General features: G+C 43.2%; 5 protein-coding genes across 8 annotated transcripts; 2 read left to right on the top strand and 3 right to left on the bottom strand.

Moving 5' to 3' along the window:
- Positions 1–23,652: 23,652 nt before the first annotated feature.
- Positions 23,653–69,966, bottom strand: cep192 (centrosomal protein 192). The gene is made up of 48 exons (XM_061246485.1): positions 69,619–69,966; positions 68,468–68,662; positions 67,081–67,191; positions 65,821–65,981; positions 65,303–65,364; positions 64,660–64,792; positions 64,092–64,207; positions 63,854–63,943; positions 62,603–62,758; positions 61,958–62,111; positions 60,829–61,031; positions 60,309–60,428; positions 58,195–58,585; positions 56,171–56,323; positions 55,607–55,671; positions 54,515–54,724; positions 53,484–53,625; positions 52,400–52,503; positions 51,032–52,052; positions 50,414–50,543; positions 49,664–49,820; positions 48,274–49,075; positions 47,663–47,811; positions 47,069–47,299; positions 46,301–46,426; positions 45,235–45,375; positions 44,006–44,069; positions 43,768–43,907; positions 43,348–43,440; positions 42,800–42,918; positions 42,299–42,499; positions 41,512–41,602; positions 41,028–41,207; positions 40,398–40,658; positions 39,486–39,607; positions 38,336–38,445; positions 37,404–37,551; positions 36,160–36,350; positions 35,184–35,307; positions 34,650–34,755; positions 33,815–34,016; positions 32,676–32,752; positions 32,354–32,449; positions 31,654–31,773; positions 31,088–31,200; positions 29,391–29,517; positions 28,595–28,653; positions 23,653–25,669 (listed from the first exon to the last, which is right to left on the bottom strand). The coding sequence occupies exons 2-48, from the start codon at positions 68,632–68,634 to the stop codon at positions 25,537–25,539; spliced, it is 8,172 nt and encodes a 2,723-aa protein (XP_061102469.1). The 5' UTR covers positions 68,635–68,662; positions 69,619–69,966; the 3' UTR covers positions 23,653–25,536.
- Positions 69,967–71,857: 1,891 nt separating this feature from the next.
- On the bottom strand, positions 71,858–88,381 carry LOC133110404 (nucleoporin SEH1-like). 3 transcript variants are annotated; one of them, XM_061220482.1, is made up of 9 exons: positions 87,671–88,380; positions 84,725–84,775; positions 83,336–83,482; positions 82,076–82,287; positions 80,657–80,755; positions 80,401–80,541; positions 79,404–79,558; positions 78,473–78,626; positions 71,858–72,740 (listed from the first exon to the last, which is right to left on the bottom strand). In XM_061220482.1, the coding sequence occupies exons 1-9, from the start codon at positions 87,956–87,958 to the stop codon at positions 72,569–72,571; spliced, it is 1,419 nt and encodes a 472-aa protein (XP_061076466.1). In that variant the 5' UTR covers positions 87,959–88,380; the 3' UTR covers positions 71,858–72,568. The 3 variants fall into 3 exon arrangements, with proteins under 3 accessions (XP_061076466.1, XP_061076475.1, XP_061076482.1); XM_061220491.1 differs by lacking the exon at positions 71,858–72,740 and adding an exon at positions 73,972–74,751 and having other exon boundaries at positions 87,671–88,381; XM_061220498.1 differs by lacking the exon at positions 71,858–72,740 and adding an exon at positions 73,972–75,417 and having other exon boundaries at positions 87,671–88,379.
- A 59-nt stretch (positions 88,382–88,440) lies between these two features.
- Positions 88,441–107,094, top strand: LOC133110421 (tyrosine-protein phosphatase non-receptor type 2-like). Of its 2 annotated transcripts, XM_061220521.1 has the most exons (10): positions 88,442–88,667; positions 90,580–90,670; positions 90,891–90,991; positions 93,397–93,495; positions 95,927–96,064; positions 96,386–96,595; positions 97,066–97,230; positions 97,639–97,832; positions 98,279–98,377; positions 105,641–107,094. In XM_061220521.1, the coding sequence occupies exons 1-10, from the start codon at positions 88,611–88,613 to the stop codon at positions 105,660–105,662; spliced, it is 1,176 nt and encodes a 391-aa protein (XP_061076505.1). In that variant the 5' UTR covers positions 88,442–88,610; the 3' UTR covers positions 105,663–107,094. The 2 variants fall into 2 exon arrangements, with proteins under 2 accessions (XP_061076496.1, XP_061076505.1); XM_061220512.1 differs by lacking the exon at positions 105,641–107,094 and having other exon boundaries at positions 88,441–88,667; positions 98,279–101,340.
- A 6,546-nt stretch (positions 107,095–113,640) lies between these two features.
- On the bottom strand, positions 113,641–117,471 carry psmg2 (proteasome (prosome, macropain) assembly chaperone 2). The gene is made up of 7 exons (XM_061259649.1): positions 117,301–117,471; positions 116,963–117,134; positions 116,798–116,856; positions 116,503–116,621; positions 114,945–115,118; positions 114,399–114,519; positions 113,641–114,304 (listed from the first exon to the last, which is right to left on the bottom strand). The coding sequence occupies exons 1-7, from the start codon at positions 117,355–117,357 to the stop codon at positions 114,230–114,232; spliced, it is 777 nt and encodes a 258-aa protein (XP_061115633.1). The 5' UTR covers positions 117,358–117,471; the 3' UTR covers positions 113,641–114,229.
- A 265-nt stretch (positions 117,472–117,736) lies between these two features.
- On the top strand, positions 117,737–138,572 carry cep76 (centrosomal protein 76). Its single transcript, XM_061253992.1, has 12 exons — positions 117,737–118,087; positions 118,457–118,612; positions 119,509–119,590; positions 119,679–119,903; positions 120,693–120,878; positions 121,486–121,583; positions 123,373–123,501; positions 124,149–124,337; positions 127,183–127,349; positions 129,527–129,860; positions 131,714–131,931; positions 137,844–138,572. Exons 1-12 carry the CDS (start codon positions 118,025–118,027, stop codon positions 137,980–137,982), a joined length of 1,986 nt encoding a protein of 661 aa, XP_061109976.1. The 5' UTR covers positions 117,737–118,024; the 3' UTR covers positions 137,983–138,572.
- Positions 138,573–144,179: the final 5,607 nt, after the last annotated feature.

Below are 144,179 nucleotides of genomic sequence, written 5' to 3'. Positions count from 1 at the left end.
CATCATTTCAATGAGGGAAGCTTGATTCATCACTCAAAGTTTATGCAGGCTTGAGCAAGTAAAATTTTAGGCTTTTTTAAAAATACCACTTGGCATGCAGTTCACAAAGCGTTTCACTGCCAAAATTATTGTAAAAAAGACATGTTAAAATGCTGCTGAAGTGTTGTCCTGACGAAATGTAGGATGGTAAATATGATTTTTATAACATTTTTTGTGCAAGGGGAGAGAGGCATCTCTTTTAGAGTGTACCCCTTTCTTGCTTTCTTCACTCAACCCAACTGGAAATATTTTTTGGTTTTGAATGTAAATTTTTCTAAAAAGAAAACCCAATCTGCTTTTCCGTTTGGAAACAACCCAAGCTTGTGTCTGGCCACGAGAAAAGTTTGCACTAATTTGCCAACCATGTTAGGCACCGTGGACACTGGCCTTGTGCAACAGCTAGAATGGGTGAAACGACACAGGCGAGAGGTGGAGAGATGTTGTGACTTAAGTCAAGGAGAACTTCTGTTCTGCTGTGATGACAAATGACATGGGTCACAAAACAATAGAAACTTTTGGAAGCCTATCTTGTTTGGACATATGGACAGACGGGTAGATGCAGCATATCTTATTTGACATCCACTATCTGTGATGAACAGATCCAACAGAAGAGTGAGAAAGTTAAGACTAAAATGGCAGAGGAGATGCAGCCAGCCAAATATTTCACTGCGATTTGGACTCACATCAACCAGTTTATTAGCTTTGCAGATGAAATCATCCAATTCAGACACAAGTACGGCCTAGAGCTACGGTGATCAGATTCTTTGGTGAACCCTGCAACATAATGCAAGGAGACCTTCAATGATGGCAAATAGAATCAGAAAAACCCATATGCTAAAACACAGGAAAATCTGTATTTTCTCAAAATAAGTTGGATGCATGAAAGGGCAACTGAAGTATGGGGCTGTCTCAAGAAAAACAGGAGAGGTCACACTACCTACAGTCCATTTTTCCAAATGTGTTTGTGGCTCTACGGAAGTTTTTGATGCTGCCTGTGAAAAACTGTGAAGGCCAATGATCATTCTTGACAGGTGGTGAAACTTAAACACACACAACGCGGATCCAACAGTGTGCTGCCACTGAGGGCTACAGACTCAGAACTGGTCATAGACACAGAACCCAGTGATGCCGTGACAGAATTAGCGAGGAGGAAAGCAAGAAACATGCTGATCAAAGGGCAAGGTGAAACTGTATTTTACCACCTGTATAGCATTAGATGAAAATTTACTCGAGCTAAATCTGACACTGCATGCATTGATGTAATTATTGATGTATGTTGAATGTTGCGTACTGTCCCTTCTAAATAAAAAAATAAAGCTTAAAAAAATAACGCTTACAGCAGTAATATTAATTATATCCATGTCCATTGTTCTGTGCAGGCAACTATCATTTATTTCAAAAAGAGGCAAATGGGTAACCAGTATATGAAGCCAACTTTTTAGCTAGCCGCTTTAACATGTTAGCGAGAAAATGATGGTCTGTCAAGGAAGCTAGCTAGTCCAACAATCACTCACTTGAACAAACACATAGTAAGTGTAACTCCATGGGAATTAATTTCTTAAAATCTTTATACATTGTGCATTTCCCCAAAAAAACATCTGGTCCAATAAATGGCATTATCAATCAATATAAGATTAATGAGGTTTTGTTAGGCTGTTAAAATACCATGATTTTATAGTGTTCCAATGGGCAGCGAAATCTTTTCCCTCAGCATATGCAGTAAAGAGTGTTTTCCTGCCTCTTCCCCGACTTCAGTCCCATCTCTCCCACCCTCACCAGACTGTATAGTCTACACACATCTTATGAATGTGCACACATCCAACCCTCTCACAGTAATGTGACCATCAAAGATTGGTGCACACACTGGTTTTGCGCTGTAAGATGTTGGTGAAGGCAGATGGTCATCTCCTGGTTGCCACCAAAAAAAACATCTTTGAAGACAATATTTAAGATGAATGAAAAGGCCTTTAATTTAGAATTGATTTCAGTTTAAGACTTTAAAGCGATGTGGATTTACAGGTTATCCTCGGTTGAATACAAAATACTGCCTTCATGAGAAAGGATGTGATGTGGGTGTGTGTGTGTGATGATTTCTTATTTGTGCAGTTGTTATGCTCTGAAAATAACAGGCCTTGAAATTTCCTGTTTTGACGAATTTCCTTTTTCAAAAGCCCAATTGGTTACCATGGGCAGTTCACATGCTTCAATATCAGTTTACAGAGAAATGACCTTTCATTAGCAACTCTTGAATCCTAAAACCATTAATATTCTTATACTCTTTAAATGACACAAGCAGAAATGATGCTAAAAGAAAAAAAACGAAAAAAAACGAAAAAAAAATAAACAAGAACATTGTGTTCAGGAAGATATCCAGTGCTGAAGTGTGCTGGCTTGGCAACCAGAAGCTAGAACAAAGCCGCAAAGCACACGCAGCTCATTTCACTGCATTGTGTACACAGAGAAAGTCTCCATGAAAACTGCTGAAGCCGTTTTAGTTAAACATCAAATGCTGTTCGCTTAAAAAGGCAACCAAACTGTGCGGCTATGTATCATCTTTTAAGGCAAAAGGCAAACAAACAAAAACCATGAGGCCTGTTGCTAAATATAATCACGTTACTGGGCAGGATGCATTTTTCAACACAACAGCAGCCAAACTACAAGTACTGTAACCAATTTCTTAGAAACTCTGTCCAAAGTGTACCTGTGGAGGCAACGGGCCTTTCATTTCCTATGACATGAACGTGCAAACAGATCTCCGAGGGCTTCTGCCAAGCAAAGTCATTCCGATTTGCATCTGCAACAAGTAGCTAGCACGGCGATTCCGAGTAAAATTGGGCAGGTGCACGCTTAAATCCTGCCTGATTTACTGCATCAGATTAAATGCTGTTTGTCAGCTGAAACCAACTACAGTCATCCATCTTGCTTGTGGGCTGCAAGCTACAAGTGGACATCCAGTCAATTCTCAATACTGCCAATTCCTGTCCATGGGGTATCACAAGCAGTGAGGGACTGCCAACAGCTCGTATAACCAATACAACTGGAAAATTCCAGCAAAAGAACAGGAGTTTTCTGAAAGGTGAAGGTGCTACAAAATAGTATGCGAAAGAAAATACAATGCACGAGAAGCAAGTGCAAAGCAAAAAATAAACATGGGACCGGGTATTTTGAGCTGGGGCAACACAATGGGAGTTGACTTAACGATAGGCTGCAACAAGCTACCACTACAAACAGAGGCATAATGCATGCCAAAAAAGCAGCCGGGCAGCTTGGTGGAAACAGTAGGTGACGGCATTCTGGAGTTAAGGCAAGCTGTTTCTAACCAGACTTACACCGATACAAAATGGTTTGCCATCGATAGAACCCAAAATTTAAACCAAACGTTTTGCACAGACTTGATTATAATGGCAAATATTCACAAGATTCTATTCTGGACGTTTCCTGAAATCTGTACTCTTTCTCCCTGGTCGTAGGAGGGTGGATCCCTACTTCACAAGTTTAAGTTTGACGATTTAATGCAAATAACTGAATGTTGTCGGCACAAGTGTAACTATTATTTTAATAGTGTATATTACTGCAGGTAAAAGAAAGTGGGAATGAACAATGGCAAAGAGTGTCTGATCTAAATGATGGGGATGCTTCTTTCAAGATGACAGTAATCTTGATGTCTAATTCAATCAATGCAATTCAATCAATGCGTGAGAAAAAGCCTCTTAAGCACTCAAGAAACTCATTTCAATACCACCCATTATTTAATTGTGTCTAGAGCTCATTGTGTGTTCCAATTTCAATTATTGTTGATCAAGAACACATACTGTAGGTTTACATAAATGCCGATTAAAGCTTTGAAAAAAATGTCAGTGTGTGGCTAAGCATATAGATGATTGATTGTTGGGCATCATTAGTGATACATTGCATGGTTCCAAAATACCATACCTCAGATTTCAAAAGCTGGAATGTAAAGGCTTGACATGAATAAAGGTTGACTTAATCAGCTTAATGCACAGAACTGACCAGTGGTAAGAGGAGAGGTGCCTCCGCCAAATTCATGATGTCAACCGACAATTTTCAGTTGAAGGATCACAATTACTTTCGGCGAAAGCACCTAGATCTTGTAATAGTCCTGTAACTTCTAGATATGAGTGCCTCTTTTCCATGGGGACCATTGGGACATTTAATGAGACCAAGCCACCAAGACCCTCAAGACTTATTAATATAGAGCTGGGAGCTGGAACAGCCAACAGTGTGCTTGCATTTCCATTACACAACCTTCCTTCAGAAGTAAAAATTGATTTCTTCGATTTGCCGTTTTGCAGATGGCAGATCGCTTGTTTCCATCTTACATTTTGGATATCCTTAGTTTTTAAAAATCAATTCTGCCAACAGTCCAGCACCGGTAACGCAAATGAAGTCACAGAAAAACACACCAAGTTCCAGCTCAATAGAAAGAAATGTATTTTAGTTACAGTAACTGATATTTAGATAATGACCATCTCAGGCATTCCTCTTATCAATGAGTCGCTCAAGGATGATACTTGGCCAGCCAGAGCACAAGTCCTGGAATGCGGCAGACAGTCTTCAACCAAATCCTGGTCATGCCAGGGCTGACTCTGGCCAAGGATGCTGTGCAGCAACGCAAAACCGGCCACACTAAAAGGAGAAGGAAATTACAGTCGGGAATAAACACTCATAAAATGATGATAATAGCCTTGCCATTTCACTGGTAGTTTTCTTTTATTTGTCACTGGAACAACTGAGTGTTAGAAAATGAGAAATGTCTTATCGGACAGATTCTCAGTGTGGACGGACCGGACGGCCCTTATGAAGCTGATTTGAAAACGCTCCAGACACGACGTGCTCCGACACTTTCCCCGAGCTGAAGTTTTCAGAATCCGACCCCGCGCGTCCTTTAAAAACAAACGGAAACTTGCGCAAACGAAATGGGATTAAACCTAGCCCGCCGTTCCCCATGCCAAACAGGAGGACATCTCCCGTTCGGCTGATTCGATCAAGCAAGGAACGCGGAGGGAGAAACAACAGGAAGCTCCCCTCCCCTCCACCTACATCCCATTGGCAGCAGGAGACGGGCGATTTATTTAAAGCCGCAGACACTGCACTGACCTACAACCAGCAATGACAAACGCGGGCCCGCCGACAACAGAAACCCAGAGCGTGGCGCTAGCCAATGTCACGGTCCTGTTACAGCTCGAATGCCACCCCGGCTGAGCGTCCCCCCGGCTCGCCGTGCCCCGTGGGGGTTGTACACCTTCCCCGAGGGCGTGGAGAGAAATGCCCTTCAAGGTCACCCACCGAGACGAGGCCAGACTGCAGCAGACAGGCGCGTCTCGTAACCGCTGGATCCACCGCAGGGAGAGAAACCTTCTAAAAGCCATTTCCTTTTTATTCCGCAGTCGCCATTCTGCTGATGCATTCCTCGATGAAAATTTAAAAGGCTCCAGACTTTGGACAAAGAGGTAACCTAGAGAAATAATATGGAAAAAGAATTGAAAGAGAGAAATATTTCCCCCGTTTATATAAAAAAGGAAAGTAAATACATTGTAGTCACAGTGACCCTTGTGGTTTTTGCATTAGTGTCAATATGCCTCGACAATTCTTTGATATCAATCAATGTTATTTACAGTATTGCGACAATACATGGGCTGAACACAATATATGTTTTTTAAACATCATTTAATACTTGCTCAAGGCCATTTTTCAACATTTAACAGTCTATCACTAATGCTTTTTTATTTGAAGGGAATGATATAAAAGAAAAGTTATAAGGGAGGCTACATTCATTTTTTTTTGCACCTATACTAGCCACCAAATAGCCAGGAACGTCTGTAAATATATATAAAACATATCCGGCCTCGGACAAAAAAAACAATCCGGCCCAGAAAGAAAGACTATATAAAAAAAAAACCTTTCACTATCCCTTTAAAATGATAACCAAGGTAAAAATGAATATCGTGTGTTCCAGCGAACAGCTCTCTGTGCCCTTTAAAGAACCCCCCCCCCCCCCGCCCCCCGCCCCCCGGGAGCTCCCAGCCCTAACCCCCCCTCAGCTGTTTGCTCATTTCTGCACCCGTCTCCCGTGGCGATGGCAGAGTGTCAGCCCAGCAGCTGGAGCTCACCTTCCACCCAATCAACGGCCAGCCTCTCAGAATTCCATTCACACCGTCTAGACGGGGAGACATTTAGTGCGTCTGCGGCACTGCGCCGGGGGTTCAGCTCAGAGGTCACCCGGCACGCTCACCGCCAAAGGCAGGCGAGAAGTCCTCTGTTCAGCCCGAATTATTGACCGACGGGGTGCTGTAGGGGGTGGGGGGGGAAGAGTCTATGACCTGTTCAGAGTCGGTCCTTAACTCCTCACCACAGATGAAGATTCTCTTAATAGATCTTTTTTCTGATATAATTTTTTTTGTTTTTACATAAACATTTTATTATCTGGAGGCACACCGCACAGGGGGGCATAACAGCATTGCAGCAGACGGCTTGTCACATTTCGATGACGCCACGGTTGGCTCCGAGGCTGTGGAAGCGTGTCTCTCGCTAACCTGCCTTTCCGCTCCGTGGCGGAGGTGGACGCTTTTCGCGGCTGAAACCGAACTCTCTGGCGTTACGTTACAGCGGCGCGTTACGTTGCGGCGCGTTACGCTGGGCTACGCCGCGCGGCGCTAGGACGGTGGCGGGAGGCGCGGTTGGGCTCCAGCGGCGAGAGCGAGCGGATTACAGCAGAGTGGTGCAGTGCCATGCCGTCCCCCTTCAGCCCAGCAACAGCGGGCGTCGACTACCGCTCTGACGAATAACAAGGAGGGGGGGGAGGGGGGGCAGGGATCAGCCACAGCGAATTTCACACACAGGAGGCGGAGCGTGTTGGACTGGGAGACTTTGAGGGCTTCCTTGCACCCACACGGCACTGCAGAGGACAGCGGGGGGGGCTGTGCGTGTTTTTTTGGGGGGCTTAACCGTAGGGAGGGAGACCGGGGGCGACCACATCATCAAAAGTCAAACGACACAGTCCAAGCTTGTAGACGTTTAATTCTTCAACTTATTTCAAGGCAGAAACCTCTCAACACTTCAGCTGTGCCTTAAAGGACAGCCATGTCAAATGCAAAAAGATTCTACCCCCTTTTTCTTTTCTGGCAGAAAGACAAACTGTCCTTCCACAGCTGAAAGCCTGCAAGCATCGCTCTTTCGTGAGGGGCTCATTTTACATATTCATAGTGAGAGAGGGTACTGCCGGCTGCACATGTCTGCATAGTTTAAGTTTGGGCAGGGACTGTAAACGCAGCAGCCGGGGGAGCGAACACGGTGTCGGAGAAAAAGAGCAGAACCTCAGCGTCAGCGCCGTCGCAGTCTCTCCCTAGAACACGGAAGAGTAGCGGACACGGCACTTAAATGCAACGCGGGCGGACCAAAACCTCGCGTTCTGCCTCAACAAGGAAACGAAAGCGCGACTGTGCGTGTCTGCAGGTGGACGGTTCTTGTTTACCCAGAAAGCACTGCTGCAGTATTTACATTTTTCAATGGTTTGCCATTGACATGCTGGCGTGCTATTCCATGATTTCTACCCACAGACCTTTACTGTATGTGTTCTTTTCATTTATCATTTCATTCAGGGTTCTCCCCAAAGAATGTAAAGGCCCTGAAACACCAAGGCCGACTGCTGCTTTGAGTCGCCTCACACGTTGTTGTCCATATAAAGTTGCACTCAAACATACAGCAGATACAACAGCTAAGTTCTACACCTGCGTGAGGAGAAATAACTTTCCATACCAGGGTGGCGATAGTCTGAATTCGCCATTTCAAAAATGCAACTGGAAGACATAGTATTGTGGGAAGAAAAAAATAATAATTAAAAGCGAGAATTCAATGAAACCTCCAATCCTTCTAGTATTTTGCTCTGCTCTTTCCTCATTACCCCATGAAAATACCCGATTTTTGAATACCTCCAAAAGTTCAAAGTGGACGGTCAGCTTGGTGCGTCAGGGAGTTAACTGGAGTTACCAGCAAATAATTTACAACTGCTCCTACGGTTATCATTCCCTATCTTGTTATTTATTAGTTTTTATCATCCGTTTGGGAAATCTTGGCTTTACCAAGTTCTTATGCATCTTTGGTGGATAAGAACTATAATGTCATAATGGAGTCTATTAAAACTCAAGCTTATACCTGCTATATTCTGTCACTAGTGGCAAGCTGTAGCATACTGCAAATAGTACATTCTACCAATGGTGGCATTAATGAAGCACCCAGTTAGGTTTAACCCTGCACGTTTGACTGGTGAGCAATCCCAGCAAACTGTTTGATGGTTATGTGGAGGACAAGGGCAGAATCACTGATTTACAATTACATGTACAATTCCTTGACAAACATATGCAAAAAAGGACCCAAAAAAAATAAAATAAAAAAAATAAAAAAACTTGCAAATTGTCAATCTCTCAAAATATGCATTTCTCAAGCACAGAAGGATCAAATTAACTACGAGTCAACAATGACAAGGAACTTGAATTAAAATGTTCAAAATGTTCCCTCATTTCCCGTAATCCAGTGAAAAAGAATGCACAGTACATTAGCCTGAGAAGTACCCTGGAGGAGATAGCCACGTTTCCAAGAAAACCTGAGGAGGCCGATTTCACATGAACCGACCCATTAATAAACGATGGACCTTCCTTAATAAATGCAGCATTTCCACAGATGGTCTAGACTCAACACAAAAGCTGCTGTGCGGTCCAACACGGCGCAGGAAGCGACCGCGCCCGCAATCCTCCTCTCGACTGGCAGCACAACCCGTGGAGTCTCCAGCCGGCCCTGCCCGCGGGGAGAGGGGCTTTCGACTGCATGCCACGAGGCAGGGGCCTGAGTCTCGGGCCCTGCCAGGAGAGAGGATTAGAGCGAACTTCAAGGCCCAACGAGCCTCCATCTGTCCACCCTTTGAGCAGTCGTCTGGAGGACCATCCCTGGGAGCGGGGCTTGAGCCATATGTCGCGGCTGGCTGGGCGTGAGCCGCCCGTCCGTCCGTCCCTCTGTCCGTCCGTCCGTCCGTCCGTCTGTCCGTCCGTCGAGACTTGGCAAGAGGCCGCGGCTCTGCGACAACCACGCAGCTGACCTTTACCCTCCACGCCCCACACGAGTCTCTAATTTTGTTCCCCCCCCCTTCCTCACACACGCCCGTGAGCTCATACGCCAGCCGGGTGCCTCCTGACATTTTCCCCGTCGCTACTTTAACCGGCGACAACAGCTGACCTCTCAGCCGGGCTCTTCTGGTTTTTAGAATGTCGGACGGCGCTCCCGTGATGCAAGAAGGGTTCCACGTACGTATGCAGGGCGTAGGTCGTAGGTAAGCAAGCTCCCCCCACTTACCCCGACGCCCCCTCATAACCCAACTCCAGCAGACGTGAGATCAGCCTCAGCCTCAGCGCTGGTCGGTCCGTAACAAATTCATAACACCGTCTCAGATGCAAGGTAACCCCCCCAGAGGAGAACAGAGCAAACTAAACTCAACATCCACCCAGGCTCAAGGGCAAAATCAAACCATCAATTCCCAGACAAGCAAACAGCAGTGCATTGAATCCACCAGAACGGTATTTTGAGTATGAAGAGACAACGGATCTGATATTTAATGGTATCGAGATCGCTGAACCCAGGTAACCCCCTCTAAGCTCCTTTTAGCTTTATGGCAGATTTATCATATTTCCACCACGGCGCACTGCGTTTACCAGAGAGGGCTGTCACAGTTGGCTGGGAGCCATCTCCACATAACCATCAGCAGACACTGGGCCAGCTCGCAGGGCCTGATGACACTGCGGAGTGGAGCCCAGCGCTTGCTGCCTCAGCTGCAGCAAGCTAGCAGAAAGAACATTTCACACGGAAAGTTCTAGAGTCACCGTTCTCCACAGCGTTGCGTCAGATGCATTGGCAGGCGCGTCTGCTTATGGTTCAAGATTGGAGCCGTATCAGGAATTAAGATTAATAGTGGAGCTATTCATAGTAGCCGTTAATCTAAACTAGGTTTTCCCACATAAAACATGCCAGGTCATGAGTTCTTGTAATATGACCCCAACTTTGACAGTGGGTAAACGAACGAAGACATGAAAATATGAAAGAAAATGAGAGGGAAAGTTCCATGCTTTAAATGAGATTTTCTCCAGTTTCAGTTTTAGTTTTAGAACCAGACACTTCTTTTTAGGCTTTCCAGCCACTCTTTAGGCTTGACCTTGACCGGTATTCTCAAACGTACAAAACGATCCCAGAAGGCTCAAAGGTGCTCCACATATCCTGGCTGGGACACAAATGGAAAGCGGTCACTAAGTAGGGAGAACATGCAACACATCTCTGACCTCAGTGGACCAGCATGATCCAAATATCGTGTCTTCAGTTATAACTCAAGGACGTCATTTTTCAAGGGGTTAATTTGTCATGTTCACATTACAGGCAGGTCTATATCAACCCAACCACGGCTAGGTCTGGGGCATAAGTGGATAGCAGGTGAACATGTAAGGAGGGTACCATCTAATCAAATAAGCAGGTACTGGGCAGCGGATTCATCACTTTTCAGAAGAAAAAAAAATCCGAATTTTTATTTTTATTTTTTGCATCTCACAAAAATAACAGACATAGTAATGGGTCCATGCCTATAGAGTCTACATGTTTCAATATGCATTTAAGCTGGGCTGGTGCTGAAAAGGCTTTAGGCGCAAAACAAATATTTCCCAATTTTTCAATGTCCCACCCCTCCACATCCTCTTATTGGAGGATGCATTCCAACCAAACAATAGGCTGGAAAAGGCACTTTTGAATAAAACAAAAACTCGATAAAGTGGATTATAAACAATCAAATGACTCGCACGACAAGTTATGAACCCGTTATCTGTAATTGATGTGAAAAGCAAGGTGAAATCCCTTAAATTTTTTACGTTTAAGTTTGAACAGGAAAATCCTCACAAATATCTCACAACACAGAAAAATATTAACCTTCTGCAAAAGCATGACTGCTTACTTCTACGAATCAAAACTGGTTACCCATAGCGTCAAATCCTTGTGGCCCCTGGTTCGCCTATGAAATGATTATCATCGTAGCTTCATGGGAACGGTGGGTTTGGGCCTGTGTTTCTGGGCTGCCACATTACATGGGAATGGTCAAATGCAGTACAGAAAGCTGGGGAAATCATTTTGATTCTTCTATCACCAATGGCTCATCAGGTTTTCATCACACTTGCATCACACATATTCCTAAATCAACAAGAATATAGCCCACATGTGCTTCAAAGAAATCCTTATTTTTGCCACTTACATTGTTGCATTATGCATTCAGCAAGCTTTCAGATTAAAGAAATGTGCCATTGTTCATGTTAACACTAGCAGAAGAATTTGAGCAGGTGTTCCCTTTACCTTTCCTGCAGCAAGCTTGAAGAGTACGTAGCAGTCCCAGATGTATTAAGCCATTAACACAGACATGACAACATCAATATTTCAATACATTTTAAACAAAACGGAATATGATCCATTATGTTCTTTTCACAGACTGCAATTTGCCGTTTTTGCATTGCGGTGGGCATGGGAGAAATGACATGGGAGACGGCGTTTCACCAAGCGGAACAGAGATGGGTTTTTTATTTTGGTTTGAATTATTTGCAAAAATATACATGCGGTTAAGTCGCTTTCACACTAAAAAAAAGGACGAAGGACAACATTCAGTTTAATACAGGTAAAATTTAAAGGATAAATAACACTAGTAGTTTTCATAATGTCAGTATCGTCAACATATCCTTTGAAAAGATCAAACCCCCCAGCTCTCAATGAATTTATCATACAAACAGTAATTATCCATTCAGCCAACACCAATATACAGGAAGTCATAGAACCCCATTATTGTCCAGAAAGGTCAGGGACACACCGTTCCTTTGATCAGCATAATCCATCATTGTGAACTTCATACTTCATTTACTCATGGCTAATGCCACATATACTGCCATCGAGTCACGGCTTCCCTCAGCTTGGTTACTCACTACCATAGTCTACGTATACAAACCTACTGAAAATAGTCCTCAGTAAAACGTAAAATATGTTCTGTTTTGAAGTAAATTTGGTAAAAAAATTTTTTTTAAAACTTTGCAATTAGGCTTTTCCTAATAGCAACTTGCATTTTTTGAAGATGGGCTTTCAGCCTACAACTGAAATTAACGGCTTCATGGTTTAACGCTAAATGGGATACGGAAATGTCAAAAACTACTGTTAAAAAGTTAAAAACCATTTTGGTTTTGGTATTTTCACAGGATATGTGATGACAAAACTGTAAAAAAAGAAAATTAACCGGTGTTATCCTTTAAGATGCTTTTGGTGAGGACTGCACTAGGCCTGTTCCATTGTTAGGAAAGATTACTAGAGGTGCCCATTACACATCCCTTCACTTCAAACTTGCATTTTGAAACTTTCCTCTGATGGTTGGTCTGTTAAATTACTAAGCAAGGACAAATAGGCTCTAAATGTCACTCCTCGTATAATATCCCGAAAGATGTTCAAAACCAAACGTCGCTTAAACCCGGAGATATTTAGACGCTTTATCGTGAACATCCAATAACACACCCATTAGGCATAGGAATGTATACAAAAGTGAACCAGACACCATGTGCCAGAATGTGTGATCCTGCTACATATTTCACACAAAATATCTTGCCAGAAAATACTAAACAAGCGAATTTCAGAATATTCAACATGACAACTAAAACAAGCTAATGCACACATTTAATGTGTCAAATTCAACCTGAGACGGCGCAAATAACGCACAAACTAGATGCTCCAACACACCATTGCTGCCAGGGAAAACTATTGCAGATAATCACATTGCCTAACTCAAACTACATGACAATATCTAGTCCAAGAGCACACAGTTTTGCATTACGCACATAAACTTTAAAATAAGAAGTGATGTGAAACAACTCCCTGACAGTTTTCCCTGACAGTCTTCACACTGCAAACATGTTGACTGATTGGCAGTAAAAATATTGGAAGTGCATCGCAGCTTATGTTTTACAGGGGAAAAAGAGAAAAAAAAATCCCACAGGGAAGAGGCGGAGAACTCATCAGAGAAAAAAGTTCCCAGCAGCAAGTGGATGTGAACAGTGATGCCAGTCAAACGACATGACAAAGGTCACAGGAAACAAAGGCATGAGTCAAACTGGCGGAGGGCACAGGCAGCGATGGCTGAAATGTGATGACGGTTAGAATAGTCAGTCAATCATTCTCTGCCTCCTCCTCGGTACGTTTCGCTGTGGATATGAGGAACGGAAGCAGAACACATTTCCATTGTGAGAAACTCCAAATTCCAATACAGATATTAGAAATTATTTAGGACATTACTGTCCTATTCCTGTTATGATGATTCATAATAAAACCAAAGACCAGAGGGGAAAAAATAAAGCCATGTTTATCATGTATTTTTACTGTAAGATTCATGTGAACATTGAGCCCACACTTTTCAGCAATGGGTTTCTATTCACAAAGAAAGCAATGGCAGTTTTCATTCAGCAACAGCCAAATGTATCACAAAATAGTAGCCTATGAGCAGACTTGATGAGCCATTTTTTTAAGGAAGAAAATAAAACAAAACCCGGTCACCATTTCACCTTTAGAGTTGAGTATTAGACATTACTTTACAAATTCCAACTATAAATGGCACTCTTTTATTCCGATGTACGTGCATTTGTTTGATACTCCCTATGCCATCTCATTTCCCAGAAACACGAGAGGGAATTCCCTTCACAGAAAAAATGAAATTCAAGTTCTGAATTCTAAAGAAGAGACTTCAATGCGTTTAGATATTCAGTCCCACGCCGCAAGAAATCATTAATTTCTTCATCTGACAGGTGTTCCTTGTCTACCACTCCCCCCCCCCCTCCCCCCATGACAGCGTATTCAGCAAACTGGCTCCTTCCCACTCCAGAAGACGCACCCACAGCCATAGCCGCTGAAGGCCTCATGCAGATTCCCTTTCATTTCTGATGGATGTGAAAGAATTTCCATTATAAAGTGCGCGGGGCCTACAGTTACCGAGATTGAGTGCTTTGGCCTACCCAAGCTGTTTTGGAAATTCTTCAGCAGGAATGAATGGAGAGCGCTGTTCAGGCGCATTTTACCAGCCGCTCTCCCTGTACCATATTTACATCTCCAGCGGCTCTCGTCTTGAGGTTCCTTGCGGACGCCCCCGATAAACTCGGCTCCGGGCCCTAAGCATGGACGGCCGGCTCGACCCTTCGGCTCGGCCCGTGGTGGAGCCTCTTCCCCGGTGGACGCCTACCCTCGCCGGAGCTTCCCGCCGGTCGATGAGACCGCTCACCCACCGAGGTGCGAGCGTGCTAATTGGCAGGTGCCGTGACGTTCGGCGGTTTGCTGTCCGCCCCCGAGGGGAGATGCGGTGCGTTAGCACCTTCACACACCTCGCGCCGCTAATTCACAGCCGGGGCAGACGAGGAACGGCACGCCGGTGGAGGAACAGCCTGTCGTACAGTAAACACCCTCAAAACAAGCCCATCGTTCCCACCTGTATTCAAGCTTCCCATGAAAATACGCTTTTTTGGCCCATGGGGGGTCAGAATTACATAACTGTGCACTGGCACACAAAAACTTTCAAAACAACGTCGTAAAAATAACCGCTGACTTCATCAGTCAAACGTGCAACAGAGATACCCCACAGGCCGCCATTTCCGTAACTAAACATGGCGAGCTAGTGTCTCTCCACTTCATTGGCCCCCCAAACGTCTGGTCATGGAAAAGGACACAGGTGAGTAATGACTACAGACACTCGGGCTGATGTCCAAATGGCATATTACACACAAGCCTGACAACAGGATATCTCACCACCAAAATCACAGTGGGATAAAAATGCATCAAAAATATCCTCCCAAAAATAACTGTGTGGGAAATGGGAAATGACTTTCCACACCCCCCTCAGAGGAACGGGCTATTTTGGATTTTCTTTTCCACGGGGGGCTCAGTTGCCAGAATCAGATGCGGGAGGGGGGGGCTCTGCAAGGGCATTAATTCCCCACGTTTTGTTATTCTCCTGTCGTTATAGCGACGGAAAGTGATCCTTTGGGATTTTGGGAGTCGGGATGCAGGAGGGGAGGGTGGGGATGACTGAACGGCTCGTGCCGACAGCAAAACACGAGACTTTGGGTGAACTGCGTTCATCACTCCAAGAGGGTCCCACCCACTGGACAAGAGCATGTCTCAAGACTACACGCCTCGACGAGAAGAAAAATCGATACCATTTACTTCACGATTCAAAGGAAATATAAGGACCACTCCAACCGGAACCCAACCCTGAGGTCGCGGACTGCTGCAGAACCGGCTCTCCTGGTTCATACCCACTTCATACACACTTTCACATCCTGGAGCTACAGATTCATCCCTCTCCCCTCTGAACTGCATACTCTAAATCCATTCATGTGGACTTTCTAGATTACCTGCTAGTTTAATACCTGAACTGTTACCATCTGAACCTATAAGCCATTGGAGGATGGGCATCCCCCGATAGCCGGGTTTCTCTCGAGACTTCTTTGGAGAGTTCTCTCGCCACTGTTTGATGGTTTTTTGCACTGTTTGGGGGATTAGGGCTGATATTTCCCATTTTTTCTTCCCTTCTGTTACTATGTAAAGCGTCTTTGGGACAGTCTGCCATGAAAAGCGCTATACAAACAAAATTTAATTGAATTGACTGAATGTGCAGGTGACAAAAAGAGGGTGTGGCTATGCCCATTCATGTGGGAAAAAATGGCCATGTGCAAAAACAAAAGTAAAAAGAGGGGTAAAAAAAGTGCAAATATCTCAATAGCTCGATGGAAAGAATGCCAAAGACCTCATTCAAATTTACAGCTGAAATCTGGTTTCCATTTGACAAACATAAAAATCACCAGTAAGAACAAAACAGTCCTGAGTAACCTCACAAATGCCTTGACAGGTATTTCAGCCATCTAAAACCAAGACTAGATTACCCATTTCCTTGATTCTCTCTCATAAACTTTTTGCCAAGGAACCTGAATATCCATGTTTGAATTTCCTACTGCCCCCACCTTTCAGGCAGCTCCATCAGAACTGTAATCGACAGTGAACAGGCTCCAGTACAGTTGGTAAGATTTCACATCATGACAATTTCCAGAATATTATTCTCACCTCCCAGCTGAGCCCCCTTGTGCAAGTGGCGCCATATGGACACACTTGTTTTGTATTTATAAATTACAGAGGCAACCGAGAAGGATGATAGACGATTTAAAGTGGTCTCCCCCACACAAACCACCTCCCGTCTCATGAAAAGGCAAAGTCATCATGGCAGAAACTAGCCAACTTGGTGCCTTTTCATTAAATGCATAATTTGACAGTCTCGGTGCCCTTCATGTAGGGCAGTGCCTGGGGTTTTTTTGGAAACTGCGCTTAAAGACCATCCCATAATGGAGGCGACTGCTGGTCACAATGGCTGCCGGCTAGACGCGCGGTCCAACGCTGAATGAATAGCGCGGCTAGCAGACTCGGAAGCTTGCAGTTCCACCCTCGGGTCTCAAGATGCATTAAATATGAGCCGTCAGGGAGGAGCGTACTGGAAATACTGTAATGCACTGATCCCCCAAATGTCACAGAAAGGACTTCAATTATGAATGTATGAGCCCAAGCCAAATAAGCCTAGGGGAGGCCACCTGTCTTTATTTCTGTAGTTCACCGTCAATGGATAGTCTAATATGCACATTCACACAGGTATTCCGGTGCAAGAATGTAAGACACATTATGAAGCATGAGCTTTTTACTTTGGTGGCCTGGCAATACACTTGAATAATAATTGAAACTGATGTTCTTTTCATAGCTAGCTTGCCCAATATACTTGGGAAAGTTAATTTAAGATAATTAAAGTTCATTTTTCAAAAGTTCGGTTTACACTACTCTTGCTGTACAATACAACTAAAATAAACACATACAACTGCAGCATTATGCGAGGGTGTGGCCCACAGAGCGGTTGCTCATATCCCGTCAGAGGTTTGTAATTTGCAAAAATATCCCTTAAACAGCAGTCAGGCGCACTGAAACGTGCAATCTATGCCCTCCAGACGCTCCATCCTTGAATCACGGTGTATTTTACACACTTATTGCGTGCCATTTGGCAATGTTATTTCTTACTGGTAGATGTGCGAGCAAAAGATTCTGATTCAAGCTCAACGCATGCCGCCAGTCTCTCTAGTGATCACTATCGACCTGCAACAGACTAATTGTTCGGAGGTCAGAACGTATGCTGAATTTCAGCAGTTAACTTCATGAACTTCGTAGTGTTGCCCACAATTTCGGCATTCGTTGGAGAAATTATACGTTTCAAAAGTCGTGTAGCATTTAGCGCGTTAAACTCGGGAAGCTCGCAAACATCCAAATAAATGCATCGTTCATTACTTTGCAGTCTGATGTTATTCACAAATTCATCACGTCCTATACCCACAAATACAATTTCCATTTGAATGTCATTTAGGTGCATGGCGCAAAATGTCACGATTTAGTGCCCCTCAAATTATACGCAGTTTTCAGGCGTTTCGGCCTATTTTGCAAATCCAAAATTATACCCTTCAATTATATACTCGGAGTATACGGTTTCTTCACTGCAGCCTTGCACTGCCAGCTGCTACAATGTCAGACAAAATGATAAATGTACAGCCAATGGACAGCTGTGGGCATAGTGCGCAACTAAAATATCATCCACAGAATAAAATACTAAACGTGATAATTTAGCGTTCTAATCGAATATCATCAAACAAGTGGATTGGTCGCAGATTAAACGCCCGAGGATCTTGGAAAATGGGGAGGAGATTGGCACTCATTAGCTCTAATTCATTACCCGTTCCTACCAGGATGCTTCATGACACTGTACATTCAAACCTCACTTTAACACTGTATGTTTGTCCACAACAACATCACGATGTAGCATGTTAATCGATATGGTACACCTGACGGTCAAATAGCTATCGACCCATGTCGTCCCAGGTAGACTCAAACTATAAGGTTACCCATTTTCGTACAAACTTCGCATGCGTGAATACCCAACTACGAACTTGTGGGACGCGCATAAAACACGCAGACGGCTGTCTAGTCTGTGCAACAAAATGCAAATTCCATTGGCATCCGATATTTTGGGATATCAGGCAGTGCTTCTCATAGCGAACATTACTGTTAATAGACAACGTGCCGCAAAACCACCAAAAATGCATTCCCCATCAATCGAACTTGTTTCCTCATCATATAACGTTAGCTAAATATTATAGAACCATCGACCGTCTGCTGTGCCTCTGGCTAACGTTTTGGTCCTTGTATTTATTGCCTTAGCTTTGGCCTGCTGAATAAAAATGGACGCACTGCACATCTACCAAGCTAGCCAGCGAGCTCGAAATTAAAATGACATAATCAAATCCACGTAGCCTATTGCGAGCATACGAGAAACGTTTCACTTTATATTTACAACCACATGTATTCGGTTAGGTAATCAACATGCATTTCCAAACAGTGACCACCTGCTCATCAAATATTTGCCAAATTAAAAACGGTCCCTTTAAGAACCGCCGACCTTAAACTTGTGCTTGTTTTCATACTGGCTGTGCCGTCTACAACAACTCTGCAAGTTTTGCTGACCCTGCCTGGTCCTCCAAGTGCACGCTATAATCATTCATGCAGAACGGCAACTCGTCGCCGTTAACCAGTGTACGCCATCAACTCCATGCACCAGACGCAACTAGATCAACTTGAGGTATTATTACCGCCTTACCTGGCAAGATTCTGTTCTCTGCTCTCCCGCTGAGTGCGTCTAACTGAGCTGGACACTGAACCTCCCACCCTGTGGCTACTAAGTGCGACTGGTCCGAAGCTCACTGCCAGACTGGCAGCGCAAACACTCAAGATTACTGCGAATCGGTGCAAGTGTTCCGTTCCAGTATTCCATCTCGTATAACTTCAAAAAAGCTGTAGCGACATCTACAGCGTAGGAGTACCAAGTGGACTACTTGAAGAATCAGACTGCAGCACTATCACGATGAAGCATTTATTTTTATTAGATGCAAATAAACAAATACATTACGACAGTGTTTATGTATAGCCACTGTGGTTCAACGATAGACATAGACATAGGTAGCTACTAATCATAAATTAAATAGAAATAGATTGATTAGTTAAAAACAGTCAGAGTACAATAACTTCATAAATGTAAGTTTAAAATGTAATCAGATACTATGTAGTTCAATGTTTTGCCACTATGAAATGGGTTTAAGTTTTTGTTTCAAATCATATTTAAACCACATTTCCTTCTGCATCTCCTGGAAACATAGACAATTGAGCAATATTGATGACAGCTGTGACTACGAATATTAATTAGAATAGCATGTATAGCTTACATGCTTGTTTAAGCGCATTATTTAAAGGGTGTGCTACCTCAAACATAAGGATTTTCTATTATGAAAATGCTTATTTAACAGATTTAAAATAGTGTTCTCCAAATACCTTGCGGACAAAACCAGTGTTATCTGTAGCCAGTTGAAATGGTCTTTGTGGTTTTTTTCCTGAACAGGAGCTAGTTACAACTAATGAAGTCAAGAGAACACCTTTATTAGAGTACAGATGTGAAGAACACATTTTAAGGCTCTGACACCACACGTACACGTACCACAATAAAGTAGTGTAAAAAATAAAATAAAATCATACCTTCAAATGCCACACTGTTTAGATAAGTTATTTGATCTGCGATCTTGATACTTAATTTAACCTGACAGCAGGGCCACCTTCATCCCCGACAAAATGTTTATTTAAACGGAAATGGTGGCGCGTTGAACATCCTGCTGCAAACCGTGGGCGGACTAACCGTTGTGTTATCTACAACATGCACAGTAGAATCAGTCAAAAACAAGATTAAGAGCAAAGCAAATCATATACCGTAATTAATGTAATTGTCATATCTTTGAAGTAAAGCAGGTGCTGCCTTTAGTGAAACACATCCATATTGTAGAATTAAAGAGGTAAGCAAATGCACCCTCTAGTGGTACCCTCTAAGATTGCAACGCTTCAGGCAAATATTATGTTGATTCCAAACAAAATCAGGGCAGGTGCAGGGGAAAAATGTGTATATAAAACATGGTTTACTGCAAGTTTCAGTTTTACATGTTTTAATTATCCATTCACTGATTTTTATATAACTCCAAATAAACCCACTGGTTTAGATCTAGTGAGCCAAGATTGGATTGTTGTCATCTGGGGAAAAAAGTATGGATATCCTAAATATTCCATATTTTTTCCAGTATCAGTGCTCACATCTCATTCCTGTCAATCAGTCATTAAGTCATCCGTCCTGGAGTGCTTGGACACCCTTGTGGTGTGTACTTTTATATGTTATACAACGCTCCAATAGCAGCATGTATATAAGAATCATAAATATAGCTGCAAGCAGCAATGCGGGGTCCAAGCTTCAGGCCCCCACAACTAAAATATAAACAAATACAATTATATTTCACACTTTTTACAGTCATTGTGTGTGATGTTTATGGTTTCATTTCAAAACTTAAAGAAAAAGCCAACTGGGGCTTGAACCATGGACCTTGATGAACAGCCTGCATCACATTAGGATTGACAGTTCCTGGGCAACTACAAGTAGAGGCTTGAGAGTTGGATGATGAAGGAATAATGAAACAAAACAGTATGGAGTTATCATTCAGCCCATTTAGAAAACTAGAATTAAACTACTTCAATTTTATCAGCAGCTTTCTTAAAAGCATACTCAGGAGTCACTTTATCTACCAGTTAATTTGAACCCTTAAACCTTTAAAAACCTTCAATAACAAACAGCTAGTTGTGAAAGTTCCTTATGGTTTATTATTTTTTGTTGTTTTTTATTTTTCTTTGCTAAAAGTGAAAGGGCAGCAAAAACTGTCAATTATAGAGCTATGAAACGTGGCAGGTAGGTTCAGCATAACTCTTAAAACAAATAGCCAAATAACTTGAACATTTGCATGCTGTCATGACTAAAAGTCCAAATAGTCCATGCATGACCATTCAAAAAACGGTAAAAGAAGCACGTTTCTGTTGCCTACCAGCAAGGAGGTCCCGGGGACAAATGCAGGCAGGGCCCTTTCTGTGTGGATTAAATAGTAAATGGTAGGAATCGAACCAGCAACCCTCCGACTGCCAGACAACTGTTCTAACGGCCTGAGCCAATGTCACCCCTATAAATGGATTAACAAGGTCCAATCGGCAAGCACTGACTTTTTTTACTACTTATTTATCAGAAAGAACAGAAATTGGACCACTGTCCGAATGCTTATGGACTACACTGCATGTTTACATATACCATATTAATTTCAAGGATCATATTAAGTTAATTTAAACAATATTTGTGTGTAAAAGCACTTTGGAGCAGACGTAAAGATGATCGGACCTTGTTAAGTCCATTTAATGCAATAATTTAATTCAGCTATATATTTTTATTCTTGTTGTTCATTGTAAAAATATTTATTCCAGTCAACAACACAATGTACAGATACACCAAAGTGCTTTTACACACAAATATTGTTTAAATTAACTTAATATGATCCTTGAAATTAATATGGTATATGTAAACATGCAGTGTAGTCCATAAGCATTCGGACAGTGGTCCAATTTCTGTTCTTTCTGATAAATAAGTAGTAAAAAAAGTCATAGGCCAAACAACAGGCTTACCAAAATAAACTGTTGGGAACATCATTAAAAAGAAAGAGCACTGGTCAGCTCAGCAATTGCAAAGGGATTGGTAGGCCGAGGAAGACCACAATCCAGACATGGATGTGAAGGGTGACTATTGTCCACAGAAGACACAAACAGATCTAATGAGGTTACAGTGCAAAATACAAACCAGTAGTACACCGTAAAAACAGGATGGATTAGTCTCAAAACTCATTGGATGGTGCTTAATCCCACAGCAATCCCAAACATACACCAGGGCTCCCTTTCTCCTTAATGTAAGTTTGTTTCAGTAAACCTATTTTTGGCCTGTCTCGTTTTTTTTTTTTTTTTCTTATTTGTCAGGCTCATAATGGCTTCCTTTACCATCATTGGTACAACTCTGGAGTCGTATATTGGCATGTCAACATGAGGACAAAAGTCAATCAAAAGCCTATAATGAAGACTAAAAACTGAAAGCTTTCTTATACCTGCATTAAGGAAGCAATTGAATACACCTATTCATAAACAGCTAAGTAAACTGTTCAATTACTTTTGGTCCACTAAAATGGAGGGACTGTATAAAAAGGGATGTCATTCCTACATGGATCGCCCAGTATGAATGTAAATACCGTCAAATGAAAGGTGACCGTCTGTACTTTCACCTCATACGTATCGTTTCATTTCAAATCCAATGCGCTGGAACGCAGCCAAAACAAAAAATGTCACTGTCTAAATACTTACGGACTGCACTGCACACAATCTTGTTCCAATGTCGCATAAAGGCATACAATGGATGCATAATGGTTTATTTCTGTGGAGATTCTGTGCAAATCAGCCAAACCTGTTGAGATTTAGGAAATCAATGTTTGTAATTGATGAGCAAGAGACAGCAATTTAAGACTGTCCTGCTGTATATGAGAGAAAATGGAATGTCAATAAGGTTATACAGTCTAGACATGAGTAAAAGACATGCATTTAAGTGCATGACTTTTCATAACTCTGATACAAATGGATACAATGACTGGAAAGCAGATTCAACTTGGGCATAAGAGGGATCCTACCTAGGATAGTTATTAAAACAGAAAAAGTTTATGGGGAAAGCAACATATACAGTAGTGGAACGCATGCAAGTGCTCCTCTTGTCATTTTAGATGGGCTAGTTCTTGCCATAAAGTAGTGTGACCCCCCCTACACACCTTAACTTGGCATCACCCAATCAATCTGGTGGTGGTTGGAGTTTCTAGCTTGTTTGCTTGTTTGAGTGGAAGGGGGTAATACTCTGCCAAGGTCTGGCTTACTCCCTCTTTTCCGGTAATGTCAATTTAATGTCTTGTTTAATGTCTTTGGTAAAGTAGAAGTAGTGAGCCTACATTCAATTTAAGAATGTATGATTATTATTGATATTATTAATCATTTCAACAGTCTGCTTCTTAATTCATTTAATCTTAGGATCTGACATAGTTTGTTTTGACTTGATTCCACCGGTTTACTGGAGACTGACCTGTCAAGGATTTGGCTATTTAATTTACAATTGTCATTCTTTATAATTCATGGAAATCACAGGGGGTTCTAACATGCAATACCACTTGTGTTCAGTATTCAAACTGCTGAACATTTTAACAAGTGTGCGACTTGGGTCTCGGTCACATCATTTATTCTAAAAATTTGTTTCCATCATCCTTCATCACATCTTATCGTTATTGATGCACCAAGTCTTCCCCCTTAGCAAAGTTTTTTTTCTCATTTTAGACATTACTATTCAAGTTCTTATGCGCAAATTCTAACTGTGCAAAGCAAGCCCAGGATGGTCAACTCACTAAGGTAGAAGTGAATAAGCAATAACTCATTGTATTGTACAAAATTACTGTCACAGGACGACAAAAAAAAAAAAAAAAAAAACAAGTACACAAATGTATTTCACATAGACCTTTATTTTATCAAGTTGCTTGTTTAAAAATAAATACACTTTGACACTAAGGTAGAAATAGAATGTACAGGCAATGTGCAAATTGATTTTTAATATATATACAGAATTGAACAGAAACACTCAATTGTGTGAAATCCAAGGATTACAAAAAATAACCCAGCTCAGTTCATACCAGAATACTATGTCACTTACAAAAATATGGCCCTATTACAAAAGAATTTCTGATTCACTCTAAAAATAAATAAGAAATTCAAAGGAAGTGTTCGCAAAATGTACACTCAAATGTTCACTCCAAGAACAAACAAACGTGGAGGGAGGATAGGGTGGGACAGAACTGGTTTCTGAATATATTCATCGACGGTGGACACAGAATCCAGGGAATTTTTTCCCTGAAACTGTGAAGTTGAACCAGCCTGGCCCACACCCGCTTTAGCCAAGCCTGGTGAGAAGAGAGTTCCGGCGTGTTCCGTGATGGACGAGCCCCCAGAATGCCCCGTTGCGACGGGGAGAGGGGAGCACTAACTCAAGGTTGGCCCGTTCTAGTCAAGTCTAGGTCAAGGCCAGGAGGCCCCATTCCCAAGCCCATCTTCTGGGAGACTGGGCCGTCTTTAACATGCAACCGTTTAACATCCTAATGATTTCAGAGGCCTCCGTCTCCAAGCGGGATTAAGGGGGTGCCCGGGCAGATGGACCGCTGGTTAGGAGCCAGGAGCTAACACATGGCAGACAGGAGCCTGCCAGCCTGGTGGCACCACAGCTTAGGCAATCAGCATTGACATGGAGATCTTGCCACAAGAGAGCTGAACACATTGTGAGATTGGGTGGAAGGGAAGGTTCTAGATGGAAATGGCATCCGGGCCAGCGATTCGTACGGCCGACTCAAACCGAAAAGCACTTTACTGCAGGTTACCGTCTGCTTTTAAAGACCTCGTTTGCTCGCCTTCTCAAAGGCCTCCAAAAATACCGGTACAATAGATAAATTCAATAAAAAAGCTACGCAAATGATGCTTTTTTTTTTTTTTTTTTTTCTCTGAACGTCACCATACAAAGCCGCAAAGGGGTTCATGAACGACAGTCCTCTCGCCCCGAGTCACTAGCGTCAGAAAAGACGGCAGAGAAAGCCGCTGAAAGAAGAAATGTTTGCAGGTGAAGATGAAAGCGGAAACCTTGCCCCGAGACGGTGCCTTCTAGATCTGAAAACTAGTCGCTCCAAATGAACCAATTCAAAAGGCAGCTTGCAGCTTTGAGGAGACCGAACCATCCGATTTTTTTAAAAAGGAGGTCACGGCGTCTCCCCCCTGCCGGCAGACCGCCTAGTGCTCGTTTTCCGTATATTCGCTGCATGTGTGAATGCCCGCTTTGAGAATGTTTACTCTGAAAATTTTATAAAACTATTTAAGCAGGCCAATTATGGGTTTCCCGAAGAATGGGGGGAGAGACAAAAAAATTCTGACAAGACGCAAGGAAGAAAAGACATCTTTAGAGCTGCATTCCCAAGCTACATCACTGTGGCTTGGCAAAAGGTTATGCAAATGCCAACCAGTAAAAAGTGGCGACGCATATCGGCTCCCATTACCAAACAAGCATCGAACGATGGCGAGGGGTCTGACCAGAGTGTTCGAGTGTGCTACAAATGTACAGTAGTGCATTTTTTATTCTTTTTCTTTTCAAAAAAAGCAAGCTGCCTTTGAAAATCACTTGAACAAGAAAGGGAAAACAAGAAATACATGAGACATTTTCATGGAGGTGGGCCGGATACCGGCCCGCCTCTCCTGTCGCTGAGGCTGGAAAAATGATCAGCTGGAGGAGCCACCCTGACATCCTGCGTGAGGGTGTTTTACAAAAAACATAAAGGGGGGTGTCGGGAGTCAGGGCAGGGCTTCACCGGCCAGCCTAATGGCCAGACTGGAGCTGGTGTCGGCCTGTATGAGCAGAGAGCCGCTGTACCTCCCTGCTGCTCCGGGTTTGAACTGGACCGGGATGTTGATGTAGTGTTGTGACCTGGAGGGGACGAGGGGGGAAAGGACACGTTAGTACGCATGCATACACGGGTACACACGCATAGGAGAATACGCGCGCACACACACAGCTACACACACGCACAGGAGCACGCGCACGCACACACAGCTACACACACGCACATACTGGCGTACACACACACGCACGCACGCACGCACAGGCGCATGCGCAGACACACATGCACACGCACACACCTACACGCAAGGCCACACGCGCAGTCACATTCATACGCGCACGTTCACTACCGCGCAATCTAATGATAAACCCGACAGTAAAAGTGTGGGCGATTTAGCCATTTGAGTGGCCCTCCGCAAACAACAAACAGAAAAATACTTTTTCCCTTCAGCGCTGCCAAATGAGTATGTGAGCATGCTGTGGGCCCCACATGGTGCAGCGGTCAGATGGGCTGCTCGCGTTCCTTCTGTCCCCTTCCTAAGTACACGAGGTTCCAACTGGTGACTGGAGTTTTACGGTGCTATATTAAAGCTGATGCATATTCATTAGGAGGCTTTGCCAAGACAGAACGTCCATTGTCACACAGCATTATTCTTGGTCACTCCTTCATAAATATTCATAAGTTGCGTCAAGTTGGAACGCTCGGAGCTCGAACAGTAGCAAGACAGAACTGGCTACATAAAGAAGGCAGAGCTGAACATCTGGTAAGTTCAGGGGTGGGTGAGGAGGCCCGCGTCACATTCAGGGTTTCACGCCAACTTCTGCTCTTAATTATCCAATTAGCCCAATCGCTCATTTATTTGCATTTTATCCAAGTTTCTCAATAAGCCTGTGACTAAGAGAGGAATTGCGTCTGTTCCCTGAACACCGTACTGTGGTCAACTCTATGGTTAATTCAAACGAACATCTGAACACCATACTGTGGACCACTCTATGGTTAAATCAACGCACATCTGAACACCGTACTGTGGTCCACTCTATGGTTAAATCAACGAACATCTGAACACCGTACTGTGGTCCACTCTATGGTTAAAGCAGCGTACATCTGAACACTGCACTGTGGTTCACTCTATGGTTAAATCAGCATACATCTGAACACCGTACTGTGGTCCACTCTATGGTTAAAGCAGCGTACATGTATACCCGTAAATATACTGTAGCTAACTGGTCTGGGTTAATTGGGGTGAACAGAAACATGAATACACACCAGCCCACCAAGAATAGAGCTGTCCACTCCTGGGTTAGTCTATGTAACTAAAATTATATTCCCTAGTCCTGAAGTTTTACATATGTATAGTAAACATATGTATAGTTTACAGCATGTATAATAAACACAAAGAAATGCACTTGCGAAGAAAATATGTAATTTGTAGAATATGTAAATGTAAAATATGGAAAAGCCCAATACAGATTATACGGTTAACTTCCACTTTAGGTGCTTCCCTATAACATGGCGTTTTCTCATCAGAGCATAGTGAAGCTCTGTAGGGGCATAAAGACTACAGCTTTATTATGCATACTTGCATTCTAGTAAGAATGCAAAGTATCAGGGACGTTGTAGTATTAATCACATATGAACTGTGATTTATCCCCAGATGTGTACTTCTGTACTTGTCAGGACTCGGGCGTGGGTTTACAGAATCGTGAGCAGATCACGGTGCTAAATTCAGCAACTATCACTTACCTTAGTAACCACCGGAGGAATTTGTTTACAGATGTAACGGTTATAAACTTATCAAAAGTTTAAGGGTTATTTTTTATTTTAGGTGTCTGATACATCACAGTATTACATCTTGACTCATACATTAAGTGACCAAAGCAAGAACTGCAATAAAATAGCCAAATATTAGCCATCTCACTTACCTACCCCATGTAGGCTAACGATATCACTGTAGGCAAAAAACATGCTCATCTACAAACCGAACCCAAGTAGAAACAATTACCAAATTCCCTTGACAGCTCGAAGGGCCAGGTTAATAAGAACTTATTTATATTGATGCCAGAAACTGATCAGTACGCTTTCATCAGATGAAAGTACGCTTGTTTCTCCTCTCAGGTCAAAAGGTAGAGGACTCTGAAACAAGCGATGACTAGTGTGTTCTAAGTGTAGCAAAACGGAAGTGTACTTGCACTCCCCAATGCAATGAAGCGCATTCAAACTTGTACCCTTGGAAAAGTATGCTACAGAAGTATGGGACTATGCAGAATGCTAGTATGCACAATGGCAGAGCCAGCTTTTTCACATGGAGCAGGCTGCCATTTCACATGAAGATGCAAGAAGGCCACACCATGCAAGGAAAGCTTGCATTCTGCACACCAGCTCTCAGACTGTGCACCTCACAGCCAGTACCTGGAGATCTGGGTCACCTGATCTCCCCCCCCTCCCACCTAGGGAACCAGTCCAGTCCAGAACTACTCTTGCGGGTGGAAAGGACGTTAAACTAGGGCTGTGCGATATAGCTATCTTTTCATCTTTAATCATATTTGACACGGTCATACATCTCCAAACTTCAGTGAAATGCTTCCGGGGAGAAAAAACATCACTGGTATCTATTTAATGTTGGTTAACTTAACTCTTAGATTTTATGCTTATCGCATCTACCACATGGAAACAGCATGGCCCTGTTGGTGTCATATCAACATTGAAAAGATATGTTTTTTTTTCCCTCCCAGAAACATTTCACTTCAGCTCAGAAAATTGGAGGTGTGCTACCGCAACAAGTATGATTCAATACAACAGACAGAAAGAAATCCAACACCGCATTTCAGAGATAGTTGTTAGGGCACTTAAATTTTTTTATTCCGCCATGGCTATATTGCCCAGCCAGAGTTAAAACATCTTGGTACTTTCATTGCCATTTGCCACTCTACTCACACAGTTCTAAATAGCTCTTTAACCGCCCTTCTACCAAAACTGAGAACGAAGCGACCCTGGGGAGACGGACCACTCACCTTAAAGAATATTTGGAATGCTTGATGTAGAAGGGCTCCCTGGGGCTTACGAATTTCAGCTGCAAGTCAATTAGAGAAGCTCAACATCAAACCCATGCAAACATTCAGGGCGGTCACATTAGTCACACAGCGGAGGGAAGTGTCGCGCATGCTGGATCAATTAACGTCGAGAAACCGACAGCAAGCTGAGAGACCCCCCTCTGAAGCGCATCTCTCATTCGAGAAATACTCGGCATTTTTTTTTTTTTGTTTCGTCAGATTCCTTTATTTTTCATCTTTTCGCGAATCTGAGAAAAGGACGGATAAAAAGCGTTTCAGAAAGGGGTCCCAGGAGGAACATCGCACCTCCTGTGCTACGAGCTTTCAGTTCTCGGAGCGCAGGGGGGTCACCGAAGAGCAAGACCGTTATTCTTGCCAAATGCACTAGAAAAGAAATGCTGAAGGGAAAATATTTCTCCTGAAACTAAATGGCTGCCATTTTTTCCTTTCCAGACGGTATTCATCTTGTCTTGCACATAAAATGTAATTGCAGAAGGCTGCAGACTTGCGTGGTTAACGGCGCTGCAGTAACAGTCTGTATGTTAAGACAAAAAGCTCTCAACACAAACCACCGTGGAGGTGGAAGACATGGAGCCAGATTGGTCTGAGAGGCTAAGTGGCATTGCGAAAGCTCCAACTCCGTGCTGCAGAACAGATCCGAAAGGGCACAGAGACGACTATCCTCTGCAAGCAGCTCGGTGACCAGGGAGGAAGGAGGCGGTAAAAATGAATCTCATGACGGGTTGGTCTGGCTTACCTCATGGGTGTCGAAAGAGTTGTTTCGCACGTTCACCTTCAGGGCGCTGGACTCTCCCACACGCGTCTGAGGGAAGGTGTAGAGGTCTTGGGGAGCGTACACGCCTCTCCGCGGTGCCTCCTCCTGGCTGGAAACCAAAGGTGGACAACACAGTCTGTATCTGTTCAGCCAACAAAATTATTCTTATTCATGATAGGAAACCTGAAACTTATTTAGCCCATTTATCATTACTCATAAAAATGATTAACCTGGAAACATGTGTAAAACATTTATTTACACAGTATTTCACAAATAATACTAAGCTAGATGTTCCAAAAGGTTGGCCATTACAAATAAATATTACATGTGCATTTGTGAAAATAATTCTGTCTGAGCAACATTGGTGCTAGATCAGACACTGCAGTTGTTGGAGAGCCGACAGCTCTGCCCATTGCTGACAGTCAGGAAAAATAAACAATATTGGGCTACTACTAGTCTCCCTCACACGTTCCCTTCCATAATTTATGTCCCTCTCTGAATTCACTGGAAAAGGTGTTTGTATGGAATTTTGGATGGTTATATATTCAAAATAACACTGAAATGTTATTTTGAATAATTGAATAGAATTGCATTACTTGAGCCTAAACTGAAACAATTTATAAGCAAGTCATTAAAAAGGTGCAAGAGGATCTCATTAGTACATTTTTTTGGTTTTATTCTCTCAGCTTTCGCAAAGACACTAAAGCACAGCATGAAAACAATCTGTCTATAGTTGACAACTGTGAGCAAAAAAATGCAACCCTTCTGAATTCTCAAACGCAAAAAAGAAAAAAAACAACAAAAAAAAACAAGCCAACTGCAGGCATTGTTCGCGTGAAAGAATGTTGCCTTTGTGTTGATTACTCGGTTAAAAGCATTTAGTTTCTCTGTAAAGCAGCACAAGGATAGATGGGTGAATGAGAGTTCACAGCAAGCTAGGTACAGCTCTTTACAAGTCATAAGACACGGCGTCAATGAGGGGGGCCTTGAAAGGTGAGCAGCAGTCTGCCGACACACACGGCTTCCGACAACCCAGCTCAACTTAGTGCTTCCAGCGCTGTGAAGAAAGTAATCTGACAACGTGTTAAAAATATGCGCAGAATCACATCACTATGCACAAGAAATTACTGTAATTTCCTTCTCATTATGATGACGCTCTGTCACTAGCTGATTTTGGATGGACCCAAGACACAGAGCGAGAAGTGTTTTTGTTTTTACCACTGGAACTGTGTACAACCGTTTCTTTTTAACACAAAACGAACATAAAAATCAGAATCAGTTCTTTTCTGGAGGCCGCTTCCACAACTGGCCCAAAGAACAAAAAAGAAAATGTTAAGAATATCATTGGTTAACTTTGAGAAAAATGAATACAACCCATTGTTTGAAATTTTCTTCTCAAAGAGAGCATTTAAGTTTGGATAAATGCCTAGATTCTACACCTTGTCCTACACCTTTGTCCACATCATCAATATCCAAGCAAGGAACCTAAACCTGAGGTATACCACACATAAGCAGGTCTTCAATACCATACCTTCAATACCAAACCAGGCTTCTATACCGCACCCAAACAGGGTTTCCATGCCTCACTCAATCTGGGCGGGGCTTCTAGACCACACATGGCTGGTACATGCCACCTGAGATGCAGTTTAAATGGTGCTATGAGGCATGGTGGCTCTTACCTGGTTTTGACCGCAGGAGCCTCTGGCTTCTTCCTGGGCTTCACGGTGGCTTCTGTCCGCACCAGCGAGCAGTTGCTCTCCTCGGGAGGCAATGGTGCACCAGCCTTTACACCCTAGAAACAGCACACTCCACTTAGCCTCGGGGCCAGCCGGTACCAAAGAGCCCCCTGTGGCATGTCACAGAGACTCTCCACTTCCAAACCCAAGGTCACGTTAACGCCATGTTACATTACATTACATTAATGGCATTTTGGCCCTATCCAGAGCGACAATCCTTCCCTGGAGCAACACAGGACTAAGGGCCTTGCTCAATGGGCCAACGGCTGTGCTGATCTTATTGTGGCTACACCGGGGATCAAACCACCAACCTTGTGCCTTAACCATTATGCTACAGGCCACCCATGTCCCAACTCCAGGACTGGTTTTAAGATGTCTGCTATGTGAAACATGGTCAATTAAAAAATACCACTGGCAGCAGTGTTTTTATACATCGTACTCCATGACACAGGCGCACCGAGCTGCCAGACCCCAGGTCCGGCACCACGCAAGACAGGGTCCTCACTCACCGTCCCACAGAGCTGGAACCGAACACGGCTCTTGTTTTGAGGCTCGGCCAAAGGGTGACACTCCAGGTCCCAGAACTGGGCATAGTCTCCTCTGTCCCGGGGCAGGAAGGTGATGGGTATCTGGGAATTATGAGAACACAATGAAATCCAGAAAATATTTAAAATACCACATGGGTATTTTACATCGTTTGGTTGATAAAGCAGTTCTTGCACAGGGTAGAGAAAAGTTTTCAAAAATAGTATAAATTTTAAAAAAGAGACACACTTTAAACCCGATACACCAGGGACTGAGAAATGCATGTCAAGAAATGTAAAATATTTACACATGTTCAGAAGTTCTTATCCAGCGCATCAAATACAGGTCACACAATAAGGTACATGAAGATCTGGATACAAAATTCAACACTAACGACAAACACATATGAAGAAGGCATCGGTCTGGAGTTACTGCATGGACACCCTTCGAGTTAACTGTTGTTTAGCTGATGCTTTTATCGAAAGCGATAGTTGATTAGACTGAGCAGGGGACAATCATGGGCCTTGCTCAAGGGCCCAACAACTGTCTAATTGTGGATCTTATCGGAGCTACACCAACGGGGCTTGAATTACCAACCACCTGGGCCCCAGTCATGAACCTCAGCCACTTGGTACAGGCTGCCCTCAAGTCGAGTGACACCTGCCTGCCAAACACTGGGCTCACCTGCATCTTCTCCTGAAGACCCAGAGTCCCCGACACTCGGGAGCACCTGAACGCCGTGTATGTGGCGCGATAAACATCTCCGCTGCTGTCCACACCCTGAGGACGAAGAGAAGCTCTCGTGAAGCGCATTTCAACATTTTAATAACCTCGATACTTTTACTGCCACAACTGCATATGCTCATGCAAATGCCCTACATCGCACTGCTGACTTATTCAGAGTGAGACGAGCGGTAGCTTATGCAGCAACCACGCTGAGGTCGATGAACACAGCGGCGTAAAGAATGGGATTTCAGGCGGCGGAAACTTCCAGAAAGAGACGCACCTTGACATACGGCGGCGCAAAGGAGGAGAGGTACCACCTCACTTCCTCTCCCTTGTTCTCCACCTCCAGGATAGATTCTACGAAAATGAGAGAGAGAAGGCGGCCATGAGAGGACATTTTGAAAACTTTTCTCTTTCAGCAGAGGAAGGACAAACCGTCGACCACATAGACACTTTCAGCTTGGCATTTAAACACGTACCAAGAAAAACCTGGAACAATACTATACACTGTACAATTTCACAGCAAATAATAAACAGCAAATATGAGAATTTCATGAGTAACACCATTTCCATTTTGGATGCCATACATTCAAAGATGGTTAAACAGAACAGATAACAGAAAGCCGTTTTAGAATGCCAAGTGCTAAGCAGGAACATACATATGAAATCCAGTCGCTGCTTCAACGCCTCCTATTTAGTCAGCACTTTTTTGTTTGTTTTTAAAAAATTGGTCATACCTCCATTTTGCCACACTCAAAAGTTGCTGTGTAATTTACATCTTGAACACGTGCCCTATTGACAAGGGCAAAGATAATGTTCCATAAAGCCTAATCTAATCTAGAGGCAAAGAATAAACAGTGAACCATCATCTTACTAACTTAATTGGAAAAAGAGAAAACTGCCTTGATACATCTTTAATGCAGCGATTAAGGAAATAATTTACATAAATGTGCTAAAAGGAAGCGCTTCGGTCTCCCTTTCCGACCACAGATTATTTTAATGGGTCGAAGAGACGGACGAAAACCCTGCTGCACTCCGCCACTGGAGAACGATCGCCGATTAGCCGCGGTTTAAAGGCCCAAAATGTCCACAAAACACTCGTAAAAAGTCCCTAACCCCTCCCCCTCTGCCTCCTGTGGTCAGCTCTCAGCATTAACATTTAGCAACGTCCTCCGATAATTATAGAAAAACATGCGTCACGTGGGAAATCGTTTTACAAACAGCTCAACAAAAATAAGTTAGACCCTAAAATATGCATACTTCAACGAAAATTGTTTTACAAATGAGTATGGAACACAAATCAAAAGCTCCAGGATGATATGAAAGGCTGAAAAACACAAAAATACGCAGGAAGGACGTAAGCCTTTAAGCTTATTTCCTTCCTAAGGTTTCCCGCTTTAGCAGGTCGTGTCCACCAACCTGAGGTCTCGCCGGACGGCGTAGCGGGGAACACCAGAGTGCGGTTCTTGATCTCCACCTGAGCCGAAGGCTCGCCGGGAGTCTTGCACCCGGGGGCGGGCGGGGTCTCGGCCTGCGGGGGCAGGCTGGAGAGGGGTTTGGCCACGGAGGCCGTGGCCGAGACGTCCAGAGCCAGGTCCTGACGGATCTGCACTTTGATGAACTGCAGCAGTGAAAAATAATAATCATTAGCAATGCCGATCACGATTACCCGCACGACTGATAGCACAATAATAATCAATCATCACTGGCAGCTGTCTGGATCATCACCTCCACCACGACCACTCAATCAGTCTACTACAACTACAACAATTTGTATAATTCTTACCATCACCATCACTATGAAGTACTGCATACATTCCTTCATACAGTGATGTTAAGGACCATAAGCAAAATACAGGCTTAATACAAACAATAACAAGTGAATAATATGCATGAGTACAATAAATAATGCATTTAATTTAAAATGTTTTAGGGGCACATACTGTATGTATTATACAGGGGGCAGCTGATAACCTAGTGGCTACGTTGTTTTCTGGGAACTGGAAGGTTGGTATAGCCATAGCAGTTGGGGCCTTCAGCAAGGCCTTTAACCCCACATTGTTCCAGAGGGGAACTGGCCCCTGCTTAGTCTAATCAACTATAAATCGCTTGGATAAAAGCGACAACTAAATAACTAATGTAATGCAATGTTTTTTGTGACACATTTTATGTAGCTGAGCAAATTCCAGCAGAACTTCAAAGTGTTTCCAAAAGTACTATAAACACAAGCTGAACGGGAAGGCGAGAGTGGTACCTTCTGCTGGCCATCACACTGCACATAGATCTGCCCGCCCCAGGGCAGCAGGGACTGCTTGGTGGCCAGTGATGGGTTGGGACTGATCAGAATTTGCAAGTCGCTCCTGGGCATGAGGGGGACAAAAAGAAGAGAGGTTTTTCCCTGACCTGCGTGCATGCTAACGGGAGGGTTAACATCGCACCCCTTGACCAGGATGTTCGAGCCCACCAATACAAATGCAGCTGTTGGAGCAGGGGTGCACAACAAGGGCAGATGCGTTTCAGGATTTTGTGCCAACTTCTGGTCTTAATTATTGAATGAACTCTTAAATCAACTTAAATCTTAACTGACATGTGTATGAGTACCGGCTACAGCTGCAGAATGAAAGTGTATCCTAATGATTTTACTGTGCTCAAGTAAAGGGCAGAACCAGGGTAATTCAGAGAGCTGTCAGCAAATTATAAACAAGGCAACTGGTTGGAACAAAAACCAGTGTGCAGACCAGCCCTAAAGGACCGGAGTTGTTATAGACATAGTAAGGGGGGGTCGTACTCGGGTTCAATGACTCCGTGTTGAGGGGTGATAGTCAGGCAGTGGGCGGGCCAGGACAGCTCAAAGTTCAGCGATCTCGATGAGTGGTTCTGGATCTGCACGTGTCGGGTGTCCGTAGAACTGCCTGTAACAGAGGCGAAGGTGTTGACACAGAGCAGAGGCCAATCCACACCATAACTATTAATATCATTTTTTTTTTTACTTTCTAACTCAAGTGGATGCTGAAGTCCACGCCACAACTATAGTGACAACGACAGTGACATACGATAACGTCGGGATCACTTTCAGTTTTCCCAGCTGCACGAACGATAAAATGGCAGATGCCTACAGAATGCTGTCATTCAGCAGTGAGGATGCTCACATCATTACTGCTACAGTCATCATTGCAGTTATAGTTCTTGGTGCGGCTGGGCCTGAACAGGGTCTGATTGACGGAGGGCCTTCCCCATAAAAATGGCAAGACGAGCGTTAATGCCGGCACGGGACTGTGGTACTCCTGCAACCACTTTCCCAAACCAATTTGTAAGGGAGCACTGTTTGCCTTTCCAAAGCAGCTTGTACAACCTCACTGTTTCCACAGGCTGAACAAATTCATTTCATAGTTTATATTTACAATTATAAACATAAATATCAGCTTATACAATGTGCTGGTGCTTCTTTCCTTGTGCACAGTAGTCTCACCTGGTGTGCACTGAAGTTCCAACTAACAATAAGAATAAACTTATTTTTTAAAATGAATAATCAGGTAATATACACAAACAACCTCTGGAGTCTTAGCATACAATAACTTCCAGGGGCAGAACTGCATGCAAGAGCAATTTCTGTTTCTCAACTTTCACACCAACTAATTTCAAGAAAATAATCACACTCATATGGTTTGGACCGCAAGATTTGCGGTCAGAAAAGGAGAGCCATTTAACAGAGCGGTATGATCCGGGCCCGTGCGGATGAGTGCAAGGAGACTGCGGTCACTCACTCAGGGTGGGGGCCGTCAGAACCAGCTGTTCGGGCCGGACGCTCCAGGACTCCTGTGGCCCCGCGGGGTCCGGCTGTCCTTTCAGGGCAGGGGCCGCCACGTTCAGGGCCAGGTGTGGCCCCTGAGGGCCCCTCACCGGGAGCACATCCAGGGAAACGTTGCTGACGTGGCGGTCGGAGGTGCCAAACCCACTGCAAGAGATTTGTCACAGCCCTCATTACTCTTACTCCTCATTGGCAGCTTAAAGTGCTGGAACACCATTTTGATCAGTAAGCACACAGAATTAAGACTACTAAACTACTTGCCAATCTTAACTACTAAGATTGGCAAGTACTGAAAGGACAGACCTGTCTAACCAAGGAATTTCCCCATTTATCATTCTCTGATACTTCTATATTTGGGCATTTAGCAGACATTGAGATGGATTACGTTAGCGCATGCATACAAAAATGGCGAATGCCAAGTCATGGGGGTCACAACCGATAGCAGCTATTTATAGGGAACTTAAACCAGAGTATAAACCTGCAACAAATTTAGTTGTAACAAATTTACAAATTCATTGGGATACTGAAGATGGAGTGCTCGAAGTAGTGAATGGTATAGAGGATACGTTTTCAGATGTAGCATAGGTGGCACTAAGAAAGCCATGAGTTCTCATGAGACGCTACTAAGGTCTGTGTGGCCACATCTGGCATTTGGAACTGCACTTCCCTTGAGGATTTTCAGCGCACTTGTCCCTGGTTAAGGTTACACGCTTTGTTGTACGTCACTCTGGATAAGAACGTCTGCCAAATGACAGTAATGTAATGAGTCTGCCAAAAGGTGAGCTTAGATGATTTGCCTTAAGTCTCCACCAAACAGCCAAGACGAGACGAGACAAGACTAGAGAAATCTCGGAAAGTCAGTGTTGAAATCTCAAAACAAGGCTGTCCACACAAAAGCTGATTAAACAAATAAACAACTGTTTCCATGACAAACTGAGTTAACTAACTTTAAATCACTAATTGTTCTAAAACTCTGGGCTTAAGACTTGACATGCTCAGTTTTCAAAACGCCAGCCGCTCTGCAAAACTGGACAGTTCACACAGATAAAACTTTCTGCTAAAGACGTTCTAAAACAGTCCCGTCGTGTCTGATGTTGGCCGTTTAGTGGAGACCGGGCTTTAGCCTCGGTCTGTAACATTGGCGGAATCTGTCCTAGCGAAGGACTGCACACCACGGTCTCTGGAGAAAGGGGCTCAGACCTGTCAGATTCGGAGGGCCGCAGGGACTCCATGCAGTCACTCTCCCCGCTGTCCGACGCCTCTGCGCTGCCCAGCACCGACAGCACCACCTTACTCAAACCGCCGTAGAACAGGTGAGCCTCGTTGGGCCTCTGCGGCAGGTCGTACGCTGGAGGCAGGGGGGGAAATAAAGAAATTAAACACCTCCGAACCGAGGTTGACGCACTTACTCAAAGGGCAGCGAGACGGGCCAGGCCCAAAAATCCCCTTCAGCGAACCGACGCTACGCGACAGCCCCCGTCTCCCAAAAAAATCACACGCTGGGGACAAAACTTTAATTCAGCAGAAAGGAGTGTTTCGAGACAGGCACGTTAGATTAATTCTATTTAAAGACAAAAACCATGGCTCAGGTATAATTGCAGTCTGGGACAGAAATGATAGCCTGCCAGGAGAACAAGGCCATTTATACTGGGCTGAGTTTCATAGCGGGGGATATTATTACACGAGTGCTGGGAACAGCTGACACAAGCAAGAACAAGAGAGAGAGCGAGGCAGGGAGAGGTGGGGAGTGCAGGCAACGGTTGGTGAAGTGGGCTTGTAAGTCAGAAGCTGCAGGTTTGATCCCAGACGGGGCAGTGCCGTCGTACCCTGGGGCTGAGGTACAGAGGCGTTTCGGTTTGTACCCCGCTGTACAAACGAGCCGCCTGTGAAGGTGACTCTGGGTGAGAGTCTGTCGAGTGCCTGAAATGAAAGTGCTAATGGATTTGTGCAAGTGCAAGGGAAAAAGCTGTCGAGCTTTGGTGTGATAACACAAGAACGGGCTTCAAACTTTTCTTTGGAATTGTCGTTTCGAGGTGTTTGGCACAGGAGTGAGCGGGGTTGGGCGGCGCTGCGTGGCCGTACTGAAGGCTGCTGGGAAAAGGCTGGGGGGGGGGGTTTGCGCGGGCGTCTACCTTCAGTCACCTGCTCCTCGCCCAGGTAGCTCTCGCTGAAGTCGATGTTCTTCAGCAGGCTGCTCTGAGAGAGAACTTTCCGCCCTGCATCAGGCTTGCTGTGCAGAAACCTGGAGAGGACATGAATATCAATATCAGTTGTACTGACCCCAAGACGTATTTCTGCTGCTCTCTCACGATAGCTGTCATCTCTCTACTCCAGACATCAAGGGAGTTGTGTTAAATTTCGAGTGCCATCCAAACGGTCTTTTGAGAAAAACAGCTTCAAAATATAGTTTTGAGAGTTACGTGAGGCTGGGAGACTACCGACACAGGGCTAACAAAACTCTTTATGCATAAATGCATTAAAACTATATTTTTACTCTTGATATTAAGAACGCAGCTGATAGCCAAGAACACAGCTGATGTGGTTGTTTGTGACTGGCGAATAGTGACAAGGTGTCTAGCCTCCAAACAATGTAGGTGTTACTTTCTCTTTGACATCTTGCGTTTAAAAGTTTACTTTTAAACTATATTTTCACTGTGAATTTGGCATTAACACATGCAGATTATGAAAGCCAAGATATTGTTCTACAAAATGAAGATGAAAGCCTAAAACAGCCAAAAATGAACATTTTTACATAAACATAGTAAAATTGGCTATCATGGCTGAACATGATAGAACGGGTCACAAATGCGGCTATGGTACGTGACCAGAACCTGGAAGGACGGTGGTCCAAGCTCCGGTGTAGCCACGATAAGATCTGCACAGCTGTTAGGCCCTTGAGCAAGGCCCTTAAGATCACATTGCACCGGGGGGGGGGGGAGGGGTTAGGGTTAGGCAAGTCACTTTGGATAAGTGTCAGCTAAATAACAAGATTATTATTATTAAATGTGGCACCAGTCTGTCACACAGACCCCAGAAGCTACATGTCAAACAGTACTGCTAAGGCAAACATAACTGCAAAATGCTTTGATGCACAGAGACCAACGCTATCAAATGCGCTATATGCATCAACTCCATTACAACCGTGCACATTTCAAGCGAAGGCCAGTAATGACGCAGGTTTTGTTCATAAAGCACAGACGAGGCTGTGAGCACAATGCGCAATGGCACAGGCGGCTCAGAGCAGCGACAGCACCCTGAGAAACAGACGTCACCAGGACCCACCTTCTGAACTGCTGGCGCGACACCTCGTCCCCACAGAAGAAGCAGATGGTGGCCAGGGGGGCGGTGCCAGACAGGCACAGCTCCTGCTCCCGAGGAGTGGCCTTCACCGTCACCGTGACAACCTGCGTGTACGTACAGCACACGGTCACTTTGGTCCGACGATGTTTTGCATTTATAGTTCAGAGACAGTGCATTAGCAACCAGCTTCTTCTCATATCTATCCATTTTGTAAGCTAGCTCTGCAAACAAAGCATCTTCACTCAAAAAAAACTAAACTAGTGATCATGGCAACCATTTTATCTTTGTTTCAGGCAACCAATGACAAGTTGCACGACACTTGTCGTGCAACTTTGAAACTTTTGAGCACTGGCGACCTGTGGCGACACTGGCGACCTGTGGCCAGTGCTCAAAAGTTTCAAATTTGCTTCAACCGTAATTTTTTCGTCCACAGACATCTTGGCGAAGTTTATGACGTTTTGCTCATAGTTCAGAGACAGTGCGCTTTGCTACCACAGCAACCGGCTTCACTTCATACCCTTCCATTTTGTTAGCTAGCTAGGCAAACAAAACATCTTAAAAGCACATAAAAAGTGGCCTAGTCGTAAACTCCACGCCTTGGCAACCACTTTGTCTTTATTCAGTCAACCAATGACGGCTGCATGACACTTCTGACCGTCGTCTGCGACCTTAAAAAACCTGTTGCTCAAAAGCATTGAATGCGCTTCACGGTCATTTTATGTCCACGGACATCTTACCAAAGTTTATAACTGCTCTATACACGTGTTCTGCATTTATGGATTTGGCGCTTTTCACTCGTTGAAGAACTTACGTACTTCTGAGTCGCTCTGGATTAAAAGCATCTGCTAAATGACTAAAATGTAAAGCGTAAATGAGCCGGGAGGCTGGGCCCACCTCCTGGGTCCTCTCCTTGAGCACGAAGCGTGACGGCGCCAGGCTGACGAGGGAGGGGTCGGCGAGCGTCCGCGTCTGCACGTCGGAGAAGGCCACGGCTCGGATGAAGGCCGCCCTCGAGCCCGTGTTCCTCATGGAGAGGCACACCTTGCTGGCCCGACCCGCCACCACTCCGCCCAGCGTCACCACGTAGCTGTCCGACAGCTTCTTCACCTCCTCCAGAATGATGTTACTCGTGCCCCCATAGCCCGATAACGGGATCTGAGAGAGGGGCAGAGGGGGAGGAGAGGTGGCAGTGAGAGGGCGGGCAAGTGAGCAAGGGATAGAGGGAGAGATGGGTAATGAAGGATGGAGAGAGAGAGAGAGAGAGAGAGAGAGAGAGAGAGAGAGAGAGAGAGAGAGAGAGAGAGAGAGAGAGAGAGAGAGAGAGAGAGAGAGGAGGGGGGGAGTGAGGGAGAAAGAGAGGGAGCGAGCAAGGAAGAGAGAGGGAGCAAGAGAGTGGGGGTGTGAGCAAGGAAGAGAGAGGGGGAGGGAGAGAAAGCATAGACCATCCTAAATCACGCACGCACAGCCTGTGCTCCCTCAGCAGTGTATACAGGACACCCACAGCACCAGGAGGCCCAGACTCACAGTGAACTTCACCCCGGGCTGGGAGGGCCGGACGGCGGACTGCTTGATCTCCAGCTTGGCCAGCATGCAGGCCACCCGGGTGGGGGCGAACAGGAGGTGCACAGCCACGTCCTCTTTGGGCCTGATGGACAGCTCCCTGTGCCTCGTCAGCCGCTCCTCCGGACCGAACGTGCTCTGGAGCTGCCGGAGGAAGAGAGAAGCAACATCAGGAGAGAAGCTGGGAAATTCAACCCCCGATAGCTCTACCGTTCACACAGGCCTTTCTTCAAACGTTTACTTCTCCAGTTTTTAAAATGGCCGACACTACTCTGTACAACATACAGAAGGAGACACAGAGTGTACACTGAGCGTGAGAACCAATAAGAGGAGAGGCTCATCTGTCATGGAAGGATGTGGGTCTACACCTTTGCAGACCTGGGTCAAATACATAACTGTTTCGGATAAAAAACGGCCACGTTTCGGCCAGCCGGGTCGTTGAGCTCACCTGGAAGCAGTCCTGGTCCTGCCCTCGGATCAGCAGGCGGAGCTGCTGTGTGGAGCTGGCAGAGTTGTTCCTCAGGACCAACTTCTGCTGCCTGAAAACACAGGAAGTCACACACACACACACACACACACACACACACACACACACACACACACACAGAATAATTCTTAATAATTCCTTGCATTTATATTATGTTACTCACAAGCTATGATTCAGAGCGGTTTAGTGTTAAAGGGAAGACTCATCTCAACCACCACCAATGTGTGGAGCCCACCCAGGTGATGCACGGCAGCCATTTTGTGCCATTTTCTCACTACAACAAATTCATGATTTTAGCCAATTAAATTGGTTTTTGCGATGAGTGCCAGGGGATGTTTAATGACCACAGTGAGTCAGGACCGGTTTAATGTCTCATCCGAAAGACGGCCTCTCCTACAGCAGTGCCCCCAGTACACTGTACTGGGGCATTGGGATTTCGTGGGATTGAGATATAGTTTACAAAAGGGAAGTTGGCCCCCTACTGTACCACCAACATTACTTCCAGCAGTAACCCTGGAAGTCTCTGAAGAAGTACGAACGAAACCCAGATACTTGGCACAAATGAAAGACTTGCTTGAGGGAGATGGTTGTTATCGCAACGGCTATATTGCCCAGCCCTACCGTGCAAACACTCGGGCAGGGGCGCCTGCTGATAGACATCGTTCTGGCTGTGTGGACCCCCGTGGATGCGTCCAGCATAAATCACGCTTTAGCAGGACACAGGAGGGAGGAAGCTGGTGTCACTCACACTGCCCGGCCCAGGGTGACCCCGCCCCAGGCCATGAACTGCTTGTTGGAGAGGATGGGGGGCACTTCGCCGAGAGGGGGCGCATCTGCCAGGGCCGCTCTGCCGGGCAACGGTCGCTGCGGCGAGTCATCGGGGGCGACGTCTCCTTTCACCAACACCTCGTACTGAGGCCCGGATGGCAACACCAGGATGGTGAGCATGCTGGGATACAGAGACGCACCAAATGAGTAACCAATAAGAGCACGAGAGAGAAAGCCTGCTGAAGCACACCACCAGGAAGCAAAGTATCCAAAGATCAGAGGGAAAAAAAAAAAAACACAGGACGTTTGTACATACAGATTATTATGGGTGACAACAAATGTTCTGTGACTTCAGTGAAGCAACACTTTGTTCACTGGACAATAAACATGCCTTGACAGTCTCTGGGTCCAACATTTCTCTCTTTGTTGGACAGCCCTGGACTGAAGCAAGCAGGTAGGAGCAGAGGTAAAGGGTCCTCACCTCTCTCTGCATTTCCGCGCTCCCTTGGCGGTGAAGCTGACCGTGACGCCTCGCTCCTCCCCGGCCTGCAGGAAGAGCTCCTCTGGCATCACTGAGAAGCACTCGTCGCTATCGCTGCTCTGTGAGGCCAAACGACACCGGTCACTACAAATCACACACACTTCAGAGAGGACTCAAACGACACCGGGCACTACAAATCACACGCACTTCAGAGAGGACTCAAACGACACCGGTCACTACAAATCACATGCACTTCAGAGAGGACTCAAACGACATTGGTCACTACAAATCACACGCACTTCAGAGAGGACTCAAACGACACCGGTCACTACAAATCACACGCACTTCAGAGAGGACTCAAACTGCATGGTCAGAGTATGGTCATTATCCATCACAGAGGTGGTTTAAAGCCTGCATGGTCAGAGTATGGTCATTATGCATCACATAGATGGTTTAAGGCCTGCATGGTCAGAGTACGGTCATTATCCATCACAGAGACAGTGTAAGGGATGCATGCTCAAACTGTGGCCCCCGCATGGACAGCCTACCCTGAGTTTCAGTTGCACGTCGATGTTGCCCGCGTTCTTCAGAGGGAGGGTCTGACTGGTGGATTTCGCCAACGTCGTAACAAGATGAACCATCTAAGAAATGCCAGAATTATGAGAAATAAATTATTTCAAATCAATGCAAGGTGGCACTACCCACCAATGCAAGCTTGTGCGTGTACAATCATGATTGCTGATTTGCAATACAAAACGGTGTCAGGGAATCCACTTTTTCATTAAAGGCTCACATGCATCAGCGTTCTCATCCTGGTTTTAGCATCTAAACATCCACATCATCCATACTTGAATCAGTGAAACATAAACCAAAAGCTTGAGAATGAAAAACAATATGTTCCCAAATACCATTAGTGGACAATGCCGTCCTATAGCTGAAGACATGAAGAAGATTGAAGGGGGGGCTACCTGCATGTCTTTGGGTGCGTGAACCCGGGCAACCCCAGACCTGGCCCGCAGCTGCACGCTCCTGATCACCTGACTGGGGCTGGGGCTGTCCACCTCAATGTCCACCCGCGCACTGTACTCATCCGCCGGCCCGAGAGCTCCTGCGTCACATGACACAGATCGACCAGTTAGAGAAGACCGACTTTCGTTACGCGGACGAGCGAGCGGGTCGAAACGGTCCTGTCCGATGGCACTGTACCTGAAGTGGAGACGTACTTCGGCGGCGCATGGAAGTGAACCCACAACATGAAGTTCTCAGGATTCTACGCAAGAAAGACAGGCAGAATGCTTAGATTAAATTGTGTGCCTTCATCTCCATAAAACCCAGTCTCCACCAAAAAACTGAGAATGTCAAGTCTTAAGCCCAGAGTTTTTGAACAATAATGCAATTTAACATTACAGTTAACTCGGGTCATCATGGAAACAGTCGTTTATTTGTTTACTCTGCGCTTTAATGGGGACTGCCTAGTCGATACTCGCGGACGTCTTGAGATTTCTCATCTCGTTTAATCTTCAGAGCAGGCAAAATTTCCTAATCCTTTCAAAATGCTAAATTACAAAATTTTGTGACAGAATGTGACGTGGTCATGCTTCCATGTCAAACTGGAATTTGCTTACTTCCCTCCACTGGCTGCCTGTCATGGCTCGCAGCAAATTCAAAACATTGGTGCTAGCCTTCCAAGCAGTTAAAGGGTCTTCCCCAGCTTATCTACAAAAAATCATCAGACCCTACACCCCTGCCAGACCTCTTCGTTCAGCCTCCACAGGCTGCTTGGCACCTCCCCCTCTCCGAAAGCTCCACCTCACGCTCACGACTACTGTCTGTTCTGGCTCCAAGGTGGTGGAACGAACTCCCCGTTGAGGTCAGAACTGTAGAATCTCTCCCCACCTTCAAGCGCAAGCTGAAGACACACCTCTTCAAGCAGCACCTCTCCCCATCCCTCCCTACCTCCCTGTGAACCTTAATTGTTGTCTCTGTGACTTGCTTTGTGTATCGGTATTTTTAGTTGGCTAGGTAAGCAGTGTTTGGATAGTTAACTTTGGTCACTTTTGCTCTGTTTCTTTGTTTAAAAAAAATATATATAAAATAATAATAATAATAATAATAATAATAATAAAATATTGGCCCTCGTCCTTATCTTTGTTGTACAGGTAGCAGTTGAAATTGTGCTTCCCTCTAGGGTCTTTCAGCGAACTTATCCCTGGTTATGGGTATGCACTTTGTTGTACGTCGCTCTGGATAAGAGCGTCTGCCAAATGCCAATAATGTAATATAATGTAATGGAAGGAGAGCAAGCACAAGCTCCCTTTAAATAAATGCAGCAACTCTGGTAGAAAGCTCTCTTTAAGCCTATGCAAATAATCTAGACTGTGTCTGAAGTCAGGCATGTGCAGGACACCGGCTCGGGTCCTGATTTTGAAACTCACGTCCCCATAGTTGGCGTGCATCACGTGGTTGATGACAGACGGAGCAGCCAACGGGTTGACGCTGCCGGTCTGAAGCATGGCTTCCGTTGGCACGGCAACCGGGCTTTTGGAGAAGGTGAAGCAGCGCCAGGCTGTGGCATTCTGGGAGGGGGAGAGTGAAGAGGAAAAAAATTTAACCTTTGATGTTCAGTATGAGTGATTTCAGCTGACCAAGCCGAAGTGGAGGCACTGTTGTGACATCTTCGAGTAGAACAAGATTTTACCTATACTGGAAACCTACTGAAAATGCTAATGCTAAGTTAGGTTGACCAAAGGGCCTTTTCCAAAATAGAAGACACTCACGATCACAAAGACAGCTTTTGTCTTTGAGGGAATGGCGACTAAAGTCCAGTGCCTCAACAGGCTTAGATGCATCTGAATTAGGGATCTCAAACTCAAATCCTGGAGAGTTGCTGTATCTGCTGGTCTTTGGTGTGCTCTGGCACTTAAGTGCTTAATTCAACACATTGAGCCTCATTCACAATACTTCTTAAATTCTTCTTACTTTTGTTTTTTAATTTTGAAGTAGTTGTAGGAACTTATTAACCTAAAATGGAAATCCAGATTTCAAACTCAAGAAAAATAAACAAAAGAAGAATTTGATCTTATTCATATGGGCTATTCGTTTCAACTACACTAACTCACCTATTTATAGCCTATAATAGGGCTGTCATTTTTTTTTTGTTCAATAATAAAACTTGTTTGAATCTCAGGAAAATGTAAAAATTTTAAATTAAGGGTTAAACCTGATGCTTAGGCAAAATAAGGAGCCCTTATTCTGAGCTTGTGTGCTCATGGTAGTGCTCAACATTAAAGAGACTGAAAGAGAAGCAATGTTATTATTTTGTCTGAAGGGTACAAAAATAAAGGGGTCAGGGGTGTGGGTCAGGGCCTGGAAGCCATACTTTCCCAATTATTAAAATAAAACATCAGGAGTGCCATCTGGAAACATAAAAGGTTCTGTGCCATTGGAGACAAAATAATAACAAAGGAGAAATATTTTTTGACCATTGAAGGAGGGGCTCACCGCGCTGATCACCATACGGATGGGCACTGTGGCATGGGTCCTGTTAATGAGCTTCAGGGGGAGGGCCCTGGCTGAGCCGCCCACAAGATCCCCAAAATCCAGACACCCGCTCGCCCCAGTATCCACCTGAAAAGAGAGTCCCGTGTTTTAAAAACATGTACTTTATTGAACCTCAATTATTTGTCCTCTGCATGACCTAGCCAGGAATAGTTACTTAGGAGCAGTGGGCAGCCATCGTGCAGCACCCGGGGAGCAATATGGGGTTAAGTGTCCTTGCTCAAAGGCCCCAACAGGTGTACAGATCTTATCGTGGCTACAATGGGGCTTGAACCACAAACCTTCCAGGTTCCAGTCATATACCTTAGCCGCTCCGCTACAGGCTGCCTCCAACCCCACGACCCTGGCAAGTGGCTTGTGTGGGAGCACAAAGGCACTAACCCAGGGGTGCGCAACAAGGGCCGATCCGTTTCAGGCCCTTGTTGCGCACTTCTGGCCTAAACTATTGAATTGACTCAGTATCTTATCTGACATGTGTATGAGTACCGGCTACCGCTGCAGAATGAAAGTGTCTCCTAATGATTTTACTGTGCTCAAGAACAGGCTTGAACCAGGGTAATGTATAGAGCTGTCAGCAAATGAAAAACAAGGCGAGTGGTTGGAACAAAAACCAGTATGCAGACCAGTACCGGTCCTCAGTAACCAAACAAGCAACAGTTTTAAGAGAACGATGAGCCGCTCGACCGAAGCGCACATGAGCGTCACACCCACCTCCAGGGACGGGTTTTCCGCCATGGCGACCAGCACCACCCTCTTGGCGAACACCTGGGCGCGCGCGGCCGCCTCGGACTCGCCGGCGGTGGGCCAGGACGACACGCTGAGGGTGCACTGGTACACGCCCGCCCGCGGCGGGATGAACAGCACCTTCTGCTCCTCCGTGCTCTTCGGCCCGATGATGGTCTTGTTCTTCACCATCAGCCACTGGTACGGGAGCGAGTCCACCTGCAGGGGAGGAGGGGTCATCTTCACAACGAGAGACCACAGGGGCCCGGACAAACTGGAGAATATTACAACGGCCAACAGTAAGCTTCAAATAGTAATAATAGTATTCCTCAACATTCATATTAACTTCGAGCTAATAGTTTTCTTATAAAAGGAGGAAATCGGCAGTAACGGAAAGGTTACTAAAGGTGCAAAAGAGGCAGAAAAAGAGCTAGAAAAAAGAAATGAACTCAATGCAACAACTGCATACTGCCAAAAACATAGCGTGAACTTCATTTGACGTTGTGGTGGCAGACCTTCATCAGTGAATTGCGTAGGAACACATTTGAGGATCGTGGGAACCCTCAGGGCCTGGTCTCTCACCTTCTCCCCGTTGATGGCCAGCCCGCTGACGCCGATGGCGACCTGCAGCCAGCGCTCGGTGGGGTTGAAGATGCTCAGGGACGTCTGGGACGCGATGCCCACGCAGCACGCACTGGGGAAGCGCAGCTCGTCCGGCACCACCACGTGCGCTGCAGAGTCCACGGGGGACGGAGGTTACACCGCAGCGTAAAATAAATGCTAACACTAACCCCTCGCCATAAGGCTGACATGTCATACCTGACATAACAGCTCTCACAAGACGGCATAACAGATGATGTCGGTTATCAAATGTCAAATTACAAATGACATAAGTCATAATTTTATCGTAAACTTTATGACAGCAACATCTGTCATAACATTTACCAATTAAAAGTAGACAGTCATTGTTCGACGGATCAAGTGATATCATTTGTCACGCCATCTTGTGAGAGCTGTTATGTCACGTGTGACTTATATCAGCCTCTAGGCGAGGGGGTTCAGGTAAAGTGTTACAAATCCAATAAACGGACACAGAATCGAGCGGCATCCATCTTTCACTGGGATGCCTCTGCCTCCTGAATGTTTTCACACATTGACATTTACACAAAATTTGTCACCGAAGTCGAACTTACCACCGATGTCGGCGAGCCCTGGCGTGCTCCAGACACCCAGCGCTCCCACGTGGCCGTACGGCTTTCCGGCGCCCATCAGACCTGGGTCCAGGGGGGGCAGATGGGCTCGGTGCAGCTGCGTGGCGCTCACGTACCCATGCTGGAGGGCCATCCCCGGGGCCCCAGGACCGTGCAGGGGCCCCATGGCGGAGGAGTTGCCGTGGGGAACGGAGGGGCACACGCCATAGCCAGCAGCGGCTGCTCCAACATGGTAGGGGTGGAGGGGCACTTCAGCTCCCAGGTACTGCTGCCCTAGTTGGGTGCTGAAGAGGGGGCGGCCGGCCATGAGGGAAGGGACGGCAGGCGGGGGCTCCAGCAGGGGGCCCTGGGGCTGGCAGCCGGGGACGGGGACGTACCTCAGGTCGTCTGCGAAAGAGGGGGGCAGCCCGAACCCCCTGACCTGACAAGCCTCCTGTTTGTCAGCGACGGCCACCCAGTGCGAGAGCGAGGGGGCCAGCTCGGAGGGGCCCGGCTGCTGGAAGTTCAGGTTGCTGGTGTACCCAGAATCCCCCGGGGCAGAGTGTCTGGGGACGGGCTCCAAGCGGCGCTGGGGGTACCAGTCGCACCCGTCGTGGCTGTGTGGGCGGCAGGGGTCCGCAGGGCGGGGTTCGGGGCTCCGGGCCTCCAGCCGCACGTCCGGGCTCCGGTTGCGGGAGGAGTGAGGGTCCAGGCCGGGGGGCCGGCTCTGCAGCAGCTCCTGCTCCGTCATCGGGGTGGGACTCGCCCGCACGATGGTGGTGCTCAGGGCCATGCTGCCATCGCCCTGGACGATGAGACCCAGAGATAACGTGACCGTTATTTACCAATTCAGCCAACTGCTGATTTAACAAACGCCGTTTGGCTCTTTCACAAGCGCGGGAACGTGTTGTTCTCTTCAGCGAGACACGCACTACAGTCAGGAGAACACGGCGTTCTCCTTGGCAACAGGCAGACTAGATTCTGGGACATGCTGTACTTCGCTCAAAGTGTATAGTGCATCCTGAAACATCAATTTCTTAGGGCTACTTCAAGTTTTCAAGAACCGTGGTCAGTGAACGGTGCAATAACGAACGTGACGCCAGCCCGCACACTGCGCTCCCCAGGCTTTGCAAAACATATCGATTTTAATCACAAATTTGGATTTTCGCTGCGTGAGAAAAGAATGGATTTCGCGAAATGCAACTCAAGAGAGCAGAGTGCCTTCAAGTGGTCGGGGAAAAATCAAAGCGCTTTTCACTAGCGAGCACTTTGATGGTTTGTAGGGCCCGTGGGAAACCGGTTTGGCTCGGCGAGATGCGGACTAAATTCTGGACGCGGCTGGCTGAGACGGGGGAGGCGTCCCGGCGGCAGGTTGACGGGCGGGTGGGCTCACCTTGCTCTTGTCGGGGGAGGGCAGGGCGGTGCTGTCGTACAGGGAGATGTAGGTGAGTCTGCTGAGGCTGGGGCTGGAGCAGTGGGACTGGGGCGAGGGGGGCTCACAGCCGCGCCTGTCCGTCAGGCTGTCGGGGGAGGCCGGGGACAACACCGTCCTGCGGAGAGGAAAGAGACGGATTACATTACATTACAGTCATTCAGCAGACGCTCTTATCCAGAGCGACATACGATAAAGTGCAAATCAAACCCAGGGACAAGTGCGTTGAGGATCCTGCAGGAAAGCACAGCTCCGAGTCCTGGAGTGATCAGGGAGCTCAGCCGACTGCATAAGCCTCAATCTAATTTACTAAAATGACAGTTTAAATTGTATTTTTATTTCATTTTTTTTAAATACTGAAGCTGTAATACGCCATTGCAGACCTCTAAATAACAGGCATATGGGAAGTTTGGGGGCTGATGAAATTAGCCGTACATCAACCAATTAAAATGTCCATGTGCTGACATAACATGAACACAAGAACGGGCCTTCAAAAAAAGAGTGATCTGGGGTAAGGGGCGTAGGGTAATGTAATTCAGGGAAGGAGGGGCTTAAGAGTACAGTGATTCAGGGAAAGAGGGGCTTAAGAGTACAGTGATTCAGGGAAGGAGGGGCTTAGGGTACAGTGATTCAGGGAAGGAGGGGCTTTGGAGAAGAGTAACTCAGGGGGAAGGAGGTTCAGGGCAGAGGGATGCGGAACGAGGGGCTTACCCATCAGCACTGGGGAGGGAGGTCTGGCTGGGGGAGGAGTGCGTGAGCGGGGAGGTGGACGGTCTGAAGGCACAGTGGGATTCCTCCACTGCTGCAGGGGCGCGCTCCTGGGGAGAGCCCGTCCCCTCCACTGAAAAACAAGAGCAACAGTTCACTCCCATCTTTTTTTGAGGACAAATCAAATGTTTTGTTACTTATAACGGAACACTTTCACAACAACGGAAGACTAGAATGAGCTATTGGTTGTTCATTTTAAAGAGCGATATACCTAGAACCATATTGTCCCACCTTCCGGAGCTTTCTCCATTAGCACATTACTGTGAAATTCAAGCAAACGGCCATTTATAAGGATTACCCGAAGGCAGCAATGTGTGAGAACTAAAACATGAGAACTTGTGCAGGGTGTGTCAATTAGTAGACCCCCAAAATTGTGGTTTTAAGAAAAAATGCTCTGCATTTGGAGAATGAGAAGGCCATGGTTTGCAGTAAAATATTAACTACTTAAGCCTCACGGCTGAAATGAAATGAGAAGAGCGCAGGACGTGTGGAAGTGACTGAAGTGACAGACTGAAATGAAAAAGAAGGAAACAGAGGCCTTCTCCACAGGTGGACACTCACCAGCGTTCCTCTGAGCTGAGGGCAGGTGGCCCTGCGGGGCAAAGCCCACGTGCTTCTCCACAGCACTGGGGCCCGGCGGTGGTTCTCTTTTAAACACGCCGGTCCCCTGGCCCTCACGCCCATCGGTCCCCTGCCTGAAGGGGTCGGAGACAGGGCTTTTGGGGGGCAGTCCCGAGGGCGGGTCCCGCAGGCGGGGGGAGGTCGTGGGGACGGAGGCCGGTTCGTCCGGGAGGAGAGAGTGAGAAGAGGGGGCGGGACTGGGAGCGGTGGCCGTGCGGTCTTCTGCCACCTGGACATTGCCCCCATTTAAGACCGCAGGGCTGGGGGCCGCCTGCGCAGGACGGCTCCGATTCAACGCGGGCTTGCTCACCGAGCCGGAATGGCCGCCCTGCGCCGTGCCGACCGCCCGCCCGCTGCCATTAGCGTTAGCGCCGGCGGTGCTGCTAGCCTTCGGGCGCGGGATGGAACTGCGTCGAACGTCTGACTTCTTCCCAGTCGCCTCGCTGCCCCGCGCGCTCGAGCAGGGGGCAGCCGCGGACGACTTCCTCTCTTTCCGAGCGGCTTCGGGGTCCTCCTTCCCAGCAGGGGGCGCAGCGGCGTGGGCGGAGCTCCTGCGGGAGGCCCCGAGGCCGTCGGCCCAGGCCAGGATGTCGAAGCTGTGGGGGGAGGCGGAGCGGTCGCTGTCGCTGCCCGAGGTCTCGGCCCGGCGCAGGTACTTGGAGACGTCGAAGGCGCTGAGCTCCCCCGCGCACGTGCTCCGCTGCAGCGCCTCCAGCAGGGCGCTCTGGTCGGCGGGGGACAGGGCGGGGCTCGGGGAGGGGCTCGGCCCCCCCGCCGGGCGGCGGCTGCGGTCGCGGTTCTTCTTGGACAGCTCCAGGATCATGGCGGCCAGCTGGGCGGGGTCGGAGCTGAGGGAGGCGTCCGCGATGGCCATGGCGATAGTGCTGATGCTCAGGGGGTTGGGGGAGCCGCTGCTCCCCGCGGGGGCCGACTGGCGCTCTGGGGCCGGTGGCCGGGGGTCCTGGAAGAAAGGACGAATTGGGATATTTTTACTTCTTTCCTCTCAATTGTTTTCCAACCAAAATCGAACCTGACAAGAGCTCTCCCTGAAAAGTTTTTAGCCATTTTGATTTCAGAGGTTAAGTACTGTGAAACGGGCTGTGAAACATAGCATATTTACATAGCAGTTACATATGGTACTTACTGACTTGGTTTCACCGTATCACGGAAATATAAGTAGTTCCCTATTACATTAAAGTAGCTGTGTACTTAACCTAATAATTACTAGGTAATTAATGGTCTGTAAAATAAAGCTTTAACAACCCCGGTTAAAACAGGAAGGCCTCAGTATATTTTACAATTACAGACCTTTGCTTCTTCCTTTTCAACGGCCAGGGGCCGCTCGTCCTCGTTGTGAGCCGGTCTTTCAAACGTTCTTTCCACGGTCGGCTGAACGGTCTTGTTCAAATCCTCTGCACATGCAAGGGATGAAAGACGACAGGATAAAGAGTCATAAACTTTCAGCACAGAGAACATTTGTTTCACATCCACTCCTGCAGTGAAATGTCTTTTGCAGGCCACATAAGTCTGTTTCCAAGCTGCCTGCGCCAACTTTGGAAGAAATCACGCACGTAGACCGTGCCAACCGCGCTGGCCACTCAAGCATCCGCAATAGACGCGATTTTCAACAGAAACTGCCAACTGCCATACATTTTAAACAGGGCAATTGTCTTATTTATGAGGCACCTGCCAACATATTATGCAATCGAATTTCAGGAAAATATCAGGTTTATGCTAATATGCCATCTCTTTACAATGGAATGAATGAGAATGAGAAATGGTTCAGGATCATTATGCAACTAAGTGAATTCTACTGTATTACTACACTGTTTGTACCAATATGTGCAGGATGCCTGCCCACCCGCCAGCCCCGCACTTACAATGTGCAGCCAAAGAGTTTCATCCTTTATAGCCTACACCTCAATGTATCGTGGTGGTTTCTTGAAGACTTTACTGAACTGTTTGAGAACATCTCTCAATGCAGCTAAATAAAGGGAGACATTGCATCAACAGGGAGAGCAAAGCCGGACCGGCCGAGGTTGCGGTCACAAACGTCACCACCTAAGCCCTGTTCTGAGCCCCGGAAAAAGAAAAGCTGACAGGATGACAGCCCCCGGAAGGGAAAAATAAACGTTAAAAGGAGGAAACTCTACTGGAGGAAAAAATGCACCAAAACAGGAAATTAAGAATGTCTCATTTTGTTCTTACATGCATAGTTACTTTTAATAAATAAAAATTGCTTCAAAGCATGGCTGCAGCCTTTGTTTATAACCACAAAGCAATGCACCAGGGCAAAAATAAGAAATTTTGAAAAAGGAAACCAACACAATTTTGGTTTGTTAATCTTATTTCCAGTGGAGGAAAATTCTAGCTGGGGGAGCGGTGGATGTACCTGCGTTCATGGTGTCGTCTCCGTCGCTGTTGAGGAGGGTGTCGCTGTGGACAGAGCTTCCTCTGGAGGAGAAATCTGAGGGCCGGATGAGGGCAAAGGGCTCCCTCTTCTCCGGAGAGGTGATGACATAGCCGAAAGAAGGCTGGGGGCGGAGCGGGTGAAAACATTACAGATCCAATCGCCCTCATTCACACGCACTCACAGCCTGCAGACAGCCATCCCCCCTCTGTGGATGACTAGCCCTCTGTGAGACTGTCGGGCACTCAACAAGAGCTGGGCTGGGCACTACAGCATTCAGATATCAGGAACAAGTCCTTTGATCAAATACTCAGAGCTTAATTTAATCTCACTGTAAGACCACTCAGATCCTTGCTTAATGTCCCGGGCGCCAGATTCAGGGCAGTTAACATGCGCTACAAATTCAAACACATTTTTTTCCAAGAGAAGCAGCGGTCTACCAGGAGACGAGCATTCGTGCCGAAGCCAAAGCGGGGATAATCAGTGGCGAAAAGAACATTACTGAACAGGGCCCAGAATGTGCAGCTGCATACACATCATAAACCCAATACACTAACAGTTATTCAAGCAGCCTGTCTATATACAGTAGCCATCACTCTAGCTAGCACAAACCATTACCTGCAAATAATATAACAAGAGAAATAATATTGCCATCAGTGAATTATTTCTATATGTAGTAACTGTTTTACAAAAGCAGTAGGGCACTCGAGGCATGACATTACATTACATAATTGGCATTTGGCAGACGCTCTTTTCCAGAGCGATGTACAGTTGATTAGACTAAGCAGGAGACAATCCTCCCCTGGAGCAATGCAGGGTTAAGGGCCTTGCTCAAGGGCCCAACGGCAGAGCGGATCTTATTGTGGCTAAACCTGGATTAGAACCACCGACCGTGCGTGTCCCAGTCATTTACCTTAACCACTACGCTACAGGCCATGCTGTCGAGGTCGTGAATACAGTCACGGTTAAAGGGATTTAGTCTTCAGTTAGAGACAGTCGCAGAGGGCACTGACCCTTTTGACGTGGTCCTCGCCCAGGCAGCCCAGGGCCTCTGACCTCTGCTGGAAGAACTCTCCCAGGGACAGGCGCAGGTAGCTCTGGTTGCCCCTCTCGAAGTCGGAGGAGACCTGGGATCCCCTCATCAGGATGTGGTTACTGCTGGGGTGTCTCCATGAGGTGTCTCCCAGACCCAAACTCTGGCTCTCGGCCGTGATCTGCTCCTCCTGAACAAAGCACGGAGGCCGATTAGAACAGGGGACGGCAAAGTGTGAATTTCTTTATTAACTTATGTGACATGATCTGTAGCCTACTGTGGTTAGGAATACAGTGAAGTATTTGGACAGCAACAAACTGTACCCTAAAATTGGAGGGGGGGGGGGGGGGGGGGGCAGTTAATTCTATGTAGAATAAGGGCTGTTCCTACATGGTTCATCCATATATACCCTGAACCTAAAGCTGAAAGTCTGCACTTTAACCACATACTGATTTTTCAGCTTTTTTTGGAGAACAGTGTGTCACTTTAAAAAGTATCACTCCCCAAATACTGCACTGTCTTTGAAGAATATTTGAAGCATTTCACAGTGAACGAAGGTTGTCTGTATCGAGGACAAAATCACGTCAATTCCTTGCGTTTCATCCTTATCCTAAGAGAACAAACCTGAGACCCTTTTAAAGTGGAAGGAAATCTAGGCCAAGTTAAAGGGAAAGGATATCTTTCAAGCGATAGGAAATCTCAGCTGAACAAACTTCTCAAACTCCATTCAACGCTACACGAAAAGGCAGCATTGAACTCTTAAATGGCATTTACATTTTGCCATTGAGCAGAAAAACCTATTCAGAGCGACTGACTCGGATTACCTTTTACACTCAATACAGCCGGATGTGGTACTTAAGCAAATAACTTGTTCAAGGGATCACAGACAGGGACCCAGCTCAGAACAGAACCCAAATTCTTCACAACAACAGTTTCCTTGCCATTCATAAGCACAACCATTCATCACTTAAACAGTCAGTCACATTTAAATCATGCCAAGTGCTCCACAGTTCAATGCTAATGGAATTGATAACGAATGACAAATACTTGGGATACAATTCCACCAACTAACCTGTATGAACTGGTTCTCCTTCTCAAATTCCACCTGGTCTTCAATTATCTTCTCAATGGCATTACCTGTCAAAAAGAAGGTCGACTAAGAAAAGGGGAAGAAAGGTTTCATGAAGAAAACGATATGCCTGTAAAGGCAAGACCTGATTCACCACCATGTCTACCCATACAGTACAGTCCTGTAGAAAGTGACTAGAATAGGCAATACATTTCTGTGACTGTATATCCATCTACAATTACACCTTGCCAGCCAGTAGAAGACTGGCTCCCCCTCCACCTGAGATTTACCATTGGGTAGTTTGTTCTTCCCACTAGGGAGTTTTATTTTATTTTAATAATTTTTTTTTACCTCACGTGTTTTGGGTCTTGTTTTTGCTACTTGCTGCTACTCTGTAAAGCATCTTTGAGACAGACTTCCGTAAAAAGCGCCACAGAAATAAAACTGAATTGAACGGAATTCAATTGAGAATGCATCATGGCCACGTATATTAGTTCAGACGCATAGGAACCGAGCTTATTGCTGCAGTCATGATTCCAGTTAGCCAATTATTGGCCCAATACTTACTGCCAGAAATAAACTCTTCGGTCTGAAACTGGTTGGCGACCTCTTCCGGAACTTTAGCCTCCGCCTCCTTTTCGAACGAGGAGTAATACGCCAAGTCAGTCACCCATTTCCCCTCCTCGTTCTGGTAGACCACGTTATGAGTGACGTTGCCCCCTGACAAACAGAGGAAAAGATTTAATGACATGAATCAAAGTCACATGCTGGGAGATTAAAAACCCAATCTCTTAAAAAAGGCACAATGGCTTTTAAGAACTCAATTGCTTAGTTTTACAAGCCTCATACATTTGCCTTATAAGGCCATTAGTGCCATGTTCTTAACTACACACTACAATAGGTAATTTCAGACTTCTATTGGTCAAGAGAGGAACTGACCGTTAGAAGAAAACACTCACAAATCACAACACTGCTTATCCCTCCTCCATCTTGTGAATGACATTGAAACACCCCCCATACCAGTGGCTGCAGCAATTAGAACCAATTTTCAACCAATGAGCTTGAATTACTACAGCTATGCAATGTTTTGGTAATGTTGTACTTTCACTCACACTTAAACACACTTTTCTCCTGTACACCATACTCCAGAGTGCAGGCCGACTGAAGCGTGTGAAGGTGTATAAAAAAATAATACCTATTCCAAAAGTTTGTGCATTGCAAATGGGCACTACAAAGACCTGGTGGTTCTGTACTCACAAGACAAGCCTTCGATATAAATTTCCTTTAAGCTTCAGTAGGATGCTTTGGCTTTCAAGTCGCTGTGAGTGTACAGAGCCAGGAACACGAACATCAAAAAGAAAGCTTGAAAGCTCTTTGATATCCAGGGTTCCCCACAGTCTTATTTAACTATAAAAACAACCTTTGGTCATTAACTCTGCGGCACATGGAAAGCTGCATTTTGAATAATACAACAGGGGACGTGTGGTCCATCCTAATATAGACTCACGGGACCATAGCTTTGCTGTATCCAATAACATTCCAAAATGAAATTAAGATGATGTCAATATACACTCAGCAAGCACTTTATTAAGTATTTATTACTTATGTTTTAGATTTCTACAGCTGCAGCCTATCCACTTAAGAGTTATGATAACTTGTTTGTTCTGCATACCACTGTCGTAATGTGTGGTTACTTACAGTCACCGTCCTGTCAGCTTTGACCAGTCTGGCCATTCTCCTCTGACGTCTCATTAACAAGCCATTTCTGTCTGCAGAACTGCAGCTCACTGCATTTCTTTTGAGTTTTTTTTGCACCATTCTTTGCAAACTGAAGCTCCTGACCCTTATCGACATGATTGCATGTATTGCACTGCTGCCACACAATTGGCCGATTAGATTGTTACACCTACTTATTCATGTGATTAAGTAATAAAGTTACTAATAAAGTGATCAGTGAGTGTATATTTATCATTTATGCCAGACGGTTACGCAGCATTTTTATTGCAATATTTACATTTTCCAAATATCTATGAAAATAAATTCCTATTTCTAGTAAACCAAGCAAGCAGCATTTGAATTTCACAGCAGGAGGAACCTGTGAACGCAGTGCTAATTCTGCTGGACGCATGGCACCCATTTCGTGGGGGCTTATTTTTCAAGCAAGTGAGCACAACTCTGTAGCTATACAAAAACGCTTAACGCTACAGCGAGCATTTAACTTGTTTTCCTCGTATTTTCTCACATCTTTCACTCCAGACATTTTTATAAAATAATTGACTTTTCAATGATTCTGAAAAGTTCTGCATGGAGGAATGGTCAAAAATCTCAGTTCTCTAAACTGATCACAATTTACAGGAAAAGACTTGGGGCAGTCATAATAATTGGCTGTCAAGCCAATAACTGTAGAACCTTTTTTTTGGAGAAAAATAATCCAAAATATTCTGTATCAAAATTTGTCTAAATAAAAAACCATCAAATAAAGAAAGAAAAAGATTACAGCAAGCGCATACAGTATTTTTCATTTTAAAATGTAACTAATAAAGGAGTAATTGCAACATCACTAACAGCGGTAAACAGCACGGTGCGCTCACCTTCCTGGAAGTCCAGCTTCGCGCTGTCCGGGGGCCGGTCCCAGATGTCGTCCCCCACCTCGCCCTGCACGGTCTGGGACAGGTACTTGGCCTCCAGGGAGGCGGCTCGGGGGTCTCCCTCGCTGTTGCTCTCCGAGGGTTCGGGGGCCGTGGAGAAGCCGCAGGGCCCCCCTCGGAGCCCCAGGGCGGCCTCTTCCTCCTCCGCCTCTTCGGGGCTCCTGCCGTGGGACTGGAGAGCCTGGGAGATGTGGAAGGTGTTCTGGAAGGTTCCGTGGAGCAGGCTGAGGCCCGACGCGTCTGGCGGTCTCCAGGGCCCCCCGACGTTCCACAGGTATAGCGAGTCCAGCTGGGTGTCTGCCGCTGCGGAGGACTGCGCACTGTCCATGGCGTCCTGAGGGAGCGACCGCTCCAGTGAATAAAGCTACTCACCCCACTGTGAGCCAGACCCGGGTCACATACAGCGCAGTCCATATGTATTTGGACAGTTGGTGCGATTTCTGTTCTTTTGGCTCTGTGCTCCAGCAGATCGTATTTGAAATTAGACAATGACAATGAGGTGCAGACTGTCACCAGTCATTTAAGGCCCTTTGACTCGTGGTCCTTTCATTTTAGGGGGACAGCTGGCTTGTCAGCAATTTCTAATTAGTTAGGAGTATAAATTAGCTTCCTTAGCGCAAGCATGTATACTACCGGTCAAAAGTTTATGGTCACCTAGTCTTTTTTCTGAATTTAATATTTTATTTTCTCCGTTTGTAATCAAACAATTCATATGTGGTTAAAGCCCAGACAGCTTTTATTAAAGGCCAATTTTATACATTTTGGTTACACCATTACAGCACTTTTTCTTTTTTTTGGGATTTTTCCCTTTTTCTCCCAATTTGGTAGCCAATTGTACCTCGTCTGATTCAATTGGCGGTAGTAGTATTAGATGCACCGCCCGTACCCCGTCCCTCTGCGGCCCGAAAGGAGAACGACACGCCTTCTTCAAGCCGTCTCGTCTCGTCTCATGCCCGTTGCCGTGATTCCGAGGTGTTTATATTGTATATAATATATTGTTTATATTATATTGTTTATATTGTATATAATATATATATTGTTTATATTGTATTTTTTATATTATATTGTTTTATATTATATTGTGCGGCGATCTACTAACCCTGCCAAGTCCCTCCCTCTGGAGCAGCGAGCCAATTATTCCTGCCCCACGTGAGCCGGCCAAACTTGGCTTTTTGGCAGGACCGAGAATCGAACCTGGGTCCCCGGTGTGCAACTGTGCAAGTCTGCTGCGTCTTAGCCTGTTGCGCCACCACGGCTCCGCATTACAGCACTTTTTATATGTAGTACCCCATTTCAATGTTTGAGACAAATTGACATAATGTCAAATATGCAAAAATGCTTGCATATCCTTTGCATGCCATGACTTCCTGATGCATCATTTGATATCGTGGACCCTTGATGACTTAAAAACATGTAACAGCATAATTTAGAGCTGAATCTAGTCCAACCGCCCAATTCCCATAGAGATCCATTCAAATGCAAAGAGTTTTAGTATCGCTTGTAGGAGAAACTGAAAATAAGATGATGATCAGTAAGTCATGGCATGCAAAGGATATGATACCAGATATATGGATAAGCCAGACTAATCAAAAATACTTGAGAAGCAAACTATCCAATTACTGTTGGTCCATGGGGGACCATGTACAGAAAGGGATGCAATTCCCATACAGATCACCTGATATGCATGTAAATGCACTCAAATTAAAGGTGACAGTCATATTCAGTTTCATTTCAATGTGCTGGTGCCAAAAAAACAGAATGTCCAAATACTTGTATGTTCAAAATCAAAACTTTTTTTAAATTTACTTACTGTAACTTCCATTTGTAATGAACTGTGTTAACAAGTGTTGTTTGAGGGTGCCATTTCTATTGTAAAGAAATTAATGGTAGCATTTCCCGATTGGGTGAACACTGGCTAAACTGACACTTTAAAAGACAAGCATTTAAAGGAATGCCTTTATGAGCCATATCATCACACCAGCATGCGTGACAGCACAGCAGCAGAAAAGCAGTTCCTGGTCTAGGTGCTGGAGAAAGTGGATATCAGCAGAGCTTACCAAGGCCTCCTGTCTGTCCAGAGTCATATTCCAGTTGACAGGCGACACCCTGGGTGGCCCAGAACCCGAGGCTGCGGAACCAGCCTCTCCTGTACCCACTGGGCCGACACGGTCCCCCATCTGAAAAACACAGATAACAGGTCTCACACACGCACCTTAACTTTTACCAACTGGGTATTCCTTTGTCTGGGTTCAGGGTTCCAGAGAAAGGGTATCAGAGTATCACAACTGCTAAATTCCATCATGTTTAAAATTGTGGGGAAAATAAATGCCTTTACCACTTTTAAAGCGTGCAAAGAAAACGCACGGTCATCGAACGACACAGTATGCTAGCTGCAAGTGACTGACATGGCATTGCTATCAGATCAAATGGGCCAGCCTATATATAGCCTAGCGGTTAAAGGTGCTTGACTGGGACCTGGAAGGTTGGTGGTTCAAGCCCCAGTGTTGGCACAATAAGATCAGTGTAGCTGTTGAGCCATTAACCTCACAGTGCCCTAGGGGGGATTGTCCCCCGTACCTGGCTGTGTCCCGGGACGCTGGCCCTGCCCAGCCCAGGGAAGGCCGGAACGCCGGCCCCATCCTCCACCCCGCCCGCGCCGCTGCCCCGCAGAGAGTCGTGGGCCGGGCCGGCGCTCGGGGGCAGGGGGATGGTGGACACGCCGCCGTCGTTTCCGTCATCCTCACTCCCGCTGCTCCCGTCTCCTCCCCCCCCGCCGTCGCCTGGGGCAACAGAGCAAGCCGAGTCAAAACCAAGTATTTTCTGGTGAAATGGATGTTATCACAATATTAACAAGTATGATTTCAGAAAATAATTTCCAGGGAGAAACATGCGATCTTCATTTGAGACTCATTTTTACAGAGGACTTAGAGAGTTTCATCACGTGACAATCGCCTGAAGCTCAATATCTGCTCAAATAAAGAGCTTGTGGTGGAACAGGAGGCCCCCTGTCCTGGTTGTCAACCTGGGAGAGGAAGTGAAGAGGGTGAACTTGTACAGGTATCTTGGGGTCCAAACCACAAAAAAACTGGACTGGACTCAACACAGAATCCACTTTGCAAAGACAAAATGCGTTGTTGTTTTGAACCAGCGGGAGGCAGCAATTCACTTCCCAAAACCTTCAGAATCTCATAAAACACTCGGTCTACAATGGAATCTTCTAGTTTCCGTTGTACTGACTCTGGCCCAGATAGAAAGCAGACGGTGTGTTTCTGTACACACAAATCTATTTTGCCTGTTAGGTCACAGTGACCGTGAACTTCTAATCAGTTCATCCTTGAGTCAAAGTGGATGTTTGTGCTAGATGTAATGAAATTCCCTCCAGGCGTTCCCGAGTTATCGCATTCATGAGAATGGGATGGATTTGAAGTCACAGTTACCTTAACCTTTGACCACCAAAATCTAATTGGTTCATCCTTGACTCCAAGTGAACGTTTGCTGAAAGAATTCCCCCAAGGCTTTCCTGAGATATCGTGTTCACAATAATGGGACGGACATACAGACGAACAAACAACCCGATAACATAATACCTTCAACCACAAGGTTGCACTGTGTTCTTGGGCACCAAATTTTCAGTGCAAGTTGTATTTTTAACAGTATATTTCAGCGAAAAACATCTTGGTATCTTTATAATGTTCATGCTCCTTACCTGTGATGGGTGGGTTTATGACCTGGCCCTCAGCGGAGAGTCTGAACTCAATCCCAGAGTGGGCGGGGGCGTTCCAGATGGTAGCTAGCGGTTCGTCATCCGAGCTGCCCCCTTCCAGACCGGGCCTGAAGTTGGGCCTGTTGCTCTCCCCGACCTGCAGTCCGACAGAAGCGTGAATGCAGTCAAGCTTAACAGCCAGTTTATACTTCATGAAACGATGTATGATCGGCCGACGAATACCGCTACATTGCCACCAACATTCAATTATTGCTTGACTCGATTGCTCATAAAAAGTATGAAACAAACAATAACAATGCATAGCCAAAGTAGAGTCATTTAGGAGTACAATAGATGATACCAGTCGATGACATTTCGCTAAAGTTGCGATAAATTAAAGGAAATGTGAACATTCTATAATAATGTTGTCATGACAATACAGCCAGCAATGGGGTCAAAGTTCTATACAATTTAAGTCTCAGCGACAAGCACAACAACAAATCGTCCATCACTCTAGTAAAAACGAAAAGTTGCTGCTACAGGCCATTAAATATGATAGCCACCAGGGGCACTAAACACTGCCGAACTATAAACCAGCCTTCAGTCTCTCTCAGCTCCAGAGAAACGTCCCTTTCCGCAAACCCTTACCAGCTGTCGGGAGGTGCTGGGCAGCAGGAACCTGGGCCTGGAGGTCCCCAGTCTGCGGGCCGCCTCCAGCTCGTCCTCAGTGTCCTCCTCGTCGCTGGCCGGGCACGAGTCCATGCCCGTGGCAGCGAGCCGCACGTCCGGCATCTGGAATTCATCCTGCCGCCAAGAGGCCATGAGAAATCCACCATGAGACCGAAAACTACCAGACAGCCCCCCCAGATTCAATGCTGGGAAGTGTGTGTGTCTGTGTGTGTGTGTGTGTGTGTGTGTGTGTGTGTGTGTGTGCTGCCCTTCTTGGCGTCCATCCCAACCGTAATGCGTCTCACGCAACGGCCAAGCGTCCGTTCCACATTCCAAACAAAGATTCAATATCAAACAATGGGACACCTTTTCACCAACACCAACTGGTCAGACAGGGATAGCATTTCAACCAGCACCCTCGCTACCCATATAACAAGCACACATACTCAGGGACCACTTTATTAGGTACACCCATACAACGGGTTGTTAATGCAAACATCCCATCAGATAACCGTGTGGCAGCAACCCAATGCATCCATCCATCCATCCATTATCTGAACCCGCTTATCCTGATCAGGGTCGCAGGGGGGCTGGAGCCTATCCCAGCATACATTGGGCGAAAGGCAGGAATACACCCTGGACAGGTCGCCAGTCCATCGCAGGGCACACACACCATTCACTCACACACTCATACCTACGGGCAATTTAGACTCTCCAATCAGCCTAACGTGCATGTCTTTGGACTGTGGGAGGAAACCGGAGTACCCGGAGGAAACCCACGCAGACACGGGGAGAACATGCAAACTCCGCACAGAGAGGCCCCGGCCGACGGGGATTCGAACCCAGGACCTCCTTGCTGTGAGGCGGCAGTGCTACCCACTGCACCATCCGTGCCGCCCAACCCAATGCAGACACAGTAAATTGGGTCAGTTGTTGTTCAAACCAAACATCACAACCGGGAACAAATCTGATCCGACTGACTGATGGTGGAATGATCGTTGGTGCCAGCCGGAATCGCTTGAGTATCACAGCCTCTCAGGTTTACAGAGTGGCCTGACTGGTTCAAGCTGACAGGAAAGCGACAGCAACTCAATTAACCACACGTTACAACAGTGGCACGTAGAAAGTCTAATACATATCCAATAAAGTGGTCAATGAGTATACAAGCAAAAAAAATTACTTTCACAATGAATTAAATTTCGGAATAGTTCACAACATCATTGCCTCCACCTGATCAAAATCATCCAGGAAGTTGTATCTGTTTTTTTCGGGTTCAGCGGAACCTGGCTGAGATGAGTTTTCCACAATTCCAGTCTGCTCCTAGAAATCGAAGAGAAAAAAGAAAAATGAATGAATAAAAATCTGTAAATGACATAAGAACTGAGATAGAGGAAATGATTATGTGCTTTGTATGAATGAAAGGCAGACAGAGCCCCTCTACCCCCCCACAGTCATGTGACAGACTCACAGCGGGAGGGATCTCCTGGCCCTCCACCCGTCCCCTCTGCATGGAGGGCGGGACCAGCTTCTTGAAGTACAGCTCCAGCTCGTCGTCCTGCAGATGCTCCATGTCCAGGTCGTCATCTAAAGACCGCAGGCCGGTTAGGAATGGCACCCATCTCACAACAACACATCGTTAGCGAGCAAACACGCCAGTCACAAAAACCTCTAAACCTTACAGGCCAAATAAACGCATTGCATTCGCATCACAAACCAGGAAAACACAGAGCCAAACCACATCCAGCTCCTCACTCACACGTTTTTTTTTTTTCATTGCTTTTTTCCAATTTCAGAGCAATACTGCTTACTTTTGGTTCCATATCTTTGAAATATAAGCCACTCACAAAGTGAAAAGCTGGCTGTAAATCAATTGTACTGAAATCAATTACAATACCAGACTATTACATACAGTTTGCACCGTAAAATCTATCAGTTTAAAAAAGCTGACATGCCACGCTTTGTTCGGCCATGTCTCTCCTGGGCGAGAGATTGTGGTTACAACGTCACGTATTTGTGTTGGGAGAGATCGGGAGCACCTGTGGCATCGCTGTTCATGCTGTACACAGACAGGAGCTTCTCATTGGCCACAAAGCTGGAGATGCTGCCGCTGAGGCTGCCCTCATTGGGCGAAGTGTCCTCCTCTTCTAACTCTGGGAGAGCACATTTACCCTGTGGGGTGCGGCATAAAAATCTCTGAGGACTTGCATTACACGGTGAACCTTTACAATAAGGTACATGAATTGGCATTAACTAATGTAGTTGATAACATGAATAAATACAAATATATTATACAAATACACTACTTTAGCATGAAAGGTACTTTTTATTAGTTAATGAATTTGTTTACAACCAACTAATATACCAGTTACATTAATATTTATCCAATAAACATACAGTAAACTGATAAGTTAACCATGAACAAATACATTAACCGTTTTTTTCCAATCCAATATGAAATGACAAACTAATGTTGTTAACATGAATTAATGATGTTCAACTTCTCAGTACTTGGTTAACTACATTAGCTCCTGCCAATGAAACCTTTTTGTAATCTGTTACCTATTTAATTTGGTGTAAACAAAACATTTTATATTGTATGCATGTGACATTGACATTACACTTTCTCTAGAGGAATGAATTGTTTCAAGTTCAACATTTCACTGATTCAAAAACCGATACCTTCACAGGCGTAACATCTTTAGCTCCCAGGTGAGAGAATGTAATTAGTCCAGTTGACAGTTCTGGAACGAGAAGCAAGACATCCAATAAGTATGCTTACATCATTCCCTTGATTATAGTTAATTTACTTAATTACTTAACTGACCGATTAATTAATGAGGGGGATTGTAATATGTTGTTCCCTCACAAGTAAAGCATTATTGCTAATAAAAGGTTACACAAACAAGCATTCATGCAAACTAAATAACTGACTTTTAAATACTTACAGCACCCTTTCATATAATCTACCACTTTACTTTGCTGTGACAAATATGAACACCAGGAACATTCCGGTGAAAATGGAATACTTCAGTTTATCATGAACTCGGCAGGGAAACCTCAGCACTTCTGCCATATGAAACCTTACTAAAGAATGAAAGGGGCACTGCTAAGCAGCCGAAAGACAAAAACAAGCCCGCTGAAACAGGCCGAATGGTGGCCTGTCACCCGGGCCGACTATGAGCATGCGCTCTGCATACCGTCCCCGTGTTCAGAAGCACGTCGGGCAGGGGGGTCCAGGTGCAAAGGAGTATCCTGTGTGGGAGCTTTGAGTCCGGCGATGGACTCCCCCTCATCCAGCTGGATTTTAACCAACAGGTCTGACAATCGATGATCAGCAATGAAGTCATCCACACCACCCCTATGAGAGATAAAAAAATATATAGAAAAACACATTTAAAACATATACTGTACGTACAGACACAGAGTAATATTTGGCTAATTAATTCTTTAACCATTCATATTGTTCATTTCCATGAATCTTTAGATTCCAGCAAAATTTGAAAACAAACATTTTTCCAATTAAAAACATTACAAATATGAATTCTCATAAATTACAAACAATTGCACAATCATACACTTCTCTTCCAAATATTGCTGAAAATAAACACTTTTATTATTATACCTGTAATATTGAACATCAGCAGGAATTTTACTGGTGTTTGAATGCTTCAATTATTTCAAATAATTACCTGACCCAGGTCTGACACATGCATACATATGCAGACAAATTATAATTACTGTGTTTTCAGTCGTACCCCCATTTTTTACCGTACACAGAAAGACTGTAGCACATATCCTGCAGCACAGCAAGGACACCATATTTCACACCAACGACATTTTTATGTGGCATATACTTTTTGTAGGCTATATAAACAAAAGTAAGTACTGTAGCAACTATGTTTTGATGTTAGTTGGGCATATTTTCAACAATAAATGAGAAGCTCCAACAGCATCGGAGGTGAAACTCCACAAATAGCATGTTTTTTTAAATATTGTCTTTGTACAGCCGGTTCTGTGGGTCATATCTATAGCTCTTTTTGTTTCTCCACCAGGACAATCAGCTTTTCCTCATACATTTTTGAACAGAATGAACAAACAGTAATGCCGAACAATGTGTTAACTCATAAATACTTTTTGAGGCTGTATATTTTATATAGTTCCCAATGAACATCGTATGCTACAAAGTAACTGCGAAGTGTATGGTGCTCAGAAGCTGGCACCGACAGAAATATAAACAAATAGAACAGATGCATAAAACAACGGATCTGTCTACACATGCTGCATCTGTATCTGAAGAAAAATACGGCCAATCTGCTACCATTCATTTGGCCACATGCAGGCGCAGCAAAGCAGCTGTACAGCAAAATGCTGCATGCAATGTAAAATGTGGGTCATTAGTACCATTTTAAAGTATATTATGAAGTATATTGTATATTATGCATATTATGAACACTCACAGGTCATCTTTGAAACTCAGGGCAAACTTCCCCCTCTCTCCACTGAAGGACTGAGAGTTGACAAGTGACAGCGGTCCATCCTCCAGATAAGATGACTGGATATCAGATATTCTGCAAACATTTATAGATGTGCCGTTATTAATACACAAATATTTTTAAATCACACCAGTCGTCTCAAATGCAGATACCTCAATGCCTTATTAGATCTCAATTTAGTGAGAAACACGGAAAATTGAGTAGGATGAAAAATAAACTTAATAAAAATAAATTATTAAAGTAACCACATAAAAGCCAGAAACTGTTACTTAATTTACACAAGTTCTACAAGATATTAGACCATATATTTTACCTGAATATGCTACATGAAAAATGTAGTAAAAGTACATTATCACCAGAAGTTAGGTCTTTCCCAATTATTGACGCAACACATGGAAATTAGCACAAAGTAGCAACATTGTACCAGGACAGACTACTGCAGTGCTCGATTCACTCTTCAAAATCACTCATGAGCTGCAATTAGTGCAAAATAAAGCAGCATGTATTCTGGCATTTAATTGGCAGGCAGATTATGCTTACCTTTCATCACTAGCTCTAGCACTACCAATTTTGGTTCATTTATATACACAGTAACCAATTTACTAGGTACACTAGTTTGTTCATGCAAATATGTAATCAGCCAAACAAGTCACAGCAATTCCATGCATAAAAGCCTGCAGACATTGTAAAGAGGTTCAGTTGCTGTTCAGACCAAACATCAGAATGGGGAATAAAGGTGATCTAAGTGACACTGACCGAGAACAGCTGATCTCCTGAGGTTTCAATGCACAACAGTGTCAAGACTTTACACAGAACACAAAAAATAAAAGCAGTGAGCACCAGTTCTGTGGGACAATATTGCCTCCTTAATGAGAGGTCGGGAGAATGGCCAGATTGGTTCAAGCTCACAGGAAGCTGACTGGTTCAGAAGAGCATCTCTGAGCACACAATCAACACACAACACCTTGAAGTAGATGGGCTACAGCAGCAAACCATTAAGTCAAATAAATAAGTACCTAATAAAGTGACCACTGAGTGTATATGCATGTGTAGTCAGGGCTGTAACTAATGCTTTAAAAGAGTATAATTAGATTCTTAGAACCATCTTTATTTATGCTGCTCACTGTCTTTGAAGCTGACAAACTACCACAGTATAAGCCAGCTAAAAACAGCTTTGCTTTAATCAGTGACCTGCACTTTTTCCTGCCATCAGTGTTTTCCTCCAGTACCTCCGCAGTAGTTTGTATTTGGCCTCCACCAAAAAGGAAATGAGGGCATTCGAGGCCTCGTTCCTGCGACAGGACAGGAAGCTACGGGACGAGAGAGGCGCTGTCCTGCAGCACGGCCCCACCTGTTGTCAGCTCCGGCTCTAATTTTAGCCACGGTGGAAGCGGCCACTGGCACCCCCAGCCTGGAGCCCAGTGTCACGTTCCCCAGAGTGGCGTTGCCGCTACCCAGTGAGGCAGACAGGAAGCTGGGGAACGGCTCATCTTCAATGTTGTGGAAGCTCTCTGTCATTTTGGGCCTGCTGGCTCCAGTTCACCTGCTGGACATCATCAAACAAAGGAGGAAATAAGGCGACCGTGTCCAATGACAACACTTAAAATCACTCAGTCTCACTCAATATACCATAGGCATAGATGTATTGCTTTACTCAACATGAATCCAGAGTGATATGAACTTCAAATATAAGAAGAAAAAATGAATGATGCCCTAAACAGCCAGTTTATATCCTATAGTTCTGCACATACAGAACATACATAGCATTCTTTCGTAACATATGATGAGCACAATAAAGATATTCCAGAGTTCAGCACCGAGTTGATTTGTTATATTTTCGTGAACAGTGTAGTTTATTTTTTTATTTTTACAGATTACAATTATATAAAATAAGTACAGAAATCACAATTCGTTTAATTTGTTTCTATCAATTAATATTATCTTGCAATATTACGTTGACAGAAGCGTGCAAAATGGAGCTAAATGTCGGATTCGGTGAAGACCGAGCGATTGTGGAAATCACATGATTGTTATTACTTCGAGCAATTCGAGCGTAGTCATCAACTATCTAAGCTATGGAGCTAAATTGGCACAAAACGCAACTTGATGAAGGAGCTAAAGATAACCCGTTAATAAACAGGCTAACTTGCAGAGAACACTTAACGGAAGGTTTAACAGCAACAGTGTTGCCAGTAGCCTAAAGACAGTTTCCAAACTTTGCTGCAAGTAAAGTTATTTCGCAGTCTTCCTCATCCAACGCAAAGTCAAGAAACACAAAGTAGTTAAATGGATTTAACAAAGCCATTTCATTTGAGCAAAGTTTTCACGTTGCAAAGAATAGTTCGCTCAGATTGTTGTTGGCGAATTAGCCAACATTTTAAGTTACTCAAAATGCAAGCCAAAAATGACTTTGCAAGCTCGATCGGTAATTTAGACAGTTTAACAACCATCGACACATCCCTAGCTAAAGCCAAGGTTTGTTTTCTGTGATTATGGACGTACCTTGGTTTCCAGTCCGTCCAGAAAGAAGTTAGAGTATGACCAACTCCAAGATTTGCTCAGTTTGCAACGCCAAAAACTAGTCAGCTAACTTAGCTAGCTTGGAAACTACTAGCATGCTAACGCTAGCTATTTTAAGTGGAAAAACCACTCGACTAAGTTAGATACTCTGTTTGAAGTTGCTTTGAGCAGCACACCTACGCGATATACTTACAGCTAAATAAATATATTTAGGTAGTATATTTTGATTTAGTGGAGAATCAACCCCGTTCTCAACCGCCAAAACTTCAAACTATAGCGGCTTTCTCTCTTCCAGTTATCAGCTTTGCATACTGATCGAAACAAACCAGATCATTGCCCACTCAAGTGTGAGAGTCATCCGGTAGGATTATTCACAGGAAGCCCGCCTCCCGACGTCACTATAAGTAGGCGGGAGAACATGGGCAAGTCACATTTTCATTGGACTACAATGTAATAACTCATAAAATATGTAGTCTACTTGGTCGTTTATCCTGTCAATTTACAGTATCCCGTTTGTACGACTACGCCACTTTTGAAATAGCCAATACTATGTCAACATCAATACTGCTGCTAGCGATAGCGGAATGATTAGATGCATAATCAAGAAACACGAGTCAATGCAAGTTTAATGATATTGCAAGAGTGAAAACTGGCAAGCAGTAATGTAGTAACAATCTCTTATTATTGCACTAAAAGTTTTTTGCACACGCCCTGATCATCGCTCTGTAGTTTTGCGTGCAGAAGCTGCACACATGCTTATCATTCTGTACCCCAATTGTTGCAGAATTAATAACCATTCAGATTCCTGACACATTCCATATCTTGGATGAGAGCCAAAATGAGCACAGCCCATTTGCTGTATCTGGCGATTTAACAGCTGTTCAAAATCCACTAGGTTCGGTTAACAAGCAATGTTTAACTGCACAGTGCGTTTTATAAACAATACTATTTAAATGTGTTTTGCTTATATTGCTTCCATAGTGAATTGAACAACTGGAAATCTTGCCTTATGCAGCATTAAAAAAGTGAATCACCAGTCTTGGAGGGGCACTCTCCTATCTTCAAATGTCAAAATGTCTGAAGTACATTGTTATGCGGAAAGGGGAACCATGAGACAAAAATAAGTCATTGGCTATTCAGGAACACTAATTCATACCATCTCAGTGAATCATTCTTTATATTTGTCGTTGTGAGGCTACAAAACATTGAGTGCCACTAGGCGAAAAAATATATAGTCCTCATGCATAGAATTGGCGTGGATTTCATCCTAGTGGCTTAGTGCATGTTATTTAAGTCGCTTTTAAGTGGCAGTAAAACCATGCCAAGTGATATTGCGGTAAAACATAAGGGAATAAATATAATGGCAAATTATAATGACAAATAAAAGAACAGCAAGTTAAACAAAAATAATTATCTTAATGCGACATGTTGTTAACGGAGGTGCAGGCAAGAGGACAACTATTGTTTGGTCCCATAGGCTATCAGCAAAACGAAATGTATTGCTTGGGAAGGTTTGAGAGTAATTCTGGGACACGACATGGACTCATCCTCTTGTGAATAGCTCACACATATGTTTAGCTAGTTTCTCTATTCAATGCACAAAGAAAGTAATTAATTAATAATTAATTGTGCAATTACTTTTTTCAGAGGATGTGGACTCATAAATTTATCACATAGGGAAAATGTGTCGGCCACATATTATTTATTTACGATAAAACGCGATGTTCAGAAAGAATAGTGGTCCACCCTATTTAAACAGTCTTCTCACTTTCAGATTGCCCCGCCAGTTTGACACGTTTCTTACTTCTTTGGTGTGTTAGATAGGAAACATTAGCTGGGTCCTCAATAGGTTGAATTTCTGTGGATCATTATCACACTGAACTTGATAATTAGCACAATTCTTCAGCCAAGAGGCAAAAGTAACGAGTGAAATCAGCTGTCTGAGTTCATGGGTGGAAGAAACACAAGGCAGGACTTTTACTTTATGGCCCCTGGCTTTTCCACCTTTCCAGCTTGTGTCCTCTTCTATCGTAATTTGGTTGTTACTCAGTGTTGGAAAACATTTCAGATGGTCAGCATCATAAACAAGACATTGTATCACTGGTATCCTGGAATCCAAAGTAGACCACACTTCGTAGTCAAGCATTGATCTCATATAGAAAAAGAGTTCAACTTTTCAAAGTAATGTGTTTATGACCTCATAATTAATATACAATGAATGTTTAGACTAAATTCAAGATTTAATTTACAACTTACAATCAAAATAATAACTGAAATGCAGGTAGGTGGTATGAGTTGTTTACTTGATAATAAGAACAAAAACAGAACTAGTTCAGAGACAGATTTTTAGTGCATTCAATTGTGGGTACCTTTTACCACCAAAGGGTGAAAAACATTCATTGGAGAGCTACTTAAAGAGCAGCCCTTTTTCTGGGATGTTTATTCCAACTTGCAGCACACAAGATGAGGGTTTCACTGGTTGCCAAATAGCAGCCTTTCAACAAGAATTATGGGGGATAAAACTGACTGTCAGGTGGTGTGTCCAGCTAAAGCAGGAGGAATCTTATCCCAGCTGTGCCAGTGACATCTGTGACTGGCAGCCCCGTAGAAAGCTCAGGCAGGGTTTCAGCCAACATGGCATCTGCCACCTTATCATGGACATGCAACTACTCCGCCTTATTAGGCTCAAGCAGCCGGAATGTGCCAACTGCACAGGAAGCGCCGTCCTCATCGCAAATGGACACCCTCAGCCTGAATCTAAAGGATTGGGTGCTCCAGAGAAAATTAGAAATTGGCAAGGGGGGGTTGGGGGAAATAATAATGTCAAGAAAATAAAGGAACCAAAGAAAATCATGAAGGGAAGGGAAACACAGGGCTGCTAGTTTTGCATGAGCAATGCCAGAATGTCTACTTTTATTAACTATGAACCCCATTATTCCCCTTCACTTTCTGGCAAGGGGATTAGGGTCCGCCGTCTCCGCAGTTGAGACGGCTGTGGTAAGGGGGCGTCATCGTCGCTGGTCTGCTCAATAAGAGACGGAGGAGGCAGGAGGTCAGCGCACCGTGACCCAGACCATGGTGGGTCCAGAGGGGGAAAGAAATACCTGTAACGACGGAGACCCAAAACAAACAAAACAAAAAGGAAGACGAGAAACAACAGGAAGAGAAAAGGTAGAAATGACGAGGATGAGTCCGTGCGTTCAGAGGGAGAGAGGAAATGAAGGAAAAGAGAGGGTGAAATGTTGACCAAAAGCAAGAACGAGACAAATGCAGCACAACGTGCAAGGAAGCACTTGGGAGAGCTTCAGATTCCAGAAAATACAGCAAAATATGGAATAAATAATTCCGCATGCAAACAAAATGGTTAACATAAACACATCAAAAGGCATAGAGACAAATTAATGGCAAAAACTTACAAAACATTTCCGAAAAGAAAGCTGAATATTCTGTACACCAGTAGTCCCCAAACTGTCACTCAGTAGTGGACTGGGAGACAGATTTTTATTTTATTTTTAACTTGGGGTATATTACATACTTAAGAATTCATGTCCAGTCAAATTAAATTGCCCCGCACTAGCATATTAAATATGGCAATTAAAATAGCAGAGCACGGACGAGGGGCGTGGCAAATTATTTTCTTTTGCAACAGGAAAATGTAAGACTTTCCAAAGTTTTACTTGTTTTCAACCATGTAACACTCCTGCAAGAGCCACTAATGTTTAGGCCACATTTTAAATAAAGACGCTACAGTGAAAGTGTATTCAGTCGTTAAGTGGGCTGTCAATTCCGACAATTTGGGAACAACTGCTGTACATCACGCTGCCAATCCTCTCATTTAAGGAATTAACACATCCAAATGGGCTCAGATGGTAAAGTTAGCTGGAAATGGATGTTTCCGTCCACAACAGGGGCAAATAACGAGTCTCGTGATTAGGGGGCATACACAACAGCAATAATGTAAAACTAGCTTAGCATTCAGAGTCCCAGCACAGTCTTACAGTCATCTCTATAATCATTACTTTGTAATTATATACGCTTCATATTCACTTACAAATGTACTTTAAATTTGCTTCAAATACTGATACTGGATGCTCTTCTTGTTCGCTCCAATTTGTCTAACAGACCATATTTGGCTGCCTTTGATAGTTACTTCACCTCTGTTAGCTTTAGTGCTCTTTATGGGACAAAGCACACAATGTTCAGACCATGATGAGTTTGCCCTCAAGAGGAACCAGACATATAAATCTATTTCATAATCTTCTATGCGCAGATCTGATACAGCACCACTATGGAAACTAACACTACAGTCAATACACAAACTGCAGATTCAATGCATTTTAATGGGAGGGGAAAAAACTTTATTGTAAAAATATAAATTAATTTGGAATCTACAAAACTTTAAGAGACTCGAAACCACCAATTATTTGTTACCCAAGAGCCGGGGTGCACAACTCTGCTTCCTGGTTTTAGTTCCAACCAATCACCTTGTTTTTAATCTGCTGAGAGCTCAATAAATTACCCTGGTTCAAGCACAGTAAAACACATCTGCAGCTGGTATTCATACACGTCAGATAAGATATGATTGAGTCAATTAAATAATTAAGACCAGAAGTTGGCAAAAAATCCTGAAACGGATTGGCCCTTGTTGCGCACCCCAGCCCAAGATTCTTCCCCTCACTCTCAAAAAAAAAAAAAAAAATCTATTCCCCAAACAGTCCAAATTTCCATGATGGACAGTCTGTAAGAATGCAGCACGTGCTTTTAGTATAACAGAAAGAGCATAAATTTCACAAACATTCTACTAGACACGTGTCAACTGACGGGAATATGGAAAACTGAAAAAAGTGAGCCAGAGCGTGAAAGTGTTTTAGTAGTTTAAATGTAAACAACACCATCTTGGGTTACTGAAACAACAACTCTTGTCAGCCGCATGTGTGTCACCCATCATGTGATGGAACATATCCATAACGGTCTGCAGACCATGTGACCATGTCAAAAGCAAAACCTTGGAGACAAACAGAGGGTGTCTGAGTTTAGTAGTATGCAGGCTGATGGTGAGCCTTTGGATAGGTCATTCGCCGTTGGGGAGTGGAAAAGGGAGTTCTCTTTCCAGTCCTGTGAGCGTGCCACAATCAGCAAAACAAAAAAATCAGTGTGTTTGTGCACATCAAACGCAAGGCAAATACAAATATACATCTTTATCACAAAAAATCATGCAGTCACAAATGCACCATGACAACAGAATATCTATACGGTGATTCCTTCCAAAATACATCCTACGTGTTCTGAGTATTCCATACATACTCATGTTAAAAAGATTATTTTTGCAATTTGAGTTATGATTGTCCATTTGAAAAGGTTACTGCAGTTCCATGCACAGTTGATGGTTAAATGTGACAATATTTAGTGGCAGTTTGAAGCAATGTTGCAATTCTTTAGCATTCAGAAAAACTCATCAAGAACAAAGCACATTAGCCCTGCTTTTCTGAGCATTACACAACATCCATAATTCATGTTGGTCAAAATATTAGTACGGAGCATTGGTGTATCACTACATTTAAAAATCCTATTTTTGTGGGGGATGGAGAACTTTTCTTCATTCTGGAGCAGCCAATTGGGTAATGTGCTTCCACACCAGTACAATTCTTTATCTGGAACAACTCAGGCCGAAACTAGTGTTATCAAGGCTGTAGAATTGAGCATGCACTCATAACAAGAGCCTTCACCAGCTGAAGCATTCAGGAATTGTTCTCAAGTGATGCTTGCGAGGGTCCTCAAATCCTACCAGAAAAATGAAGGCCTGGGTATTATGGATGGTATGGTATACACATTCAACAGGGGTACAAAAGACAGATACAAATTGTCCATTAAGTAGGATAAGCCTCTTCCACAGCAATGAAGCTTCACCCATCTTATCCTGGACAAGAGCAAATTTACATCATAAGCTGGTTAACAGCATAACAGGCCCAGTGGGAGGGTTATATTCCTCAGGATGTACATTTCTGATTGGTTAACACACTCATGAAGTGTCTGACAAAGGACAAACACCCAAACAATCACCCTTGCAACCATAGCAGTGATTTTTTAAATGAAGCCAATTCAAAGTTTAGCACTGCCTGAGGCCAACACAGCCACTGCTGCCCATAGGACAAGCATAGGGGCGATAGCTTGCTACATTAGGTGGGCTCCACTCCAGTTAATAAGCATTAACATGTTCTGCATCAGCTGTTCTTTCACAGTGCAAAGAGTTTGGCGACCTTTATCCAGCAACAAGAAAAATACTTTATGCCTTTGTCCTCAGTGCTATAACACAGCTGCGTACATGGGTGCCTTAGAGTGAAGTCTTCAGCTTAAATCATTCCATTTTGTTTTGGCAAAAATCAAAGGAATAAATAAAGGCATAAACTGGCATAAAGGTCACACTTGATATCAGGTCTCATTTCTACAATCTAACACCATGTGACCACTGTTTAAAAAACAAAAACAAAAAAAACACTTTACTGCTAAAGCCAATGCTAAGCATCAGGAAATATGTAATTGGACAGCTAAACCAATGTTCCTGCAAATTCTTCTATTTTTCAGTATATAAATATTATCATATTATGCTTGGCAAAAGTGGAACTACACAGCAGCATTTGTATTTTCATGTGAGGATCTTGAATTGTTCTCAGAAAGAGAGGAACATGTAGTACCTGCCTGCAGTGCAGAATCTGCCTGCCAGCTGACCTTAGCGGGAAATGGTTCAAGATAGAATGGCCGCAAATTCAGGGAAATTCAAATGTACGGGGTGCAAGTAAAAGCTCTCCGACTGGGGCCATGCATGACCAAAGACTGCATCAATACACATCACTGGAGTAGAATGTGTGATAATGATTCTCAATACAGTGCATATTTATTAAAATCTTAAAACATTTAAACCCCATAACAATATATACAACAGCCTTCTGCGATTGTTTTCATAAGGTTTTTTGCTAGATATATAAAAATTTATTTACAAAGTTTTTCAACATAACTGAACATTCATACATAAAAAAACATGGCATGGATTCTCGTTCCAAAAGAACACAGTAGGTGCTTTTAGCATTGAAAGAGTTTCCTTCCAATCAGCTGTCAATGAAGGCCTTGAGAACAAGGTGTGTGGATTCTTTAGCCAATCAATGACTTGAATGAACCACAGGTGCCGAGAACATCCCAAAAACTAGCAGACACTACGGCCCTCCAGGACTTGAGTTTGACACCTGCGATTTAAACGATAATGAACTAAAACAGTGACAATGATACCTAAACGTCTAAATATCCAATTCTACTTTCAATCACTACTTAATTTGATGATACTATGCAACCCACTCAAAAGAATATCACCTCATTCATTTTCTTAAATATATTAGGAGTGCGTTCAAATAAATGGAATGGACACCAAATGTAAACACATATTACAGGTCTGTTTTATCCACATAGCGGTGAAGAAATCAGTCCCCATATTTAACACAGACTAGAACTAAATATGGAGGTTACAGTACTGTACAATAAACCAATATTGATTTTTTTTGGAATGTGAATTTCAGGCAGACAAAGCACAAAGCAATGCTGCATCAGGTAAACGCATCAGGTACATGATGGCACGGTCTTCTCATGTGAAACTTACTCTTTAACTCATTTCCAGCTCAATTTCTCAGTGAAAGTTATACTTTCTGCTGTGATTAAATGGAAGCCTAAAATACAGCGGCTTAATGACTGAACTTTTGAAATGAGTGAACAGACTAATTTGCAATTTGGTCACATAGCAAAGCTATGTTCAACTCAAACTCAAAATCGCCTCAAACTTTCAAACTAAAAAGTCTTGTATGATTTACCTTTGTTAAATACTATCTCAAAAAGATAACTAATAAATATACACGATCAATAGATTGGATTTATTCAAAATAAAATATACGAATGTTGACATGTTTTAACTATTGCCTGAATAGAAAATACACTATGGTTTTTCATGACTACCTATGGGTCATTTCCACATCCTATACTTAGAAGACGGTTGCACTGCCCTTACAATCTCCCCAATTGTGTTCTTCCATTTATTTCGGTTTTCAGGAGGGAGGCTGGAGGCTTGCACTTTAAGATAAGGTAACAATTATTTTATTATTGTACAGTACAATATCCCCTAATTCAGCCCCAGGATCAACCATTTGCACTCAGCTGCATGAAGGTTTTTCTTTCAGTTACTCTTTCATGATTTCAGTAGTGTTCCACTGTTTGCTGGTTCACCACTTTACATCAGACCTAGATCTAACTCCAGTGCCTATAAGTGTATTTTAAAGGGATAGCTCACATTTTTTAGACCCAGGTCCGCTGAGATACCACAAATTGTGCGATAAATTGGGGAGTCCGGGTCAAACTCTGCTGCCTCAAGTAGCTGGTGTAGGGGTGGTCAGTAGCTGGTGAGTGGTGAGTAGCTAATCAGACCTGGGTTCAAAAAACGTGAACCATCCTTTAACAGGGAATTATATTGCCAATGGTGGTACTGTGAAAAACATTGAATACCAAGAACACATGGAATTTAACAACTAATTACAAAAGAATACGGTTTAAATGCTTAAAAGAGATACATTTAAACGGTTTGGTCATTTTTGCATGTTTTCAATATCCTCGTCAAACGCTTCGGTTTCAGTGTCGCCACGAAAAAATGAAAATGTGGACAGAACTAGTGACTCCTGCTGGACGCCAAGCTCTTTGCACATGTGCGGTGTGGTCAGTAGGCCCCGGAGGTCAGTGCGGAGGTCCCCTGCTCAAAGCGGTGTCAGTCTTCCACCCCGGCGTGGCCACAGAGCGCCACACCTACCTTCCCGCCGACGCTCCGTTCAGGGCGTTCTGAGAGCCCTGGGCCGCTGACCCGGCCGAGGCGTTCAGGATCCCGGGTTGCCCTGACGACCCATTGACCGGGCTGCCATCTCCCTTCAGGATCCCCGTGCACTTCCAATTGTCCATGTAGTTTGCTGGCAAGGAAAAACAAACATGTCCTTTCAGGTTTTGAACACAGTCAACACGGTCTAGCGTCTAAACTAATTTCACATAACCCTGCACAATTCAGTCATAATATAGGTCTTCCCTAATAAGACATTTTCTTCATCTCTAAATCTGAGCTGAAGTTGTATTGTACACAAAACCTTGAGCGGACGGTCAGGAAGATGGTGAGGGAGGCCACAAGTAACCCAAGTATCACAGTTTAATAATTGCAGAGACTGGTGGCATCTTGGGGTCACCAAGTCTCAAAAAGAACCATAAAAGGTCACCTCCATACCAACAAACTCTTTGGAAGGGTGGCATGAAGAAAGCTCTTACTGAGCACAATAAACAAAACCAAGCATCTGGAGTTTGGCAAACATCATTGGAATTATGAATGGAAGAGAGTACTATGGTCAGATAAGACCAAAATTGAATGTTTTGGTCTTACACACCAGACATGTTTGGTGGCAAAAGCACCTCATGGCTACTGGCAAATATGCAGGTGGATAGTATTGAAAGTGTGGTTGGAATGAGTTGATCCTCTAATACAAAAAATTAAGCCCTACTCTTACTCTTATTCAATGAGAAAGTGAAATATTTCGAAGTAGATATCAGTTGTAGATGAGTTGGTCATTTCAATGTAGCTTGCAGCCATCCCATATAAATGAACCACAGCACGCAAACATACTGGAGCTTCTAGTATACTGAACAGGGGTTTGGTGGTGTGAGATGAGCAGACACGCTCGACCACGCCCGGGCCTCCTCACCTTTCCAGAGCCGCACGCAGCCGTCGTCCCCGGAAGACGCCAGAAGGGTGCTGGTGATGTTCCAGCTCACACGCCACACCTGTGAGTTGTGGTTGTCGAACTGGGCCACAAGCTGCACCTCGAACTTGGTGGGTCCGGTGGAGCTGGTCTCCCTCCTGCCAGAACACAATCGGCAGGTCATTAAAACGGTAAAGGTGGTGCTCCCGTCGCACAGCCGATCAGGCCATTCCAGGTTTCATTAGAAGCAGGTTAACCCTGTGAAGCTTCTAGAAAAACAGAGGTGGGCAATGAGGGCTGCATCCATTTCTCGTTTTTATGCCAACTTTTGGCCTTCATGACTTAATTAGCCCTAACATTTACACCATTTGGCATTTTAGCTACATCTCTTGATGAACACATCAATGGGAGCCAATGAATGTTCTCGTGTCAGTATATTAAACATTTTACAGTGAGTGAACCAGTGTTGGGGTGTGCCGCCTATTAGCTCATTTAGTCAGGGTAATTGGTGGAAACAAAAACCAGCATACACGGTTACACACTGGACCTCCAGAACCAGAATTGTCCACCCCTGTACTAAAACATGTCATGGCTAAGGCTGTAATGCATTTGGAGTGCTATTTCCATTCCTGCAATGGGACAGATTCACAGACAGTCACTAGAAATATGCTTATCAGCTACAACAACTTCATCTTGGCGAGACAAGACAGGAGGCAGTAGGGAGATTTTGGTCATCATATCCATGACCATCATGTTCAGATAGTATCTCAAGTTACTGCCCAGGAAGAATGACAGAATTACCTTACCTGACATCACAGCATTATGTTTGAAGCCTTACTAAAAAGCTTTAGCCATGTGTACAAGGAGAAAGTAGTTGATTAGTTGACTTGTTAATAAAGAACCTTCAAGCACTGGGCAAAATCAAAGCACTTTCACAACCTTGAATTTTGCTCATTCCAGATGAAGGAACACACACTCAGAACCGCAGCGATCTGCTCACCGTAGGGGCAGCAGTTTGAAGATGCGGACATCTTTGGTTGCAATGGCCAGCACGTGGAAGGACCGCCCGAGATTCGGAGCGAAGGCGATGTCGTGCACAGGATCCGTGACCGTCATCAGCGTCTCCGCCTTGGCGTACTTCCTGAGGGAGGAAAATCACAGTTTCAGAGGACCGGACCATACACACCAGACAGACCTCACATACACATAACAAAGAGCACAGGCCGGGAGAGGCAAAGAGAGGCGGCGGTACTGACCTTGTGTTCTCGTTGTACTCGTAGATTTGAACTTTTCCACCGTATGTCACATTGCTGTCATCGCTGCCAACGGCGATCATTGGGGGGTGGGCTCGGGAGCTAAGGGGCACAACATAAATTTTAAAAGCACACTGCAAAAAATGGCCGAATTAGACTTAAGATATAATTTCATTTCTCTCAAGAAGAAAATATTAGCTTGTTTTAAGTTACTGCTTTTTTCAACCCATTGGCAAATCTTGAAAGGTGTCAAACTTTCTCACCTCATAGTTTTTTGGTCTCATTTAGCAAAAAAGCTACAGAAATCTAATATAAGACTAAGACGCTCATTAAGACTGATTTATTTTTAGTTTAATTTTTTGCAGTGCATATCATTTGGGGAGTATTTTTATTTATTTATTTATTTATTACTAAACTGCCTACAAGTCTTAAAATCAGAATCTTTTGCAAATAATGAGAATATCAGGGACATTTTCTATGATCAGCTCCTCATAGGAGACGTTGCATTCTACTAAAGGTTTGATCTGGGGATGGCCCTCACTGTCAGCATGGACAGAGAGGTCTGTGTTTAAAATAACTTCATATTGCAAACTGGCAACTGCTAAGAACTTATCGCCTGGGTGCTAGACTCACACCCAACAGTGGTCTCACTATTCTTCCAGCCAATTAACTGACGGCTAACCTGGTCCGATTGTTCAGTCGCATCCAATCAACTCCTGCCATGACAAAGCGATGCGTGAGGAAGTCAGCTCTCCATCTCTGAGTAGGGCCACGCCAACAATACAAGACTCAAGCTAACCGAGCATTGACCAGGGGCAACCACGCCCGGCGCTGCATTGCAGGGATCAAGGGTGTCATTTTCTGTTCAACACTGCAGGGAAACGAAGGGCAGAACCCAGCACACTGAAAAGCAAAACTTTTCTACTCACTAATTTGAATGGCATCAGCTCAAAAACTGGTTCGGAATAACAGCCGTTGAGCAGAGAATTGCAGCTGTAGTTACTGACAGCTATAGTCTGCTAGTTAGCTAGCTTAAGTTGTAGTCACATAGAAGTTTCGGAGGTTTTAGTGACACATCCCCTGCGTAAATGAAGCAGGGATACCAAAAGCACCCGTCGCACTTGGACCTGCAGGGCAAACGGTGCAAGTGGGAGGGGGTTGCTGGTATAGGCTGGCCTGAGCGGAGGTCAAAGGGAGGGGGGCAGCCTGTAGCCTAGTGGCTAAAGTACATCACTGGGGATCTGAGAGGTTTGTGGTTCAAGCCAGCGTTGCAACGATAAGATCCGCACAGCTGGTGAACCTTTAACACCACATTGCTCAGGGGGTGGATAGTCCCCTGCTGAGTCTAATCAACTGTAAGTCGCTTTGGATAAAAGTGTCAGCAAAATAACTGTAATGTAATGTGACGTAACGGGACAGCACCTGGAGGGGTTCCAGGAGATGCAGCTGCAGCTCAGCTTGCAGGAGATCTCATGCTGCAGGGACCACTGGCTCAGGTTCATCACGTCCGGCGCTTCGTAGATGCGTACCACCCCGTCGGCCGAGCACGTGGTCAGCATCAGGCCCATGTGCTTGGGAGCAAACTTCACATCCGTCACCGACGTCCGGCTGTCCACCAGCGTTGTGCGCTTGATCTAGCAGGGTGGGCCGGGGGACAGAATTGACCATATTTACTAGCATGAATTATACGGCAGCTCAGCTGTGACCAAAGGAACCTGACAAGGAATCAGAACAGTGCCAAATGCTTAGATTAAATACTATCAAGCTTGATATGCTAGTAGAGTCCCAGCTGACAATTTAAAAATGTTTAATGTTCCTCAATACTTAGAACAAAATTCTACATTCCATGTGTTTTAGTTGATTTTTTTTATTCCCATGGATCTGCAGGAGTGTTTTTAACATTTTGGAAAATTCAGTTGAGGCATTTCAAATACACATTTGACTGTCTGCCCTGAATCCAGCCTCTTTTAATAACAAAGTGCAGCCAAAAATGCAAAGCATCCTTGGACCTGATCTGCCAAGGTCTGAGAAAGGCAAAACTGAGAATTTAACTGAAGTTAAGCTTTCGATGGGGATGCTTCAAAGCAATTTCCCATCCATAAAGACAACTAACAAATATCTCAGAGCCCTGTATGCCTAATACCCTTCAACCTCTGGTTTATGAGCCTCGATTCTCTCTCTCGGTTCTCAGATAATATCACAGGGTGGGAAGAGTGTTGTGTGTGATCACTGATACTTAGCCTTAAGTTGTTTATTGTAGATAAGCCTTTAGCTAGAATTTTGAATTACATTGAATTTTGTTCATGCTCATCCCAATCACAAGAAACAGAATGGGAGATGTTCACTCATGTGGCCCTTTTGTCAATATGCCAGAGGACTTTGACACAAACTTATGATTGTTGTTCGTATACTAAAAAACTTCTGACCAAACATTAATTGGCTGATTGGTTGGTTGGTTGGTTGGTTGGTTGGTTATCAAACAACTGAAAGAAGCGCTACTTGGATATATGGACAACAGGCGCTCATTGTTTTAAGGCAGGTTGGCAAACATGCAGCAATATTCATCGATAAAAGCTGCCCTAAAAAGTAAACAATTGACACTAGGGTCATGAGGGTCATGATTGTTCCATTCATTGGTTGGTTGATTAATATGCCAGTGATAATGGCATCAGAGGTTCTCACCCAGTGGCTCTGTCCACGCTGCTTGTTGTTGGACTCCCCCACGATCTCCTCCCAGACGGCAGCGGTGCGGTCGAAGGAGCAGGAGGCCAGCACCTGCCCGAACTCCGGGTGGGCCCAGGTCACCCGCCACACGGAGCCGCTGTGAGTCTGCAGAGAGCGGGGCTCCATCAGTCCAGCTGCAAGCATTCACCCTATTGTGTAATAAGCGGCCCACCTATCTATGCTCACTCCCACCTATCTATGCTCATTCCCACCTATCTATGCTCATTCCCAACTATCTATGTTCATTCCCACCTATCTATTATGTTCATTCCCACCAACTATGCTCATTCCCACCTATCTATGCTGATTCCCACCTCTCTATGTTCATTCCCACCAATCTATGTTCATTCCCACCTATCTATTATGTTAATTCCCACCAACTATGCTCATTCCCACCAAACTAGACAGGAGGTTGACCAATGGCCTCCGCCTCCGATCCAATCAGCTGAAAAGTCGCTGATAAGATCAGACTGGCGCGGATGGTACACCGCAGGAATAGCGTTAACGGTTTTAAAAAAAAACCCTGCTATATCATGCGTTAATGCAGAACAGGTGATAACTGCAGCTGTATAAGCTACAGATGGGACACAGAACGTGGTAAACATCATGTAAACATTGCAATGGTGATTCGGTGAGATAGTTTTATTATTTTGGAAAAGCGCTTAGTACTATACAGCATGAATGTGAAAGGACAAAACTAGTCTCATAAATTTAACATTACCTGTGCTAGAAAATAGACAACAGGGACAACAAAAGCGCATGTCTTTTCATCTTAAAAAAAAACACATCCATTTGTCGCACCACTACAGAACCAGAGTAAAATCTGAGAAAATTGAGCTATCAATGGAAGGTTCCATCAGAAACAGTGGTATGTGGTATGAAACACAGGCTGAGGCAAATCTTCCTGTTGCTGTCTCATTGAAATACATTGCATATCTGGTTTGCTGACAACTGCATAACGCGACCATGTAAACGCAGCAGTATGGCTGGTGTTAGGCTGACAGCAAGCCAATGGCCGTAGGTCAGCTTGTGTCAGGGCCTTAACACTTGATGGGAATCTAGTCTAATATAAATGGAGAACAAAACTAAAATTGGGTATTTTTGTTAATACAATATTTTCTTACAAAACCCTCCCTGAGAGACATATAGAGAATAAATGTGCTCATTTGAAGATATTGACACAGGCATTAATTTACATGTTTTCAATATAAATGTTAAAGTTTTTATTCCCTTATGCATCAGAGCAGAAATATCTCACAGACTATTGCGCCCCTGTGCATACCCTCATTCAGAAGTGGCATGGTTAAGAATGCAGTGAACATGTGTAGGTGTGATGGGACGACATACCTTCCAGCTGGCTGTGCAATGCCACTCTCCGCTCTCACTTTTATCCCAAACCTGAAGGGCAAGCAAAGACCAGCTCAAATGTCTTTCTTACCATAGCCACAAGTCACAGGTTCAGCCACCATACAGTTCCCAAGCCATTCTTGGCCCCTCTCCTCTTTAGGTAGGTTTTCCTTCCAACCGCAAATGCAGTCGGTCAATTGTAACAAACTGCTAATCTGAATGACACAATTTTTAATGTCTGATGAAGGATGATTTACTCTGTCAACAATCTATTTTATCAGAGGTGGCAATGTATTCCATGAAGCATAAATTCCACCTATTCATGTTCAATCACTCAGACTAATCAAGACTTTATTTTCCTGAAAAGTGGTTAAAAATAAATTAACCCGAATATTTTTGACTGACAATGGAAATAAATAACTGCCAAAGGCGTGGATACCTGGTCAATGAAACCAATCAAGTCAATGGGAAGCAAATAATTCAAACAAAGTAAAATGATAAGTCGACAGGCCTACACTGTTATGTGAGAGTCACTAATGGAAAAACGAATAGCTAATAACATGATTTCAACATTAATTGATCAAAAACCCACTAAGAAAACCCCGAAAATGTTTTGAGAACCCCTGAACTAAGAGAACGTTGGGCACTCAAATTTAGAGTTGCCAACCGTCCCTTGTAATACAGCATGGTCCAGTATTGAAAAATGAAATGTGCGTCCCTTATTGAATCAATAAGGGAAAGGGGTTTGTCCCATAGCCGACACACCTAACTTTCACACATACACTTGGGTCAGTGGTGAGAATACTTGGTAAGACATACACACACTTTGTCAGTAGTGAGAATACTTGGTAAGACATACATACACTTGGTCAGTGGTGAGAATACTTGGTAAGACATACATACACTTGGTCAATGGTGAGAATACTTAGTAAGACATACATACACTTTGTCAGTGGTGAGAATACTTGGTAAGACATACATACACTTTGTCAGTGGTGAGAATACTTGGTAAGACATACATACACTTTGTCAGTGGCAACAATACTTGGTAAGACATACATACACTTGGTAAGAGGTGATGGTGAATAAAACCAAAATAGTTTCACAAGACACAGTGGGGAAGCTGTAATATGTAATATGTAATATAGCTGAAACAGTAATATGCTGAAGAGAATGACAGGCTATTATCAGTTCTGTGTCAACATCATCGTTGCCCTAGTTACAGAGAGTTACAGAGTTGCAGGATTAAAAATATATATTTGCAGGTCCTCCCGTGAAACACAAGAGGCTGTGCATTTAGAGGTCTGAATGGGAGACATAGAACAAGTTAACAAACTTAAAAAATAATTTGCTTGTTCATTCCCCCACAAAGTTGCATTTGCATTTCACGATTTGGATACCCTACACTTCTTGGTTCCTCAATTCATAAGCTACAGTTCATCAATTTGCAATGGGATAATGCAAATTTCAAAACTTCACTTCTGCATGGGGTCATCCCAGTACCGTAAATGATGCAGCAGCAGCGGCGGCAAATAGGATACAGTTTTCATCTAAAGACCGTATGCTACAAAAATACTTTCCTAACAGATTAACTGAATGAATTAATCAATGTGCAAGTTTTTGAACTGAGCAACAATCTTCATTTCATAGTCTTTTATTGTATATTATACATTATATAGCAATATTGGTCTATACAGTGCCCTTCATAATGTTTGGGACAAAGACCGATCATTTTTTTTTATTTGCCTCTTACTCCACAATTTGAGATTTTTTTTTAACAGCTTGAAATAAAGGGCATTTTTATACATTATGGTTTGACCATGTAGATTACAGTAGTGTTTACACATAGTAACCTCCATGCCAACTCCAGGAGGTTGCACCACAGCACCTGTTGGATTTTTCTGTTTATGTGTGTTGGTAGACAATTATAAGATATAAAATTCCTGAAAATTGCAGGGTATTATGATTTCCATAACTTTGTAAAGAAGTGTCCTAAATCTTTATGTCCGTATACATGCACTTTTTATTCCAACAGGGACCAATTTTGGGGGATCATATCTCCAAAAGGAAACAGACTTTTTAGTTTGTAAATGAGTCATAGGAGAACACTTCCCCACTGTGTAAAGACAAGCACGTTACTAATAACATTAGATGAGATATGACCGATATTAAATTTGGTCATTTTTGGCACATTTATACCTACCCAGAAACCAGTGTCAGAAATTTCAGGTGTAAAAAGGGGGAGCCCTACTCATATTCCATAAAAAGTTCAAACATTGCTTTCATCAATAATTAAATGTTATACATAGATAATTAGCTAAGTATCAGCTAAGTTGTGACAATGTGCTGCGAAATGCTTGTATGTAAATGAAAAAATGCAATGATCGAAGCAAATGTTAGTCCACTACTTCTGTATCACTGTTTTACTAACTTTAGCTAATTGTTATTGCACATTTGCTCAAACTAAATGGATTATGTTTTTTTGAACAAGCGTACTTTTCCCTGTTGTATGCCTTTTTTGAACAAAGTTGAATAGGTAGCTAGCTAACTGTTAGCTGTTTTATGCGTCACTTTTAGCGTAAGGTTAATAGCCGAAGCTACACTTAGCTAAAGGCAGCGAACTGACGTTAAACTTGGTGGATTCGATTATTTCAGAAACATTAAACACATCTAAAACCGGTGTGGCTAAAATACTTTTACTGGTGGACCATTTTAGATAGCTAGCTCAATATCAAAACCAGTCTGTTGTGATAGTACCTTTGTAGAGCAGCCGTGACGTTTAAGAGTTTACAGGCCTTAGCTCTGTAGCTATCTGTAACGTTAGCGAAGTTACTTTGTTTACATTAATATTCATGGATATAACGACTTTCGTTCGTTTACTATGAAAACGATATTGCTGCATATACAACTTTCACTATCACGTACGTTACCATGCAAGTGACTTACCTTTACACTTTGGTCACTAGAACAAGTCGCCATTCTCCTGCCGTGGAAATCGTACGAAACATCATGAATTAGATCTTTGTGATCCGCTGCTATGCTCCGGGCAACAAACATCTTGAGGCTCGATATAACGAGTATTTTAGGAGATTGGACACAAGCAGGTTGGTATTTTATTTCAAGACATAAATGTTTTGTTTTGATGTGTGAGCACCTAGATTCACGTCCACATTTAATCAACTGGCGCCTCCCTGTTGTTTTCCTATATCGGATTATATGACCAGCAGAGGGCATCCACACATTGTAGTAAACTTGCAGATTTCTCCAGAAATATTTTATTTTAACGGTTTAGGACAGATTATTTTTAATTTCCCCGAACACTGAGTGTGTATGTTTTCCATAATGTACGACATCGCGATAAATGCAATTTATCTGAAGCAGTGATTCACGTATTGACAATGAAACACAGAATATATGAGACATGGATAAAAAAAAACTCGAATTGGTTTTTCCACATGAACTGCATCATATAAATTAATTTGCTGTTGGCTACTTATGAAACGCCTCCAGAATGTAATCAATCATTACAGGAGTACCTTGATGACTAAATACAAAACTGAAAAATTAGCCATTTGGGTCTAAATTGTTTGTTGAGTAAAACAGGATTTGCATTTCACTGCCGATTATACTCATCGTTCTACTTAACCACAATGTTGGTTCAGTTGTCGTGGTGGATGTGTGTGGACTAGGAAAGAACCTGTCGGTGCGCATGTGTAGACACGGACGTAGCCGCTCACCGATCAGCCAGCCACACAGATGCGCAGTTTGTTTCGCTCTGTTTCGGCGAATGGCTGCACAGGAGGATGTGTAGCTAGCTACTTTGTGATAGAAGCCGGAGCCACCAAATATAAATATTTTAAAACGGTGGAGACATCCACCAGTTAAAATGGACCAGGAGTTTAAGGACATGGATTCAGCAGGGCGATGGCAGAACCTATACATTGTAAGTCATGACTGTTTTTCTATACATCTACATTTTCCGAGTGAGATTTGAACGTCTCTTGCGTACTCTCTTTGGAAGTTCCAAGGCCTGCAGCGGCGTTCGGTAGCGCGCGACAAAGCAAGGGCTGAAAAGCGCCTGCGTTGTTTAGACGAAACTCAGATCTGCGCATGCGACGTATAATACCAGGAATTGCGGGAGCGCGCGTTTAATGTTTAAATGGAATAACATTGCTTATGCAAAGTTAATAGTTTTGCATGTTTTTACGGTATACCTTGAACGTTAACAATGAGCCCAAAACTGAGACATTGATTTCATACTACCACTTGTCATTTTAAAAGTGACAAGATATTAAGAGGTGCAAGTAAACTAAACTAGCATGTTTGACATGGTAGGCTGCATTCGATTCAACCACATAGCCAGCAGCATTTGGAATCTAAACAGATGATTATGCTGCCTGGCTAGTTAACGTCATGTACTCTTATTGTTTTAATTATATTATAGTAAACCAAGAAGATGTTTTCAGATTGTGTTTGTCCTAACAGTTGTGTAAACGTTAGGCAATGTTTCTGAACTGGATCCAGCAAACTGTCTTTAGCTAGCTTGAAAATTGAATTGCAGTGGGGTTTCCGGAAAACGTAACGTTACAGTAATAGCTCCACAGCTAGGTTTCTGAGAAACAGGGCTTTCCAAGAATCTAGCGGATTCCTGACCTGAACTATCGCTCAGGCGTACTGAACAGACACGGCGATCTTATCTAAGCAGATAGTTTTAGCCTCTTGTAAGAGATTGTATCTACTTGACATGTTGCTTAAAACACGTGTACTACTAGCTTGTATGCTTACATGATGCGACCTAGCTATGTGTGAATAAAAATAGGCCTACACGTGTTAGCAAACTTATTTCCATTAAAACATGAAGTTACTTAAAACTTTAACTTTATTGTACCACAAAGCGGGAATTGGACGAAAATATGTGGGGGTACAGAAAAAATGAAACCAGCGTGGTTTTTAACAGAATGACATTAACATTGAATTTTGAACTGTGCTTAGTGGTTCTTCGTTATTACGTTTGGGAAACATGGATATAAAATACTGTGTACAATCTGAGAAGCACTGCTTTTTCTACTTGCGTGTTCGAAACATTTTCTGTCCTTCCATACTTGGCTAACTAACACAATATTCTTGCTATCTAGGATATGTTCGCTAGTGATGTGAGTCGAGTATTATCAATGGTTAGTCCCTGCACGTACAATACCTGGTCTGCCTCTACCTGCTTATTTTGTAGTTATTTTAGAGTGGAAGTTTCACCCAAGTTTATCAGGCATTTCAATATAACGTGAACACTAGTGAGATGTATGTGGACTCGACGTAATCACCATCCCACATCATAACCCTTCATAAGAAGATTAACATTTAAAGGGGAAAAAGTTATTTTCCCAGAAGCTTGTCGGTGAATATTAGTAATCTAGGTCAGGGTCCCGACCACAGGATTCGCAGTAAAATCTGCTTTCAAAAATGTTTTTTTGTTTTATTTTTTTATTCCCGGCAAAAAAGCAGCTGATAATTGCCATTTAGCCTATTTCAAGAACTGAAATATATCAAATTACCAGCGACTTCAGTAGAAAATAAATGGCAGCATGGCAGCTGTCACCTTCAGAAGACGCACATTTAATTTAGTCTATTAAACTAGAGAAACCATTTTTTGTTAAACAACTAACCTATCGTTACTGTTTATGCATTTGTTTCATTAACAGAAACCTGTCATGTCGTCTTGCAGAAGTACATCGTACAGCACATTGTATTCTGTTAAATTGTTGACTAATTATCCCCAATTTTTACTTATCTTCAACTTATGTAATTTGTCTCTGCAAACTATTATTTAAAATTCTGCTTGTTTTATTTTATTTTATTAGGAAATTCGGGGCCAGTCTCACGAGTGTCCTTACAAAGTGGCAAAGTTTCCAGAGAATCGGAACAGAAACCGATACAGAGATGTCAGCCCATGTGAGTGACCGAGATGCATGCATCCTTGTATTTATCTATTCTTTTTTTCTGCATTAAATATTCTGCCGTAAATATACTTGCCTGGCTATGTACGTTATTTAGACACTTATTATCATGTATTATTATCATTATCATTATTTTATGTCCTCTGCATTTTCAATAAAGACAGCAAATGGTGGGAAAGTGCATTGAAATGAAAGTGTTTCTCTGTTTCCGTTAGATGACCACAGTCGAGTTAAACTAGAAAATTCTGAAAATGACTATATTAATGCAAGCCTGGTCGTAGTGGAGGAAGCCCAAAGAAACTACATATTAACTCAGGTAAGATCATCATCATCATCACTTATTTGCCATAAGTGTTTTGCTTAAGACCATGTCAGTAGTCATTGCTGGATTAAAGCAAGTTTACGATTGCTCTGTATGATGGAGCCACTGTGGAGTCCTTATCCCTGGTGTGGTGGTGGGTTTTGTGTCCTTGAAGGATCCGCTTGAGTGCGACAAATTCAGTAATAACAAATTGTCGAATTCATATTTCTGGAAAGTAATATATGTTTATTTCTTGAATGCCCTGGTAGATTCTCCACAGTAGAATGGCTAGTTGTGGATGCTGAAACACTTAATCTTAATCTTGATGTTTTGTTTTTTTCTTTCGTTTTTTTTTTTTAAATATATAAACCATTTAGTATGTTCTCAGATGTTGGATATCTAGTTCCAGAGTAATAATTCAGAGTTTGGTTTCATGTTATTTTTTTAATGGTGTGGTCACAATTTTGTAGTTGACAAAAACCTGCTGGCTACTTGGTTCTTCAGGGGATAATACACTGGGTATCCATACAGGAATGTAATAATTTAGGACTGCTATTGTTTTTAGGTCTGCAAAGGTGCATAGACCAGGGACAAGTGACTATTTCCATTATTCTGAGTGGTATAGCCCCTCTCTGGTTTCATCTTATTAGCTCAGACAACTTTGTGCTGTGAGATAATGAAAGTATTTCTTTAGACTCACTGAGTACTTACAAGTCGGGATGCATGATAATATTGGCATTGACTGACCATAGCCTAAAAAGTACTTATCAGTATCTACTGATAAGTTATGGTAACTGCTAATGTGCTGATGTAATACGCATGCACCAGAGAGGTGACAGATTCGACAAGCAGCTGATTCTGTACATTATGAAAATGTAATTCTCAGAAAGTAGCCTAGCAACCATAGTCATCAAAATCACCTCATTCATTTATTCATTCAAATCTTTTTTCCAGAAAAGCTAAATACAGACTCGGTAATTCTCCTGACTCTGCTTAATAATAAAGTAAGCCAGTATAAAAAAAAGTTGATTCATATTTCCTTCATAAGTTGATGTCTTTGCTCATTACTTCTTTCATGAGTTGGTTGCAGTTTGCATTTGTGCTATAACGTGAAACACAAAGGTATCAGCATTACGTAATTTTGCAAGTCAAATATTGCTTATTGATACTGGCCCAAGAATTTTCACATTGTGCCGCCCTACTTCACACTGTAAGGTCCATAGACATCAAAGAGCTGTTTAGATATTGACCATGTACAGGACACCAAAGAAAGATAATCAAAGTTGTTGTGCTAATTAGTTTCTTTGCGCTTAATAAAAAGAACAAGTCAACAGGTTCACATTTCTTTTAGTGTAAACCACTTTTTTATTTTCTATTTGTGGTTTGATTGATAATGCAAACATTACCTGAACACTTGCTGGATTTTATCTCTGTATTTTATCTCACAGTCGATTTAAAACCCCTGTTCTATCATTTAAACATGCAAGCTGAATTACAATGTTTACAATGTATTTTCAGGGACCAACTTGAGGTCCCCTTTAACTGTTAGCCTAAACAAGGGGGTTTAGAAAATGGACCATACCCAAGCTGTCAGCCGCTGAAGTTCAGCCTCTTAGATTTATGTAATTTGCACTTCCTTGTTCTCTATTATATCCCTGTGTATTACAGTCAGTAAGACTATATAATGAACGTTGAGGAAAAACCTATGTCTACTTTCCTGAAAAATGGGTGTAATATTTCAGGCCCCTTAAGAGAAACAGTCCTGACAGTAAGCCTGTCTTCAGCATGCCTTCCTCAGGAGAGCTTGGAGGAGTAGTACCCATTTGTCTGTTGTCTGCATTAAGTTGTCGTCGTGAGAGCAACACACTTCTCGGCGGAGGATTTTTTTTAATTTTTTTTTTTTTTACAGGAAGAAGGCTCTTTTTTTTTCGTGGGTCAGGTTTCTCCGAGTAGAGTGGGTGGAGGCCAGAGCACCACATTGTTGCACAGTTTCAAGCTTTTTGTTGTAGACAGTGGATCCCTTTCAGAGGCACTGTACCAGTGACTCCAGAACTAACCCCCCACCACACACACACGCTCACACACAAACATACACACAAAAGTATTGTCATGGTCTTTGTCTTGTCTGGTGCGAGGCCAGTGATACATTTTTTATTAATAAACAGCTTGCTGGTGGGTTCAGATTGAGATTGCAGATTGAAAACAGATGCTGTTTGTATTTCCTTGTATAGAAAATCGGTTTGTCAATTGTCTTTTAGTCACGCAACTAAAATGTTTCATCTTTATAGTGTGACCGATGTTGCTTGGAAGTGTTACTGTTAAACAAGAGAGATTGATTCATGCATTTATGATAATGAGAGGCGGTCAGCTTTTCCGTTGAAAGCTTCTCACGACACCGCCTGCATTCTCCTCATCCGCAGGGCCCATTGAGAAACACTTGCGGCCACTTTTGGTTAATGATCTGGGAGCAGAGGACGAAAGCCGTCATAATGCTGAACAGAGTCATCGAGAAAGGACTGGTAAGTGCTTTGCCAGCCCGTCCCGCAAACGCACAGAAAGGTAATCAATCCAACACGATCGAGGAGCGGACCCCAGAGAGAGAGAGAGAGAGAGAGAGAGCGCGAGAGAGAGAGAGAGTGCGAGAGTGCGAGAGAGAGAGAGAGAGAGAGAGAGAGAGAGAAGAAAAAAAACTGTGGCGTGACCAAACACGCATACCCACCACTGATTTCACTTACCGTATTTCACTTGAGAGGCTCACTGACGAAAACATCTCTATGGCGATAACCTTGGAGAGCGCGGTGGCAGGCCACCGCGCCGTTTCTGGTAAGGAAGGAAGAGGCGGTGAGTCATCGTGGCGAAGCGTCTCTCGTAGCGTGCGGTGCCCCGGCACGCTGGTTTGCAGGCTCGGGAACCTTCGGCGCGGATTGGCTGAGAGCCAGCGTCTGTGGTTGGCAGGGGGCCCATCTTTACCCCCTGCGGCCAGGCGCAGGTTTACCAGACAGGGGTGGGTCCGCTCTTTGATGCCGCTGACGTGCCCGCATCACGTTCAGCTGAAATTTCCCAACATCGCGTCCCGTTTGAAAGGCGAGAGTATTCCAGAAAGTAACCTGTATACGTTTCATCCTGCCTGTGTTTATTTGCTCAAGTGGGCCTGCCTTGTGTGGGATTGTGTCAGTTGCATCTGATTTATTTCCCCCCACCTTAAGGTGGAGGTGTCTGAGGGCTAATATTACGACCAGTGAGCTCCTTAGGATATTACAACTCGACCTGGGTCAAATACACAATTTTCTACTGTTTACTGTCTGCTGAATTTTGGAACCTATACTCTCAAAGTGGTCACCCCGCCTTCTTGTCCTCTTGGTTGGCTCAGTTGCACCAGGCAAAAAAAAAAGAAAAGTATTTGAATCTAAAACAATTGCATATTTGACCCAGGTCTGATTACAACCCTGCCGTTTACACCCAAAGGTGTGTGCATCATGGCAATAGCTACCAGACGGCTGATGTTTGACAAAGGCATTTATGTATAGATTACCTGTATGTAACAACTCCAGGAATAAGTTGGCCTGGACATGGGAAACTTATGCCTTCAGAGCCAGCCCACTCTTCAGGCCCCGGACCCGGCACTGCGTGTCTTTCTTCATCTTCACTGAAGAGTCACACCCATCTGTTTGCATTCACTGCGATTTGGAGGAAGTGGAAAACCTTGGAGTCGGAGTAGCATCGCAGAAGAAAGGTTGGGAGAAAGAAGAAAGGGCAGCGGTCGACGACGCATTTTTCTGTCGGAGTGTAACCGATTACGGCACTGCGTACGAGACGTCGGGTGGCAGAAACTCCTGGAACATAAACATTTGGTTTTGGAGCGAGCAGCGTTGTGATGAGTAACGGGGCCTGCCTGGTTGATGCCTGAACAGCGGGGCTGTTCTCAAATGAATCCCATGTGCTTCAAAGCATGTGCTTCAAAGGCACGGAAGTGTGCATTGAAACGCATGTTACAGGGCTCTGCCTTTTACAGTACACCTCCCAATCGGGTCACGGTGTTTAGATTTAATAATTAGATTTATTAATTGAGGAGGATGAACCAGTGGAGGTGATGATTGTCAAACAACCCTTGAAAGCAAGGTTCGCCCAGTAACAGTGGAAGATTCTGGCGAGTGTGGAATAGTATACTTCAGGTTCTGATGTTGGATCATTTGCATTGCACAATTGCAATCTTTTATCTTTTACTGGATGTGACTTTTTGTTCCGAAACAGTGTGTAAGTGCATATCAAAATGGAAGTATTTTTTATCATGTGAAGTTAAGTGACTCTTCCCGGTAAAGCACTGGTTTTCAGTGCCGTGAAACCCTCTCTATTCTGGTATATTCTGACTGTCCGCTTGGACACCCCACAGGGTGTGTAATTGCGTGTGGTTTTCGGTTTGTCGACTGTTGAGACTGTTGCTGTCTCACTGTGAGAGAGGCTCTGGTTCATGGCTGTAGCAGCCATGCGTGAAGTGCTCTCCAGCAGAGACCCCCATGCGGCTCACACGCGCTCTCCCAGATTTATGGAGGAAATTACAGCGATGAGGTGGACCTTCCAATATAATTGGTCATTCCAAATTGGGAATTGTGTGTCAGTCAACGACTAACGAATCGGTTCGGAAAAATAAAAAGGACGCAAACCGGGCCTGGTTAAGCAGTATCTCTGACAGTCTGGCTCGCTGTGTGCAGTAGCAGTAGTATTGATGAATGTATGATTTTATTGTCCTGGTAATACTTAGCTGTTTCTTATTCAGGAGTAAAGAATGGTCACACAAGTTATTAATTATTGAACTGTACTCTATTCCAACTGGTCAACATTTGCTCGTACATTCTGAAATGAGGAATTGGTAACGAATCCTGGCACCCGGCTAGCGCGTCTCGCGCCCATGCAAGGGTTTTGTCGTTGAATTTTGTTTTCCTCTCGCCACAGGAAAAATGTGCCCAGTACTGGCCGACACAGGAAGAGCGGGAAATGTCTTTCAGGGACACGCGCTTTGTCGTGACACTGCTTTCGGAGGATGTCAAGTCCTACTACACGACGCGGGTACTGCAGCTGCTGAACCTGAGCGTGAGTCTGTCCTGCCTGGCAAACGTCTCCGTTCCTTAAGTGCCTTGGTCCGGTGCCTGCTAGCCACTTCGTCTGAAAACATATAAATAAAAAATTACGTAATGGCGGTTCCCATAAGCAGTACGTCAAATTGGACCTACAGTTAGTTTAAACTCTCTTGAGAGGCAGCCCTTTTCATCAAAATTAGTCTGGGGCTTTTATTTAATTATTCATCGATTCTGAGCTGGTGACCATGAGCAGAATCTAATTTTAGAGCTGGGAATGACAAGCTCGGAGTCTGTGGCTCTTTGTAACTCTGCCCTCTGGTGTTGATGCCCTCAGACAGGAGAGTCCAGAGAGATCTTTCACTTTCATTACACCACATGGCCAGACTTTGGGGTCCCAGAATCCCCCGCCTCCTTCCTCAACTTCCTGTTCAAGGTGCGAGAGTCGGGCAGTCTGGCCACCGACCACGGGCCTTCGGTGGTTCACTGCAGCGCCGGGATTGGTCGCTCGGGGACATTCTCACTGGTGGACACCTGCCTCGTCCTGGTAAGCCCCGCCTCCTGGCTGTTCCGATTGATTGGACTGCTCTGAAACTTTTCCAAGTTGGCTACTTGCTATAATTTGTGTTTTTTGAATACTCCGCATTTGGAATTTCAATTTCATTCATTTATCATAAATTGAAATGAAAATCATAAACCCACTCACACATTGTGATTTATTAACTGCTTTTATAATTTTTCAGAGTAACAACAGAAATTTTTGTTTAATCTCTGTTGTTACTCTGCACTTAATGAATCAATTAGAGCAGTTGATTACACAGTTAACGGACCTCACCTGGTTACGTGGGTCTCCACAGGGTGCTGATTGTAAAGTGAAAACAAAAACCTGCAGACCCAGTAGCTCTCCAGGACCCAGGGCTGGAGATGACTCGTCTAGCTGCTTCCAGGATGTCCAGCAGATTTACTAGTCAGTGTGATTTTTCTACTGGCTGCTTAAACCCCTTGAAATCTATTTAGATGGGCAAGAGGAGAGACCCCTCCTCCGTGGACATTCAGAAGGTCCTGCTGGACATGAGAAAGTACCGCATGGGACTGATCCAAACACCAGACCAGCTCCGCTTCTCCTACATGGCTGTCATCGAGGGAGCCAAGTGCATCATGGGAGATGGGGAATCTATGCAGGTACCGTTGTGGGCCGGGAGTTGTTTTGAGGAGAGAACAGATTAGATTAGATTCCACAGGTTAAAGTTCAAAGCTGGTCATAGCATTGTATCCAGACAGAACCAAGCACGGGTGAATCACAGAATCACTGTTATGCGATAGGGGAGCAGTCCAACTGGCAGAATGTCACTGGTTATCAGAGGGGGAAATTTCAGAAAGTAAAAGCCCAGTGTTTCGTACCAATCGCCTGAATTTGCTAATTAGCGCAATTCTTCAGCCAGGAGGGAAACCGGTTTATTGGTGGAAGAAACACGTTGCAGAACTTTCACTTTCTGCCTTTCCACCACGGCTGGTTTTGCCAGAAAGGCGCAGGCGCTCTAGAAACCGACGGGCAGTTGGGGCTGATGGTGTTGTTCTGGGTTCTTGCAGAAGCAGTGGCAGAAGCTCTCCAAAGAGGACCAGGCCCCGGCCCAGGCCCTGCCCCCTCAGCCCCCCAAGCGGCCCACAGACAAGCTCAACGGGAACAGGCCGCCCCACCCGGCGCTGGACACCAAGCCCGACTCCGAGAGGATGGCCGAGACGGGCGTGGCCGGGAAAGGGCAGGACGTGGACGAGAGGGGGCCGTAAGTAACCAACGGAGTCAGAGAGCTTCCACCACTCCCGTGGCGAAGGCCTCTTCGGGTCTCGCTCTAGACCGGGGGTGCCAAACTCCCATCCTGGAGAGTCTGCTTGTTTTCCATGCATGTCAGCACGCGTGAATCATTAAAGTCAAGGTCCACGCACCTTGGTCTCAAGGCCTTAATGTGCTACCTATTGAAAGGAAATCGCAAATACCTGCAGACAGCGCAGCCCTTTAGGGCTAGAGATTGACAACAGTGCACTAGATGACAGCTATGAATTCTCAGGCCCAGGACCAAATATATTCGGGGAACCCCCCCCCCCCCCCCCCATATATTTTTAAAGTAATTGGAAAGCGTTACACCCCATATCCCGGACAAAGTGTCCCATTTCTGGCCCAATAGACACGGCAGCTTGTGATTTAACGGTGTGACGTTTGCTCTTCCCGCAGCATTCGGAAACGACACCGAGAGGACAAGATCGCTGCCACAGCGCAGAAGATCCAGGAGATGAAGCAGAGACTGAGCGACTCGGAGAAGAGGAGAAAAAGGTGGTTGTACTGGAAACCTATTCTCTTTAATGTCGGGGCCGGTGCAGCGGTGGCCGTCGGATTGTGTGTGTGCTGGGCAATCTTTTCCCAGTAAAGCGGCTCCTGAAATGATATTGCGCACAGACTGTGTTTTCTTTCATTTTCTTCTTCAACTTCCTTTTATTTTATTTTTTTCTACTTATTTTTTTCCCCTTGCACCGGTACCTGAAGGATGGTATATTTTACACGGTGCTGGCTGTGTGTGCAGAATCTGAGCTTGTTTCTCAAGGCCTGGAGTCGAACAATGCACTAGATGGAACGATAATTCAGTTTGATATTGAAGAACTATAACATCTCAGGTTATTTTTTTGGGCGTGGGCACGATGATCACCAAATGCTAACAAGTGTCAGGTGTCTGTTATTATGCCTGAATGCGGATGCTGAACGCCATGGTTAATTTTCGGTCCATGACCTCACTTGTGACTGGTGGCAGCGCAGGCAGTGCTTGCAGCCAGATGATTGGACACCTTTCAATTGGTCACTGGTCATGTGATGGCAAACGTCAGCAGGTTACTCCTGTTCTGGCTCGTGTCTATTCCAGGCTTTTGATTACTTGTCCCATATAGGTGATGACAAAACCTAACCAGTAGAGAAAGCATATGTCAAGATGCTTATGGTGGGATTTTTTTTGTTCAGTGTTACCTGGTTTGTTCCATTTCCACCATTCTTTCAATATATTTTTGTATGTTTTCTGAGATTATGATCAAGCCTCTGGTAGGTGCTTGCATCCAAAATGCTCATAACCTGAAGAACAGGTGTTACTGTTGTACCATTTTTACATGTTGAATGAGTTTATCATCATTTGACCTGCCCTTTCATCTACTCCAGTAGTCCAGCCATATTAGATTGGGTTCTCGTAGAACAGAGGTGGCCCAACCAGGTTCTGGAGAGTCGCAGGGTCTGCTGGTTTTTGTTATTCCTTATTTGGTTTCTTTGTTGTAAGTGGTTGTTGTATTTAACCAGCAGTCCTTGTGGCTCCCCAAGACCAGGGTTAGACACCCCCTGATACGACAAGAGCTCAGTGGCTGTATTGTTTTATGTTATTACTGATTAGTCTGCACTGGTGGTAACTTATGTAGTACACTGGGACCAAAGGTATTTGGAATAAATATGAACATGGCTAAATAATGGAGTAACATGGAATATATTAACTCGCATTTCAATGGTAATGAAATTCAGTAAATTAGGAATGTAACATTAACTGGCAATGGGTGCTATTTCACCAGGTCACTTAATTAAGGTATCGATCCATCCTTGTCAGTGACTGCAGTAAGCCATGTAAATGGTTTTTGAATCCATTGATACCCAATGTAATGTAAAGCTGTAGGTTTGTGATGCAAAGCACTGGCGTGTTAGACTGCACAGGTCTAGAGTTTATCCACCGTGCATAAGGCGGCAAATAAGAAATACATTTGTTACTTACAGCTGAGGCAGGACAAACTTTTAGTTTTTAGTTTTCCAAAATGTTTTTGCTGTAATTCGTTTCAATGCAATAGTATTATATTCAAGCACTTATAGCTGTTCTTCACTGTTTGAGATGGAAACAGTGTTTCTGAATGTAGTCATCAGGAAAGCTCCCCTTATGTGTGTGCCTTCAAGAGAATATTCTAAGTTGCTTCCATCGTGAAACTGAAACAGTGGGGCGAAATATTGACTGTAATTTTGTTGTCATTTATCTAATAGGTTATATGGTAAATCTCAGATCAATGATAGTGCTTTAGTATTACTTGAGAATATATGTTGGTGTTCAGCTGTTTTGGTACCTGTTTTGATCCACCCTGACTAAACCAAATGCTTTGATTGGTGAGGCCAGCCACCTCGTTAGTTCAGGTGGCCAATGGAGATTTGTAATGGTGAACCTGAATCATAAGCTTGGGTTCTTTCATTTTGTATTTATTTATTTTATTGAATGGCAATATTGGACCAGTTCAGCTATATAGTACAGTCAATAGGCGTCTATCCAAATGTTTGAAATAGTACAGAGCCAGTGGTGCCACCACAGGAGGCTTAAAATGCCCTGGACCACTGTGGTACACACATGTAGTTCAGATTTTGAGTCACGGTGCCATATTGTGACCGTGTGCAGATTCTTCACTGGCTGAATACCCTGGCCAATCAGCCTACTGTTGGCATTGTGGGGCCATCACCGCAACTTTAATGATCTAGACACAAGGCAGACTTCACCCGCCTTCCCATCTTCAGATTTTTCCTGGATTCAAATGGGTTTTGCACACTTATAAATTAAACCGTAAAGGCTGTGGCCATTTTGTCGAGGGTCGGCAAGTCTTTCTTTGCAATAGTGTGTAATTGGGATATGCTGTGAAAATCAGATGTGCCATTTAGAAGTGTAGGGGTGTTGTTTTTTTTGTCTGGGGTTGGCTATTCTTCCTTTGCAATAGTGTGTAAATAGGAAGGGCATGTCCTGTGAAAAGGACGGATGGTTCGTACATCAGACCTCACACGTATGGCCTCTGTTGAGTTTAGCACATACACATGAATGTGAGCCCTTTACTGCTGCTCTTTGCGAAACCTGAGATTAATGTGTCCAATGTTTTCCGTTCTGACTCCAGAGGGAGAAAAAAGAAACTCAAATTTAATTTATTGTTGGAATGCAAATGACAGAAATATGAGAGTTAAATGAATTTGACAATTGAGGGGGAAGACAAAAAAAACCTTTTTTTCCAGTATCAATGTGTTTTTTCCTTGGTACTCGAAAAATCTAAATCGAATTCTTCCTTTTTAGTTTTATTCCTAAATGAGTAGGTATCATAATTAATTTAGGAGATTTCCTTTACCAGCAATATTGCTTTGTCCCTGACAGACATATGTAGTGGTGGTGTGACACGAATCGAATGGAGGCTATGAATTTTGCTGATTGTCAGTTGAAAGTGAAGTAAAATTTCTATTAAACATTTCTAAAGAAGTTGAATTCCCTTGACGAAATATTACCAGAAAGTAATCATTGCCTTTCTTGAAAGAGAATGTGATCGTGATTAAACCAGCTAACTGCAGATATAATTCTTTCCAAAGAACTCCCACACCCTTTTTTTAGCATTGGAGGCAAGCAGTCCATTCCCATCACCCTGTTAATGTTGGCTTCATTACAGTGCCTGGAAGCTGCAATGAACCCACACCAGATATACTCTTCTATCGATGTCTTTCACAAAATGTTAGTATCTTACATTCATGAATCTTACACTTTGTGCTGTGAGTTTGAAAAGCTTGCTTGCTCGTGCTTTTACAAAAACACAACTTGCTTGTATGTGGCCAGAGTAGCTCTGGCAACGGTGGAAGGAAACATCATGGGTGGTCCTGAGCTGCCATTGTGATTCGCAAATGCAGTTTTGGACTATGTGCTTGGACTACAAGCTCTGCTGTTGGCCATGCCTTCAAGGCACCTAGTTGCACAATTGAAATGGTAATTGTGAACAGAAGTGTGGAGGTTCAGGCTTATTCCAGGGAAAAGCCCTAAGACCATGTGAACGCTGGTCCTGGAGAGCCAGAGGGCGTGTTGGTTTTTGTTCTCACCTTAACATCGTTGACCGATGGAGAGCCAAAAAAACATATGAGGTGAGATTACTGTGTAATCGGCAACTTTAATTGATCCATTAAATAACATTTAGCTGATGCTTTTATCCAAAGCAACTTACAGTTGACTAGACTAAGCAGGGGCTAATCCCTCCGTGAGCAATGTTGGGTTAAGGGCCTTGTTCAAGGGTGCTTGAACCGCCAACCTTCCAGGTGCCAGTCGAGCACCTTAGCCACTAGGCTATAGGCTGCCCCAAATAATAAGAAACAGTGAAAGCCAGCATACCCAGTGGCAATCCAGGGCCAGAGTTGAGGATCCTGACACAAGTGCGAGTCTGATTGTAATTGGTATATTAATTGCGTGGCCAACAGGGTTGAGTGGTCTCAGTCGCTCTTCTAAAATGTCTGCACATTTTCATTTTGGACCAGTCGGGGGTGATGCGCTCCATCCACACCCAGACATTACGTTCCTGTGGACACTGAACTTGGCAGCAGTTGACAACAAGAGTCAAACTGTAGATTGTTCATTGAATAGGTTTGGTTAATTTGCCACGACGCATGCGTAAGGCCTTGAGGCCCACCCACCAATTGCACATCAGTGTCGCACTGCTGTTAGGCCAGGCTAGTGCGCTCCTCCTTTACTCACACATTTGTTATGGTGCACTTTAGGAAATTCTGTACTGTATGTGGAAGCCCACTAATGCGGCCAACCCCAGACCCTAGTGCTAACAGCCCTACTTGTGATGCACTTCATACAATTTGTGAACAGCATCCCCCCCCCCTTTTTAGTGAAATTTTTAATTGACTGAAATATTGTGTCTGTGGTAATTCTTTAAATATGAAGAATTCTTAGCCACCGCCATTGGTAGGGGTCAGCGTACAGCATCGTGTGTGAGGCAAACGCATCAATATGAAGAATTGGTTCCTTTGCCAAAGCGGTTGACCCGCAATTTGATGGTGTGTGCAGTAGACCGCCTGGTGCTCCAATGGCTGCCATAGTGACTGGCTGTGAAGGGCCTGTGTCGTGCTCTGCCTGTTTCAATTTTACAGGGCAAAAGCATGACCTCGCAAAGTTTCTAGTCCTGTTTGTGTGTTCATATTTCTAGCTGTAACCCCCTCTCCCCCCCCCCCCCCCCACCTGACCATGCCTCCCAAAACCCCATAATTCTGTTTTGTAAGCTTGTTTTTGTATTTAATAAATGTGTTAGAAATAACAGCTTTGCCTGTGTCTTTCTTTCTGAGCTTCTGAACTGAACATTCTTTTCTTTTTTTTCTTTTTTTTATCAAATGTGAAATAAAATCTTTTGCAAGCTTAAACCACATGGCCATTGGTTGTGGCCATTTTTGTCTGCGAGGAGAGGACGGCGATTTCTCAGTATTTTCATAGATTCAGCTTTAATCTTTAAATCTTTAATCTTATATTTCGATTTCTTTAGAATCTTATTTCTTGCTGAATAACTTTGAAGAAATATTGCCAGTGAGGTGAGTTTGACTCATTTCTTTCCCAATGGGTTAAGAAAATATAACTTGTCAAGCAAGCAGTAACTTCAAACAAACTATTTTCAACTTCAGATTCAAAATTAGATTTTAAGTCATTTCAAGATCAACTTTATTGCAGTGTCGTTTGGAGATGTAGTTTAACATTAGCCCCCATAGAGCCATTCCTCATGTTAAAACAAGTATTCAGAGAAACACAATTTTTTTGAATGACACAGGCATGACCTCAACAGCAAACAGCCTTAAGAGAAGAATGGTATCGAATTAGGATCTAGTGACAGAAAATTACATTTGATGTAAACTTTGATGTTAACTCAACTAGTCATCACCATACCATTGCCGTTATGTTGTCTGGCATGTTTGATAGATAATTCGGTGACCAATTAGTTCATAGTTAGAATGTGAAGAAGTTCGCAAAAAAATGCAAGAAGGAGGGAATGCTCTGTGATTATTTAAAATTGAATTGGAAAATAATCCAGGGAGATTATAATAAATATTTATGAAAGGCACATTTTTATTCCTAATAACATAGAAAGCATTCATTTGTCCAAATGTGAAATAAATGCTTCTGCATGTTGACCCATCTACAAGTTATACAGTCCCTTCCAAAAGTATTGGAACAGCAATTCCTTTGTTTTTGTTATACACTGAACTGAATACAATTGAGTTTGAGGTCAAAAAATGGACATGTGAGGACCGATCCAAATATCTTCTATTTATTGGTATCTTTATCTAGATTTGGGGATAGATCATTGGGGATAGCTTGTATAACAACTTGGAATGTCCTGAAAAAGAAAGAAACCGCTGGTGTAATGAGGCACAGAAATTGAACAGGTCAACCAAAAAAAACAACAGTTGATGACACGTATTGTAAGAACTGTGAAGAAAAACCCCAAAGCATCAGACAGTGACATCATGAACAATCTCCACAGGGCAGGGGTGAAGGTATCTCAATCAACCATTTGAAAAAGACTTGGAGAGCAATATGGAGGTTTTACCACAAGATGCAAACCACTCATCAGTAGTAAGAATCAGAAGGGGAGATTACAATTGGCAAAGAAGTACAGAGATGAGCCGCTAAAGTTCTGTAACAAAGTTGTATGGACTGATGAGACCAAGATTAACCTCGACCAAAGTGATGGAAAGGCCAAAGTGTGGAGAAAGAAGGGATCTGCTCATGATCCAAAACATACAAGCTCATCTGTGAAGCACGGTGGAGGAAGTGTCATGGCTTGGACTTGCATGGCTGATTCTGGAGTGGGCTCACAAATTTTTGTTGATGATGTAACTGATGATGGTAACAGCAAGATGAATTCAGAGGTCTACAAAAACATTCTGTCTGCCAATTTACAGAGAAATGCGTCCGAACTAATTGCAAGGAACTTCATCATGCAGCAAGACAATGACCCAAAACACACTGCCAGCACAACAAAGGACTTCATTAGCGAGAAAAAGTGGAAGGTTTTAGACTGGCCAAGTCAATCACCAGACCGTAACCCAATTGAGCATGCATTTTAACTCCTGAAGAGGAGATTGAAGGGAAAAACCTCCTGAAACAAACAACTGAAAGAAGCTGCCGTAAAAGCCTGGAAAAGCATCACAAAAGAATAATACAACAATTTGGTACTGTCAGTGGGTCACAGCTTGATGCAGTTATTGTAAGCAAAGGATTTGCTACCAATTATTAAGTGTTATTTACTTTCATTTACTTAAAAACCAATACTTTAGCTCACCTAAAAATTAACCAAGATGCTATGTTCTAAATAGTTTAACACATCTACGTGTAAATATCAGGAATTAAAAGCTGAAATTCTGAACTCTTGTCTCGTCTTCATCTTTTTATCTTAACCCCAAATGTATTCATTGTATTGCAAAAACAAGGAATTGGCCTTGCTGGCCAATACTTTTGGAGGGGATCGTAACTTAAATACCTTCAAGGAAGGAATACTGGTTTGTTGACCTTTGACCCTTATGCATTTCTGACTAACAAAATGACGCTAAGGCCAAACTCCTTCAGTTCCAGTGATGAGCCACCCTTTCCAGTGTTTTGGTTGAACAGGAAATTGTAGACGTTCCCTGGCTGAATCACATGAGGTTTGGGACTGTGTAGACTTGCCTGGTGTATTGGCTTGTCAGATCCTGGGGGGCGGCTGTGTACTGAAGTAGTTTTCTCTATGTTTTGCATTGTGTGTGTGGCAGGCAGAGATCGAGCGACACCTAAACCTGCAGACGCTGAAAGTCTCTGCGGCTCTTGCCTGGGCCACAAAAGCCACACCAGCAGGACTCTCCACCCCAACGCAGAAAGGCCTTCCTCACAACCTATCTAACTGTTTACAGCATAAATGTCAACTTCTTTGGATGACGAACATTTGTACAAAAAAAACCCCCAGAATTGGACTGAAGCCATGTCTGAAATGTTTAGTTCATTTTGTATGCTTTTAATTTTTTTAATCTCATTTCACTTGTATTCCTAGAAAGGGCCGTTGGGATTTCGGCATTTCCACTTTGTTCTACTGAGAAAGGATTGTCTTTCCTTCCACGACTGAGTTAAAGCTGAGTCAGTACTAAAGAACAAATCTTTTATAATCCACTTTTATAAACTTGTGGGTGAGAAAACACCTTCTGTCCAATTCATCCACAAAGTGCTGCTTTTTTTAGAACACCATTTCAGTAGGTGGGGACATTCCAACTGGCAGAAAATGTCATATCCACTAGATAACATCTAAGTGGTGTGTTTTGGTTGCTTCAGATCATGCTTATGATGCATCAGATTATGATTGCATTAGAGATTGTGCAATCATAATCCAGGTTAATGGAAAAGTGTGTTTTGGTGACTGTCCAAACAAATTAGCCTCAAAGTGTATTTAGTGGCTGCTCCATCAGAGTGTAGGTGAGCAGCACAATTGAGGCAATGATCAGCCAAATATATCAAGAGTGCAGATTAACACACAGTACAGCTGATCAATTCAGTAAAATAACAATCCTGTGTTTTCAATGGGAAATTCAGATGCTGCAGATGGTATGTGGAATGTAATTATGTGGTAACATTAGGTGGATTTCTTCATTATTTTGGAGTGTCAGTTGACTAATTATGTTTGTGTCATAAATATATTGTCTATAGGGCACTAAATACATATGTAAAGTTTTACATGAAAATACTGTTTAGAAGTATGAGAAAATGCAAAATTTAAAAGGTTTCTGCTTGGAGCCCATTCACCTTGAAGTCTTGGAAGCTCCATATCTCAAAACCAAATCAAATCTTGTAATTCTAAGGTCACGATTTGTTACAATCTATTCTTTGGTCTGAAACAATTTTTTTTCCAAACAAGTTCTTAACCACTATGTATTTAATAAGCAGTTGGCTTTAAAAAAAACTTTTCCCCATATTTTAAGATACTTTAAAATGTCAGTGTGACAAAAACACACTGTTCTTGAATAGCTCATAATAAACAGAAGTGAAAATGTAGTACATACTGTCGTGTGAAAACGTATTTGCCCCCTTCCTGATTCCCTCTATTATTTTGTATTATTCACACATAATGGTTTCAGATCTTTAGCCAAAAATGGGAACCTGAGTAAAGTTTTACATTTTTTCATTATAATTCTTTTTTTTAAATGAAAAAACCCCTGTAAAAAAGTTATTGCCCCCTTAATCTTAAAAACACGTTGCACCACCTTTAGCAGCAATACCAGCAATTGAACACTTCCAATAATTTGATATTAGTCCTTCACATAAATGCAAAGGCACTTTAGCCCACTTCTCTTTGCAGAACTGCTTTAATGCAGACAAATGTATAGGTTTGTTATGCCACGATCAAAAGAAACTCCAAAAGAGATGAGAAAAAAGTTGTTGAAATACAACAACTCTAAAATGTTCAAAGTATGGTGCCAAAAAAATAAAAAATAAAACAATGAGCAGCAGTTCTGCAGACAGAAATGCATTGTTAATGAGAGACATCAGAAGAATGGCCAAACTGGTCAAAGCTGACAGGAAGGTGACAGTAATGCAAATGACCACACATTACAACAGTGGTATGCAGAAGAGCATCTCTGAACACAGAATGCATCATAACTCTCGGCGGATAGGCTACAGCAGTAGAAGTCTAATAAATACCTAGTAAAGTGCTCAATGAGTGTATATCAATCTGGAAAGGGTTAAAAAGCCATTTCTAAGGATCTGGGACTCCACTGAACCACAGTGAGAGCCATTATCTCCAAATGAAGAACATTTGGAACAGTGGTGAATATTCCCAGGAGTTGCTGGCCTGCCAAAATTCCTAAAAAGGCACAGTGACAACTAATCCAGGAAGTCACACACGATCCCAGAAGACCATCCCAAGACATGCAGGCCTCTTTAGCCTGAGCCATATCAGGGCAAAGAAGAGATTTGTGAGAGAGCAAGGTGGAAACCACTGCTAACCAAGAAAAACATCAATGCAATTTTTGAATGATACGGGTCACATTATTTCTGGAGTAAACAAATATAGCACAGTCAGAACATTATATGAAAAGTCAAACATATTGTTGTTTGTGTGACAGTGTGGATGATTTGCTATTATTGAAGGATCCATGAATTCTGCTCTGTGCCCAAAAAATCTTATGGAGAATGTCTGGCTATCTGCCCATGAGCTGAAGCGAAATTGGCAAATGTAGCGCGACAATAATCCAAAACACAAAAGCAAGTCCACATCTAATTGATTGAAAATAATCCAAATTAAATTTTTGGAGTGGTCCAAGTATTTCTGTTATACAAAAAAACAAAAAAAAACAGTAGAAACATTTGCAGATGGTTTGTGAATTGAGTTCTGGAAATGGAAAAATTTTTCAGATGCAGCTATGTTTAAAATGTTTCTTTACAAACATGATGGAAACACACCTGCTTGTAACTGGGATGAAAAAACCCAAAGCATCTTTAATTGGTAAACTGTATATTTGTATAAATTCTATATAACACTTTAAAAGCAATTTATCTAATAATATTAATAACCAGTATACTACTGTTTCCATAAAATTGCTTTCCTTTTGACATTTGTGGACTGGCTTCCATTGTCTTGTGTTAAACTCATGGAACCATCCAAGCTGATTACCACTACATTGTGTTCTTTTATAAGGAAGTACGATTTAAAAAAACACTTTGGAATGACAAATTATACTCCTGCTAACAGTACTAGCACATTCTTAGATGCTCTTTCCACCTCCTTATGTGAGGTCAACAGAGCTGCTATGAGGTTTAAAGTGGGTTTTACCTGGCGAGTCCAGGTTTTAATTTCATTCCGGCCACTGCAGGATAAACAATTGTCACATTCGCAACCTGTTATTGAATTTCACCTTAAGAGGACTGCCTTTTCTCTGAATTGTTATTGATTCTTTGAGACACAGGGGCACTCTGCTTAAATTCCCTTGAAACGCCAAATTCATTTACTATTGACAGCTTTACAAATTGACAAAATGAAGCGCTTTACAGATGAAGCCATCTTGAATAGCAGAGAAATGCACTGGTGACCTTTCAGACACCGGTGCACAGTGTTTGTGTAGGCGACAGAACACATCTCTAAATACAGTTCTCTAAAAATACCCCTTTTCTTGCTCTCGGAGTGCAAAGACAATGAACGTGAGAATCCAGGAATTGTGCCAGATTCAAAACCATGGTATCCTGTGACATTCCTAAAATATTCCACAGCACTGTCCAGTTTCCCGTTATCACAATCACATTTTATAATACATGACAATTTCAGGATCATCTAAAAAAAACACTTCATCATGCTGCTGGTGTGTGCTAATGTCCTAATGGTAAAAATATTCCATGACAAGAACAGAATCTTCTGTCAGAGAGAGTGATTTAAGTGCAGAACTACAGCTAGTAACATCCTGGGCCAGTTTCACAGGTGGAGACTAAGCTTAGACCTGGACTAAACCGAAATGTGTCTGTCAGCAGAATCAAGACTTGAATGAATTCCAAACCCAATTCTTCGGTTTTGTGAGCGCCCCCATGTACGACAATGTCCAATTAATTAATTATGATTTTTTCCGGAATCTTTATGTTTACGCTGAATGACTTTATATATGATATACGATTGTCCCATTCCCAGCAGCTCATAGTTGTTTCTTGTGCTCTCTCCACCCTCCTCCCCACCTCACTCAATTGGATTGAGTCCCACTCAGAGGCCAGATATGTGTCAGAAGTCGATCCACTGACTGCGCTGCGTTTAATGCACATTTCCCTGCTGCAAAGAGGTCGCTCTCTGCAGACCCTTCAAAAGGGGCTTTCCGGTCACTCGCATTACATAATGGGTCTACTGCTTTCTGTAATGGGCATCTAAGCGTTTAGGGTAAATCCAGCTGCTCCATTCAGACACAATGGGGAGGGTGTTGGCTTGGAGGGGGGGAGGGGGGGGTTGAACGTGGGTGTTATAATCTCCCTAGAAAGGTCAAAATACCCCACGCTCCTTTTCTCAGCTCAGCACAGCCTCCCACTTGATACCGGTGAGTCACAATTTCATTATGGTTATGATTTGAATTACTTAGCGGAATCACTGCAGGTAAAATTACACACGGGCATCGTCTCTACCCCTTTCCAGGAATTGATTCAATGTTTCCAGAACGGGCTGATGGCAGCAGTAATTCCATCAATCCAGCAGAGTGACCGGCAGCATTAGAGAGAAAAGGCCTGTCTTGTCCTTAATCACAGCCAATTCAATTGTGTCTAGGAGCATGTATTATTTGGGTTTACGGTAGCAATAACAGCTGTTTAAAGCCATAGGTCTTTCCTAATCTATAAAAAGCTGAGTATTTTGTATGTATGACATCACCACTGACAGGAAATGTTTAGTTTGTGCTGGAATAATGCTTACAACATTTTACTTACTAATTTCTTTCAAAATTGTCATAATTTGAGTAATTTTATTTAGTAATGTAAAACCAATTTTTCTCCAATAGCAATGATTTTCTCATTGCTATCAGTAATCTGCCTGCATAAATGCAGTGAGCTCCGCAAGTCTTGGGACAAAGATACTTACTTGGCTCTGTACATGTGGTTAAATGCACATTCTCTGCCTTTATTAAAGGGCATTTTTTATACATGAAAAAAAAACCCTGTCCATGCACTACAGATAAAAATGAGCTAACTCTGGAACATGATGATATGATGTGGAAACTGAAATGTTGATTAATGTGCACTGTCCCTGGTAAATAAATAAATAAATAAATAAATAAATAAATAAATAAATAAATAAATAAATATGAATTCAGCCACTGCATTGCTTATTTCTTGCCTTAAGTGTTTTCAGCAGCGTATCTATCTGATGGAATGCACCTAAAGTACCAATAATACTTTATAACAGAATTAATCTTAATTTTGCTTTGAACCTTGGGCAGTTCCTTTTGGCCTCTATCACTCTGGACAAGTTAATCTTGTCGTCATCTGTCCACAAGACCTTTTTCCAGAAATCTGCAAGCTCATTTAGGTACTTCTTAACAAGCTGCAACCTGGCCATGCTGTTTTTAACAGAGAAATAGTGGTTTGTGTATTGTAGTGTAGCCTCTGGAGTTTTGGTCCTGAAAGCGTCAGCAGACTGCAGACACCGGCACATCCACACCTGCCTCCTGAAGAGTGGTTCTGATCTGTCAGACAGGTTTTTCGCCATCATTATGAGAATTATTTGGTTGAGGTCTTCCTTAGTCTACCAGGTTGTTTGCGATTACTGAGCTCATCAGCACTTTCTTCTTAGTGATGTTCCAAACATTAATGGTAACCCTATGGTCTGGCCTATGTCTGTTTTTTTCTTATTTCTCAGACTCAATTAGCACAACTCTGGTCCTCATGTTGACAGACACCAATAACAGAATCCAAGGGCAATCAAGAGATATTGCAAGCTCTCACACCTGCACTAAAGAAGCAACTAAACACACCTGACTAATCAAAAACCCCAGTGAAGCAATTTGTCCCAAACTTTATGGTGCCCTGAAATGAGGGGATGAAAAAGTGCTGTCATTTCTACATGGTGAAACAAAAATTTATTTTTCTTTAATAAAAGCTGAGAATGTGCACTTTAACCACATGTGAATTGTTTGATTACAAATCTAAAATTGTGGAGTGCGTAGCTAAATCAAGAAAAATGTCTTAGTCCCAACACATATGGAGCTCACAGTATATTTAAGTAAAGCAACAAAATCCATTCCTCTGTAAGATTTTTTTTTGTTGCCTGTACATCCTGTACTTTTTCCCCATTTGCAAAACAAACTTACTTTTAAAGCTCTCAGGGGAGAATGTGTAGGTGGGTCATGCATGTATTTTTTACTTAATTCAATGTGAATATAATTCTCAAAAGAAATGTGATTTATCTCTCCAGCTTGTGCTGCAGCACACAATATTCCATTCTGCTTCACAAATCAGACACACAATGTGGCATATTATAAGTTAAAACTGCTCGGTGTCAATGAATTGAGACTAAATCAACACCGTTATTTGAAAGAGAAATAGTTTAAAAATATTACAAAATGGCAGCTATTTTTCCCAACAGAACAGTTGTGACCGATCATGACCATCTGACCAAATCTTTATTCAGTTTGAGCTGAGCAATAAGCCAACAAGCCACCTACTCGCATACTCCCACAAAACTAAATTTGTGGTTTATGACTCTATAAGCATGTTCTTGTTTTTACAACTGGGGAGAAAAAAATGTTGTCTGCCAAAAAGTACTCTGTTCATATACAGCACTGTTATTTTGTTGCCTAATAAAATAATTCTTAATTATTGGCAAATGTATGATAGTAGTATTGTGGAAGTGTTTCCAAAGCACAGCATCACTTCATTAATCAGTGAAGTGGTTGTGCTTAGGTAATGAGTGAATTAGCCTGCTGAACAATAAACCTTCTGAAAATGATACAATGTATATTTTGCCATTTAGCAGACACTCTTCCAGAGCAACTAACCCAGATGACATTTTTACATAGTCCTTTTAGACAGCTGGATATTTTACTGAAGCCATTCATATTAAGTACTTTGTTCAGCAGTACATTGGCAGCGCCCCAGCTACCAATCAAATACACCAGCTTCGTGGTTGCAAGGCCAGTTCCGTAAGCATTACAGTGCACTGCTGCCCAACATGCTGACTGTTCCAGTGCCTTCCGTGGACGGGAGTCATTTACCATCACACTGCACAGGAAGAGAGGGATTCAGTCAGCGGGATTGTCCCCATCTTATCTCTCTCTCACACACACACACTACAGTAATGCACCCAGGAGGGAAAATGAAGAGGCAGAAGGTGGTAGCATGCACTTTAGAGAGGAGTTTGAGCAGTCCCAAAATGACAGGAACAGTGCATTAAGAGTCCAATAACACAAGCGAGCACCAGAGGAAATGGGGAACAATCGCGATGGATACCAACCACGCGCAACCTAGACAAGCTGGAGCTTGTACTCAAATCGGCACAGTGCTGCCCGTCATGGCCCAAGTTCCCACAAGAAGTTTACAGCCTGGAGAAATACCGCAACCGCTCTCTAGCAGCAACAGGCCACGGGTCACACAACCATGCCAAGATCAACACATCATTGTCTCACGGTTGTATTAGCACAACCAAATCTACTTAAGTTTCATTTATACCCCAGGAGAAGAGGCACATAAAGGGGTCTGTGGGTTCCAATAGCTCACTTTTCTCAATTTGACCCAGAAAGGACATTCCAAGCCCTTAAATGTATCTTCTAGGAGGTAGAACTCCCAATCGTTCCTTTGAGCAAGAAAACATCAGTGCATCCTTTGTGGAAGTATTTTTTCGGAAAGCCTGACATATAAATGATCGACCGGTGGATCCACCTCTCCCAATTTTCTGACTCAGCTTTGAACTGACGTTTGAAGAAGCATGGACATTCCATTTGCCTAATTCACGATTTCAAATTCCCTGCGTTTACTCTTTTTTCTGTCATATTTTTCTACCCTCTCCTGATGGGAGGAGCTACGGGCAATAAAAGCAGAAAAGAAAAAAAAAAAGGAGAAAATAAGGGATTGGAATGAGCCCATTGAACAAAACATAGGCATCTTCACTCTGAAAGAAGAAAAGGGATTGGAATGAGCCCATTGAACAAAACATAGGCATCTTCACTCTGAAAGAATTGCAACGCAAGAGAGAATTAGAAGTCAAAAGTATAATGCTGATGCATGCAACTTGTCACGACATCCATTTAGTACAAAATTTCAAAACATGTGCAATAGCGAAGAGGGTTTATTTACATACCTAAAGAGCAACATGTTGTAATGCATTAATTACATGGGTCCAAAGGGATTGAAAATAATTTTTGGTGATGAATTAATGTAACATACAAAATATACTCAAATATCAGCAGGGACTCAGAGGAAGGATTTGGTTGTTTTTGTGTGCTTGCAGCATCAATAAATTTACTGTATTACCAAATGTATTTGTTCAAATACATCGAGTACACACTGGAACTCCTGCAATACAATTTTCTTTTGGTGGATTGCAAACATATGCTTTCTAACATCAAGGGCAATACCCATATTTTAATGTAACCTCTATATTCAGAGTGTACAGGTGTCGTAAGTGCATTACATGGTCACCGTGACACCAGGGCTACCATGGAGAGAATAGGCAATGGGTACCTAACAAAACTATCCACAATATCAGGATGATAACTAACATCTAAAAAGGAAATGATCATGGCAGTCTCTGTGGGGCTCATGAATAGATACTTTGGCAGGGCGAGCAGACGGCCCATTTCCCTGCATTAGCATCAGGGGGCGCTGGGCACGAGAGGACAGGTCAGACCACTCTGCCCTCAGAAGATGGCCAGGGGGATCCCGTTTCCGAAAAGCAGTCTCCACGAGTCGGGGACTTTCCACTGCGCGTCGCTCTGGCGGGAAAGAGAGGGAAGAAAAATAAACATGTGGTCTTAACGACCACCGCGATAAAAAGTTGAACGCAGCAGCCGTGACCAGGACACTTACGGGTTTGCCCACCAGGTGGAGCCAGTCGTTAAGATGGCTGACGAGAGCGAAGGCGTCTGGGATGTTGTCTCCCTCGGAGCAGAAGGTCAGCACCACTGCTAGCGGGACGTCTTCAGAGCAGCTGGGAACAACAAGGGCAATGAAAACACAATAGAAGTTTACACTCAGACGATCAAGTTGATTTTCCTTTAGATGGGACAGCCTGTAGCTTAGTGGCAAAGGTGCATGACTGGGACCCGGAAGGCTGGGTGGTTCAAAACCCAGTGTAGGCACGATAAATTCCATGCAGCTGTTGGGCCCTTGAGCAGGGCCATTAACCCCACATTGCTTCAGGCGGGATTGTCCCCTGCTAAGTCTAATTAACTACGTCGCTTTGGATAAAAGCATCAACTAAATAACAAATGATTATATTATTACTTATTGTTTGCTTGTTACAGAAACCATGGCATTGCGCAGGGTTATTTAAGCTTCTTACTAATCCTGAGTTACGTGTGTATCCTTTGTAATCAGAGGGAAAATAATTACAGCCGCTCAAGTCGGTCGTACCAGTCTGTGTAGAGGCCTTTAGTGATGCCCCCTCCTGGAATGTAGAGCCTTTCCTCTGTTTCGCTGAGCCCTGGGAACATTTTCAGCTTCTCCATCTCTCTCCAGTCCAGCTCCTTCAGTGCATCGCCGACCACACGCTGCATGGCCGGGCTGAGAAGGTACCGGAGAGGAGTGCTGGACAAAGAGAGGACCGTTGGCATCAAAATGCTCATATTCACAATTTTACAATAGGCCTGAAATTTGCAAAAGGAAGTAACATGTTCACATGAAATGCTGCTTATAGTCCTTTGGCAAAATGCTAAGGGAAGATGCAGTACCTTAACACAGGTCTCTTATTGAGAAGCTCATCAAAAATAAGTAACAGGTATGTATGCTCCTTACATTGTTATAATATTGACATTTAGCAGACCCTTATCCAGAGAAAGGTACTAAGTGCATGTATACTGGTTTTGGCAAAGAAGAGTGCAGGTGCCAAGTCTACAGCTTATAGCTCAGTAGCTCAGACTGGGACCTGGGAGGTTGGTGGTTAAAGCCTGAGTGTAGCGGCAGTAAGATCAGTGCAGCTGTTGGGCCCTTGAGTCAGGCCCTTAACCCCACATTGCTGCAGGGGGGATTGTCCCCACATTGCTGCAGGGGGGATTGTCCCCACATTGCTGCAGGGGGGATTATCCTGTTTGGATAAAAGTGTCAGCTAAATAACTAATGCAATGTAAAGTCAGCAGGGTCAATAAATACATTGAATAATTAATCCATTTTAAAGGCCACAAGGAAGCAGTTAAGTACTGAATTTAATGTATTCATTTTCATATTTAAAAACACCCTGATTGAAAATGGATACATTTGATTCAATTAAAAGTAAAAAAAAAAAAAAGTCAAAAAAGAAAAGAAATTGGGAACAAAGTGAAATGTACACATTTACATTTTAGCCAACAACATGTTGAGATTTTTCTACTGAAATTTGATAGAATAATATCTACATTTCAAATGTAATTATTCTGCAATGTTTGAAACCCCATGAGCATTTTTAGCCTACATGAAAGGATAGAATAATTAATGTGAGCCAGTTGAAAGGCAGTAGCTAACTTCAGTGTGGTCAATAATGTGTGGGCTGGAGTTAGCTAGCAAATACAGTACAGTATTGAATAATAGTTTAAATCAGCAAGCCAATCACTGTGTCATTTTTTTTTAAAAGAGTTAAATTCCTACTAAACGTAATGCACCTATGTTTTTATTTCAATTCGGTAGTTTAATATAGTAGAGGAACTAGAGGGTTCCCCAAGTACAGAAAAACAAAAACCAACAACTGTCGAGAATGTTAACACTTATACCATGTCCCTCAATGGAAACAACGGACCAAATGGCCATTGTGAAAACACCACAGGAAGTGGGGAGGGGGAATAGATATGGTGGGGGAGAGAAACAATTTGTGGGGAATTGGACTGAGCATAACACTTTTTCCATTATCAATCCCATTTATGTAATAACTGTCTTGGTTGATAAGGCCAGAACAACTCTAAAACAAATCTAAAATAGTTTTTCAAATTAAAGAGTGTTATACCTGTGAATCTGCTGGTCATCCCTCTGGTAAGCATGACTGCTGGACAGTAGAACAGTTCGTGCAAAGCCACTAGACTTGATCCAGGAGATTATCAGTTTACGAAATGGTTTACGCTTCGTCTAAAAAAAGAGGGGGGAAAATGTGACTCCAGATAATGTAAACGTGTAATGTCAATATAAATGTAAAAGGCTTATTACAAATTCTTACTACAATTATAGATTCTCAACACAACGAGCATTGTTTGGCTGTAACGTTCATATGCAAAATGTTCACGCGGATTCGATTTCGGCATTACCTGGATGATTGGAGACCGAATCTGCAGCACAGCCAACTTTAAGTCAGGCGAAGCGTAAACTGTATAAAAGTGAAAATAACATGACATGGCAACATTTAGCATTAGCAAATAAAAACGTCTGAAATAGCGTAGCGACACACAGATGCAGCGAGCTTGCATACATACCTTCTGCAGTCGTGCACAGTTCAGTTGAATTATCCGCGGATGGTGCATAAGGATTGTTCCCCACCATTGGAATAAGGCAGCCGGTGTGGAAGTACCCTACTCGAGACATATTGAGGGTGGAAATGATGAGGTCTGTCGCGAGTTGGCCAACATTCCCCACGGATACAGCAGGCTGTTGAAATGTATCAGAGAAAGCATTAAACGGATGTTTTGTGTAGTACGTAATATGTAAAAACACAGTTACCGGAGCCAAACAAACATCCCTAAAGATTATTTTCAGCAATGACAATGCAGCATGAATAAAGTTTCATTATCGAATGACACAGTGCTTAACATACCATAACCAGAGTAAATTCTTTGAAGCTGGGTGAAGTGTTTTCAATCTGTATAAACATGATTTAGGTGAACTGTAAAAGCTAATATATTTAATTAAACTGTTTAAAATGAATTTTCTTTATCGTCATACGGAAACCACTTTGCTTTACTCCTCTTCCATGCACAAATGGGTCCTTCTTGTACTCGAGAGTCGTTTTATGACGTATTATTTAGTTATAGAACTCTGGATAATGCCGGATTAAAACGTCAATTTATTTAAAAAACAGAATAATACTTTGTGGCCAACAATATAATGAATTAATTATTTCACTACAGTTGAAAATATGTATTAAATTGACTATTGTATTATTGGAGTATTACTCACATTTATTAGAAAATAATTCAGGCTTCATATAGAGTACATTCCCGCTTACTTTTCCGCCACAGTTTAAACTGACAGCATAGACCGTCGGTAGGATGTTAAAAGCGATTCCATAGCTGACTAACTAGCTAATGTTGGGATGATTTTAATGGAGCCTTTCTGTCTCGCATTTATTTTTTGGGGATTTTCATTTTTAATCACACGGACTCGCTCTAATGCATGCAGATTTTAAATAAAATTGCTTGGTAGCTAACCACAAACAAGCTTGCAAACTAGCGACGACTGGAACATTGTATTTTTTGCAACTGCCCAGCTAAACGGCATATCTAACGTTAGCTACCAGATGCTCATCAGCTGCTCTGAATATGACTCTACCCCCGGAGAAGGCTTCAGAGCTTAAGCAGATCATTCACAACCATTTGACAAGAGTAAGAAATTAGTTAACTAATTTCTGGTCTGATCTCAAACTGTGTCATTTCTGTCAAACTTGTTAAGTAACTGCTAACCATAACGTTATCTAATCATAGTTAATTGTGACATTTGCTAGTTCATCTGAAAGCATGAATATAGTTATCAAAATATTGAAAATCTAATATGATTTTATGTATAACTAACCGGCTAACAAGCTGTATTTGTTCAGCGTATTTAACGTGAATAGGACAGGTACTATGCGATGCAACATTAGCGTTATCTAAGACATAGTAGGTTACAACTTTAGGTGTCAAGTTAATTATATCATCACACTACACTTGTGAAATGCAAAGATGCAATTGTTTAGTATTACATTCTACTTCTAGATGAACATCCATGGAAAAATCCGCGATGTACTGGCCGAGACGGTGAGACAGGAGTTGGGTACTGGACACCGCCCACTTTCCGAAGAAGACTTCTTGCGAGCTCTACAGCACAGGGGAATCGTAGATGAAGTAATGAGGGACCTGCATTTTTCACAGGTGATTTACAACTCGTATCTGCCTTCGAACAGCAGCTAAGCACAATAAGAAAATGTGGGTTCGAAGAATAATTGTGTTAATGTCTGAAATTAAACATGTGCTGAACCAGAATGCAGAATGCATCCAGAATGCAGCAGCTCGTCTGGTCTTCAACCTTCCCAAATACTCACACGTCACCCCCCTGCTTACTTCCCTCCACTGGCTGCCTGTCATGGCTCGCATCAAATTCAAAACATTGGTGCTAGCCTTCCAAGCAGTGAAGGGGTCTTCCCCAGCTTATCTACAAAAAATCATCAGACCCTACACCCCTGCCAGACCTCTTCGTTCAGCCTCCACAGGCCGCTTGGCACCTCCCCCTCTCCGAACCTCCACATCACGCTCACGACTACTGTCTGTTCTGGCTCCACGGTGGTGGAACGAACTCCCCGTTGAGGTCAGAACTGTAGAAACTCTCCCCACCTTCAAGCGCAAGCTGAAGACACACTTCTTCAAGCAGCACCTCTCCCCATCCCTCCCTACCTCCCTGTGAACCTTAATTGTTGTCTCTGTGACTTGCTTTGTGTATCTGTATTTTTAGTTGGCTAGGTAAGCAGTGTTTGGATAGTTCACTTTGGTCACTTTTGCTCTGTTTGTTTGTTTCTTTGTTCTCAAAAAAAATAAATAAAAATAAATAAAAAAAGGCCCTCGTCCTTATCTTTGTTGTACAGGTAGCAGTTGAAATTGTACTTCCCTCTAGGGTCTTTCAGCGAACTTATCTCTGGTTATGGGTATGCACTTTGTTGTACGTCGCTCTGGATAAGAGCATCTGCCAAATGCCAATAATGTAATGTAATGTAATGTAACCATGAAAGATCGTGTAAACATGATAGCCACGTCTTACTTGTCTCTCATGTCAGGACATTCCAGCCACAGAGGCCAGTCTATCTCTCAAGCCTGCAACACATTTTGTTGATAACGAGATGACACAGCTTAAGAAAAGTGAGTTCATTTTATTATTTGCCCATGGGCAATGTATTTGATTAATTGTTGTGGTGTTGGTATTTTTTGACCCAATTTCTCTTCCCAGCCAACATTGATCCAGCGCGGAGGTGCCTGTACCTGCAGGTGCTGGGAGGTAAAGCGTTTTTGGAACACCTCCAGGAACCAGAACCCTTACCTGGCCAGGTGTGCTCTACCTTCACCCTCTACCTCAACTTCAGGAACCAGCGTTTCCGCTCCAAGCCCGTGCCGTGCGCCTGTGATCCTGACCTGCTGGAGGGCTTCCTTCTGGAAGTTCACAAAGACAGCCTGGGTACGCTGCAGTAATACTGTTAAAATGTTTGTTTGCAATTCATTCTGCCCAGCAGTCACACACACATTATTAGGATATGGAGTAGGGTTCCTGTACAACGATGCTCAGTAAAACCTAGACCCTGTCAGGGAAAGGACGGTAAAGAAAAAAATGTGTGGGACAAATTGAGGAATTGCATTATTTAGTAAAAGAGTGAGTGAGTGCCTTACAGTTAAATAAACCATGTAAGTACTAGTATCTGGTCTTGTCACATACCAGAGTATGTAAAAATAAAAGATTGTATTATTTGACATGTGACATTATCACTATGTTTGTTGTGCGTGCATTTATGAGGATTCTTTAAACTGCTTCCTTTCACCCAGTGCTGCCAGTGGCAGATGCAGTTTTAACACACATACATAAGCTTGTTCATTCCATATTTATGCACAATTCTAAATTCCAACATTATGCAATTGGAAATTTTCACAGAAGTTATTTTCAATATATCATTATGCTTAGGCCTATAATAATATGAATTACGTATGAGGGACGTAATTCATATTATTGTACGCGATGCTAACTTTCTAAGGGATGTATGACGAGGTAATAGTCTGGATACCTCGTACTAGGTTATACAGTATTAGTTGATATTCGACATCGTTAGTTTAAATATGACTGGGAGTACAGGGGTGTGTGTCACTGTCCACAGTACTGGAGGAATCATTGACCCAATTTTACAGTAAGGGTGTGTTGGAGCAGAATTTGAAACCCTTTTGTTGCATGTGTGTGCTGCGCTTTAATTGGGTCCAGGCGATGGCAGCAGGATGGTAGATGCCACCAACATGCTCTCCATCAGCGACCCGGTGCACATGGTGCTGATCAAGACCGACACCTCCAGCGAAACCACGCTCGTCTCCTCCTACTTCCTGGACTGGCGGTCTGTCCTGAGTGCCCCAAATGGGAAAACCAGCATGGCCATCGAACTGCTGGGAGTGGGTAGGTATAAATAATAATAATAGTAATAATCATTTATTTAGCTGACGCTTTTATCCGAAGTGACTGCATTAGACTAAGCAGAGGACAATCTCCCTGTAGCAATGTGGGGTAAAAGGCCTTGCTCTAGGGCCTAAAATCTGTGCAGATCTTAGCGTGGCTACACCGGGGTTTGAACCACCAATATTCCGGGTCCCAGTCATGTCGACTGCCCTGTAAAAGGAAATCACTTTGTTCAAGCTAAACTCTTGCACATTGAAGACTCTAGCAAAAGCTAAATTTTCTTTGACTGCAATGTTTATGGTAAATTAGTGTAAACATTGAATGCGTGAATATACACTATGGCTTTGTGTATTGCGGTATTGAGAAAAGAATGGTGCTCTGTATGAAGCTAATACATGTGTAAAATGCATAAGTTCCATATAATACATGCCATGTCCTGAGTTTAAAAGGTTTAGGAGATATACAGCCATCATCAATGATGCCTTTTCATGGATTATGTCTGGTAAACCTTTGAGTGTAATGTCTTATTGTGTTATTATTTTGAGTGGGGTAACTGATGATGGTGGCTGAAAACATTGCTGTGTGATGTTTGTTTGACCCTGACCAGGGAGCGAATGTAAAGTGCCAGTCGGCGTTCTGAACGTGAAGCTGGAGCTCTACCCTCCCCTCACAGAGACGTTGACCCCAGACGTCATCATGACTCAGGTCAGCAACTGTGTAATGCAGCATGTGTTGCTTAAACAGGTATTATTTTAATATGCTGAAGCTCTGCGCTGAACAATGTTGCATTTAATTTAAGCTGCTTTATACATCCAGTGTACTGTCTCTCCAGAGCTGCCAGTCGGGATGCACAATAATGTTGGGGCTGTCATGGTGTTTGCTGAAACCAAACTTATAATTATCTGCCAAAAACATAAGAATATGGCTGTTATGAGGATGCAACAGGCATACAACAGATGCGATGCATGTAAATTCAATGAAAAATGTCAAGCTCAAAAAGTAACAAAAAATCCCTGTCATCAGAACCACATTTATTGAATATTTATTTTTCATTTTACCGTTTTTACCATCCAAAAACACACATATCAACAAGAAAATCAGTAGTTCAGTAGACTCTGGCCAATAATACTGTAAGCAAGTTGAAATATTGTTACACAAAAGCCTTACATACATTTTCCCTTCATAACTCATAACTTTTCATGAATGTGGAAACTTGGTTGCAGTAAGACATGGTGACATCAGCATCAACCAGTATGAGCAGACAAATATGGGTACGGATGGTGCAGTGGGTAGCACTGCCACCTCACAGCAAGGAGGTCCTGGGTTTGAATCCCGATTGGCTGGGGCCTCTGGTGTTCTCCCCGTGTCTGTGTGGGTTTCCTCCGGGTACTCCAGTTTCCTCCTTACCCTGTTCAGGATAAGCGGGTTAAGATGATGAATGAATGAATGAATATTAGCCCCAGAATTTCCTTATCACTCGTCTCTACTTATTACCTAATATTTTATTGCTGAAATGAAATGTATCTATTTTTTATACTTTTGAAAGTTTGACAGTCCTTGAAAGCAGGTGTTTTGTAATTCTGTTGTAATGTACATTTTAGTGTTGAGTACTTTCTAAGAAGCACTGAATTGGACTGACAAGCACAGGGCTGCCTTTGTGTGGAAGAATTCTGTGTTTCAGTTTTTGACGCATATATTCAGTATTCAGACGCCTTAACTTTTTGCACTTTTTGATGTACATACATTTTTTTTCAAAAACTGATAATTTCATATAAGTATAATAACTATTATATAAGTATTCAGTACAACCCTTTGGCAGCAATTACAGCTTTGAGTCTTCTTGGGTAAGTCTATTTTCATATGCTATTTGGAGGCTTAGGGGGCAAAATCTTAGCTAGATTTTGGCAGTTTGTCACATTTTTCCTGACAGATCCTCTCAAGCTCTGTCAGATGGGAAGTGTCTGAACTGCCATCTTCAGGTCTCTTCACAGATGTTCTATGGGGTTCAAGTTTGGGCTTTGGCTGGGTCATTCAAGGACAGTCAGAGACTTGTCCAGAAGCCACTCCAGCGTTATGCACAGGCCTTCCTAAACTACGTTCAATCAATTCAATGTGCCCAGGTGGACTCTAACCAAGTTCTAGATACATCTCAAGGATAATTAGAGCAAACAGGATGCATACTTACGTAAATGAGAGATTTCAGTTTTTGATTTTTAATACATTGGCAAAAATGTCTAAAAACATTTTCCCTTTGTCATTATGTGTTATAGTAAATATGAAAATCCACTTTGAGACGTTTCTCTATACCTCATCAACTTGAAATTTCACGTGTTTTGAATGGCATTTGAACTTAATTTGAGCTACAAGCTACAAGTATATTTGAGCTATATTTATGTGGCTGTGTCTGGCCTGTATTTGTAAGTGCACACTCTCTTTGTTCGATACTGAAAAGTCACTGCATTCCTCTGACTGAAGCCAAGTTCCTTGTTCCCAGCAATCCCTAGAGCGGCAGAGAACAGCAGAGAAAGAGCGTCTGTTTCTGGTTTATGCCAAGCAGTGGTGGAGGGAGTTCCTGGAAATCCGCCCGTCCAACCAAACCAAACTGGTCAAGATCTTTGCGCAGGTCAGCACGCCGCATTGATCCGGCCGTATGTGGGTTAACGCAGCCCAGCCCATTACTGTTATTCAACTGAATTTACATTACTTTTATTTTTTATCCAAAGCGACTTATAGTTGATTAGACTAAGCAGGGGACAATGTGGGGTTAAGGGCCTTGCTCAAGGGCTCGACAGTTGTGCAGATCTTATCGTGGCTACACCAGTCTTCCGAGTCCCAGTCATGTACAGTGGGGTCCAAAAGGGGGGGGGTTCCATGTAATCCTGGAAATAAACAGTTTTACAAGCATTCAGTAACATCACAAGATGCTCTTTGGAACATTGGCAAATGAGGCTCGGATAACATGAATCATCAGGTTTTTGGAGTCCATGCCAGCTTGAGTGCACATTGCCATTAAAAGCAAAAGGTGGACACACCCAATGCGAAGAAATTCGAAATGAATGTAACTTTTTCAAAGATTTAACTTTTCACTCAAATTAAATGCTGACAATATAATTTGTAATGAAAACGTTTGTATTAAATTAGAAAAGAATGCAAAGTGGAAGCATTTTCACTGGTGGTCTCAGACTTTTGGACCCCACTTTACCTTAGCCGCTATGCTACAGGCTGGCAGGCAGTCCCTAACGCCGCCCTGCTCTCTTCCTCTCTCTGCAGGATGAGAACGGCGTGAACCGGCCCGTGTGCTCGTACGTGCGCTCCCTGCGGGCGGGGCGGCTCCTGGACACTCCCCGGCAGGCCGCCCGTTTCGTCAGCCTGCTGGGCATGGAGAGGGCCCCCGTGGTGGGCGGAGGGGCCAAGCAGGAACAGTGGTGCTCTCTGCTGGCCTTCCTCTGCAGGAACAAGGTGAGGCTGCTCCTGCAGGGCCTGGCTGCTTTCCGTTCCTGGAAAGTGGGCATTCTGTTGGGGGTAGACTGGGAAAAATACTGGCATTTGCGCAAGATAGGAAAATTCCCACAAATTCGGCTTGTAGACAGACGCGTGGAAAGAGAAGGAGGAAAAGGTAGCTGCAGGGGTGTGCCAGCCTGCATCCTCTCAGCATATGAGGGGCTGGGCAAGAAAAGGGAGTGTTTGTGTTTGTGTTTGTGTGTGTGTGATCGTGTGCCTGCATCCTCACTACGAGCACCTGGCGGTCGAGCTGCACTTTCACGCCTGTTTTCCGTTCTGGTTCCTTAGTGGTGGAATGAATGACTAGCCTACCTCTGTCAGGACAGCAGAATCCCTCCCCCTATTTCGACGCAGACTAAAAACACACCTTTCCAACTCTACCTTAGTCCTCCCTCCTGATTTCCCCCGCCCCCCTTTCTGATATCCCTATCCCTCTTGTCTAACGCCCCCAAAAAAAAAAGAAAAAAAGAAAAAATTGCACTTATGATGACTATATGTTTAAAACAGCATTACTAGCATTACAGCATTACTATGCATTTTCCTCGTTATGAATGTCATGCTTTGACTTGTGGAAGAACCTATGCACTTGTAAGTCGCTTTGGATTAAAAGCGTCTGCCAAATGACTAAAATGTAAAATGTAAATGTAAATGCATCCTCTCAGCGTATGAGGGGCTGGGCAAGAAAAGGGAAATGTGGAGTCCATGTTTGTGTGTGTGTGATTGTGTGTGGGCGTGAGTGTGAGTGCTTATTTTACTGCTCGTGAAATGTTTCCCTAAGTCAATTTTCTTGTTAAATTTTTTTCATAAATCACAGGCCTGATGCCATTTACTATCAAGTTATGCTGATACTGACATCTAATCGGCTGGTTCAATGGATTATGCAGTATTTCCTTGTGTTGAAAGTCATTTTATATTTCTATTCACTGGCAAGTCTGTATTTTCATGATGCTGACATGCATAATTTTGAGATTGATATGTCGCAAATGAATCTCTCCCTGTAGTTTCCACTACTGTCAACCAGTTTTTTGTTCTAAATGCAAATATTGTCTAAATGATGTTTGACCTCTGACCTGTGGCATAGAATATGAAGCAAATTCTGTCCTTTTTCCCAATTACACAAATACAGACCTGTAATGGAAAAAATCCATCAACATTACAAAAATATAAAATGTTTATATATGGGTATACACAAGGCTTTCTGAATAACCAATAGATAGAAGTTGGAAATTCTGTTGCAAAACACGTTTACATAAAGTTTTTCTCAGACGAGTACTTGATGATTCATATAAGAGTGTAAAAATAAGATCTTATTGCAACATGTTTTTTCTGGCAGCGACGTGTTTCTGTAGCGTATCATCTTTGTGCTAGACTCAGTAAAACATCCTGGAAAAGTCTGCCGTTTCCTGGAAGTTCTTGGCTACGAATGCCTTGCTTTTTTCTTTTTTTCCTTCTTCTTTTTTTCTTTTTTTCTCCCCCCTTTCTCAGAAGTCGATCACACCACTCCCATAAAAAGTAATGAGCCTTGTCACGTTTGATTTATGGGCTCCATTCCAGGTAAATTAATTTAGTGTCTGTTCCTACCCCTCTTTCTGACCGCGCTGTCCGTATCAGCGCTTCTGGGACTCATCCGTCTCTCTGCCCGCTCCTGCCTTCTCCTCTTTACAAGAAAGCGCGGCCATTACAGTAGGAGGGTTCGCCGTGCCGAGCCGCTGGGCGGGATGCGCTGGAATCGGGCCACTTTCCCGTCCGCCGGCGGTTATGAAATATTAAACTGATGGTGGTCTGCAGAATGATGCGCCGCAGGAGTGGGTGGGCGCGTCCTTTCAAGGATTGCTGGCGTGTAAGCACGTTTATCTGTCCGCCACTCGCACTGGCTCAGTCGACTATCTTATTAGCAGCGCTCGCCAACAAGGCTCGCTCTTAGTTTGGACCACAGTTAATTGTATGCGGAGACGAGAGCTGTCGACAGGTGTGTCGTTCGTGAGGTTATCGTGAAATTTAGTTGCGAAGTCAGATCACGTAAATTACTTTGAAAATTAATTAACATCCAGTGTAGGCATGAAATTCAGAAGCGGATATGAACGTCCGTGTCCACCGCTGATGTGATCTTTAAGAAACTCGGCTAGCTGTGGTAAATAAGTGAGAAAATTCTAATATTAGAAAGGTGTTCTTTGGAAATTGTGTTAACGATAAGTTAAAATTAAAAAACTTTTTTTTCTTACTCATTGGCTACCGTTCCAGCTGCTCTACCACTATGTCCTTCTAATGAAGCTGTGCAGGTGTGGGCTTGGTTAGGACTAGGATGAATGACCTCCTGGGAAAACTGGGAAGGCTGTGTCTGAAACATGCTCACTATTGAGTATATAAATCCAGTACATTGGATGAAAAACCTCTTAAATATAAGTTCTCTAAATCTAGTCTACTTAAAATCACCAGATGATGTACGCCTTTCCGGGGTTTAGTTCATTTTGTGTCTGGGCCCAAAACAGCCTCTTAACTACTGTGTCCTCAAAATACAGTGTATGTACTGTCTACTAAACACACTGCTGACTGTCTGTAAGTTTCCACTGGAAGTGGTGTTGGTTGGGACAGTGTGGGGCACTCCTTCTGGGCGAAACAGAAATCCAGTTCCCCTACAGTATAGGATGCTGTGCTTTGGATGAGACGTTAAGCTGCGATCTCTACTCCCTGCCGTCATGGGAAGTGTAGCAGCATTAATCCCGGTGTCCTGGCACAATTCACGCTAAAAAACGTCTCTTTCCTTCTGCCCACCTGCTCACTCCCTGTTCCTGACCGTCTCCAGGGCGACTGTGAAGACCACGCCACGCTCCTGTGCAGCCTGCTGCTGGGTTTCGGCTTGGACGCCTACGTCTGCGTGGGCACCAAGGCCAAAGCCACGCCCCACGCCTGGGTCATGACCCTGGGCACCGACGGCTCCGTCACCTTCTGGGAGAGCCTGACGGCACACAGGTGGCCCTCTTTGTTTCACATTGAGACCTTTATTTAACATTTAACATTATTTAATGCAGTGGTCTGGTCCTGGAGAGCAATTGGGTTTGCTGGTTTTTGTTTTTACCTTACAATGAGTGCCCTGTTCAGATCCAGATACCCAGGTGATGTGAGTTAACTGTGTAGTCAACTGCTCTAATTGATTAATTAAGTGCAGAGTAACAACGAAAACCGGCAGGCCCAGTAGTTCTCCAGGACCAGGGTTGGAGACCACTGATTTGATATTTTCATTTAACATTGCAGCACAGTTTTTCCATGTTTACCTTTAGCATGTTATGCACATGAATCAATGCTATAATTGCTAGACTCTGAACCTGCAACCATTGGTTACTCTGGAATGATGTGGCATTCTAAATTAACATCTGATGATGTATAAAAAAATAAATTAAAAAAATCATTAGTCAGGGTATAAATGTAAATAAATATGATGTCAGGAAGCTGGCTGGGGTTTTTTGTCAAAGGGCTAGAAGATGTTTGAAAGTGTAGGTGCTTGTCAGTTCAATAAGCATTTTTGAACACAAGGGAGTCATAGTCCAAAATCAATTCTTAAACATATCTTTTAGGCATTCAACAGACACTCTTATCCGGAGTTGCAGTTAGGGTCTTTCATACATTTTTACTGTTTGATATTGTTTTATTGAAGCAATTTGGGTTAATTACCTTGCTCAAGGGTACAGTAGTAGCATCCCACCTGGGAAATTAAGCACCTTGCAAGCCCAGCTCTCTAACCATTTGCGAGAATCAGATCTGTTGCTATTTAATGTGTACTCCCGTCTTATCTTGGAAAGTAAAAATGTGACAAGCTTGGCCCTTCCATAATAACGCATCTTCTAACAGTGATGTCAGCTAACCTAATGTTTTATAATAGGGTATAATGCAGTTATTGTGAATTTATTAAGCCTTTATAGTTGTACAATAGTCCAAAGTTTGCATTTTAAAAGTGCAGAGTCCTTTTTTGGGGTGGAACACAGCTGTTTTACCCTTGAAAAAGGCATCCATTTGTCAGATATGACGTTAAACTGAGGCTGGACTCATTAAAGGTCCCTTGTGACTTTTTGGAAGAGTAGGCGTGTTTACCCCAGTATCCTGACCGAATTCCCACAAAGCTGCCTGGCCACCTAATCATCCCTTGTATCTGATTGGCTACACAATGCATTGCATTCCCACATTAATTCCCCAGACCATCACACCACAAGAGAACCGAGTTCCCAGTTCACCTACTTGCTAAACTGATTTTTGCCTGTAAAATATTGTATGTGTAATATTTGACTTAGGGCATATGTAGACCAAGCTAATTATGTAATGGAATTATGCTGAAATGTAGAATGATAATCACATATAACAACAACCATGGAGAGGAGCTGGAACCCCCAGAGCTGGTTACCAGTTAATTTGTCTTTGCTGCATGTAAATGGAGGCATCGTATTACGTGCAGGACCGTTCTTGGATACTGGTAAACGTTGAAGCGGCACATCTTCTTGGAATGTCCATTAGGCTGAGTGGTTTAAGGGATGAGAGGTGATCAGGGCCCGTTCTCAGACCGAGAGATAAGATGTAATAACCAGTCTGTCAGAAGACTCGCGCTCGCATTACCCGTGCTGTATCACAAGCCTGTGCTATTTTTCCTTTGCACACACAGTTTGGTGAGTTCACCGATTACCAGAATTAATGCTGGTAAACTGTGTTTATGTGGGGGTAGAGTTAAGTATGGTGGCTGCCTTTGTCATAAAGTTATAAAAAGAAACATGCTCAAGTCAACTCGATAAATGTAACTGGGTGCTGGTACTACAAAAAGTATGAATTGAGTGAGGTTAAGGGCCACGCTACCATGAAAATATTGTAATTATTATTTGTATATGTCTATGTAGTCACTGTACTTACCTGTAGGGTTTTCAGCGCACTTGTCCCTGGTTATGGTTGAGCACTTTATTGTACGTCGATCTGGATAAGAGTGTTTGCCAAATGCCTGTAATGTAATGTAATGTTACATATTCACACAAATGTTTTGGGCCAAATGCCCTTCTTCAGTGTTCCACAATTAACAAAACCATTCTAACTGAATTCTGTGCCAAAGTTAAAGACATGGCGGTCGTCTTCGCCATACCCCTTTTGACGTGTTCATTTGGTGTGTGGTAAAGGTACCTCCACCGCCCCATAGACCCGGACGCCCCCCCTCTGGCCCCCCAGCCCAAGCCCACGTACCCCTACAGGACGGTGGGCTGCGTCTTCAACCACCAGGCCTTCCTGGCCAACTGCCAGGCGTCGGACGCTGCAGAGCTGTGCGTGTTCGACCTGCGCGACGGCTCCCGCTGGAAGGCCATGAGCGAGGAGGCGCTCCGCTCCGTCTGCGCCCCCGGCTCCACCACCTCCCTGCCCCCCCTGCCCGCCCTCTGCGCCTCCCACCTGGACCCCGCGGCCACCGCCAACCAGCTGGAGCTGGAGCTGCGCCACCTGGTGGCCGAGCACAGGAAGGTAAACGGCCTACAGCAGGTTACTGTCTACAGCAGGTTACTGTCTACAGCAGGTTACTGTCTACAGCAGGTTACTGTCTACAGCAGGTTACTGTCTACAGAAGATTACTGTCTACAGCAGATTACTGTCTACAGCAGATTACTGTCTACAGCAGGTTACTGTCTACAGCAGATTACTGTCTACAGCAGGTTACTGTCTACAGCAGGTTACTGTCTACTGCAGGGATGGGTGACTCCAGTCCTGGAGGGCCGATGTGTATGCAGGACTACAGTTACCCTGGCTCAGTCAGCGAATCAGCCATATGCACCATGACTAATTCCCTCGGAAATTATACCACAATAAAATAGACAACATCTTTGTGAATGTCTCGTAATCCCGTTTTTATAGTCTAAGATCACAAATATGCAGAGGTTGAAAGTCCAGGGGTTTTCCACCCATGAACTCAGACAGCTGATTTCACTAATTAGTTCTGACTGAAGCATTGTGCTGTTTATCAAATTCAGGCGAAACAAAGTAATATACTTTGACTTTTCATTTCTGAACCTGGATTTTCCAGTGATGAAACAATCGAGTTCTAGAGCACTGACTAAAAACTTTGTAAAAAAATTAAAACCTTCTATTCAGAAGGTTAATTAAGCCTCAACACATGCCTGCATGTCTACTACACCAAGGGCATTTACTCGGTTTGAAAAAAAACATTGATATATGGTGTGTTTTATTTATATTTTCAATTTTGTAAATTTACTTTGGAGCATTAATACATAAATAAATCTAAAGAAAGTATGAAATGACTTGGCCAGTCAGTTACAGTTCCATACTGCCCCCTGCTGTCTGCATGGTGGTGCTGTGCGGTCTCCCGGCATGGCCTGACAGTGTCTGTACCCGGCTGAAGTTAAACTGATTGAGCGTTCAGGAGCTCAGAACTCTCTGGCCAGCCAGCACGGCGGTCGTGGTTTTACAGACGCGATCAGTCAGGGTGGAGCAGGTTAAAGGCTCCATAAACCTCTCAGCCATAAATCAGGTGAACCCACTGCCGCCTCTGCGTCTGTCGGTGTAGTGTCGTGACTTCAGTTGAGAGTGCATCTGTACCGTGTGCCACAGAACAGCTCTGATGTTATGAATGTATTAGTGAATAGTGCTCTGTGCAGGACTCACTCTTTTGTGTGCTTTGTGTATTGTATCTTCTGTGTTTATGTCTTTGAATCCTGTCATGCATAGTCTGTTAATTTAAGTCACCTTTCCACTCTTACTGAGAACTTAATAAGGCATATAACATCTTATTGGTGAGATGGTGTTGTCTCTTGAGGTATGTAGCCCCCCCGCATGAGTGGGTGTTTGATCCCCACCATGGCACCTTCTGAGCTGTGACCCTTTCTCCATGTGGGGGAAGAAACTATATAAGGATGGACTGTCCGTTCCCCTTTAAAAAAGAGAAGCATAAAGCTGAAGTTAAAACTGGTTGAGTGTTTGGGAGCGAATGCTCAGAAGTCTCTGAGGATGGTCTGTCCAGATAAACAGCCTTATGAAGTTCCCTGTGCTGTGCCCTGAGTTTGATATTGTATCATGAACCAGTTCAAAGACATACAGGTGAGGTTAATTGCAGAGTCAAAATTGCCCCTTGGTATACTTCTGCCGTTGCCCTTGACCAAGTCACTGGCCACAGAACTGGAGTTAGTCCCTGGGCACTGCACTGTGGCTGCCCACCGCTCCTCAGTAACTAGGATGGCTTAGAAGGCAATGACAATAAAGTTGAATCAAATCTAATGTAATCTACTGTACCGTGGGCCCTGGTTTGAGAAACGTGACGTCCGCTGGGCTTGCCCCGGTTAAGCTCTCCCGTCTGCGCGCGGCAGGACCTGGGCCTGGCCACGGTGTGGGACGAGCAGCTGTCCTACCTGCTGTCGGCGGCCCTGGCGGCCTACGAGCTGGAGCGCTGCGCCGGGGTCTCCTGCGGCACCGAGGAGTTCCAGGACGCCGTGCGGAGGGCGGTGCCCGATGGCCACACCTTCAAGGGCTTCCCCATACACTTCACCCACAGGAACGCCCGGAGGGCCTTCGCCACCAGCCTCAGGTACGACCGCCCGACCGCCCAACCACCCTGTCTCTGGACCAGGGCCACCCAACTAGGAGAGCTGCAGGGTCTGCTGGTTAAGGGTGGCCGGTAGCGTAGTGATTAAGATAAATGACTGGGACACGCAAGGTCGGTGGTTCGATCCCCGGTGTAGCCGCAATAAGATCCGCACAGCCGTTGGGCCCTTGAGAAAGGCCCTTAACCCTGCATTGCTCCAGGGGAGGATTGTCTCCTGCTTAGTCTAATCGACTGTACGTCGCTCTGGTCCAAATTCCATTAATGTAATGTTATAGCTGTTACTCAGTTAAAGTAGTGCACTACAGTTACCAGACTCATAGGATCTGCATATGGAGGTAAGATTAGACCTGGGCCTTCCTATGATTATGGGCAAAACATTTGCACAGAAATGTGACCAAACTAAATCAGACCCGGCTCAAATACATAATTGTTTTGGATTCGAATGCCTTTCTTCACGTTAACTGAGATTGTCTGGTGTATTGGAATTCATGAAATACTCTCAAAAAGAGCAAACCCCACCTTCTGGTCCTCTTGGTTGGCTCAATTGCACCACTATATTGCACCAGGCAAGATCAATCAAGCACAGAAAAGTATTTCAATCTGTGCTGAATTGATCTTGCCTTGCAATTAAGCCAACCACGATGACCAGAAGGCAGGGTTTTCATAGGTTACATTACAACAGATAAGCTCAGTAAATCATAGGAAGTATTTAAATGGAAAACTATTACAAATTTGGCCAAGGTCTGTTAGCTCACCCTACATGGTTTCTTGGCTCTGAATCTGGTGCTAATTATTTGTGTGAAAATGTAAGCCAGCAGACCCTGCAGTGGTTGGGGACTCCTAGTTTAGAGAGAGGGCAGCGACCCAAGGATTAGCCAGATATGAGAATTTCTGCTCAGAGAGAGCCCTACCCATGTTAGCCTGCATTAGAGTCTGCACTTAAAGTGTGATTTTGTGTGTGACTGTGAATATGCGAGTATGTGATTTTGGGCCTTGCAGGTTTCAAAGTTGTCTTTCAATTAAGCAGAAATTTACACCCTGCACAACAGTTCAAGAGACGTCCTACTCGGTGTCAACTGAAATTAAACAATTAAAAGACGAGCTGGAACAAATTTTGGCAGACCCAAGAGCTGCTGCTCTTTTACTGATATTTGCAGAATAATGAATCAGTTAATGTGTAAATCATGAATTAACAGGCCCATTAACAGCAGTGGAATTGGAAAATCTCTCAAACAATAAAGCACCAGGATCTGATGGCTACCCCTCCGAGTTCTTAAACACTTCTGGCAAACACTTTCACCACTGTTCACCAGAATGGCTACAGAAATAAGAAACTCATCATCCATCATCCATCCCACCATGTATGAACACAGCCCTTATTCACAGTATTTCTCATGCCAAATAAAGACCGAATCCTATAGACTGCAGGGCGGCCTGTAGTGTAGTGGTAAATGACTGGGACATGCAAGGTTGGTGGTTCGAATCCCAGTGTAGCCACAATAAGATTTGCACAGCCATTGGGCCCTTGAGCAAGGCCCTTAACCCTGCATTGCTCCAGGGGAGGATTGTCTCCTGCTTAGTCTAATCAACTCTACGTCGCTCTGGATAAGAGCGTCTGCCAAATGCCAATAATGTAATGTAATGTATATGCAAGCTACCGCCCTCTGTCACAAACCAACACAGATCTCAAAATTATCAGGAAGGCATTAACATTCCCACTCAAATCTGTTATTCCATCTCTTATTCATCCAGATCAAACCGGTTTCATGAAAGGAAGACACTCCTCAAACAACACATGCTGCCTCTTTAATCTCAAGAATATCTCCAAAAAACAAAATGAACACAGCCATTTTATCTCTTGATGCAGAAAAGGCTTTTTACAGGGTCAATTAGACATTATTATTTTCAGTGTTGGAAAAACTTGTGAATTTGGAGAATCACTTCTTCAGTGCATTAAAATACTCTACAACTTGCCCAAGGCTGCAGTCACCACCAATGGCATTACCTCACAACCTCTCACACTCCACAGAGGCACCAGAAAAGGATGTCCACTCCCCTCATCATTATTTGCATTATTTATAGAACCATTGACCACTGCAATACGACAAAACGTCAGTATTACTGGTATCGCAACCGTCAGTGCAAACCCACAAGATCAGCCTCTATGCTGATGACGTATTGCTATTCCTACAGAATCCAGCCAAATCAATCCATGCAGGTATTAACTCATTGACGTATACTCTAATATATCCGATTATTCCATAAACTGGAATAAATCACAATCTTTCCAGTCAGCGGGGATGGCTGGAAGGCTGCATCTCAGAACCGCTCTCTGCCACTCACCACAGAAAACATTACATGCCTTGGCATACATATTTCCTCCAGGCTGTCAGAGTTATATCATCTCAATTTCACACCACTACTAAAAACAATGGAATATGGCTTAAACCGCTTGATGGCACCACCCATCTCTATCATTGGATGTATTGCAACTATCAAAATGACAATATTAACAAATATGTATTATTCACAATGATTCCAGTCCAACCCACTGCCTACTGGTTCAACACAATAGATAGGCTAACAACACAATTTTACTGGAAAAATAAAATAAAATAAAACTGACAACTATACAAAAAGACAAAAGGTCAATGGGGACTAGATGACCCCAACTTCCACCATTACTACTTAGCAAACCAATTACAGTATCTGATTAAATCGATCCATCCAAACCACTACCTTAACACATGGCCGGACGTAGAACAAGCTGGATGCAAAGACTTATCTATCACACACCTACCCTTCCTTAGCGATACCATAAAACAGGGGTCGGCAACCCTGGTCCTGGAGAGCCGCAGGGTGTGCTGGCTTTCGTCTCCACCTTAAAATAAGCAACCAATTCAGACCCAAGAAACCAGGTGAGGTGAGTTAACTGTGCAATCAACGGCTTTCATTGATCAATTAATGCCAAGTAACAACGAAAGCCAGCACACCCTGCGGCTCTCCAGGACCAGGGTTGCCGACCCCTGCCATAAAACATCGCAACTGTTTCAAAAACACAGTAATCGCTACAACTCTGACAGATTGGTGGAAAATCAATGAAATCACAAATTACACTATGACAGCTTATGCACATACACCAAGGGTGCAGAACTCTGGTCCTGGAGGGCCTTTCTGCACGCTGCTTTTTGTTCCAAACAGTTACTTTCATTTTAGTTTTCTGACAGCTCTATAGATTGCACTTGTTCACTCCTGTACTGGATCAGTAAAATTTTTAGGATACACCTGCAGTCTGTGATTTGCTTATACAAATGTCCAAACTGCAGTACGATTTAACTAATTAAATAATTAAGAGCAGAAGTTGCCACAAAATCCTGAAATGGTTCAGCCCTTGCTGTGCACCCCTGACATACACCCATATGGCACAACCCAGAGATTCTAATAAACGAATCACCAAAATAGGCACTATGTGGAAAGAAAAAGACATCACACACTCACACCACTTTGAATATAACACATTATTCAGCTTCCCAGAACAGATCCAGATATACAGCATTGAGAAAGAACAATATCTAAAGTACCACCAACTGAAAATGCAATCAAGACATAAAACAATATATCTAATAATCCCCTTCAACCACCATCACTGATGGAAAATATTAATGCTATTGCTAGTTCAAAGAAACCTCTCCAAATTATCTCTTCCTATCAATAACAATATAGTGCTGAGTTTAGGACCAATATCAGCAAGAAACATCAACATGTCTAATACCACTAATATACTAATTCAGTGTGAAATCAAGGAGAGTACATATCACTCAACACAAAATGCATAAAATGGGATTCACAGACTCACTGTACACTCCGCACAGCTGAACTACTTTCACGCCATCCGGAAATGCCCACCAGTCAATCAGTACTGGCAAGAAATCAACACCAACTTATCACTACATCTGCGATCCAGCCTCCCTCTATCCTCATCACTGTGCTTACTTGTATCAGAAATCGATACAGCTGACCAAAACACAACTCCAATACTTTCAGCCTTGAGTAAACAATACAGAGAAATACTGGAAATCTTTATATCTCACAGTGGTTAAACCTACTATCAATGGAACAAACCTCCACAATTGCCAGTAACCTTATGCCACACGCACACACACGCTCCCTCCTAATCCCAATATTACTGAATACACAGACACACACACACACACACACACGCACCTACATACTGATGCACACGAATATGCACAAACACACAAGCACACACACACACGTCTTTTTAATTTAATTACATTTTTTCTTTCCCTCAATTTTATCTATCAGCAACAGTAAAAACACACCCACAGACTTACCTATATGCCTCCATAACTTGATTATTCCACTTCTCCATCTCCCAACAACTAATGTCATCATTATTACTATTGTCTATGTCTGTCTGTATGTCTGTCCGTCAAAGCAACTTCACCCTGTGTTGGTAAATGACTGTAGAATAGAAATACACATATACCCACGTATACATGTACCCCTATTTCTTCCATTCTTCTTCTCTTCCCTCTCCCACCATTTCTCTCCTTTCCTCCCTCCCCATTAGCCTGTGTCCTGTCTGTCCATCCATGCCTGTACTTAGTCTGGTTTTATCACAGTCTGTACTTAAATGTTTTTTTTTCTTTCGTCTGCTATGCCCTTCTCTCATTTGTGTGAATTTTGGGTCTAAATAAAAATAAAGATGACCTCCCTCGAGGGGGTGGGGATGGTGGCGAAAACATAAATAAAAAGAATTGTCGGGCTCTGAAAACTGGGATTGAAGTCTGAAATCTTGTGAATCCCCCAGGATTTGAATTCCTTTCCCCTGATAAATATATGTTTATTGGTTCAAATGCAAACAATCAGTCTAAGATCAGTCGATCCGTGCTATATAATTATTTCTGCTCTGTAGATGCATCAATCTTTTGTACAAACTCACAACCTTTTTGTCACTTGCTATGTAAATCTAATTTAATGCTAAAAAATGGATAGTTAAGTACTTGTTTATTGCCTTCCTGAAAATAGAAACTCTGATTGCTGTTCTCTAATTAGCTTGTGCACCTGTGGTTCCGCTGCCGAAGTTGGTGTATAAGACCATCATTATCTCCATTTCACCAATGGCAATATGATTAAATGTTTTCACCTTTTACCATCTTAATTAAAAACATTGAGTGCAGATATTTTCTGAATGTAGTTACTGAATCCCTTAGATCTGTGCATCTCCGTTTTTAAACCAAAGGGCTGAAATGAGAGCACAATCCATTTTTATTTAAAACTAATTGGATAGCCCGCTGGTTTGTATGTCGATTCCACTACCAGATATCTTCAGTCACTGAAGATTGAAGCGTAAACAGTACTCGCTCGTGGTCTTCATGTTAGCAAACACCAATGTCTCCGAAGGCAATCAAAAGCCAAGAATCGAGATTAGATACTGAAAGCTTTCTTATATGAACGCTAAGGAAACTATTGAATACACCTGACTAATGAGAAACAGCTGAGAAGCCAACTGTCCAAAAAGGAGACTAAGTATAAAAAAGGATGTAATTCTTACACAAATCACCTGATATGGATGCAAATTCTCTCAAAGGTGACAATCTGCACTTTAACCTCATATTCATTGTTTCATTTCAAATCCAACGTGCATGAGTACAGAGCCAAAAGAACAGAAATGACCGCTGCCCAAATACTTACAGACTGCGCTGTATAAGATGCTTCATGAATGTATGTTTACCAAAAAATAAAGACTCCGCACGTTTATTCTTAAACCGTCACTAAAAGGAAGGAAAAGGCAAAGTGGGGAGTATCGAGTGGGAACGGTGCTGTTGTTGGCACACAGCCTCACTCCGTTCTCTGGGTTCCTTTCCCAGGTCTCCCTTCTGCGACGAGATCGCGTGTTGCCGCGGAGACCACGTCAGGCTGGCGGTCCGGGTCCGGGTGTTCGAGTACCCCGAGTCAGCCTGTGCCGTCTGGATCATGTTCGCCTGCAAGTACCGCCTGGTGCTGTGACCCTGACCCTGTCCGCCCCCACGACTGTCTGCTGGAGGAGGGAGTGACCAGGCCTGGGTCAAATGCAAAATCATTTCTGATTCAAATACTACGCCTTTACTGAGATTGTCTGGTGTATTGGAACCGGTGAAATACTCTCAGAAAGCGCAAAATCTGGCTTCTGGTCCTCTTGGTTGGCTCAGTTGCACCTGGCAAGATCAATGGAGCACAGAAAAGTATTTGAATCCAGAACAATTGCGTGTTTGACCCAGGTCTGGAGCCAACATGTGCCTCCACATTTTTCGCCCAAATTCTATTGTGTTTACATCTTTGTACAGAATATAGACTATAGACTACTATCACTATTTGTAAATAAATAATGATTGTGTTTTATTTTACACCAAGGGTGATGTGTGTCTTGTATAAAATTTACAAAATCGGTGAGTTTGAGGGAGGGAGTGTCCCTTCCTACAAGTGTAACGCGTTTTGAGATTCAGAGATAAAAGGTGCCTAATAAAATGAATAAAATGGAGTCCAGTTCATTACTAACCAGTCCATAGTCTCAATTCATAGTTACACCTGAGCTTTGTGAAGAGGGTGGAGATGGAAGCTGTTCTGTGTTTTGAGTTAAAACCAAAAATCATAGTTTTTAATCACTGATTTCTGTCATTCAGAATAAATGGTGTGAACTATGTGTTTGTGTCAAACCCAAGTTTTATGTATCTGTATCTGCAAAATACCATTTGGAGTGATGAGAGTTGCAGTAGAATCTTTAAGTGAATTGCAGTTTCTTTTAAAATTTGAGAACAAATCTATTGTTTTCTTTGTATTCATGACATCAAAATTATAGTAAGTAAACTTTTAAGTTGTTAGTTTCTTCTGAACTACAGCTTCCATGAAAATTCCATTTTCTACAGTGGGGGAAGATAAACCCATGTCCATGCAACATAGGGTGAGGTTCAAAAAGTTTAAAATATGTTTTAAGAACTAACTAAAAGCTCATATAACGACAGTGTCATTTAAATGTACTTGTTACATCATTTAAAAAGATCTTTGATATAAAGGCTAATTCTGTATAATTCTTATATTTGTATTAAATATAATTAATTTTATTCCAGTTAGAACTGTTTTATTAGCTAAATAATATCAAGGGCATTTTAATAAGGGCCATGTCATCGGTCAAAGTCATATAAATAAATGCAGTTCTATTTCTTTCCACTAGATGGCAAATTAGTATAAAGAATGGAGTCCATATGTGCAGCAGTGACTTTGGATGGAGGGGGCAAATAGTTACCACCCCTCCCCCACCCCAGCAAGCTTTTTAAAATGTACTATTATCAGATGAAAACAATCATCATGAAAACATAATTTCCAGAATCATACATCAATACTTGAATGGCAGACAGAATTATGCTTTCCCATAAGAATGGGGGAAAAGTGCATACTTATTTTTACTGTGTTGTAATATTAGTTTATGGGTACCTTCTAAGTGTCTGTCAAATACAGCATCAACATTAGAGAAATTAATAGCAATTCAACTTGTTTTTAAAATGGCATTTGAGGAACTGTAGCCCTCTCCGATGTTCGGTTACTGCACAACACGCACCGTTAAGTTGCTAATCATTGATGGCATGTTAAGCCTCTTTAATTAAGTACCTAATCATTTTGGTTGGAACTATCTCTGTTCCATCTTAATGAATCATTCTTTGCGCTCTACCAGCAAGGCTTGAAAAATAACACTGGATGGACTTTGCTACATCTTCTTTATTAAGGCTGTGACTACCTTGCAGCAGTTCCTGGCATGGAATGTGTATCAGTGTGACTCTTGACTCCAGAACCTTCCAACTTCCATGTAATGTAGCTAAGGTAAGAGGTGAAACATTTAATGCCCTCCAAATTGATATGCATTTATAGTATTTCCATTGGAAATTCAAATTGTAATTGCTAAAATCTAAAGGGTCAAATGTGGACACCATTAATGCATTTCCTTAAATGGTAAAATAAGGAATATTATTGTGTATTATTGCGAAAGAATAGTGCACAATTAAATAGTCATAGTTCCATATAAAGTAATTACTACACACTGTACAACCAAGCAACCAAAACCGAAAGATCTATGGAGGAGTAACTCTTGTGCAGATTTGTACCTGATATTTTCAACAGCACTTTTGCATTCTTTGAATAGCTCACTTGCCACAATGCTAATTGCATGGTAAATAATTTGTTAACAAGGAGGCGATGGGGTGTTCTGGTAAACCTAATTTTCCACAACTCATTTATCTCATAGTGAAGAAGATGAGAAGTTTCACACATTTTAGTGAGACTGTGCTTCTTGACAGATATTTTTATCATGAGCTATCAGGTTTCACTTGCAAGGACATAATATAAAAGGTCTTAGGGGGAGATGTCACCCTTAATTAATCGCCTAAGTGTCGAAATTCAATATGTAATGCTTTTTGCATTCAAGTGGTGGTCTTCGTAACCTTTCAAACTGAAAATATAAATTTTTGATATGTTGTGAAATAACTTTCTTAAATAAATAAAATAAATCAAATGATATGTAAGAAATTGAAAAGTGAGAACTATTGTGTTTTTGCACTTTGAACTTTGAACGTTTCCGGCTTTGGATTGTAGATGCATTTTAGCAAGGGGCACGATGCTCTATATTGCGGTGCACTGTTTAGCTTCAGTAGTCTCCATGTCTATTCTTAATATTTTCGTGGAGCGGGGACGATGACATCAACCCGAATTTGACGAGTGGGTGAGGACATCCAATTAATTCAGTTTCGCTGCGAGCTAATTTACAATTCCGTGTTCATTCCAAAGTTGTTGAACACGCGGTTCAGGAGGACGGCAGAACTAATGAATAATTCTCTCCTCCTCCACCACGCGCGACTCTGCACATCATTACAGCACCGGAGGAAAGGAAATGTTCAGAGAGGAAGTGTTTGATGTGAGGAACGCAGGTATTTTTCACCCCATATTAAACAGAGTCACTCAGGTGTAATTGTCTAATAGGTCCTACGGGACAAGCGCCCGCAAATAATGGAAAAGTGGTGCAAGAATAATGTAACACAAACTATTGGACTTATTCAATACGGTGACTCCTGCCATTTATTTGTCGTTCCGGGTGAAAACTCTACATTTGACCAAAAATAATGTGGAGAATAGGTTTGACTTGGTTCATTTCTCGATGGTTAGTCACGCACCATGGGAAGGAACAAAGAAATTATGAGTTATGGTTGAGGGACACCTAAGTGCAGCATTGTTTACACCATCTTTTAAAATATTAGCCTTATTGTTTACGATTGCATGCGAAACTGGAATACACATGCCCATCACCGTTAAAACGTGCACTATACGCTTCTAGAAACGAAACGTTTTAATCCACTTCCCATACATGTATGCATTTAACGAGATGCTGTGGATATGCTCGAGTTCCTACACTACATAAGTTATCGCAAGTAAGCAGGTAGAATTTCTAGCCTGCGTGAAAACCATATATCATACCGACAGCATACTTTTGCGGATTTTGTTATACAGTCTGTTTTCAGAAAATGTGGGTGTTGTCAATCATTTTAATGTCACACAGATACTCATCTACTCATTATGACATGTTGCAGAACATCTTACATTTGTTTTATTTGCCCTTTTGTAAGGTAAATTATTGTTGAACTTGAAGTGCACATTTTTATTGACCCGTAGTAACCTACATATTTTTAAAATATGAAGAACTTGGACCAGATTAACACTATCCTTAATCATGCTAGTAAATTCGTAATTTTTAAACAGATCGTGTGTGCCTATATGGATATGTCTCTAAAATAGAAAAGATTGAGTGCTTTGTTTGCATGTTAAATATAAGAAAATCCATTTAATTATTGGTGCATCAGATTTTCAAGCAGTAGACTCATTATAATGGCAATCTGCTTACTGTATTTATCAGCATAAAGTGTATGTAAGTAGATTATTTTGATTTGACTAATAGTAATTTTGCTATCCTTAAGTTCACATCTTTTTTCTTTTTCACTATTAGATGGCTGAAATACAACCTCAGTAGGTGTTTAGTGACATGGAATATTTTTTAAGAATATATATTTTTTTTCAAACCTGGCCAAATTGTCTTTGTGAAAATAAATAAAATGACATAAAGTGGTTATGTTTTGCTGAAATGATGAGATGTTGAAATTACAACACATTTTTACATTACATTTGCAGTGACTGTCTGGGTGATAATTGTCACCGATTTGCATTATATTTAGCTTATATAACACCTATTCTAAAGCAATGGATGTAACCTTTTCACTGGGTCTGATTGCAGTGCTTAATGAGTGTGTCCAAGTCCCAGATATTCTGTTTTTAATTTGCCGTGATTGCATTCAGGCACTATTATGTACATTTTTGTAATATGAGCATTTGCTTTTCATACCGTTGCGCATAGATAATCTGTGGTCTGGTAAATATTTAGTAAATACACTGCCAGCGATTTGTTGTCGAATGCCCTTCCTCTTTTCAAATCAGGGGATTCCAAACGAAAGTAAACAAGCAAACATTAATCTCAGTCCAGTTGGCATTTTCCAGCAGGGTGGAATTAAACAGAAATTAAATGAAGTCTTCAGCGCTGATTCTCTGATTGCTTAAGGGTCCAAACCTGACTGCCACTGCAAACATCACAGAGATTAAAGGTATGATTATTTTAACTACTGGTTTAGGGTGCGTCTGCTGTGTGATGTGAAAATTCACCACTGCAACAAACATCACTTAATAAAATCACTATACAAAACACACCTTGACCGTGACTATCTTATTTTTGGTGTTTTGGAATTGGAACTGCTTTGTTAGGGTATGAGTTCCATTTGCCTTAAAACAGTCATTGGTGTACATTCTAATTTCCATAACTCTATCCATATCTATCCATATCCTTCCCTTCCTGTTCTTGTTTTAGAGTTAGTGGGTTCTGCAGGGGTAGAGGAGCGAGGGGGCTCTGGGTATTGGAGAAATGTGTTGCATGGCCCGGAGCCTAACGGGTAATAAAGTCATTAATTCAGCTGATTAAGTTGGCCTTTGGGTTAAAGAAAAATCATATCCGTCTCCCTTTGAGATGTAACCGGGGAAGCGGAGAAGAGGGGGAAAAGCGAGCTAATTAGCACCAAAAAGAGGGGGAAAGGAACAGGGAGAGGAGGTGGGGGACGGGGGGGGGGGGCGGGGGGGCAGTTTGACTGAACTATTAATGAGACATGTTTGGGGTGAGGAAGTGACAAGCTCATCAAAACGCCTGCTTGCCATGCGAGACATTCTCTCAAAGACTCGGCGAGCTACCTTTGTGCCTCACGCTGCTACTTAATGATCTGAAACTAGAGAAAGGGAGGAAAACTAAGGGTGAAATGTCAGTTTACTCGCAGTTTAATGAGCTTGTTGTCGGAGGCAAGAAAAAAAGAAAGGGAGAAAAAAAAACACGCGAGGAGAACGGGCGTGCTAATTTTCCCTCCTCGTGCAGTTCTCTTTTAGCTCATCGATATCGCCGTGCTGTGAAGAGCCTCGGGGTTCATCGTTATTATTTTCATATTTTAAAGACAAAAAAAGAGGCTTTCCCTATTGTTTGATGTGCGTTCGTAAGTGAGATTGCCTAAGCAATTGCCTCCGATGCGATACAGTCAAAGAACGCGCAACTGAAAGAGCAGAGGGAGTAGGCGCAGAGATGATGAAAGATTCTAATTTCCCTTGGCATTTGACCTTCACAGCTATGGAACAGCTGTAAATGAAGGTGTCCTTGGCCAGTTCGGCCTGTGTTTTCTAGGTACTTGACTGTACAATTGAATCCACTACCTGCATTTGGCTAATATATCTGTTTGCACAATTGTCTCTTTCGTCTTAAGTCTTGTTCATTCTTAACGCTTTGATAAAGCACTCAGTTGTGAGAATGTACAGTACAGCAATAGGCAAAAATACTGTGTGATGCATATTATAAGACAGTACCCTGGGACTGAATACATTTGCCTAAATTAAAGGCAAAGTTCCCATTCTGAAATGCTGAAGTGCATTTGAATATAAATTACAATTTCAAATGGGAAAACCTTGAAATAACAAAACTTTTGAATGACAGTGGTTCGTTATATCAATGTGAATTTCAAAATAGTATTGTATGAATTTTGTGATTAATAGTTATCAATGAATATCTATTAGCATATACTTTAGTTACAGGATTCTGAGGTAAAGGG

This window comes from Conger conger, chromosome 1 (assembly GCF_963514075.1).
Source record: "Conger conger chromosome 1, fConCon1.1, whole genome shotgun sequence".
Taxonomy (NCBI): domain Eukaryota; kingdom Metazoa; phylum Chordata; class Actinopteri; order Anguilliformes; family Congridae; genus Conger; species Conger conger.
Note: the sequence above shows the minus strand (reverse complement) of the source record. Positions and strands in the feature narration are given on the sequence as shown.

Bases quoted from the DNA above. Each gene is read 5' to 3' on its own strand.
- cep192 (XM_061246485.1), bottom strand. From the start codon at position 68,634: ATGACAGAGAGCTTCCACAACATTGAAGATGAGCCGTTCCCCAGCTTC. The intron at 52,053-52,399 runs GTCTGTAATTGT...CCTTTCTTCCAG, and splicing joins TTGAAAAGGAAGAAGCAAAG to GACCCCCGGCCACCGGCCCC. The intron at 40,659-41,027 runs GTGAGTCTGGGC...CCCCTCTCTCAG, and splicing joins AGCCCGGGGTGAAGTTCACT to ATCCCGTTATCGGGCTATGG.
- LOC133110404 (XM_061220482.1), bottom strand. From the start codon at position 87,958: ATGCCCTCTGCTGGTCATATAATCCGATATAGGAAAACAACAGGGAGG. The intron at 84,776-87,670 runs GTAAGTCACTTG...CTTGCCCTTCAG, and splicing joins CTAGTGACCAAAGTGTAAAG to GTTTGGGATAAAAGTGAGAG. The intron at 80,756-82,075 runs GTGCTGTCCCGT...TGTGCCCCTTAG, and splicing joins ATCTCCTGGAACCCCTCCAG to CTCCCGAGCCCACCCCCCAA.
- LOC133110421 (XM_061220512.1), top strand. From the start codon at position 88,611: ATGGACCAGGAGTTTAAGGACATGGATTCAGCAGGGCGATGGCAGAAC. The intron at 96,596-97,065 runs GTAAGCCCCGCC...AAATCTATTTAG, and splicing joins TGGACACCTGCCTCGTCCTG to ATGGGCAAGAGGAGAGACCC. The intron at 97,231-97,638 runs GTACCGTTGTGG...GGGTTCTTGCAG, and splicing joins GAGATGGGGAATCTATGCAG to AAGCAGTGGCAGAAGCTCTC.
- psmg2 (XM_061259649.1), bottom strand. From the start codon at position 117,357: ATGTTTATACAGATTGAAAACACTTCACCCAGCTTCAAAGAATTTACT. The intron at 117,135-117,300 runs GTATGTTAAGCA...ACATTTCAACAG, and splicing joins AAGAATTTACTCTGGTTATG to CCTGCTGTATCCGTGGGGAA. The intron at 116,857-116,962 runs GTATGTATGCAA...ACTTTTATACAG, and splicing joins ACTGTGCACGACTGCAGAAG to TTTACGCTTCGCCTGACTTA.
- cep76 (XM_061253992.1), top strand. From the start codon at position 118,025: ATGACTCTACCCCCGGAGAAGGCTTCAGAGCTTAAGCAGATCATTCAC. The intron at 120,879-121,485 runs GTAGGTATAAAT...GACCCTGACCAG, and splicing joins CATCGAACTGCTGGGAGTGG to GGAGCGAATGTAAAGTGCCA. The intron at 121,584-123,372 runs GTCAGCAACTGT...CCTTGTTCCCAG, and splicing joins CAGACGTCATCATGACTCAG to CAATCCCTAGAGCGGCAGAG.